Genomic DNA, 144,179 nt, shown 5'->3' on the forward strand with positions numbered 1-144,179 from the left:
TGTTCCCCTTTGAAGCTGTAAGGTGGCAACAGCTGGAATGCTGTGTTTAAGATTGAGCCAATTAAACAAGTTAGAACACAGATAAATAATGTCTCGCATGCCTGGTAGAGATGAAAATGAATTCCTCTTCAAGGCACTGTCTCTTAACAAGAACATTAAATTATACAGCTGTTCAATTCCGATGGAATTGTTGGAATAGAATTGGGCATTCGGCAATACTGACAAGCAACCTGATAAAAGGAAATTAAAGTGCTTGTCTTCCATAACTCAAAACAAAATTATTATTTGTGCCAGATTAGAGATATGTATCTCTGAGGAAGAGAGAAATGATCCCTTATATAAGGGACCCATGGATAAGTAGCAATTCCCTCATTCCAAGGATAACCCCCCCCTAAAGAAGTATGTGCATGTATCTAGATCAGGAGTAGTCAACCTTTTTATACCTACCGCCCACTAATGCATCTTTCCTTACCGCCCACCAGTGCTCAATGGATGGAGGATTCAGCTTGTGCCATAGAATGCCCTACCACCCACCTAGAATCCTGAAACGCCCACTAGTGGGCGGTAGGAACCAGGTTGACAACCCCTGATCTAGATTGTCTGGTAGATAATGCTGGGGAGGGGTCAGAACTGAATGTTGGCACCAATGACAAGCAAAAATGTAGTCGAGAGGTCCTGGAAGCAAAATTTAGATTGCTAGATAGAATGTTGAAAGGCCCCCAGAATCATCATCTTTTTTTAATGGTAAATAAGGCATTGGGAGTGCACAGGCACAGGATAGCAACTCAGAGAGATCAAAGCATGGCTGGCTAAAGACACTCAAAGAGAGACACAGTGCATAAACGTCTGTATGCTAATGTTAGAAGCCTACGAGCTAAGGGGGAGAAACTGGAGTGCTTTGTCTTGGAGGACAGAATTGATACAGTGACCGTAACAGAAATCTAGTGGAATGGAGAGGACCAGTGGATATAAACTCTATAGGAAAGAAAGGGAAACACAGTAAACCCACAACTTAGGCTGCTTTTACTTACATGGTTTCAGCTTTGCATGGGTGAGTGGGACAAATAAATAAACGGAGAGCGGGAAGAAACCCACCCAATGGCTTTTCCTCATTTACCAGGCATTGAACAGGTAACGCAAGGGCTCTGGAAGCAGCCCACAGTCCTTGTGCCACCTTCCCAAAGCATGGTGGCACTTTCCTTACCAGCCTCTAGGAAGTAAACAAGAGGGCTCTGGAAGCATCCCAAAGGCCTGTAAGGAAGGCACCACCTCACTGACCAGGGTCACAGGTGAGCACCTCCCCATGATGTTTCCAGACCCTGATAAGCAGCTCTCCACTTTGGGGGTCTTTGCAGACATCTTTGTAATGCGGAGTTGGTCTGCCAATGGGCCTGGTGCCTGACACCAGCTCCCAGCAGAGCATGTTCTCCTTGAGGATCCTGCCACCTTCCATTCTGTGGACATGACCAAGCCAGCGTAGACGTCACTGAGACAGGAATGCAAGCATGCTGGGAATGTGGGCTTGTGAGAGCACATCTTTGTTTGAGAGACTGCCTGCCATATGTTGCCCACAATCTTCCTGATGCAGCACATGTGTAAGGTGTTGAGACATACAGCTCAGGGTATATACTCAAGTCCCAACAAACCTCTGTCTCAAAACAAGATCTTTACTTGCTTAAATAGTACAGAGCAATTTTAAACAGTGGGCTTATCAGCACACTTGCTTTCTCCTAGGGATGTGTGAATATGTCAATTTCGGTTTCTCTGGTTTAGACATTTTCCCCACCCTTAAGTTCAGTTTTCCACATTTGCACATCAGTTTGTAAATTTATGTAAAAATGTCTTCACGAAGTATCTTCAGCATTTTAGTGCAAATGTCTCCTTGTATTTTTGCACAGCATTTCCCCCTAACATAATGCATTTTGTATGCTATTTTCACCAATATATTTACACATACTATCCTGGTATGCATTCTTGAACACATTATTTGGCTGTAGAACCGCATTGCAAAATTCACAAGTAATGGTTTTTGTATGCTAAATTGCAAGTTATCCTATATTTCCTTTTCCAAAAGTGGCCTATATTGAGATTATGGTAATCTTAGCAGCACAATGCAAACTTTGCTGTCCTCCTGCCAGCAGGTGATGATTTTCCTGTTCCAACAGGCTTTTGGGAACTGTCTGTTTCTAAGCAAAGGGCTGGTGTCGTGATGTTTTTATTGTAATGATCTGTATGTTTATACACAGAGAGAGAAACATTGTTTTAATTCTCTTACATTCAATTGGCTTTTGATTATGGGTCGTTCCCCACCCCCCATGTTTTTAATTGTTCCCATTTTATCTGTAAGCGGTCTTAAGTCCCTATCAAAGAAGAAGGTGAGATATAAAGAAATAGAAATACAACAACAACAGTTGCTTTGAATACTTTAATTTGCTTCTGCAGGCAAGGGGAGGGACATAGTGTTATGAATAGCAGTATCCTGATCACTCTACATCCTATTCTGCTACAGGCACTTGCACTATGTTTGTGATATTTCAGCAAGATTGCATGACCCTTTCAAGCTATTTGCCCACAATTGCTTATTTAGAACTAAGTCCACTTTGTTCAGTGTGGCTTCCTTGCAGGTAAGCATGCAAATAGTTGCAGCCACAGTCTCTTTCTAAACTGTGGAAAGACAAATCACTTTCCCAAGAGGAGTTATAAATTAGGGGCTTTCCATGCTGCTAGGTCAGCACTGAACCACACATATGGGAAGCAGAATCTGGACTAATGAGGTAGAGCATTGCAGAGTTTGTGCAGTGTGCCCTGTATGAACAGTGCCACCTGCACTAATCCTACAAATCCTACAGTCTGATGTACTGAATAATATAAATTGGTGTATCTCAACTTAGATGCAGCAACCCTTCAAGCTTGGAAAGAGGCACTCTCCATATTCGATATATATTTATTATGCCCTAACTATATTGTGAAACATTACTTCCAAATATATGCCTTCAGGACTACGAAAGCAGATTTAAGACATTGTTTTTTTCTTCTTCCTGCACAAAGAATCCCTCTTTATAGTTAACCTGTCATCTGTGAAGTGCCCATAAGTAACACAAGTGTTCCTAGCATTTTTAAAAACAAAACAAAACCCCAAAACCCCCTACTTCTGCTTAAATGTTTAGAGAGAAAAATAACTAAGAAGGGCTGATGGGAAAAATCCAGTGCTATTATGTTCCAAGATGTGGGTGAAGAAAATATGCAAAATGATACTTACATTTATTTAGGACTTTATCCCCGAAAGCTCTCAGTAAGTGCTACCGCTATTAAGATGCAAACATCTCATGTCAGCATTTTTGCACTGGGCACTTAAACCAAACTCACCACAGCATAACTTGAGTTAATCAATTACAGACTATAGGGGTCACTGAGCATTTTTGGAATTTACAAAATAACTTTTCAAGGGTTGGGAAATAAAAGGTACCACTGTCCGTACGGGCCAGTCTTGACAGACTCTAGGGTTGTGCGCTCATCTCACTCTAGAGGCCGGGAGCCAGCGCTGTCCGCAGACACTTCCGGGGCATGTGGCCAGCGTGACGAAGCTGCTCTGGCGAACCGGCACCAGAGCAGCACACGGAAACGCCATTTACCTTCCCGCTATAAAGCGGTACCTATTTATCTACTTGCACTTAAGGGTGCTTTCGAACTGCTAGGTGGGCAGGAGCTGGGACCGAACGACGGGAGCTCACCCCGCCGCGGGGATTCGAACTGCTGACCACGCGATCGGCAAGTCCTAAGCGCTGAGGTTTTACCCACAGTGCCACCCGCGTCCCCTAACAACAACATATGGAGCTATTAGTTCAAAAGCAGTAGAAGATCACTGTTCCTGTTTACTGATAAGAAAGTGAGTGTGCGCAGGATTGCCCTCTTAAACACATCTTACTTTTTGAAATATTTTTCTGTGACTATTGCTTTCTTTTAGTTCAAGAAAGAGGAAAGAACCACTAGATTTTAGATTAAGATATGTGATTTTTAAAATGTCATAAAAAATCAGTTACACAGCCTTAAAAAAATGTTTTAGGCTGCAATCCTATAACAACTTACCTCAGCGTAAGTTCCACTGAAGACAATGAGACTTATTTTTGAGTAGACATGCATAGGATTGTACCTTTAAAGTGAAATCTGACCTACATCAAAAAACCTATACATAACCATCTTAAAACTGAATAAATGAACCTCTTTCAAATGCTTGAGTTAAAGGCTGGCATGGCTCTATCTATGAGAAAATATTGACAGAGGTAAAGCATTTAAAATTACACATTGACATATCATAGGTGATATTGTAGTAAACTCTGAATATTTATTACTAATCAGCCAAACAGTCTAGTCATATGAGCACATCTTTTAGTCTTACTAAACTAACTTTGACTGGGTTATGCCCTAACATTTCAACCTGTTATCAAACTATTTTTTGCCCTGGTGTCTATTCTGGACATTTAGTTATTACAAAGAGCCAAACAAAAATTGCCCTGTTTCACAATTGTCTGTTTGTCTTGCTTCCAAGCATGTAGTTCTATAGTGTAAAAAGTATGTGGATTATATGTCCAAAGTTTTTGGATTATACTTAGGTTGTATAAAAACTCTATTCAGTGGCAAGCAAATTACCTGCTACAGCAACCAATTAGCATACATGATTTGCTTAGGAAATGTAAGATTTATACAATAGATTTTCCCCCTTACTAAATTAAATCAGTCCACCCTAATCTCAGCAGTGGAACTAAGTAACTAGCCAGTCCATAATTTTATTTATTTATTTATTTAGAAAATTTATCAGCCACTTGATCACAACAAAATTATTCAAGTGGTGTACAAATAAAATTACAAATTAAGCATAACTAAAACTCACCAACCATTTCAAATCAAATATACATAAAACCATCATTAAAAAACCAAAGATAAAATTAATAAAACTTTAAAAACAGATACAACTAACATAATATCTGGATAAGCTTGTTGAAACAAAACACTTTCAGCAAACTTCTAAAAAGTATAGTGAGGGTCTGTGTAGTGTCAATAGGCAGGGTGTCCTAGTGCACAGGTGGTGCCACATTAAAGGGTCACATTGAAAGCACATATGATTGTTCCAATACTATTACTATCTTAAACACAACTCACTAAAAGAAACCTTCTGAAAAATAATGCTCCCTTTACAGCCAGGAAAACCCACTAATCATGAATCTGTGTTGAATAATGACACTAGTGTATGGTTACTTATATTTCCAATGGAGGGGGCCTATGTAAATAAAAGCTCTAGGGAGCCTGAGAAAACCCCATGAGGGGGAGTCACATTCTTTCTTTTCAGCTAGCCTGATGGTACATTTTCACATTAATAACTTTAGATTATCCTAACATGATACCCTATGGTTATGTTACAGTACATTTGTCCCTTCTATTAAAATGACGCAAAGCTCCTTCATCACCTGGATTGCTACTTCATGTAGCGGCTACAATGAGGCAGCTGTCTGATCTAGAATTAATTTCAACAGGGAGCGCTGATGCACACACGCAAAGGAATGTGCACACAGGTAAATTCCTTCAGCTGAAATGTATAAGAAACCTGAATCTCTCTGTGGCATCGGAGCTCTTGCACCTGGAACAGGCCACTATCAATGACTACATTTTTTAATGAATGCATCATGCTAATTATGTTACTTGCACATAAATGAGAATTGTCACTTAGCTCTGTCAGCTTATTTTACATTAACAATTGTATTGTTGATTAATCATCTGCCTATTAACCAACAAACTGCTTTAATCTCTTCAAGTTTCCACACAATTCCTTAACATAAACATATGTTTGCAATAGTGGAGGAAGTGTAGGAGAGCACACAACTTTTTCAGCAAAAGCTACTGTTCACCAAGTATGCTCATAACTTACAAGCTCAAACCAAATAATATTTGCTCACTGATGAATCTACTACAGCTTTACTTTCTGATATTCAGATGCTGCTTCTCAGTGCTGAGGAAGTCAATTCTGCAGAGTCCATTACTTTTATATCCCATCCATGGGCATAGCCAAGGGGGGCACCTGCCCCCCCCCCCCGATCAAGTAAAACAATAGAAATACTTAACTAGCTGACCAATCACCTCGGTTCTGTCCCCCCCCCAAAGTCCTGGTTACACCCATGATCCCATCTTTCCTCCAATGAGCTCAAGATGGGGCACATTGTTCTCCTTGCCCCTTTCATTCTCGCAACCCCTGTGCAGTAGGTTAGGCTGAGAGATGCAACTGGTCCCAAATCACCCAACAAGCTCTGTGGCTGAGTAAGAATTTAAACCTGGATTTCCCAGTCCTAGTTCAGAACAGTAATTGCCACACCAAAAAATTCTGCCACCTGGCTCTACTCAACCTATCTCTATTATCAATTAAGATGTACAAGTGGGGCATGCTGTGTCGAGTCTGCCTGTTAAGTCATGCTCTCATCCAGGATATACAGTTCTCTTCCCTTCCTTCCAAAAGTCAGCCAGCGTTTTGTGGCTGTTCATTATTCAGTGGGTTCTTTCCCCATGCCACACCCAGAGTCGTCGTTCCTGAAACTTTTTTGTGCTTCTGCAAAAGTACAGAAATTCTCCTAAGCCTGCTGTTACCTCCCTTTTGTGCATGGCTGGCAGCATTTGGCTACATAAGGCGCCACAGTGAAATCATTGCTATTAGTGCACATAAAGGATATGCAAAACTCTGACATCCCACCCCTAATATAAGTACTTGTGTCAAATACTGATTTCGAGTCAGGTACCACAGAGTTGGAAGGGACCGTGAGGAAATACAGTAATAATTTACCCAATGTGGGGCTCAAACCCATGACCCTGAGATTAAGAGGCTCATGCTCCACTGAGCTATCCCAACTGTGACTGATTGGAAGTTAGGTAGCATTTAACTTGTGTGTTTAATACAGCCGTAGTCCCAGCAAACTTCTGCCAATTTTAATGCATTATTTATTTCACAGGTATTAAAAGGCCAGGCTTTTTGAGTGTGTCATCTGCCACACTGCTGCAGATTAGCTTAATAAAAGTTAGAATTGGAGCAGTAGGATGAGGCAGACCCTGTCAGTTCCTTAGAAGACACAGTGCACCTGCATAACATATTATTATTTCAACCTGGCAGCCACAGTGGTGCATCAACCGCTCTGCTGGCGAGAGCCATGTTTTTGCAAGCCTGATGTAGATTCCCACTGGCATGGCCTTTTTGTCTGTGCTTACTTCGGGAGAAAGGAATTACCGGTAGGTTCTCCTACAGGGAATCAGGTATTGGCGAGCTTCCTGTCACCTGGGCGAGGGAGGCAACGCCGGCGCGGCGAGCAGGAGCAGGAGTCGCGATCAGGTTACAGCGGGGAACTCGGATGAGCTCCTTCACACAGGCACCAAGGGCGAGGGAGGATCCTCCACGCCCCTTCACCCATTGTCAGGGCCACCTCGGCAGTTTCCGCTTGCGCTTCGGCTCCTTTCGGCCGGCCACCCTCCGCCCTGTGGGAGAAAGACGGGGAGCTTCGGCAGCGCCGCCGCCGAGCCTTCCGGGACTCGCTCGAGAGTTCAGTGCACCAACCGCACCACTCACCTGGGAGAAGCGGCGATCTCCGGCTCCGCCGCCGGCTCCTTCCTGGAAAGAAGCATCAACCACCTGATTGAACTCCTCGCGGGTCAGTATAGAAACTCTGCTCGGAGTTGAAGCCAAAGCAGGCGGACGAGCCGTGCAGACTTGAGCGGTGGGGTCCGGGGAGAAAAGAGATAAGGAGAACTTGCTGCTCATTAAAAGGCAAGAGACTTGCGCGCGCCGGGGAGGTGGGGGAAGGAAACTAGATATATATTTTGCCTGGGTTTTTTTGTACTTTTGCAATCGGGATGGGAAAGCAGTAGATCTGCTAACTCCGGCAACTCTGCACCCAGTAAACAGGGGGTGAGAGAGTGATATCTGAAAATATCGGCAAACTTATGGGGCAAGCGGGTGTGTGTGTGTGTTAACCATAGGAATCCCTGGATGCATCTGTCCAGGAAGCTGGATGGAACGTTAGAAGCTGATAAGATTCCCGAGTGGCGGATAAACGGGGGGGGGGGGAGGGAGGGAGAGAATAGCAGAAAGTACAGTAAACTCCAGGCGGGGTGGCGGTGGCGGCTGGGTGTTTAACGGGAGGGGCCCTCGCTAAAAAGGGTCTGCAGAGTGCAGCTGAGGATGCCGCCTCACTCGCTCCCGCTTTTGTCTCCCGCAGCTGCGAGTGTGTGTGTTTGGGCGCGCGCGGTGTGTCCTGCTCACCCCCCGCCGGCGCCTCCTCTCGTCAGCCGCCAGCCCACCGGCTTCTGGAAGCTTGTCCGCGCCCGGGAGCGAAGTTAAAAGGGGCGCGAAGTTTCCCGCAACTTTCTCTCACCCCCCCCCCACCCCGCGCTGGGAATATGGCCACCGGGGGCTACCGGGCCAGCGGCGTCACCACCACCACAGACTTCCTGGAAGAGTGGAAAGCCAAGCGGGAGAAGATGCGGGCGAAGCAGGCGCCGACAACAACGGCCGCGGCCTCAGGGGACTGCAAAGCTCCCGGGGCCGCCGCCGCCGCCAACACTACTACTACTACTACAACTACTGCTACTGCTAACGCCGCCACCACCGCCGAAGTCAACAACAACGGCAGCGGCGCCGGCACGAACTGCGTCCCTGTGGGCAGGAGCGCGCCCAAGGAGCCCCCGCCGAGCACCCCGGCGGCCGGAGCCCGAGCAGGAGTGGCGGAGCCGCCGCCGCCGGGGCCCAAAGGCGTCGTGGCGCCGGGCTCCCCTGAGGAGGAGAAAGTGGCGGCCAAGGGCAAGGGCTCGTCCGGCCCCAGCGCCCGGAAAGGGAAAGGGCAGATCGAGAAGAGGAAGCTGAGGGAGAAGAGGCGCTCGACAGGTGTGGTGAACATCCCCACCGCTGAGGTGAGAGGGCGCCGGGGGGGGGGGGGGAGACGGGACCGCGCGCGTGACTGGCTCTTTTGAAACGCAGCCCAACGGACAGCCCAACGGCTCCCGGTGCTGCTGCTGCACCTGATGAAGAGCCCGGCGGCTTCCTGGGCGACGGTGGCTCCTCCTCCCCGCTCCCTCCGAGGAGCTCGCCAGGGTTGGTTCGACAAGTCAGAAGGGAGGAGGCTGTTTACCTACAGGCTGCTGCTGCTGCTCCCGGGGGGGGGGGATGGGACTACTTCAGGTTGCAAAACCCGTAAAGTGCCCTGTTCCGGAAGAGTCAGACAAGAGATGGCAGCCTAAGCTATGCAAATTGGATCTGGGTGGATTTAAATGTGTAGGAGCAGCAGCAGCCCTTCAGGTGGTTTCTGTGTGGTTTTACCCTTGAGAGAGAGAAAATGGCTAAACCATCATTTTGATGTGAACGGAGGTCATGACCACGGATGAATTCTTATGACATTTGTGTGTGTATGTCTATATATAAAAGGGTAAAAAAATATACATATGTATATGTTTGTGTATATACATATATTCTTTTTTGGTGATCACTCATAGCCAAGTAAGATTGCCTTCCATAAACATGGTTTTAACAGTGAGTCCGTAAGTGACTGTGGAGGCCAATTCTGGATCCACACGTTCTTCCACAGTGGGGACATTGGTTTTCGAGCAGGAGTTGATCACGGTGTGGATTTGCCAAGCGTGCCTTCCTCTTAGCACGTTTCTCGCTTGTGTCCTTCGAGTGTCTTCAAAGCCCATAACACCTTTGGTAAAGGCTGATCTCCAATTGGAGCACTCACAGGCAAGTGTTTCCCAATTGTTGGTGTTTATACTACATTTTTAAAAATTTGCCTTGAGACAGTCTTTAAACCTCTTTTGTTGATGACCAGCATTACGCTTTCTATTTTTAAGTTTGGAATAAAGTAGTTGCCTCGGAAGACGATAATCAGATATACATACTGTATATACGTGTGTATATACACGCGTATATATGGTTGGGGGTTGTCGCCCTTCAGATGCTGTGGGACTAAACCTCAGATCATTGGTCATGCTGACTGGGGCTGATGGGAGCTGGAGTCTTAACAGTATATTGAAAGCCACAAGTTCCCCACCACTAATCTACTGGAATAATATGCTTATAAGGGTTTTAAATAGTAAGATGTGGTACCCACTCTGCTGCGTATTTTGGTATTGGTAAGTAAAGCGACTGTAGCTCCTGACAGAAACTGATTTTTCTATCCTGACATGCAGGGGTAAGTTCCAGAGAAATGAAGGGCTTACTTTGGGTAAGCTTAGGAACATAGGAAGCTGCCTTGGTACCAAGTCTGAACAACAGTCCATCCTGGTTCAGTTTTAGCTACACTGACAGGTAGCCATTTATCCAGGGGTTCCATCAGGGAATCTTTCCCAGACCTACCCAGAGGTGCTGAGGATTGAACCTGGGACCTTCTGTATGCAAAGCAGATGCTGCAGGCCTTTCCTTCACAGTTACAAAGCATGAATGTAATTGTGGTCTGCAACACATATGGGTTTCCTTTTTTCTGTATGGTTTGCCTGCAACAAGAGAGGTCTAAGAGAGCATTGGTGAAAATAGTATAACTCTACAATTTATTTACACTCAAATAAAAACAGGCAGGGTTCTTGTGGGACCTTAAAGACTAACACTCTCGTTACGGAATATACTTCTCCCTGTCTGTGAAGTGCTTCTGAATTGCAGGAATATAATCCCATTTTCTTTTGGGGGGAAAGAGATAGCAAACATACTGTCAGAAGGAAAGGAAATGCACAGATGGTGATAGTTACATTAACAGTAACAGTACATTAACACACACAAAAGAAGAGTTGATAACATAGACATTTTGCCATTGGAAAGCTAATTAAGACGTGTAGTATGGATTTTTTTAAAAAATCCTTTGATATTGAAACAGTTATCAAGCAACACTTTCAAAGCAGGACATAAAGATTCATGCACACTGAATTTTTTCACCCTTTTACAGTTCCCCCTTGTGTGTTAGAGACACTTCCTATAACAATTTTTTAAAAAGTCTTATCAGAGCCAAAACAGCAAAGAAAGGAAATTGAGGTATCTGTTCAGGTGCAAACATAATGTAGTTCTGAATCCAAAGCAATTTCTTTGACTGGAAAAAATGCAGTGGTTTGAAGAAAGGAGAAAAATATATTTTTGTTAGCCAATGTAGCTGTCTTCTGTGGGTTTCTACTAGTATAAAAATCTGGCATTAATTTAAAAATGCTCTTAAAGGAATGCAAAAGCATGATAATAATATCTTCAGTGTTTTCAAGCTAAGAGGAAGAATCTTTAGGGGAAAATCTAGTACATGTCTTCACAAGTTTCTTCTCAAGATCCCCAAAGGAAACAATAAATGTAGCTACCTTAACCATTTTATTTTCTTGGGTTTGTAAACTGCAGACACACCTTTCATAACCAGAAATCACTTTTTTTCTTCCTTTTACTTCATCATTATTTTGCAGCTACCATGCTGTAATGTCAGGATCTTGCTCAAGTGAGGAACACAAGAAGCTGCTATTCTGGTATAGTCTTCTCTGACAGACAACACTTCTCCACATTAACTGACCTGATTCTTTAAACTGGAGTGAGTCATGGACTTTATGCAAAAGAAATGGGGAAAAGAACAAACAGTGATGACCACTGGAAAGCAAAATAGCTGTAGCGATTATTAATTACGTACCATTGGTGCTAACACAAACATCCTGGCATTCGTAAACTGATCAACACACAATGTGTTAACTGTAATCTTGATTAAATCCACAGGTAACAGATTTGAATTGCCTGATGCAGCAGTATGCTTGCCACTTGAAGGGAAAGGAAAAACTCATGGGAACAAACTTAGCTTGCTGGGAAGGAAGCAGGTGTAGAAACTTGCTACTTAAAAGTAACTGTGCAAACAATGCTTGTGTAAACCCTCAGTGAATATGCACTGTTTCAATAGAGTTTTTCTTCTCTTGAAATGTGCTTCTAAAAACACTTTTAGGTGAAGTATAAAAACATAGTGCAAAAGAAAATAAATCCTCTGTAAGTGAAAATTGACATATTGATATATTTGGTGTAAGATGTTTTTCTTACAGTATAAGGCAGCTTGCAAGACATTTAAAATACAACAACATGGAAAAACATTATTGGGGTATGGTGGTGGGCAAAGTTGTGTGCATTACTGCCCCATTCCTAAGGACCTCTTCAGATGCTACTGGAACAAAAATATTAGGCTTTAAAAAGTCAGAACATCTGAAGACTCAGAGGAACACGAACACATTTATTGCCTCATTTCTTCTTGCATCCGCCACCAGGATCCAGAAGCTGTGAGAGGCAACAGCCACCTAGATGCAGGTGTCCTGCCCTATGAAGGACTACCATCTGGCATCTTCAGTAGTCATTTTTAGGTCAGGATAATTTCTTCTGATATCTGCTGCAGCCCAGAGATTCAAAATCAGAATATTCAGATGTTCTGACTTTTTAAGGCCTGATATTTTTGTGATTCTACTTTGAATCTTTAGGCATTTAGAAGACACAGGGAGGCTGAGGAAAATTATTTGTGCTTTCTCTTTAAAATATGCTAAGTAACTTACAAGCTCCCCTGATCTCAGTCTTTCTCTCTTTTATATGCACTCTATGGAACATCAGCTGGGGCTTTATATTTATGCTTCCTCTGTTACAAAGGCACCAGCATAGCAACTAGAACACAGCTGTTCTGTATCTGTCTGCCCCCCACTCCTTACCTCCAAAACATCATTCAGTTGAACTCAGTGATACTGGCAAAACTTTGTCTTACCTTCACTGAACAGGTTTTTCCAGGCTTTCAGTAGAACTGTTCTTCCCTTTTCAGCATATCTTAGTGCTGTTTGTAAAGAAGAAATCAGTTGTGTTCACTATCTCACCATTAATGTAATTCTGTCTTCAATAATGATTTTCCCCCCTAGCAGTTTTAAAAGTTTCTCTGAAGCTTTTGTAGTTTAAAGTATTGTGGGCCATATAGAGATGTCTGGACTCTGAAGGGCCAAATTCAGCCCTAGGGCTGTTATGGTGAATTTGGTATATAAATAGGAATTATTATAACCAGGGAGAAATAAGAGTAGCACATGAAGAGGCTGAAATAAACCCATTACACTTTTCTTTGGTGATGGAGACCATGAAGGCCAGGGCAGTTAAGGGTTTCTCACACAGACGGTAGACTTGGAGGAAGGTTTTTAAAAGGAGGGAGGAAAGAGGTGGCACCATGTCGCTATTCCAGGAGTTGCACATTGGGGAGCAAAAGTGTGAAATAGACCTTTAAAGAGAGCAGGCTATGATGAGGTCAAAATAAAAAGTTCTACATAAAATATATTGGGGCGGGTAGACTGAGGAGGTACTTGAACTTAAAGATCTGGAATTTGTCATGGATGTAGAAGTTTGTTAGAAGACTAGGCGGGGATTTGAGGATTTGTGGTCTGAATGATGGACAAAGTGAATGATGTTGGCTCAACGTTCTTAATAGATAAGGGCTGATGAGCAGGCTGAACTATTTCATGTGTAGATGAAAGAACAGTAGCAAGTTGTTATTTTGTCTGTTGATGCCATCCTCTTAAGATACTATATAATATACTATATTTCATATTAAGGCCCAATACATGCTCTGTTTCAATTTGGAATTAGTATAAATTACAAACCTGTATCAACTGAGTTCATCAGTATACATCAGGTATGCAGAAACAGGTCCTCCAGATACTTCTAAACTACAGCAGCCATCATCTCAAACCTTTGGCCATGCTTACTGGGCTTCTGGGAGTTGTAATTCAGCAACATCTGGAGGGCCAAAGGTTCCCCGCAAGTGATCTATCTACATAGTTGGAATTGTATTCCACACTTTCCCCAAAGAACTGAGATCAGCAACTGAGATCAGGTCTCCGTAATAAAGGTAAATGGCAAGACAGTTGCTACATCATGGCAAACTGTGGTATGGTTTCACATGACATAACGTGGATTGAAATTAGCCTGAGCAAGTCTCAGCCTGAATTTATTTCGGAAGCATTTACTTTCAGTTCCTTTTCAAGTCAGCTTGCTGTTTTATCCAATCCTTGGATTGTGGTTTATGTGCATCATGTTAAACCATGGTTTAGCATGATCTACAAATGTAGCTAGTGACTTAACCTGAAGCTAGTTCGCCATTGAATTTAACAACTGAGCAAGGATTCATGTCCAACCCTCCCAAGCTTGCTACTGTTTATTTGAAAATGAATCTTGCGATTAAACATTATAAGATTACTGCTTGAGTATTCACAACAAAGTTAGAACAAGTATGGCTTGGTAGATCGTGTTGGAACTTGTATCCAAAATTTGGTGTCAGATGCCAAGTATACTTTGTGGTAGATTTTAAGATCTGTGGTACACAAGCACATGCATCTTGTGTTGCTCATAATTCTACATTACGTTTGTAACCCCAATCCATATAACCCTTTCCCCACAATATTCCCCTGCTTGTATCTATCATGGTAATGAATTCTGGTTTGTGGCCATACCTATTTTCATGAGCAATATTAAGTATTCTTATGAATTCAAAATTTCCTGTATTCACTGCAGAACTGAACTAAGCTTGCAATGAGTAGTGTTCAGTCCAGCTTTTCAAAAATTCAAATCAAAGCCTAGGCTTACCGTACCATCCTACACCTTTTTACTTAGATTCAGATTTATTTCAGTGTTTAATCAGAAGTGGTATGATAGAGGTATCTTATTTAAGTCATACTTGGAGCAGAGCCACTGAACTCACTAGTCTTAAATTAGTCAATTGATTTTTAGTGTTTCTGCTCTGAGTAGTTGGCTGCAACTACAAAGCTGAAAGGGAACCATCAAACCACCTGCCAATGTGGGAAATATACTACAGCACCCCTAAAAGGATGGGAGCCACCTTTGCTTTAAAACCTCTAACAAATTAGGCCCTACATTCTTGTGAGGCAGTATGTTTCACTGTCAAACATGGTTCAGCTTAGTTTTTTGCAAGGTAAAATTTTATAGTATTGCAACCCCAGACTAATCTGTTAATCTGCCATTAAAAGATTAGAAATTGTAATTGCCTTTGGGATGCCATTTCTAAACACATAATGTTGTATACGTTGTATTAGATTGCAAGTCAGATTACAGCATTTTGGAAGTGGTGTATCCTAATTTTAGACATGGGACAACACGATGACTCAACAAGTAGAGGAATGGAATAAGGAAGTACAAGGGTTCCTTGGTTGCTTAGCTTATTTTTATCAATAGGTGTGTCTATAATTGTGGTTTCTTAATTATTATATGTTAAATTAGCTCAAATACATTTTAAAACTGAACTAAATGCTGAAGTAAGTGTGTTGGAAGCCACACGAACAATTCCTGTATCCCAGTGATGTTGAGTAGAAAAATTTCCATTTCAAAAGTTATTTGTTTTTATTGCTAGTTATTTTTAAGGAGCTTATTTTTCTTTTTCGTACATTGCTGTGATATTTCTAATACAGTGGTGCCCCGCAAGATGAATGCCTCGCAAGACGAAAAACTCGCTAGACGAAAGGGTTTTACGGTTTTTGAGCTGCTTCGCAAGATGAATTTCCCTATGGGCTTGCTTCGCAAGACGAAAACGTCTTGCGTTTTTTGCAAGTTTGTTTCCTTTTTCTTAACACCGTTAATACAGTTGCGACTTGACTTTGAGGAGCAACTCATAGAACACGGTGTGGTAGCCTTTTTTGAGGTTTTTGGTGATTTTTGAAGCTTTTCCAAAACATTTCCGACACCGTGCTTCGCAAGACGAAAAATTCGCTAGACGAAAAAACTCGCGGAACAAATTAATTTCGTCTTGCGAGGCACCACAGCATAAAGTGATTCAGCAAATAATAAACAAATTATCCAGATAGTGCATTGCCTCTTAATCTATGTGTTTCAATTAGTGTTGGAGGCAAAACCAATTACTAGATTAATACTTTCAAAAATGTGGGAACAACCATGATTTCTTCTTTACACCTATAACTCCTGGTTCAACCTGCCATCTTCCTTGTAACTGATGAACGTAATCAGCTATTTCCAACAAGTGAGGTAAAAAGGCAATAGCTTTCCTATCTTTTGTCCCCAGCACACAGAGGTACATTTATGTGGTACATGGAAGTTCCATTTAGATATCATGCCTGTTGACCGACCCAGGTTGTCCAGTGTATTTGTACAAAGTAGTATATGATTTCCATTGTAATTGATCCAAGGTGGGTCACAACTGGAGTACTACCACCAGGCAAATATACGGTAAAGGATTAAGAAATGGTCCCCAGAAGCAAATTTGAGTTAAAAGTGGGTCCTAACATGTTATAAAAACTCACATAGAAGTAAAATTATTAATTAGAAACCTATTTAAACTTGAGAGACCAACTTCAAACTGCACAACTAAATAAATTCAGCCATACATAGGTGCCTTAACTCCCATGAAATAAAAAATGAGAAGAAAAGGGGATCACCACTAAACTACCAACCACTTTATATATTAAGGGGATATAAAATTTCTGTACAGTGGAAGCTGGTTTATTCATATGTTATATAACATTATTGATATTGCACCCAGTTTTGACACCCTTTTGTGCATTATTTGTTTTCTACATTGTTCGGGTTCCACCCTCCTTTCTTCTTCATTAGTGCTGTTGCTTGACTAGTAGTGCAATCCCATGCATATTTTTTCAGAAGTAAGTCCTTATTGTGTTCATTGGCACTTACTTTTAGGGAGCTGGATAAGGGATTGTAGTGTAACTCTTGTATAGCTTATAAACTTGTGGCAATAATTCCTGGAGGAATTCCCCTAATACTTTTGCATGATTGTGGGATCTTATGCTGAAACTGGATGAACTACAAAACTGTCTCATTTTAAAATAACTAGGTTAATGGCTGCTTGCAAATAGGCCAATTTAGCTTTTGAGCTGCTTATACCACTCCCTCAGGTGTGACTGCAACAATAATCCTAAATTATTAGTTTCTTTCAAAGAGATTATAGAACTGCTTAAAGTGAAATCCTTCCTTTTTTCTTTTTTTCTGGCAACTATTTTGATAAAGCAGCAATGGTCGGTCTCCAAGACTTGGAACTTTACACTTTAACCCTATGAACATGTATACTTAAAATTGCATTAAAATGGCTAATCCGTGGAACTTTCTATAGCACACCATCTTGCCTTTTGCAAAATGCAGCTTTGCAATAAGGAAAACAAGAAATAATAACTTTTGCTAGGATTTTATCTCTGAATACTGAATGATTCTCAGAATAGAGAGCAGAGCCCCAGCTATTAAACTAGTCAACATGCCTAAGAAAGCTTAAAAAAAAACCACAATATAACCTTAAAACAGAATTTATACTCTTGAAAGTTTCTTGTAGGCATCCACTGTAGATCCACTGGTCAGAGACTACAGAGCAGGTCATCCAAAGCTCTCTGCTGAGTGAATATGATCATGTGTGAAGAAGTGGTACTTAACATATTCTGTCTCTAGACCATTTTGGTCTTTATTTTGAATTGGGTCTGGAAGCCAACTGAGAAGCAGTGATGGTGATACAAAATTGGATAAGCATCAGTAAAAGTGCTTCTTTACTTACCAAGTAACTATAAGAGGAGTTAGGTAGTATTCAAACTCCATTCAAAAGCTGTTTTCTATGCAGTCCAGCTTCTGTAGCAAGTGCAAATAGCTATTTAGCATTCATGGCACCCCTTTCTCTATGACTCAGCCTCAGGGTAAGAAAAAAGTAAATAAAATGAGCTAAGCGTTTATCCAGAGATGACCATACTTAAAGAATATTGAAAATCCAGTGACACTTGAGCTGTAACGTTAATTTACTAGATCTTGAAGAGAAGACAAATAATAGAGAGTTCTTTGCATAACAAAGACTACTCCTGGCACAAATAACTAGCTTAACATTATTATTATTAGGTTAGTTTGATGTTGGAAATTGTGCTGCAAATCAGATCACTATCTTACAGCAACATATTAATGGTGGATCTGGCCACAAATAGCCTATTAAGCTTTCTAAATGGAAATCAGTTTAATTGCAAATAACCCTGGGTATGGTCCTTAGTCCTAAGCCAACTTGCTTTGTAAATAATTTTTATTAAAACTTGGCCTTTCAATGTGTTTGTAGGACTGAGATGCCAGAAAATCATGGTTAGCTGTGACTGATATGCCTCCTTCTGAATTCTAAATCTAGGGCCTCCATCTTTTGAGTGTGTTGCTCTGTGTGTTGCTCTGTGATATTCTAGTGATCCTAATAAAGTTATTGACCTAATATGGATATTGGGAACACACCTGCCTTTTATTTTTTGTGTTATCATCTGCCTGTAATTTAAGTAGCACCAACCTTTTAATGACCAAGTTATTGTCAGCACCTTTTAAGGCCCACATGGATGGGAAAGTGGGGTGAAAAAACAATTTATTAAAAGTTGATAGAAAAGTAGAACAACTTTGGAATCTACTTGGGTGTAGCGAAACAGTGAAGTGAAAATAATTGCAGCAAAGTATTACCACATGAGAAATTCCATCTACCAAGTATAGATTATATCTTGCAATACCATGTACACTTATTAAGGAATAAATCCCATTAGAATTGGCAGGACTTGTTTTTGAGTAAACATGTATTTATTACTGTAATTTTCAACCTTTCTTCCAAGAAGTTCAAGGTAATGTACATGGCTCTCAGTGTTTGAAACTCCCATTGTTCTAGGCACATTTTGCAACAGGAAATTTAATTAGCACAAGCTGTTTCTGAGCTCTGGGGTATTTTTTAACTGCGCCTAAAATTTCAGATTAAAACTGCGTAGTGGAAGAAAAGGAGGACCTTTTTCTGCCTCCCCACTTCCAGCTACTCTCTGAAGACTGTAGAAGAGACTCTCTTAAGAATATTAGGGGCAGGGAAAGGAGTAGGTAAAGGTAAAGGTACCCCCTGACCGTTAGGTCCAGTTGTGGACGACTCTGGGGTTGCGCGTTCATCTCGCTCTGTAGGCCGAGGGAGCTGGTGTTTGTCCGCAAACAGCTTCCAGGTCATGTGCCCAGTGTGACTAAGCTGCTTCTGGCGAACCAGAGCAACGCACGGAAACTCCGTTTACCTTCCCACTGGAGTGGTACCTATTTATCTACTTGCACTTTGACGAGCTTTCGAACTGCTAGGTGGGCAGGAGCAGGGACTGAACAATGGGAGCTCACCCCGTTGCGGGGATTCGAACCGCCGACCTTCTGATTGGCAGGCCCCAGGCTCTGTGATTTAGACCACAGCGCCACCCGTGTCACATAGGGAAAGGAGTAGACCACGTTAAAAATGAACAGAAGACTTTAGCTGCAGTTCATTCATTTTTAGCTTTGTACAGTGGTACCTCGGGTTACAGACACTTCCGGTTACATGTTTTCGGGTTGCGCACCGCGCAAGTACCCAGAAGTACTGGAACGGGTTACTTCCGGGTTTCAGTGCTCACACATGTACAGAAACACTAAATCGCACTTTGCACAGAAGCACCGAATCGCGACTCACGTGTGTGCAGACGCAGTGCTGCGGGTTGCGAACGCTGCGGGTTTGAATATGCCTCCCACACAGATCACTTTCGCAACCCGAGTTTCCACTGTATTCTTGTTATTTAACAAGTGTGCCTAGACATTCTGTTGTTGCATCCATAACCTAGGTTTAAGGTGCTATTTAGCTCCTAGCTTTCATATCTCAATTTCTAACACAAATTGCTCTCCCACTTCCTGTATTATCCTTACAAGAACTCTGCAAGGTAGAATAGGCTGAAAGTCATTCTGGTTCAAGATTACCTAATGTGCTTCATAGCAGAATAGGGATTGAAATTCTGGTCTTCGAGAAGACCAACATTCCGAGTCCAACATGCTGACCAATAACTCTGGCTCCGTCATAGGATCATATTGTAAAATACTGTAAAATACCCTGTTGTTGTGTTGCAGAGATGTCTACTCCTTGCTTTATTTGGTTACAAGCTTCTGGTTCTTGCCTTCCTATCTCAGATAAAACAAAACAAAATAAATAAAAGATATAAAAATAATGTTATGGGCTCCTTTACCTCTCCTCATAATGAAGCAATGGATGTTCCTTCTAAAGCAAAAGGCCTTAAAAAGAGAAAAGAAGGAAACATAAGAGGGGTTGGAAGGGAAATTGAGTATTTCTACTCAAGCCAAAGAGCTTATCACCAAAGTTGACTGTTGCTTTTCATCTAAATGCTGCTTATTTAAATAGCAATGTACTAAAACTTACATTTTAAAGTAAACTTGAAAGTCAGAGTGTAGCAGTGAAGTGGCACTTCCCTTTAGATATGTTTTTCTTTCAAGGATGAAACAAAAAAAGTGCTTTAAAGGGTACTTAGAAGTTATTATTACAGTAGGGGCTGTTTATTTAAACAAAAGCATGTTCTCCCTGCAGTCACTTATAAAGAATGTTAAGGCCAAGTTACTTTGTATGATGGCTTTTTACACAGGCGGAGTGTAATGACATTTTTGGGGCCTTTATGTTCAACTTTGTGGAGGACTGTCTCCTCTTTCCTGCATTGAAGACTTAATTGAACAAACAGCATTGTATTAAACAGAAAATATTTAAGTGAAAAGTAGAGCAGGCATCATATGCTTCATTTATTTCAGGTTGGAAGAGGCAAGTCTGGGGACACTATGCACTATATGGGATTTCTAGCTACTGAAGCAGGGAGGGGAACAGAGAACCAAATATGACCCTCTGGGTCTTTTTATTTGCCCCTCAGAACCTGTTCCAGGCCACACTCCCTGACCCAGGCCACAATATTTAAGTGAATTGCACTGCATGAATGATAGCAGCAGCAGCAGCATCTAATTTTTTACCCACCCTTCACCATGCGGTCCCAGGTTGGGCTATAACAGTTTAAAAATACATCATTGCAAAAATTTGAAAAACATTACATTCAAGATGATTTATCTCAAATGTCAAAGTCCAGGGTAAAGAGGTGCATCTTCAGCATCTGTCAAAAGCTACATAATGAAGGTGCTAGAGCACTTCTTTGGGGCTACTGCATAGAATGCCCTCTCCCAGGGGAGCCCCTATATTTATAAGAGTGGTGGAACTACCAAGGGGGTTCCCTCTGCTGATCCTAACACCTATGAGGGTCTGTAAGGAAGGAGATGATCCTTTACATATTTGTGCTTAAATCATTCAGGGTGTGACTATTTCTTAGCATGTTACCATTAATTCCATTTCTTACAAAATGTATTTTTATTCCATCAATATGAAAAATCTTTCAAGAAATCTCAGTTTTAAAGCTGGTTCTGCACCAGATAAAAATTATACTTAGAAGTCTGAGGATATCTTGTTTTAAGACAATTTTTGCTGGTGATGAACATATTGTAAGGTTTGGGTGTGTCTGTCATTTGGCCCCCTGCAAGAAGTAAACTAATGTGGGAACATGTAGATGGGAGTTTTCTGCCCATTGGGGGACTGAAAGAAGTTCATTGATATGACAGGAGGAGAAGCATTAGCATACTGTCTTTAAAGCTTTCATTCTAGGGAAGAAGTGATCAGGAGTCGGTGCCCTGATTATTTTTGTTGTTGTTGGCATCTCTCTGTCTCGGGAGACAAGGAGTGCACCTTTGGGGTTGAAGTCAAGCAGCTGAAGTTACAGCGCCAGCTGTGGCTGAGGATACCGATATGGGAGAGACATGCTTTAGCGCAGCTGTGGGAGGATGAAGAAGTCCTGTTGTGTTGCTGCAGATGCAGCATGGGGTTTCTTCTCTCTGCTCTCCTCCCAGCGGCCATTCCTCCTCTGGCCACTGCTGTGGATACACAACTTGTCTGACTCCAGGCACTGTGGTCATCTGTAAGGGATTTCCCAAACCGGGGTTTTAAGGTCAATTATAATCTGTTAAAACCAAGAAGTAGGGTGCATGCATGCCGAGTGCAATAGAATGCAGTAGTTCCTGACGGGAAGAATGTAAATCTGCTGAAATGCATGAAACTATCTTGTAACACATGACTGACCTCTGTGACTTGTGTTTTACCCAACAATTCTTACACTTACACTTGCACAACACATTTCAGGCTAGTGATTCTGGTTTGTTGTTGTTGTTTCTTCTTCTTCTTCTTCTTCTTCTTCTTCTTCTTCTTCTTCTTCTTCTTCTTCTTCTTCTTGCATTGGGCCATCAACCAGACTGGTCTTACCAGAACGTTTCGTTTCCTTACAGGCCTCTTGGGTAATTCATTCTTTGTTCTTTCCTCATGGTGGGTTTCTATAATCTGGATGGGCTGTTACTGACATCCAGGTTAGGACAATGAAATAAGTTAACATCTTGGGGTTAAAGTTAACAACTTAAACCCCTTTTTAAAAAAGAAAAGGCCATTCTGAAATACCTATGAGATGTTCTGCTGATGTCCAGTATAAAATAGAATCCAAGTTCATTGTGATGATGGGCATTCCACCTTATCAAAATGGAATGGCAGAAGTATAACTGTGAACTTCTTGAATCTCCCTTAGCTTCTTACACCTCCTCGAGGGAGCCCCATCTGCCTGCCAAGAATCCTGGAGAAAGAGGCTGTGTAGGTATCACACAAAAGTTATTGTTAAATAACAGAGTAATCATTAAAATTTCCTGCCAACCTAGCAGTTTGAAAGCACGTCAAAGTGCAAGTAGATAAATAGGTACCGCTCCGGCGGCAAGGTAAACGGTGTTTCCGTGTGCTGCTCTGGTTAGCCAGAAGCGGCTTAGTCATGCTGGCCACATGACCTGGAAGCTGTACGCCGACTCCCTCAGCCAATAGAGCAAGATGAGTGCCACAACCCCAGAGTCATCCGCGACTAGACCTAACAGTCAGGGGTCCCTTTCCGTTTACCTCAATCATTAAAATTATTCATACAATCTTGTAAGCTTCTGATAACAGCCCCTTTCTCCCCCCTTTGTGGCTGTTGATGTGGAAAAATGCTTACTGACCTTTTTTTAAAAAAAGAACAACTTGGAAAGCATCAGTTTCCTCTCATCAGTTTTACTGTAGTTGCAACATTGTCTGAGACGTGGCATTACACTAATGCAAATGTAGGTTAGAGGTTTTGAGCAGAGAGGGTTCTCTTACCTGATAAAGATTTGGCTTTCGTTTCAGCTTCTGGCTCAAATAACCTGCCGTACCAAAATGGTTCTCAGGCAAGTGTTCCTTTTTACATGGAATTGTGTTGCAATTGTTTGAATATTTTTAGTTTATTGGAATCAGATTGAGTTTTGTCACTGTGCTTCTTTTTAAACTTTAGTTATCTGCTTCTAGGCTGAAATGTCTAGGCTGAGGACCAACCTCTTGTGTGCCAGAAACTCAGCATCTGCTACTCACACTGTGTGTTATCTGCCTGCACATGGCCCTCTCTGTGCACCCCACCAGTGGCTAGATGGTAGTACCAGCTTCAGTGGCCACAGTATGAGCAGTCACAGAAACTGACCCCAAGCTAGGACTTGTGTTAATTGTAGAAACACTTGACCCAAATATGCTCAGTTAAGCTGCATGTGGAATTTAGTTTTGTTTAAATTTAGCTTTCCTTGTCAAAGCATACTGTCACATTTTTCAGGAAAACTGCATTCTGTTCAGGATGCCTTTATCAAGTTTCAAATGCTGGAGGGATGTTACCTGAATGTTGTCTATCTTGCATTAATGGTCTTACCTTGGGGTAGGGGTGGCTTTAAACAGTTCTATGCATTACTTTTGTTGTGAAGCACAAAATTAACATTCCCCACCCACCCCATTTCAGGCTGTGCAAATACTTCCACATTCCTAATACAATAGACTAAACCCATTTAAAAAAATAATAATCCCAAAACACCCTGAGCATGAAAGGTTTCACTTTTTAAACTCAAACATAGCACTATCATGACTACAGGAATAAAATGGAGTTTGCTTCTGCTGCCTAGGTGCTAAACTTATTTACACAAAACCATAGGCGCCGACTCCATGGGGCTTGAGGGGGCCCGAGCCCCCTCAAAAATTCGTTTGGGGGGGCTCCGCCCCCCCAATAATCTCCGGCGCCCCTCCAGCAGAGCGCCATCGCCGCCCCTCCCCCAGCCCAAAATGCACAGGGTCGGGCTGCATGCCTCCTGCCCTCCCTCCCGAGCAAAAGCTCCACCCAATTTCCGCTCCGGAGCTGATTAATAGGCGCAGCACGCTCTCCCCTATTCGCTCACGAGGAGGCGGCGCCACTTTATTTGCATATTCATGAGCTTATTTATTATTCATGAGCTTTCCCGGGCCTCCCCCCCAATATTTTTTATAAGTCCGCGTCCCTGCACAAAACCAATGTCTGTGGAGGAAATGCATGGATCCACCCCCCCCTCCACATTTAGGAGATCACAAAGTGTTACATTTGCACCAGGCCAAAGGACCAATCACAATAAGTGGGATTTTATGATCAGTAAAGGAAGCATCATGTTTCTTCCGATTTGCGGAGAGTCCATACCAGGCAAGGTTAGGGACAGCTGGGTACGCTTGTGCTGGGCCTCAGAGGGCTAACCTGGCTGGAGACCCCAGCCAGGGACCAGGTGGTTTTTTGTTTGAGTTTATAATTTCTATATTCTAACAAGACTTTCGCCCCAGGCCTCAGACAAGCTCTGCACAGGCCTGGTCCACACTGTTGCTTTTTCCTACGAGGGTAAGGTGCCTGCAATGGGCCAGGAAAAGCTTCAGTAATTTTTCAACATGATCTCTTAGGCAGTATAGTGTAATGGTTATGTTGTTGGACTAGGACTGTTTCTCAGCCCAACCTACCTCACTGAGTTGTTCGGAGAATGAAATGTATGCCACCTTAAGCTCCTTGGAGGAAAAGTGGGATATAAATGTAATAAATAAATACATATCTGGGACCCTTAGGCAAAAGAAAACATCTGCAGCCTCACCACCGTCAAATGGAGGAAGGGCAAATGAATGAGCCTGAAGAGGCAAGTCTCTTCAAAGTGAGAAATCCTGTTAGCTCTTTAACCAGCACCATGCAGATTATTTTACAACATGAAATTTTATTTTATAAATTTAATTTAATTTTAGCTGTATGCTGTCTTCACACCAGTGCAGATGGCATAGGTGATTTAAGTGGTTTAGGGTTTTAACAATTGCCACCAGTGAATCTGAATATTAATGACAAACCAATACAAAAAGCACAAAGGTGTTGATACTTGTATTTCTACGCAATTTTACTTAGGCTGCTCCTCTTCCCAGGGGGGCGGGGTTGCAGGCAGGCCTTGTGCTCTCCCCGTGAACATGGGGGGGGGGTTGGGAAAGCCGCTCGTGTCACTGGGAGTCCCGGCCGCATCACGCCCCCCCGACCAACCAATCTGGTCGACTGGGGGGGGTGGCTCACCCTTTTTAAACTTCTGTGCAGCCGGGGGCCTCCTTCTCCTTACCTCCTCCTTCGTCAAAAGGGGGCCAGGTAGGAATTTTTCCACTTAGGAAATTGGCAAAAGCCATGTGGTTTTCGCCTGCCTCATAGCAATTGTCACAACTTTGTAAGGTTTGACGGTAAAACCTGGTTATTGGAGGGGAGGTTGTGGCCTTCACCTGCCCCTCCTCTTTAAGGGTATTCCGTTAAAAGGATCTGGAGGTGTAGATCCTGTCCGGAGCCTGGGTATAGGCTAGGGCTGTGCCACGACCCATTGGGGACCCTGGGGGAACTCGCAGTTGATGTACATCAGGCTTCCTCAACCTCGGCCCTCCAGATGTTTTGAGACTACAATTCCCATCATCCCTAACCACTGGTCCTGCCAGCTAGGGATCATGGGAGTTGTAGGCCAAAACATCTGGAGGGCCAAGGTTGAGGAAGCTGATGTACATCAACAGGGCTCTCCCTACTGGTGGTTGACCCTTATGAGACTACCTGCATGGCAGGCAGGAGTCAGATATAGTTGGTTCAGTTCCAGTGCCTAATCCAATACTCCTCACATCTGTAACCAATAAAGTTGTGGCCTTAATTATCCCATTAAACCAAAATATTGGTGTCCGTGTGTTTTATTATCCAAGAAATGGGGTGGGCTCGGGGCCTTGCCATGCAACTCTCTCTCTCTCTCTCTCTCTCTCTCTCTCTCTCTCTCTCTCTCTCACACACACACACACACACACACACACACACACACTTTACAGATCTTTCACATTCTTTGTCAGGCTCTATCTACAACCCTAACACATTTGCTTTCAGGGAAGTGGTCTCTAACTGCTTTAAAAATAATAGATAATGCAGAGAGACATTGTATTCTCTGAAATTGTGTGTGTTGTTTTTAAAAAAAATCCAGCTATATCTGCACTTTTACTTAAAAAGGTTTCCCAAATGAATGCATTTGAAACAAAGCAGGCAACAGTGAACTGTCATGCTGAAATAAACCAGTAATAAAGTTCTAGAAAAGAGACAAAACAAAAGTGAGGGGTGCACAGTAGTTGATGTAAAACGGTGTATCTTGTAAACTCTTGTGTTAACTGTGACCATATTCCAGACCTATGTTTTACTGAAAACACGATCGTTGAGGCATATCCTTGGTTGACTCAAAGTTCAGGCAAATATTTATAATCTATGTTTATACTCGGGTTTATGTTTATATTGAAGTATTCTATAGCAAAACAAACTGCCTGGACAAACAGGGGGACTTGGTTACTTCCACTGATTTTATTTATTTATTCCTTCAACCAAGGAGAAACCCCAAGACTGTATCTCTCAGGCATATACAGAGCTACCTTAAGCCTTGGAATCTGCAGAGAAGTTGATAGTTTGAAAATGTAGCTTTTTAAAAGGCTGGGTGGGTGTATTTAAAAAGACCCTTAAATCAGAAGTGGGTGGGAAGGCTACCAATGACCAGAGTGTATTTTATTTATTTTTTTGTGATCCAAATAGCTCATCTTTCCACTCCCCTGGCAACTTAGACTAGGTTTGGATGTACATTTGTACCTTGGAAGTCGAACAGAATCAGTTCTGGAAGTCCGTTCGACTTACAAAGCGCGGCTTCTGATTGGCTGCAAGAAGCTGTGGAAGCCCTGCCGGACGTTCAGGTTCCAAAGAATGTTCGCAAACCAGAACACTCACTTCTGGGTTTGCAGCGTTCTGGAGCCAAATGTCTGAGTACCAAGGTGTTTGTGATCCAAGGTACAACTGTAATGGGAAACCATGGATTCCTGCTGTGTGGATGAACCTGCCTGAGTGGAGCACTCATATACTTCCCCCTCTTTCACAACTAGGTGAAGGAGCTTGGAAGTTTTTGCTTCAAGTTTTAAACCAACTGCATGTCCATGACAGTTCAACTGGGCAACCTCAACTTGGTAACTTACTGTTATCCTGTGTTCATTTGCTTTCTCATAGAATTTCATAAGTGGAATTGTGTTTGGATTATCCAAATCCATACTTCCAGGATTTGATTTTTTAGTTGTTGTTTTTTAAAAGATTGTTTTTACTTTTATTATTAACAAACCTGCAAAAGAGAAATGTTTATTACCTCTAGCTACTTTGCCTGTCAACCCAACTGGGATTTGTCCTGTGCCTGATATATGTTAACTAATATCTGATCATTGTTGAAATAAAGTAACTGCAAATGATCAGGTGGCATTTCACAACTGTTGGAGGGGGAGAGTGGTTTTTTTTAATAAAAAAATAAGATTTTGTAGTTAAGAAGATCAGAGATCTGCTATACAAATGTTAGACAAAATAAAACATTTTCATTAGCTACAGACTGTACTTAAAAACCATTTCTCAAAATTGCATGTTTAGTCTTACCCTGCTTGTATTGAGGAAAATTACAAGTACAAATCACAAAGGAACTATAGTTAGCCAGAGAACAAAGCCTGTGAGACCACTGAACCTTTTGTGTGCATGCCTTGTCTCTTCAAATGCCATTCCCCTTCTTGTTCAAAAATCTGGCAGTGCACAATCCTGGCAAATCCTTTGTGCACATAATGAAGAAAGACTAAAAGGCCAAATTATCCTAGTTAGGTCATTTAAGGTAATGACATATTATATTCAGCTCCTATCGAAATACAAGAGACTTAATGTATAATAAATCTTATTACAAAGGGTGAGCCATCCAGCAAGAAAACAATATATGTGCAATTGTAACACAGTTTTGCACACATAACATCTTTTTGGATATTGAATTATTTCTAATTCTTAGAATTTAGAACTAAGGATTGGAGTCTGAGTAGATGCTAAAACTGACGGGACTTTGATTGATTTCACTGTATCTATCCTAAGTCTTGATCCGTCTAACCTTCTGTGTTGAACAAAATATATGTGGATGCAGCCTAAAATTGTTAATGGGTTGCTTTAGACTCACCAAGAATTATTTGTTATATCACATACTTTCTCTGTTGTGAATTTAGACTTCATTTGAAGAAGATGTCTTATGCAATCCTTTTGTCTTTCACATTTGGAACAAATTGCAATAGTCAGTTGATACGTTTAGAAGCTTTTAACATTTGTCAGGTGGTTTTTTTTAATGCAAACCTAAATAACATTGCAAAATTTGCTGGTAATCTGAAATATAATCTGAAATTGGAATATAAATCTTGCAAGTATGGAACTTGTAAATATAAATCTTGCAGCCCCATTATTAGACTTTTTTTATTCAGTGTTGTAAAATAGAACAGGGGTAGCCAATATGTTGTTGGACTACAACTCCTGTCATCATCGCTATTGGTTTTGCTGATTGAGGCTTATGGGAGTCCAACAATGTCTTGAGGGTGCCTCATTCTAATGTTGAGTACCAGCTGCATTGGGCTGTAATGCCAAATTATGTTTTAGTGTTATGTGGGCAAGTATTAGGCTTACCAGCTGTCCCATTCCCTTTCACCTTGTGTCATGGCTGTGAGAAGGCAATCAGAAGCTTTCATTTCTGTTTTTAACTGTCCACAGTTTAGCATGTACAATATAGCTAAACCCAGGCGACCTGTGAGTAGTATTAACTGGTTTACTGAAACAACTTCAGTCAGTGCTTTATGAAGCTAGCTTGTTTCAATAAACCATAGGCAAGATTCACCACTATAGCTTCTAGTTTCCTTCACAGCTATGCCAGAATAGAGGAAGCAGGCAGCACATGAGCCCCAACACTGATTCATGTTATGCTAAGTTACATTTTAGTACATTCAAATGCAGCAACATTTTAGAAGACTGTCTTACTATTAAGTTCATTTTATGCATTGAATGGGGTGTAACAAAACTCTTCAGTTTTTAGTTCATGAACAAGTTTCCATGTGCTTCCACTCCACATTCCACCCCTTGCAAACATTCCATGGTCACTGAGCATGCTCAGTTCTCATTGGGCTGCACTTTTAGTATTTTTTATTTTATTTGTGCAGACCTTGAGCTCCCCAGACTTACTGATACCTCCGTCTTGTGTGTAGATAGTGCCTTTTTTGTCTACAAAAGGACTGGCACTTAGAGAATGGGTTCATTATTAGTATACAGTGTAAGGCTTTCTGTCAGGAAACAATTGGAAAGAATACCATTGTTTAATATTCTGACTGCTAGCATTTCATGCACCGCTACCCATTCCAGGTACAGATGAGGAAAAGGTCAAATGCCAGCCCTCTTCATGTTACACAAGCAGATAACGAAGACATGAATCTCAGGAATTTGCAGCCGCAGATTTAATGAGGGCAGTGATGTCAAACCATTCATTGAAAATGTGAGGAGAATGAGGCTTTCGGCAGCTGGTGTGCAGGAGAGCCACAATTGTCTGTATTGATAACCTGAATGTTGTTATGGCAGGTTGCACTAGGCATGGATAAGGAAACCTCGAGTGTTGCTGGCTGTAAATTAAAGTGCCAACCTTGTCACAGCTTATTATCAGGTTACCTTCAATCAAGTTTAAAGGAGCAAGCCTGCTCTTAAATGGCTATTATTTGAAAGGAACACATTTAGTGGAATTTTACCCCCACTACCACCATTCCATTACTTCAAAAAAATCTTGATTGTGTACAGGCATTCATTAAATAATAATAATAAAATAGTAAAGTTGTCACATGAGAAACATATAGTATAGTATAGTAAAGTATACATGAGAAACAATTTTAGTAAGCACTGGAAAAAATCAGCGTTGGCACTCAGAGAGGAGTTGGTTCTGTAAGATGGGTGCCACCATAGAAAAGGCCCTCCCCCTGATTTCTGCTAACCAGAGATAATTGGGACCAAAACTATATAGTGGTTTACTGGTAAGGACAAGCACTTTGAACTGGGTCAGGAAACAAATAAGTTCCAAAGCAGGTGATAACATGTATGAAAATATGAGATCACCAAACCATGGATGACACTGGAAAGGTCTCTCCCAGCAACAGGGCTGCCAGTGAATCAGTCAAAACTGATAAGACAGTCATGCTGCAGCTGCAAGCAGGGAATCCAAGAGCATGCCCCCATATGACCTCTGTCAGTTCTTTCATGGGCAACATTAAATACAATACTCAGTCATAAGGAATTCAATGGGATAACTGCTCCAAGATAGCTGGAATCTGCCCTTATGAGAAAAATGTGATAATTACTATGCTAACAAGCCTTCACCAGCTAGGATGGGCAAAGGTCTAGAGCAGTGTTTCCCAACCTTTTTTGGGCAAAGGCACACTTGTTTCATGAAAAAAATATCGAGGCACACCACCATGCCAGATGGGGAAAGGTCACTTTTTACTTATGTAAAAATAAATAAAAAAATAGTAACTTCCAACGAATTCTGTAGGTCTTGTTTCTGAATCATTAAAGCTGCATTTGGGAAGGATTCGTAAGGGCGCACAGCAACTCAGTCCCACCAACTCCACAGCAGGGTTCTCAGGTTCAGTGAAGGGCTCCCTCAGGGGGGCACATATATACACCTGGGCTCCCGAAAAGCTACCGCAAGAGCCCTTCAGGAGTTCACATAGCGCAGGCCTGAAGGCTGCAGCTTCCCACTTAGCATCCCGCCAGAGGAGGAAACCTCAAGTGGTCGACCTGTTTTTTCCCCCTCCCGCCTCCCTTTTGGAGCGCAGAGTTTTGAAGGCCGGCATCAACTCCGTTTTCCCGGATACTTCCCGCTCGAACCGAGGGCTGGGTGAAGCAAGGGCGGCGCTGCGCGTTTTACCTCCACGGCGCAGGGGCTCTGGCTCGCCTTCAGCCACCGCACGACAGCGCTGGCTGCCACTTCGTCCTGCAGCAACAGCTCCAAAACAGCCGCCATGCCCACCTCTCTCCTCCTCTAGCACTACCGCGCGGGCGAGCCTCCGGGGCGGGCGCACAAGGATCGTGGGCGCCACCCCTCGGCGCCGTCCCAAAAGCCGCCAAAAAGCCCTAAAAAAAGAGGAGCAGCAAAAAAAACACACCACACACGGGGGGCGTGTTCTAATTCGCTTCTAACTCCGGGTTAGAGCGCAGCACGTGGAGGATGGGTGGGGAAAGAGAGAGGAGGCGCACTGATAGAACGCCAGGCACGGGGGCCGCCAGGGAGAGCCAGCGCGCGCCCCACCCCGGACGCTCGCGAACACCGCCGTCCCTCCCTCCCAGGGAAGGCGGGATTAGAGCAAGCGCCCGGGCAGCAAGAAGCGTGCGCGCGCGCCGGCCCTGCCCTGGATCCCTCAGAACCGCCAGTCTCTGGGAAAGTGGGCGTGGCTTCAGAACTCTCAGGCAGCAGCGCCCACCGCCCGGCAAGGCTTCCCATTGGGAGGCGCGAATGCTTTAGTGGGCGGGGATTGGCGCAAATATAGGCAGGGCGGGCTGAGAGGAGGAGCCGCCGCCGAGGAGCAGCGGCACCAGCAGCGTTTCCTCTCCCCCCTCCCCTCCCGTGTCAACAAGCGGGGCGCCTGCGCCGGGGGTTTGCGCGTCAGGCAGCCAGGCAGGCAGACGGCGAGAGCCCCGCACTGGGCGGCCTCTCCTCGCCGCCGCCGCCCCGCCTCTCGCCACCCGACTCGCCCGCCTCCCTCCCACGGCACACCAGGCAACGTCTGGCGGCACACTAGTGTGCCGCGGAACACCGGTTGGGAAACACTGGTCTAGAGTGCAAGTTAAGTCTCAACCCATGCTGTGACTTTTCTGAATCCTCTGGCAGAATCAACTGAAACTCTGAGCAAATCTGACACATAGGTGCTAAGGGGCTTTCCAGTAAATTCCCTGTAAGAAAAGCGGAAATAACTTAGCAAAGGAAGAATGCTACTAAATATTTAACCACATGCTAAAGGTTAATCTGTTTCAAGAGGCTTGTTTGCCAGAGAATTTTGGGAAGAAATGTAGGTGGGGAAAGCATTTCTATTTTGGGAATATACGTTTGATATACCCTGCTCTAACATGAGGCCGCAAGGGGTCTCCTGTTCAGCTTACTGAACAGATCAACACCTGAAACATCTTAACCAGGTGATGCTCTTGGCCCACTTGCTGCATTTAATTTACAGTGCAGATATTTAAATACTAAGGCTATTGTAGTGTACATGAAATCTGGGAATCTTTGAAACTGTCCAAATTCTTGCTTGTGAAGCACAATCCTATATGTACTTGCTCAGAAGTAAATTCTACTTTGTTTAGTGGAGCTTACTTTAATGTAAATATGTTGCCTAAGTGTGCTTTCTCCGCTAGTGGAATTTATGAACTAAGCCTAATGAAGAAACCTTACCCCCCCCCATTTTTTTGTACAGCATAATTCTACACTTCAATTCTCTGTGCAGGAGCTATAAACTCAAGTGTATCCAAGTCTGTTGTCTCCATTTCTGTAAAACAGAAACTGAATATTAAGGTGTAACCCTCCTTCAAGAACACCCAAATTGTAGGGTTGTTTTTTTGTTTTTTTGTTGTTGTTTTTTGCTTTGCAAGTGGCAAAGATTATATGGGGAGCAACAACCAATGCCCATTGGCCACCTCCCCTACATTTATACTTTAAATTTATCTCTGTTTTGTAGGGGAATATTGTAGACTCTTGTGCAAGATTAAATGGAGTGAAAAGTGGTGATAGTTTTCTCTAGGAAGCAAAGATAAACAATATACTCACTTGTATTGCATAATTTAGCTAGGTGTCCAACTGGAGTGCAGAAGGAATCTGTTTCCTGATTCCAGAGTTTTCATCCAGTTTGGATAGTGAGTGTTTTTGATCCAATTGTTTTGTGGCAACAGCTGTTCACCAGCTGCTGTCAGAGGTAAACGAGATACCAGTTTATTTTTAAACTTTAGTTTGCTAAATGAAAATTTCCTTCAGAAGCCTCACCTCAGCACCAAAATATCTTCTCAAATTCCTAGAATTGCTGGTGTACCATGTGAATTTTGACTGCTCGTCTGTATGCTGAAAACCAACCCAAAAGTAAAATGGAAGGTTATGTTAGCTGGAAAGAAGCTGCTGCTGTTTTACATGTTTATAACAAAAATGTAAAGAACAGGAAGGAGGAAGAAGTTGCAGTGTACGATATGGGGAAAATAGTATGTTAAGAAAGTCCCACCATGAAACAAACTGGAGGAGGAAAACCAGGTACGCAGGTGAAATTGGATACTGAGAAAACCATCCAACGGTGCTTCAGAAATTTTATGTACCCTTTATATAAGAAAACTCTGGGAATTTTGTGGATAGTAGGAGAGGATATATTGATTAATTATTATCCTTTCTAACTCATGCTAATGTCTCACACACATATATATAGTAGAGTTCATTCCCCATTATACACAGCAAGAAGCTAGTTGCAGATTCGTTTGAATCACTTTAGTTAAGCAATCCAATCTGGCATCTCCAGATTGGTGTGTATTCCTGGTAAGACCCCTTTGATTCCCTCCTAAAAGAATAAAGACACAAGAGTCTTCCTTAAAAGTAATGAAAAATTTACTTGCATTCAGTTCACAGTATGATCCCTGAAGGCAGGCTTTAGCTTGTAGTTACAGATAGAGTGTGGCTTACATCCTTTATGAGCATGGGCCCATGTGCTGCTGGCTGGGAGCCAGCAGTGCAGCCCAAGAGAAATGGCATCAAAAGAGAGAGATGGCTGCGTGACTGGACCTTTCGTGGGGTCAGCAAGGGTCATGCCCACCTACTGGTCACCTGCAGGGGGAGGGTCTCCAGACCAGGTGTAACAGGAAGTTCATCTGGGTGGATCAACATCCCCCTGTCTATGTCCTCTCTAGGCAAACAAGGAATGTTGTACTTGACTGCTCCAATGGATTACATCCCACAAAACTAGTGGAAATTACCCAATATTGCTCATGAGAATTCTAAGAAACCAAAACTGAGGTTCATAAATGGATAATGTAATGTGTTAATTTATAGGTCTATGCATGCCTTCCCCAACCCAACTTGGGGAAGACTCAACCAGAATCTTGCCCCAAATAATAATGTTTAATTATGGCTTTTGAAAACCTCTATTATTGGGAGGGTGAGGGGGGAAGGAAATGATGGTCCTGGGTTAGGTTTCCTCTTCCTGCCCTGGGACACTTTTAAAAAATCTTTTGGGGGCTTGCTTCCACAGTGTGTTCCCTGTGTGCAACATGCTGGTTAAACAGTTTACTGCAGCCAGCAGGAATGCATCCTTCCTGCACCAGTTGGTGAGCGGAGGCTTCAATTTTGCTCAATTTCAGTGGTCTTCTTTAGCTATAGTGTCTTAGATTTTGCTGCTGTTTTTATTTTAATTGGTTGTGAATTTTGCTGTTCTTTCACTTTGAACACCAGTGTATGTAATGTAAATCATTAATTTTGTGTAAACCAAAAGAAGTATTTGCTGGCAAATGTAAATGTACCTTCGAATTTAATGCACACCTTAATTTTCACAATATAATTTGGCCAAAAAAGGTGAGCATTAGATTCAAGTAAATACGGTATGTTTAATGGGGATGCAGGACTTGAAGGAAGGCTGACTGAACTGTACATAACCCATTACATTAACCACTTTTACAGCATTGGAATTTAATTAATGGCTGTCGTATAGTGGTGGAATGCTTGAGAAATAACATTAGATATTTTGAAAGTCAGTAAGAGTGCAATCCTGTACATCTCTACTCAGAAGTAATCCCACTGGCTGATATCCTGCACTGTGTTAGTGAAAGATGATTTTCAGACAAGGAATCTTTCTCTTGCCTCCTCACTCTTGAAGTCCCAGAAGCACCCAAAGATGGGGAGGAAAAAGAGAATTGAGGTCTTCATGAGAGGGAAAGGTTAATTGTTTGAGCTTGCATCTGCCAACACAACATTGAGTATCACTCATTGAATTCAATGACATTTACATCCAGGTGAGTAGGTATAGGTTGCAGCTGCAAATTATAATTGAGAAGTCTGTTGTGCTGTTTGAGCCTGGGTTGGAAAGTATATTCTATTCAGTGGTATCTAGAACTGCAAGTCTGTTGCCTGCATAAACTAATATGGACTGAATCCAATGTAGCATCAATAGCACAATAATTTAGCACTAATGGAACAAGTGCATTGGATGCCATCTCCGTTTATTATTTCAGCCAGCTTTTGGAAATCAAGAAATAATTTAATAACTTTTTACACCTTAATTGTAGAAAATTAAATGAATGAATCATGAAAAATTTGTATTAAAACAAAGAACTAGTACTGTATACTAGTTCTAGCAAAGAACTAGTACTGTATACTTGCATGATGACGTTATAGTGATATTTAAAACAACGACAACAATACTATTTTCCACTTAATGTTTACTTTTATAAGCTTTAGTTGACCCATTCTTCTTTATTCCTTCAGGGTAATTAAATTTTCAGAAACCTGTGGTTTTTTAAGCAGTGTTAGGAATTCCTTAACGTATATGTCAATAAGTATTCAGACACTCAGGATTTCAGGCAGCAAAGGCAACGATCATAAAGGTAATGATCACAAACAGTGAGCGTATTGATAACAAAACTGAATGCACTGTGGGTATAATAGGGGACAGGGGCTACGTTGCAAGACACGACATCTATTACCACCCTTTCTATTCTTTTAGCCTTTTGTTAGTGGTTTGTAGCATGACTAGATTTCTGGGTCATTGGGCATTTTTCTCCTCCCTCCCAATTTTAGAAGAAGCTTCTTTAGTGGAATGTTGAGAATGAAGCCATGCTTTTCTTTTCTTATTGTACCAATCATTAACTCTTGCTGGGAGAACATTGTCCTTGTAAACAACTGCTTCACTACAGGAAGAAAAGGTTGGAGGCGGGGCAGCAGGGGAAGAATGAATAAATACTCACTTGTTCCAAATCCCTTATATAGTATTGATGCCTGGATTTTGGCAAATTGATGCCTTGCCTTCAGAACCTCTGCTCATCCAGTCTAGTAGTTAGCTGCCAGGTAATGTTATGTTTCCTCTCTTGGAACTTCAAAATGAAAACATTATTATGGCAATTTCAGTTTTTGTAAAAATGGAGGAGGGACATAGCAGTGATATAGTTTATTTCCACCAATAAATTGGTCCACACAACGATTTGTTCACCATATCAAGATTAGTTCAATAAATGGAAACCTTACAATAGAAGGATGTGTGCAGTCTTGAAAGGGTATCAGTTTTACTTAAACTGTAATTCTAGGCCCAGAAAGTGTTGAATCAAACTATTGGGAAAAATTCATCAAAGGAATAATAAGCCAGATGTTGTTAACTGTCTATAGGCTCACCACCCCCATCCTTCTCCCTCATGTCTAAACACTGCCAAATAGTGGTTCATCTTCAAATCATAGGGCAGATCCATACCATGCATTTAAAACACATTCAATTCTCAGTTAAAGCTCATAACCTCCCCAAAGAATCCTGGGAGCTGTAGTTTATTAAAGGTGCTGGGAATTGTAGTTCTGTGGGGGGATCACACTTAACAGGATTCTTTGGGGCAAATTACATGTGTTTAATGTGCATTTGATGTGTTTTAAATATATGGTATGGATCTGCCCAGAGCTTATGAAGCTGACTTGTTTTTAACTAGCTGTAATTAAGGTTCTCCACAGTTTAGGGTTTGGATGACAAGCTAAAGTCTGCCCAATTTAAAATGGAAGCAGAAGCTTCTGATGTCCTCCTCATGGCCACACTGGAGGGGAGGGGAAGAGCCTATGAACCTGTGTGTGTGTTAGACTTGCTCTCTCAACCTTTAAAAGCAGAGGTTGCCAACATGGTACTTTCCAGGTGTTTTGGACTTCACCACCCACTAGCCCTAGCCAGTATGTCTGGCAGTCAGAGATAAAGGGTGTTATAGTCTGAAATAACCAGAAGGTGATATTGTGAGTACCTGTGTACTAATCCATGTTTAGCATTATATCAGAACATAGCCTAAATCAAGAACATGCAAGTTTATCATATGCCAATGCCATTCACTTAGTGTCACTATAAATTGCAGTCTACTATTTATGAAAGCCGCAGTCAAAAAAGAGAGAAGGCAGTGCAATTGCCCCACACATCTTAAGATCATTTTCCAGACCATCAGAAAAGTTTGTTTTAATTTACTGCTTTTTACAAAAGAAAAATGTATTTAAAAGATCTATAAAATTTCTAAATCACTTAATATCAACATGCCACTTAGAACTATTTCTAAATTATTGTTTCTAGATTTGTACAGACTAGTTTGGAAATATGAATATCCCAGAATTATGTCTAATTTTAAAATACAATTGGACTTTGAGGAGATGGAGATAAGGAATAAGAAAACTCTTTATACAGGGCTTACCATATTTAAATGTTCACACCTCCCTAAGAAATATTGTAACATTCCTAATCTCAGCTGATAAAAGTATGAGCCTAGTTTGAGGTGAATTTTTTAAATCTAAAATTGTTCTTACTTTTCAGTTGCTTTCTGTAGAAATTGGACATAGGAGATTTTGAGAGATCTAAAGTATATAACAAGAAATTAATTTAAAAGCAATTATTTGTGCTGAAGTGGTCAGCTTTTGTGTCTTCTAGCTGAAGGTGTTGCAAAGGTTAATAGCTAGGCAGTCACATCTATTGCAGCAAAAAGCACTTCAGCTAAATCAGTGTTAGCTTCCATTTAAGGAAGAATGTCTGCTACAACCATTGGTATTTACTAACTGTGCCTATGAAAACATTCCTTTTCACCCTCAGATGCTCATTCAGCTGTTTGTTGTCTAAGGGACATTATTACAGGCTTTACCATGCAGTTGGAAAAATTAACTGCACATTTTAATACTGTGAACAGTAGCATCTGACTTCCACCTCTGTAGAATTTAGTTACTGCAGTGCTGCTGTTGTGATGGTTCTAAAAACTTTTTGCATAAACCACAATTTATTTATTTTTTGCAGATTGTGGGTGCTGCAAATGCTTTAAAAACAAAATACTCTTCATGTTAAATCAGACTCAGCAGCTGAATTCATCCTGCCTTGTCTAGAAATAGGTTAGCCCCTTGAAATTCCCACAACAGTCAATGATAGTTTGTTGGATGGAGGATATTACTTTTGAATGTGACCAATGAGTTGGTTTTACTTACCGTAGTTGTTTAAAGGTACAATAGATGCCATCTTGCAAGCTGTAAAAAGACATGTTTTAAACTGCTCTTGGAAAGAAACCACAGCTCTCCCACTCCTTATTTTACAAACATTCCTAATAGCACTTTTGTTTTGGATTTAGATCAAACATAATTGTTCTTGCATCATTGCACCAGAAAATCAAATAGGTGAAAGTTTCTTAAGTGTTCCATTTTCAAGCAGTACTCACAAATACAAAAAATGCAATAAAACTCTTATTCATTAAAAATGTGTGTCGTGTCTGTACAAGGTTAGAAAGAAAGAAGGAAGGAAATAAATATCGATCTAAACATGTAAGATTCCCTGAAGGCCAAAATTTTTCTAGCCTGTTATGTTCCCTATTCCTCCACTAAAATGAGACATCTCTCCACCCCCAATTTTAAATGTGTGTTCTGTGTACTACTTGAAGCATGAGTCAAAGGTTATTGTCAAATTTCCCAAGAATATCTAACATAGTAACTATTTTTACAAATTCTGATGCTTTTTGTTTTTCGGTGGCAGCATGGAGACTCAGGGTTGAGGTTGCCTTGAGTGATGGCAGATTCTCCTCTAACATTCTTACCACTTTCTGAAGCGTTAGACAGTAAGTCCCCCTGTATTGATCACCTTTTAAGCTAATAGGGAAGCCTGTGTGAGTACCATGGTGCTCTCTCTGACCAGGAAAAAGTGCAGTGCAGTTCACTACTTAATTTCCTTCCAGATGGTGGGAGTGGGCTTTTCAGGTGAAGATGGAATGGGGGGGGGGGAGGAGACTGAGCAGTGGAAAAGTGGTGAGAAGGGGAAGTTACAGGGGGGAGAGCTAAGTAAGCAAATGGGCAGCCAGCCATTTATTGCAAGGCTGTGTTGGTATGTCGGAAGTAAAACAGCTGTGGAGGAATGTAAGTAATGTGAGGAATGCTTGCATTGGGAAAGTGGCTAATTATCCCTTGAAAGGTTGCAAAGTTTTTGAACATCTTTCTCTCCCAAGTCACTTTGCATAGCCATTGTTCAGCTTGTTCGTTTATAACCCGGTGGCAAAGCATTTAATAAGATGGAATAGAAAGGTCCTCAAAGACTATACTGATGAAACTGCTCAGGCTTGAATAAGTCTACAGAAGGAAGTTCAGAGGACTAAAATTCATCAGAGAGGGGTTTTGTTAAGCAAAGAATCAAACAGGTCCCTGTATTAAGGGTCAGGTGGATCAGGCTCAAAAACTACAAATGCTAATAGAGGTGGGTGGATTTTTTGAAAGAAGCACCATTCTATCCCCTGAGCAGATACTGAAATTCAAAATGGGTTGTATAATAGATTGGAATATATTTTCATTAATAAAAGACATTCTGCTCTTGTATTTTTATCTTCAGTTTATCCCAAGGGATAGGTGTAGTCAGTTTTGAATGGCACTGGCAATATATGGTTTCAAAGTCTGGTTGAGAATTGTGTTCTTTGAGCCATGTATTTTAATCATTCTTGATTTAGGCATCTGCTTTTTTTGTTGTTGCTGCTCTTGTTTCCACAACTTGAGGTTTAGAAGGAAGTATAATTACTGTAATCTCAAGTGTTTATTTCAGTGCTAAGGAATTTAATCAATTCTCTATATTAAGCTCAGATGTGTAACTGTGTAAGTATCCTTTTAAATAAATGGTTGTATCAGAGTCAGCATATGTGGAATTGTTGTTGATAGGCTATTGAATCCAGCAGCTTTTTAAAAATAAAAAATCACAGGAAGATTATTCGAGCAGTGTGTGTGTGTGCACGCACACATACACTCTCTCTCTCTCTCTCTCACACACACACACACACATGCATGCTTGTGTGTGTGTGTGTATATATAAATATATATGTACACACACATAATAAACACACACAAACATACCTTGCGGATAGAGAAGCAATGTATAGAAGCTGAGAAAATAATGAAAAAAATCTAAGTGTAATTTACCCCTTAAATCTTGGACACTCTGAAACATTTAAAGATGTTAAAACCCTGAAATTCCATGGATTAGTTCAGCCATAATAGAAAACTATGGTTGTCCAGTATGAGAACAAGGTGCGGCCAGCCTTGTGCTTCCACATTTCCCCCTTCTACCTCTTATTTCATGTAGCGCAGAAGATCAACATCCCTCCAGATTTCCTTGAACTACAACTTCTATCATCCCTGGGCATTGGCTGTGTTGGGTGGGGCTGATGGGAGCTGGAGTTCAACAACATTTGGAGAACACAGTGTTAATTACCATTGGCTTAAGCTATGCTGAATACTGCTGAATTGTCTCCAACCATAGTTTAACAAAACAGTTACCAAAGTTCAGGAAATCATGGGAAACTGGTTGGTATAGAATCAAAAGCTGCTCCTCACAGACATGAGAAAAGGGGGTGCTCACAAGCTTGAAGCTGTTCTGCAGTGAGTGCTGACTTCAGCAGAGACAAACCAAGATTACCCTCGACAGCTCCATGCAGGGCTCAGGAGCTCATGAGAACAAAACTCAGATATTGCTTCAGCAGCAGTCATCCTCCAAATGAGCTTTACATGACTCAGTAGCTACCTCCACGTTTGCTGAGAGAAGCCTCTTATTTAAAGGACCCCAGCTTGATGTATCAGTTATTGACTGTGACAGAGTAGAGGAGACTGTGGTTGTACTAGAACTTCTGAGTTGGAGTTATCACAGGAGGGCCACACAACATTGTCATGCTGGATACATACTGGCACCATGGGCTCTTCTGGAAGAAGTTGGTTAAGTGCTTCTGGGGCTGGCACTGAGGGCAATTCCCTCTCCCACTCTAAATCTCCAACCTCGTCTCCTGATGAAAAAGAGCTTGGCACCAGGGGCATAACGGGGAGAAACCATGGTTCCTCATTACATCTGCATTGTGCCCATGTGACTCAAAACCTCTGATATGGAATGCAGGGGGTTTCATGAGGTCTGTTTTGTAAGATGGGTTACTGGTGCTAATAGTAATGGGCCACAGCTCTCCTGAACAAAGCATCTATGCTAGAATGTGCATAGGGCTGACTGAGCATAATTATCTCAACTGCTTCGTTTTCTGCCTCTCACCAAGCAACAGAACAGCTCTCCTAGAGGTTTCTCAATATGCAAGTGGCTCAGAGGATCTAACATGGATGGCACTTCTTAGTTTTCCAGTAGCCACTATAGGATGCACCTCTTCAGTGATTATAGCCTTGGGGAGCAACATGTGTGTGGCATGGTGTTTCCCACCAACCCATCCTTTTTAGGTCTCTAGGTTCCAGGGATGCATGATAGCTGAAGTCACCAGTGACCAGAATGTCATCAGTTCTCAGAAACAGATTTAAGTGTCATTTTGTGACCTTGGTGTTGGTGTACAAGGAACAATAATTGTCGTGTAGAATCTGTGGGGATGGCCCTTGATATGAGAACACATACCAATGCAGGCAGCTTGTTAATCATTCTGTAACTATGAGATGTGGTTTAGCAAACATTCCTCTTCATTGAAGGCACCTGACTGCTTGTGTGTTATTTAAAAACACTATCACAAAGAAATGTGTGGACAAAGGTCATTGGAAACATTTGGGTTGGGGCAGAAACAGCCACAAAGGTGTAGTCTGCTCATATAGTCTTCTCAAGCTGCTTCTGTTTACCATGGATGATCTCTCTCAGTGAGATTTTTTTGGGATGTCTTTTGAAAATTAACTTATTTTAAAAACTAACTTCATTTTCCTACATTCACATTCTCCGACACACCCAGGGAGTTTTAAGGTGAGTGGTAACCAGCAAGTACATATAAGTGAGTTTCTTTGCCGAAAGAAGGTGTGTTCTACGGTTTGACACAATTTGGTATGGCTGCTGCTCTGCCTTTATCAATATTTCTTCTTCCCCTGAAGAAGTGTGCATGCACACGAAAGCTCATACCAAGAACTAACTTAGTTGGTCTTTAAGGTGCTACTGGAAGGAATTTTTTTATTTTGACTATGGCAGACCAACACGGCTACCTATCTACTACTCTTCTTCCCCTGACTCCTGTGTGCTTATTTTTTAAAACACCTTGATTCCTCTGAAGGCCAAGTTTGTTCAGTGTGACCCTAAATCATAGACCTCTTGCATTTCTCAGACTTTTGCCCTCTGTTTTCTGCCAACGTAGTTTTATCTTCAGATGGCTTCACAATCTGAACACTTCTTGCCTGTGAAGCTTTTCGGGGGTTTTATTCTGTGATTATTTAAAATGCTGTGTTAATAATAATCAGTTTTGAGGTCTAGTCTCAATGTTTTCATTTTCCCAGTGCATTAACATACATTCCTTGTATTAATCTTTGCTTGCTTAAGAAGTCTAATGTGTGGTTAGTGGTTCTTGTGAAGAAATCTGGCTTTTAAAGACCAGGAGACTATTTCTAAATTTTGAACTGCATTCCTAATTCTGGAAAGTCTCTTTGTTCATCAAGCTTCTATGACAGCACAGAAATCCAGACAATACCTAGATAAAATAATAGGTTTGCAGCAATCTGAGGGTTATGTGTTTTTCTTTCAAGTTACCTTGAGCTAGTTTTGGAAAATTTGGAAAACATGCATACATTATACTTTTCACTTTCTTAAACTACTCTGAAATTTTGCAACTCTGTATGATTAGCACCAACACCAGAGCTCTACAGACAGCAGTGCAATATCGCAGATAAGTCACCTGCAACATAATGGTGTTTTGTGTTTTAGCATCATAAACAACTCTGATATTTTATGATATGGTGGTATAGAAATATTTTAATAAATAAATGAACTACTGTTTGTTTTAAAGAAGGTTATGCAGCATACCCGTTGATTTTCTTTTCTCTCATCCCATTTTATTTAAAGCCATAAAATATACAGAATCCAGATGCTTATTTAAAAAGAAAAACCTCTCTTCATCTCCTGCAGCCCGAAGTCCAGGGAACGCGGCACTGTGCACCCCGGGCTTAGGGCAGCTACCCACAAGCTTGCGGCGCCCGGCAGAAGTTCCCCCGGGCTCCGCAGGCTTGCAGATAGGTGCTTGCAGCCCGAAGTCCGGGGAGCACGGCACTGGGAGTTCCCGCCGGGCGCCACAGGCTTGCGGATAGCTGTCCTAAGCCCGGGGTGTGCAGCGGGCTACAGTGCTGTGCTCCCCGGGCTTCGGATAGCAGCAAGCTCCGGGAGCGATGGTGGGTTGAGCGCAACCTCGCCATCGCTCCTGGACCTGTTCTGGGGGTTGGGGTTGGGGTGAGCTCGGGCTTCCCCCGCTCTCAGCCCCGCAAGCTCCAGGAGCGATGGCGAGGTTGAATTCAACCTCGCCATCGCTCCGGACCTGTTCTGGGGCTGGGGTTGGGGAAGCTCGAGCTTCCCCCACCCCGGTAAGCTCCGGGAGCGATGGCGAGGTTGGATGCAACCTCATCGTCGCTCCAGGACCCGTTCTGGGGGGTGGGGTTGAGGGTAGCTCGGGCTTCCCCCACCCCCAGCCCCGCAAGCTCCGGGAGCAATGGCGAGGTTGAATGCAACCTCGCCGTCGCTCCCGGACCCCTTCTGGGGTCGGTGGAAGTTCGGGCTTCCCCCGCCCCCAGCCCGGCAAGCTCGGGGGGGGGATAATTTTTTTCTTTATTCCCCCCCTCCAAAAAAATAAGTGTGTCCTATGGGCCGGTGCGCCCTATAGGGCGAAAAATACAGTACTTGCTAGATCAGGGGTAGGCAACCTAAGGCTCATGGGCCATAAGCGGCCCACAGGGGTCTTTAAACTGGCCCACAAGCCACCCCTGAACTAAGCCACCCACTCAGCAAATCCCTGCCCGATGCGCTAAACCAGCACGGCATGGGAACTCGCTTCCACGCCGCCAAAAATTGCGTCAGCACATGCACAGACACCGGAAATCATGTCTGCGCAGACACTGGAAATCGTGTGTGTGAGTGAGTGGGCGCATGCAATCCGGCCCAGGGAGGGATCTCCACTGGAGTCAACCGGCCCAGGCAAGGTAAACCTTGCCGACCCTTGTGCTAGATTGTGAGCAAGTGGAGTGAATGTGCAAGGCTTCAGTTAAAAGTGAGTGAGAGTGGAGAAGGATGTTGCAGTTTTGCTTTTCGTTCCTTCAGAAATGTCTTGGTGCCTGCACTCTTTCTGCTCCCTACCAGTCATTCTCTTCTCTCCATTTATCTGGGGGAGGGAACACACTTGCTCCTTTGCCAACCCACACTTCCTTCCAGTTGTGCCTCATTCTTTATGTTGTGGGAGGAAAAGTTGTTTACAGGCAGATTGTGAGGCAATCAGCAGGGAAATTATTTCTCACTCCTGTGTTGAGGTTTCTACAGCTCTGTTGAGATTGCCCTCCCCATTCACCTCTTTTCCTACAGCTGCTGGGGAAAGCAGACATGCTTTTGTATCCAATGAACTTGTTCCGTTAGCCCAAAGACTTTCATGTGTGCAAAGGGAGTTTCTCTACCTCTCTTCTCCCCACGTACTCCATCAACTCTGATGCAGAAGGTTGGGGGAAACCCAAAATAGATTTGGAAGGGGCACAGTGAGAGGAGTTGGAGAGGAAGTCACATTGTGCAAGTGTAAGTCCTTGTCCTAATGGGATGACTTTGATGGATACAGCCCACTGTGTGTGAGAGAGATAATAAGCATTAAAATAATCCTATTGTTTATCTCTACTTACGAAAGTGTACTATTATGAGTCAGTCCTGCAAGTGACTCAAACATGTGGATACTGTTGTCTGGTTGTGTCTGGCAATAACCTTTTCACAGTGAAGAAGGCGCTTGCCTTACCAAATGATTCTTCTGTTTCTTTCCTCCAACCTCCTGACAATTATAGAATTTGCCCAATGATAGTTTACTTTGCCTTTTCTTTGTAAATTATTTTTTCATCTTAAGTAGCACTAGTGGTGTTCTGCATCTTGAAGCACATCATGAGAAGTTTTGTTTACCAGAGGGAAGCTTAGTCTCCGGCCATTTGAAGGCTAGATTTGGACCACAAGCCACTATCGTTTCTTTACACAAATCTTCACACCCCTGCCAAAATTTCAGTATGAAGACTAAATTATCTATCTGAGCTTTCAGCTGCCCCTCTGAATTTTCCATCTGTTTTGCTTCATTTTATACTTGCAGACTTAAAAGAAATGCTGATGAAAAATACGAGAGTTCTAATAGCAAAGTTCTATGGCCTCCTCGCTTGAACAATTGCTTTTTGTTTTCTAACTTGTATCCTGTGAAGAACATATGAAGCTGCCTCATGTAGAGTCTCGATCATTATTCTGTCTAGCCAGATGTAATATAGCCCACTGCATCTTGCACTTAACCCAGGAGTGGGTACCTTGTGGTCTTCCATATGTTGTTGAGCTGCAGCTCACATCACCCCAGACCATTAGCCGTGGTTGACTGGAGGAAATGGGACTTGGAGTCCAACAACATCTGGAAAGGGTCAAAGGTTTCCTATTCCTCTCTGATTTAACTTAACGAAGAAGAACGTAAGAAGAGCCTGCTGGCCAATGGCCTATCTAGTCCAGCATCCTGTTCTCACAGTGGCCAGCCAGATACCTGTGGGAAACCCATAAACAGGATTTGATCACAAGCGCACTCTACCCTCCTGTAGCTTCCAGCAACTGGTATTTAGAAACATCACTTCCTCCAGCTGTGGAAGCAGAGCATAAGCATTGAGGCTAGTAGCCTTTGATCTTGACCAACAAATTCATGCCTTGTATACAGTGGTGCCTCGCAAGACGAAATTAATTCGTTCCACGAATTTTTCCGTCTAGCGAATTTTTCGTCTTGCGAATTTTTCGTCTTGCGAAGCACGGTTTCCCATAGGAATGCATTGAAAATCAATTAATGCGTTCCTATAGTAAAAAAAAAGTCCAAACAAAGCCAAATTTGGTACAACAAGAGTGCTCTTTAATGTCACACATACTGTAAAGAGCATTTCAAAATTCAAACCCAGATTTTTTTTTAAAAAACAGCAGAGTGGTCCAATGGTCACAGAAAATCATAAAAATGCAGAAAAAAACAAGCTTCCAGATTCTTGCAAACCCCTCCCCAACTGTTCCCCCAGCCACCCAGCACACAGAAATTCAAATCCAGATTTTTTTTAAAAAAACAGCAGAGTGGCCCAATGGTCACAGAAAATCATAAAAATGCAGAAAAAAACACACAAGCTTCCAGATTCTTGCAAACCCCTTCCCAACACCAAGTCCTTGAATTCCAAACACCCCAACCCAAAATCCAACCCCCCCCCCAAAAAAAGTTTTAAAAGCTTAACTTACCAAATGGCTGCAAAAGAAGTTTTGGAAAAGCTTCAAAAATCACCAAAGTCTTTAAAAACCTCAAAAAAGGCTACTATGTACACTGCGTTCTATGAGTTGCTCCTCGACGTCAAGTCGCAACTGTATTAACGGTGTTAAGAAAAAGGAAACAAACTTGCAAGACGTTTTCGTCTTGCAAAGCAAGCCCATAGGGAAATTCGTCTTGCGAAGCAGCTCAAAAACGGAAAACCCTTTCGTCTAGCGAGTTTTCCGTCTTGCGAGGCATTCGTCTTGCGGGGCACCACTGTATAATACTTTGAATGGTCATGCAGCAACAACAACCACAACCACCAAACCATAACCACTAATGTGTTTTGTTTGTAGAGCTTGGACGAATATGATGATGATGAAGCAGGACAAAAGGAGCGTAAAAGGGAAGATGCAATCACACAACAGAACACAGCACAGAATGAATCAACCAGTGCAGACCCAAGTGCCTCATACATATTACAGGTGAGGAGTTTCAACACTGTTTTCTTTGAACTTTAAGAGATTCAGCACACCACTACTGCCTCTGTAGGAGTTGGGTAAATGTGTTTGCCAAGCTTGGTACCTCAACTTTGTGAAATAAGTAACTTCCAGTACCTAACTTTATTTTAATGTTCAGTTTAATGCTTATTGTGAACACACACTGGTTCTTCTGACTAAACATCTATACCAAGCGTCAGCAATGTAGATCTGCCCACAGGGGCCTTCCCTGGTACCCACAAGGTCTGCTCTGCCACCCCCCACTAAAATTAGGCTTGAATACAGCCAGTAGTATAGGCTGTGGTGTGTACTTATTTCAGTGTGGGTTTGTGGTACCCACAGGAGGCCCCCAAAGGTTAAAAAACCCTCATCTATATGGTAGGCATTGTCATCATTACATTGTTTGACTGTCAGACCAATAAGGGTATGTATTATTACAACTGGAAATTTTAATTGGCAAGGGCAAGTATTCAATACATCAGGCCTAATGCTAACTTGCAAGGGCAAATTTTAAAAGATGGGGCTGAAAGTTAAGTGGTTGTTTTGTTTCTTGAGGCTCTAGGGTGTCTGCTGTAATATGCAGTGATATGGTCTTTCTTTCAACACAAGGAAGGTGAAAATGTTTCCTTAAAACAGAATTGATCTCACACTTCTTTCAGCATCCCAGTTAACAAATTGTTTCTTGGTCATGGATACTTTAGTTGAGATGATGATGATGATGATGATGATGATGATGATGATAATAATAATAATAATAATAATAATAAATTTTATTTATATCCCGCCCTCCCCAGCCAAAGCTGGGCTCAGGGCGGCTAACAACAATAAAACAGTACAACAGTACAGCAGAACACAACTCTAAAATCATTCCTTATAAAATTAATTCAAATTAAACCACTGGCAACCATTGGGCCAGAGCTCCGCGAAGATTGCCGAAGGAGGGAGTCAGGCTGTGCCCTGGCCAAAGGCCTGGTGGAACAGCTCTGTCTTGCAGGCCCTGCGGAAAGATGTCAAGTCCCGCAGGGCCCTGGTCTCTTGTGACAGAGTGTTCCACCAGATCGGAGCCACAGCCAAAAAAGCCCTGGCTCTAGTTGAGGCCAGCCTAACCTCTCTGTGGCCTGGGACCTTCAAGATGTTTTTATTTGAAGACCGTAAGTTTCTCTGTGGGGCATACCAGGAGAGGCAGTCCCGTAGGTACGAGGGTCCTACATTGCAGGGGGTTGGGCTAGATGACCCTTGAGGTCCCTTCCAACTCTGCAATTCTAGGATTCCGGTGACATTTATGGAAAGAAAATGTACTGTCCTCTGCAGCCACGTGCGTCTCTGCTGCACAATGAACAATGTTGGATAGGCTGCTGGGGAGAATGGCCTTAAATTAGGTGGAAGCTCACCTGATTTTCGTCAGTTCCACTACGTCGCATATCATTTAGGAGGGCCCTTCAACTATCCAGAGGCTTTTCAGTGGCTATAGATAACTGCAAGGGAAAGGAAGAGTCAGGAAATTTTCCATCCAATTTTTCCATTCATTTATCTGCACAAAAGTAGATTTAGTTTATTAGACAATATGCAGAATAGTTCTGCATTTTTAAAATAGTTAATTTGCCCCAGCCTTTCAAAATACATACCATAAAGCATTTTCATTTGGATACTTGAAATTGCATTGTGTTCTACTCTTGCAATTCTTTCAATGTTTTTAGTGCTTTTTGAAAAAAGAATTGATTAGACTTTCAGATGTCATACATCTATAGCCATTTTCCATTTGGGACTCTCTTGTTGACATTAGCATAATGGCATTTTAAAAACAGGCGTATGGTTGTGCTAACTGCATTCCTAAATCATTTCCTGTGGGTGGTAGCTCTGCCAGCCAGTAGCACCACAATGAAACACAGAAGGGGGGGGGGCAGCAGTGATCATAGAATCATAGAGTTGGAAGAGACCACAAGGGCCATCGAGTCCAACCCCCTGCCAAGCAGGAAACACCATCAGAGCACTCCTGACATATGGTTGTCAAGCCTCTGCATAGGCAAACTATGATGTTTGTGTGTTTGCAGTTGTGCATTTTTGTCACTATCATAGTTGGTGTAGTAGTTTCTGGACACCTCCTTTATTCAGGGAGTCAGTTTGAATACTGGAACGAACCTTAGTCATCAGCACTGACTTTCAAATAACATTTCAGTCTGAAAATTATTTTTTAAAAACAGGCTATAAATTAATGGCTGAAACAACAAAACCCTGGTATGGTGGCATGTTGACTCCCTCCTATCCACAATGAATCATTAACATAAATGTCCATCTTTGGGAGGACTTTTATGTATTTGGAGTTTGCAAAAGATTCTATATGCTGTCTTCTTCAAGATCTGGAAAGCAGCAAGCAGGTTAGAGAACTACCACTTTGAAGTCTGCTGTCAATTTCAGAATGGTCTGTAGACAAATGGTTGAAGAGGTGGCAGCCCTTGCAGTGTCTTTAGTTTTTTAATTAATTTATTCCTATTTGTGCTCTGCTACATGGCTCCATAGAGCCCTCATGGTGACTTACAAGTAAAGCAAAACAAGCAAACAGGCCTACAGTGATGAAACAGGAAAAACCAACCGAGCTAACCAACTATACAATAAATGAAACAGCCTAAAAGCAGCACTAAAATATTTCTTTTTTTCCATCCCTGCCCTTCTGTGTCTGGTAGATAATTAATAATAAACATCAAGTCATGTTCCCCAAAATTTAATTTTTTTATAAATATAAAATGGAGCTGGCTTGCCCCTGAACAGCTGAGACAATAAACTAGTATTTTTCTTTTGATAAAGGATGGCAAACAGATCCTGGAGCACCTCCATTGTCACCAGCCTAATTTTGGTCTTCCTTCCAGAAATAAGTAATTTTCATTTCAAAATTGTCATTTTGCCTGTAGATTAAAATGACTTCATCTTTTCAGCACTAATCCCTTTTAGACAATTGTTAAAGTTTGGGTAAGACGGCTGCAAGAATCTTTAATGAGCTTACAAGGAAAGACTTCTTGAGCAATTTAAAGGTGTTCTTGCTCCACTGTCAGAGGCAGAATGCCTCTGAGTAACAGTTGTTGGGAATCACAAGTAAGAAGACGTCCTGCTTGCTGGTGTCTCCTAGACATCTGGTTGGCACTGTGAATAGGATATTGGGCTAGATCAGGCATAGGCAAACTCAGCCCTCCAGATGTTTTGGGACTACAAATCCCATCATCCCTGACCGCTGGTCCTGTTAGCGATGGATCATGGGAGTTGTAGTCCAAAAACACCTGGAGCGCCAAGTTTGCCTATGCCTGGGCTAGATTGACTTTTGGCCTTGTGAAACAGGACTTTCCCTCTGTTCTTGTGTTCTTATTATGGTCCCTCTAGCTCAGTATTTCCTCTAGTGACTGATAAGTGGGGGGGAGGCCCTGTTGATGGTGCCGGGTGAATCTTGATAGGGCATTCTCAGTTGTAGTTCCCTGTTTGTGGAATGCCCTCCCTGGGGAGGTGTGTCTGTCTCCCTAAGCACAAACTTTTCAGGACAAAAAGCTTGAAAACGTTCCTGTTTACTCATACATTTGATGGCTGAAAGATACTGACTGGAATCCAGTGTCACATTGCAGTTTAACAGATAGGATGACCCTGCCTCTCCTCCCCCATGTCCTGTTCTGTAGGTTCTCTCCACCTGCAGGTGTGGGGGAAGGAAAGGGGGGTGAAAGCAAGTACATAGGGCTTGCACTGATGGGATTCATTAGGTGAATCCTGCCCAATGTTTCTGCCATACTTGAATGATTTCTGACTGTTTCTAAATGCTTTCAGGGGCTTGTAATTGTTTATAAGTGTTTTAAATCTGTTTCTATTTTTGCTTTTGTTTTTACTGTTTTACTATTTTGGTGTTTACAACCCTGGGTTTCTTTGGGAGGAAGTGTGGGATAGAAATTTATAGAATAATAACAGACCTTCTCAGAAGGAAAATGTTCCAAAATTCAATCTGTCCTGTCCACTTAACTTTCAGTTTAGTCCCATTGCTCCACCTTCAGAATTCTGTTGAAATAATAATAAAAAGATTAAATTTTATCCTAAATTTTCATTTAAAATCCAAGTGAGTGAGTGAGCAAGCAAAAGAATGAGCTGCTGTATGCTGCCAGTAATAAAACATTCAAGAGAAATACTATTTATTCCAGCAATGTGAAAGGCAATATGTATAACTATGTCATATCTCTAAGCCTCTAGTGACTATTTAATTGTGTGGGAATACAGAGGTTTGATGTATTAGTATGAGTTCCTGTTTGTAAACAGCACTGAAAGCCTTCCTGACACTAGTTTCCCTAGAGCTTTGTAGTGGCATGCTAATTGCCAAAAGTTCCTTCCAAACTAGCTGCAGCAAATTAGAAAAGAGGGGGAAGTTTTCCATGATTTTATGTGTAGGCTTTTTTTGTTATAACTAGTCAAAAAGACCCCACGAGTAAAGGATGTTTGGGGGAATGTTGCAAGCATGAAATGCGTGTGTGATTAACCAACAGAAATCTTACATTGTATCTTAGCTATAGTGGTTAACAATTGGGTGCACTGCATGATCTCGTGCTGTGGAATTAGCGAGACTTAAATTGGGTGGGCATGGTGGTCTGTGTTATTGAATACATGTCTTCCCCCCCCCAAAAAAAAATGGTTTTGCAGTTTGTGAAATGAGATCAGACCTAAGACTTCTATTCTTCTTTTAGGGCCAAAGTCATGGTCCTGTTGTTTAAGTTTGAGTCGGCTGAAATGCATTGTGCCATTACAATGAGAATTATACATTAATTCTAGCCTTCACCACAATGTCTTTTTTCTAGTCCCTAATTCTGTGTGCTCTCCTTTTCTCTGGTGGTGAACATGCTAGTTCTGTGAAGGTTGCTACTAGAATATCCCTCCCCCCTCCCCCCACTGCCACGGGCTGCTTACAGATCTTTTTAAAGTGCTTTTTAGTGTTTAACTATAATTGTGTTCTTTTACCTTTTATGCATTTATTCTTACTCTCACCCCCGCACATTTGTAGTGTTCATAACCTTCCTTTTTTCAGTTCAAAAGAAAGGTGGGATATAAATTATAAAAGATATACCAACTTAACTCACTGCTGGCTTTTAAAACCCAGAAGCCATTTCTCATTAAGGAACCACTTGGAAGCTTCTGTTCTGAAACACAGTTTCAATTTGGTTAAAGCCAAAGCTAAGCTCAAGGTGAAGGCATAGCTGCATCTTGAATTTAAATGTGATGGTGCTTTATCATTTGTCACTGGGCACATTTGCATGCAATGCTAAGCCATAAAGTGTGTTTTGTTAAGCCATAATATACATGAGCTGTGTGCTTGTGTGTGCAGTCTGTCCTTGCCTTGCATGAGTGCTTTTATACATAATTACTAGTCCTACTAAACTCACTGATCAGCGAATAGTATTTCTGAGCACACCAGAAATGCTTGTATAACTTTGGGTTTGACTGTCCTGTATTTTGATTTGATTTGCCCATTATTATGAACAAGTAATGCTTTAAATCAGCCATTTTGTATATTAAATTTGACTCTAATTGGTTTGTTTTTGTTTTCATAGGACACCTCTAGGACAATTTCAAACAGATACAAAAGGTAAGGGACTTACCAGTATATTTTAAAGTCAAATATTGATTGATTGTGTTTATTTACCGTATTTTTCGCACCATAGGGCGCACCTAGTTTTTAGACGGGGAAATCAATTAAAAAATGGATCCCGCTGGCCGCTTTGGCTTCCTCTTTAGCCCCGTGCACAAGCCTGCATTCGCTCCATAGGACGCACACACATTTCCCCTCAATTTTTGGAGGGGGAAAACTGCATCCAATGGAGCGAAAAATACGGTATATGTCACCTTACCACAGTGAGCTGTGCCCAAAACAACTTACATTGAACACACACTTACCAAAATACAAAGCATTTGGGTGGAGAAGAGAAGTCTACTTACTAAACATATAAATAAATCCAAACAGGGAGAAAAAATATGCAATTTAACAAACATTGAATAAATTCAGTATTACAAAAGAAAGTGCCCACACTTAAATACCTAAGTACAGTGCAAAACGAAAATCAACTGCTGATGGAGGTCTTATTGCTTCTGAACTTACTGGAGAACCAGGGAATTAGCTAAGAGTTGAAAGATGGGTTTGGGAAAATGCATACCCTCCAACATCCTGCTAATCAACATTGAGCTCTTCTGGGAGCTATGTAACGAAAAACCAAGCATCTTTTGGTTTGGCGCAAGGCAGCTGACTCACAGCAGAGCTCCAGAACAAAAAATGGGACATTCCAGATCCAGTCAGAAGACAGGGTGGCTTGTGTATTTTGGGGATATCCTGCTCAATTTGGGATGGTTGAACAGTATGAAAATGTGTATGGGTCTATGTTGTGAACCTTATCTCCCCCAAAGCCTAAACTGTGCCTCAATAAATCTGCTAGAGGTGTCAGCTAGGCTTAAAAAAGAATGTAACAGGCAGCATTTATTGTTACAGTTGTTTCGCGATCGGCATTTTTAAATGACTTGACAGATAGCAGGCTTTTCATCCGTTGCCAGAGGAGTTGGTTTTATCTGTCGTAGCAACAGACTTCTGCAGCGTGAATCTTCGTACATCTTGTCAGTTACATTTGTTACAGAAAGTTGCAGGTGTCGTGGCTATGTAACACTTCATTTTCTCTTTCAGCATCTAGAGAGCTTAAGGACCAAACTACATATTGTGTGGCCCTTCCATCTTCTTCTGGTGTTGTTTTCACTTAACAGCAGCCACAGGGAATGTGGGAATTATATTGAAGTGCTGGGGGAGGGCATATTTTTTAACTCACTTCTCCATCAGCCCTGTTCTCGGTCTAAAGTCTTCCTCACATCCCCACCCATGTCAGAAAAGTTGTCATTTATTTCCTTTGCAGCTTCAGGTGGCAAATTTAGTTTTGTTAACAGATCCAGGGTAGAAGGGATTAAACACAACTCCCAGTACCTCTGTATCCCTCCCCTCCCCGCATGCTGGTGCTTTTTTAAAAAGTGAAAACCAGTGCAGAGAAAAGCACTCAATAAAATGCTGTGTCTGTAAAAGAAAAAAAAGGAAAATTTTCTGTGTCACAGTCTGTTTTGGGGGTTAACCCTTACATAAATGCAGATAGTATTTATAATATAATGCTTCCCCCTAGTTAAAGTACATCTTCATTGTACTTTGGTTTTAGCATTAATTTTTGGAGTGGTCATATATCATCAGTATAATAGAATGTTCATTTGTTTCTCTTTTTATTTTATTATTTATTTTTTAAAATTTATACACCATTTGATTGGTAAAGTGGTTTACAAAAAGCATGTTTGTTAAAAGTATGTTCATAATACAGGGTGATAGTAAATGGAAACTCTATACTTCATTATGAATCACCCTGTATTACTACTACTACTATTAATAACATTTTTTTAAATCATAGTACGTGCACAATGGCCTAGTTTCCCCACCACATAGCAGTTTACCTGTCACCAAGCACCCTCCATGTATATAGGTTCCTCCTAGATGGTTCTGTCTCCCAGGAGCTGATTAGAAATCTCTCCCAGTTCTCATCTTTCACCTCCATCTTCCTGGTTGAATGTAAGGTACCAGTCAAACCTTTTCTCTGCATGTATGTGTTGGACAGTCATGTCCTGAGTGTCAAAACTCTGGCTGGATACCCATATGTCCAGACCTGATTGGAGGCTTTGCTTCCCACATAAGCACCCTTAGCCTCCCTGTTTAGGTTTAAGAAGTGGAATAAATCCTTGTGAAAATTTGTAATTACCGAATGTGAGGGGTGATTCTTACTCCTCACTTGTGAGACTCCGCTTTAATATTGTTTAGCTTAGCTTACACAGAGAGCAAACTGCTTCTTTATGCTACCAATCTGCCTCCCCACAATCCCTTATATCTCCATACCAGGTCTCAGTAAAGCTTTTTAATTTGGATGCTGAGGTTTGATTGTGCAGCTTTGAACAATCCAAAGACTTTCCCCCTGTGTGCCAAGCTGCTGTTTAATACTACACACTTAGATCAAGAGGGGGTGGGGGAAACAGTCTGAACTTGCACCATGGTTGCTGGTAATTGCCCACTCCTAGGTATCCTTCAGTTCTTGGAATTCCTCTTGGTCAAGAATTACAGTAAATTGAGAGGTGGTAGAGGACATAAGTTTGAATGCCTTGATCTCAAGGCAACTGACCAATTTCCACAGTCAAAATGGCAGGCAATGAATGCCCTGCATAAAGTATACCATCATTATATCTCATCCCTGAGATCTTGGCTGTATGTGAAAAATAGAGGTATTTGAGCATACGTACATAGGAAAGGCCAAAGGAGAAACTTGATAGGGAAAGGCCAAAGGAGAAAGTATGGTACCTATCAGGGTTTAAAATAACTGAAGGATTTACCATGGATCAGACAGGATTGGCTGGCTCAATTTACAGTAAGTCAGATTAGAATTTCTTGGTATGCATGTTCTTTCTCTGCTTGTTAACTTTTTTCTAGGAATAAATGTAATAATTTCATTCTTATTTAAATAACTATATAGCCTTGAATTTTAATGATGCCAATTCCAAACAGAAAAAATCCAAACAGAAAAATCATTATTTGAGTCCACAAAGCAAGTGTGTGGACAGAAAAACTAAATCGGTTTTTCCAAAACTAAAATATTAGCTAAATATGGTTAGCCAAAACCATAAGTGTCCTTTCTGCCTCCCAGTGACTAAAACTGGAATTTTGTCTGCAATACACTTTCATTCCTGTATGTCCAGGACAGATTGCAGGTAAAAAAGAACTGCTGACTTCACTTGTCCTGCATTGATGTCCTGCTGAGTGTATTGCAGCCTCTTACTCAGTAGGATCAGGTTATCTGACCTGCCAATAAAATTCCATGCAGACCTATACTCTGGCCTGGTGCCACAGTCTGAACAGCTTGTCTCTCAATACAAATTAAACTGCTACAGACCTCCTGCAAGAAGCCCTGGCTGATCACATTGAACCTGCAGCCTGCTTCCCAGCTGCCAGCCACAGCATGCTAGTTTTTCCTTTAGTGAATCCTTTCTCATAGACATGATGGTTTGAATTCTGAGATCCCATGACTGAAACTCAACTCATGGAATGCTCCTACAAAAAGCTTATCTATATGCAGGTATCTAACCAGGCCACTAGTGCAGATGAACCCCAGCCTGATGCTAATAAGTTGGTAAATTTATAGCTAATAAATGGATTACCCTTGTTTATGTTCTAATCAGAAATTGGAAATATACATTTTAAAAATTCCTTAAATGGTTTAAGGGATCTCTGGATTGTTCTATTGACTACATATTACCTACATGTCCAACTCTTGAAGTTTTATATAGCTTTTGTATAAAGGTTTTTACCATTATCTTTCAAATCATAGATCAGTCACTAACAGCAGATCCAGTCTTGTCCTTGCTTTCAATAGAAAGCAATAGAAATCCCATAATATCTCATAAGACAGTGGTCTTTCTATTATTAGCAACAGGAAGAATGTCAGTGGCCAGCCAGTGGCCATTGGTTGCCTCATACCCCTTAATAAATGCAGGGTCCTGGGTCTTGATGCAGGGAGGAAGCCTACCCAAGTTATTGGGGAAGATCTAGCCTGTGTCTTGAGAATGCACAGATCCAGTCTTGTAGTAGTAGTCTTCTAGTAGTCGTAGTAGTAGTATCAAGTTACCAGTCCTAGTTTTCAGCTTTGCAAGTTTGTATTGAATTTACTGTTTATTTTGTCTGTATACTCCTAACTTTCCTACTAGGCTAGCAGTAGCGTACATACAACTGAAGTGTTCCTTTCAATAATTAGCTGAAGCACAAAGTGTTGCACTTTTTCCTTTCTTGTTGCAATGCTGGCAGGTTGTTATCTAATGTCAGGACCTCTTGAGCTTTGCCTTGTCCATTTTGTGTGTGTGAAAGTTGAACATGTTTGCTTTTTCTTGACCAAATAAAGAAATTTTATAGGGAGAGTCAACCAGAGTTTACCTTTGTGATTTGCTGTTTGTGTGTGTGTATTGCACACACAGGCAAGGATTCTTTCCTTAAACAATAAAAAATGGAAAGGTCCCTTTAAAATACTCTTCCCCTCTCACTTGAATCTAATCTATTTACCACCCGTTCTACAATGTACTAATGGTGAATAGAATGTCCCAATTTTCTGAGGAATGTTGGAGGGTATACAAGGAGAAAGAGCAAGCTACACTGTGTGTTTGAATACTTCGGCTGTGTGAAGTACACACTGTATAACAGTTCTTGGATTCTCTTCCACAGTATGAATGACACAAGTTTTAGGGGTTAAAATTACAAACATTATGTTTGTGTTGCAACATGCGCATCCTGTTTTTAGATAGATTTTTTAAAAAGTCATGCTAGATCAAGCAGTGCCAAATATGGTAATAGAATTAAACTACAAAATTCCTTACAATTGTGTCATCATGGCTTGAAAGAATCTTTTATACTGCACTCCCTGGATTGTTACATCCATGGAACCAAGTTTATTGTGCCAAGTTAACTAATTGTCCCTAGATTTCCTTTCAGTGTAAAATAGTTTTCTGTTTAATACACACATGTGATTTCAGGTAAAAAATACCAAGCACCCTACTCACATACCTGAAGGTCATGTAAGACTCCCCACCTGACCTGCAAAAAACACATGGTGTGTGTTTGATTAATAATAATAATTTTATTATTTATACCCTGCCCATCTGACTGGGTTCCCCCACTCTGATTAATTGTGCAGTCTACCAGTTCTTGTTAAAAAGTCCTGGGAAGTCCAGCATTAATCTTTTAACTGGACATGTTGTTCAGTGGTGCACCAACTACCTGGTGGTTTACTACCCAGTGATGATGGGCAGAGGGAGGCAGAAATGGTCATCTGTAGCCCAGCGGACATCCACCTTCAAAATACCTGGTGGAAATGTGCTTCCTGAAACGACAAATCTGAATTTTAGAACCTGAGGAACATGACATGCACAACTTTAGTGAATGTTTGTTCAGATTAATTTCCACTGACTACAAATTGGGAATACTGAAATTTATGTAGCCTAGCCCTGATTCTATTGAGTTTTAGGAATGCAAGCATTTCCTACTGTAGGAGAGAAAATGTTGAGCTTTAAGAGACCAAGATGTACTACAAATGCAGCATAAATTAAATATATTTCATGGTTTTTATATCCCCCCCAAAAAAACTTTCAAAATTACTGATCCAATAAGCTCATTGCTCAAATCAGTTTTGCAGCAATTGATTAAATAATATAGTATTGCATTACTTATGTGATTCTTCCTTTTCCAATGATCCATTTGAGAATATAAAACAGGCCTACTTTTTATATTTAAAAATCTGTCTTCTTTTTCTTTCTTTTATTACCTGCCCTTCACCAGTAGGTCCTGGGCATGGTTAAAACAATTTTAAGTTCAGAGATTAAAATCAATTAAAAGCAAAGGAACACAGGAATAAGGTGGGTCCTCCGTTGTAGGTCAGCCATACTTTGTAAAATGTTTGTATTTATAGCTAAATGCAGAGAAACATTTGTTCTGTCCAACCCCTAAGTTTGTCTGCGCACGTGTGAGTTTGAATGAAAGAGAGAGAGAGTAGCTTCTGCATAGTGACGTTAATGAGAGCTGCTAGGTCATTGGTCTGAAAGGTGCTTTGTGTCAGTCTACACAAACTCAATGGAATGATAGGTACTGGCAGAAACACAGTTTTCTGTGCTTCACCCATTTCCATTTTTGGCTAATAAGCTAAGACCTGGCAACAGTAAAAGAGGGAAGAGATAGGAACAAATTGTACACTCATGTAGTACCAAAAAATTGCTCTGTAATTTGTTGCTCTTATAAATGCAATTAGTGATTATGAACCATGTCATGAGCATGCATCTGCTCAGTGGGCTGTTGCACATTAGGGTCTTGCCATACAGTGTAGCTGCCATTTGGAGAGACTTGCAAGTAGCCTGTGTCTGGTGAATGTCATGAGAGGTGAATCTTAGGTAGGCAAGTTTCAAAGTATGGTAGAAAATGCCTGCAAAAACAGAAGGACATTTCTAATCATTTTAGTGAGCAAGAGAAGCCTAAGTTGTGTGGAGTTTACGAGATTTTGGTACAGTGGCATAACTAAGAGTAAGTAGGAGTAAACTCTGAGAAAGTTGATCTCCCATTATACACTTCTATTTTATACAGGACTATTTTATTGATAAATGTTAGACAAAAGAATGAGTGAAACAATATTATAATCTTATAAGGTTTATTTTTATGGCTGTATTTAACTAAACTGTGCTAAAAACAAGTCCCGCTAGCACAATGGGATTCACCCCACATGCCCCCCCCCAAATCCGTTTGGGAAGGCCAGGAGAACCCTCAGAACTTGATAAGAGGGACCAAAGTTCAGCATAATAGGACATGTTTTCCATGTGGAAGGTTCAATTTCTGATATGTCTAGTTAAAAAGGATCCAGTAGCAGGTAATGGGTGAGAAAGCCTCTGCCTGAGACCCTGGAAAGTTGCTTAAAGTCAGAGCAGACAATTCTGAACTTGATGGACAAACAGTCTGACTTGGTCTAAGGCATCTTCTACATTTCTGCTTTTTTATTTGGAATTTCTTCATTATCTATACTTGCAACTGTTTCAGAAAGAGTTACCATTTTTCTTTCCTCATTAGATTGTGTGTGCTTTGCCAGGAACTTCTCTTGCAATAGCTTCTGTGAATTACTTCACTGGCAAAGAAGGATAGCCTTAACAAATAAGCAGAGCAAGACTGCAGTTTTGTTCACACATACCGGAGAAGTAGCCCCATGAAATTCAGTGGTATTTCTGAGTAGTTCACGTATAGGATTAAAGCTGTAAGACATGATTTCTGATACATGTGCAGTTTTATATGTGTTTCGCAGCAATAACAAGCTCACTACAGAAATAAAAAATTATGTTTTATAAATTGTTGTCGATATTAAACACTACTGACCATTATTGTGGTCATGGACCAAATATGTTTACAAGTTGTTGTTTTTTTCACAGCACAACAAACACACCAGATGATGTTTCTAGTAGATATTCACGAGCAGCAGACAGAACAGGATATAACAGATATAGCAGGGATGCAAATTCTTCTGGAAACATTTTACCAAATAATTCTTTGGAAAAGAAGGTTGAAGATCTCGAAAAGGTAAATGTGTAATCAGTGAGTGGGTGTGGGCAGGGAGTTCTGTAAAGCAAGTCACCAACACTGCGAAGACCTTGCTGCGGTTGCCACCAAATAGAAGCTACTTCAGAAAGTAGAAACACCTAGATATTGACGTCCAACTAAGATCTTAACAATTGTGTAGGTTCATATTGAAGCAGATACCGTATTTTTCGCACCATAGGGCGCACCGGACCATAGGGCGCACCTAGTTTTGGGAGGCGGAAAACAAGAAAAATTATTCTGAACCCCAGAAGCCAGAACAGCAAGAGGGATCTGGCTTCTGGGATACCGTGTGGCTGTTCTGGCTTCTGGGGTAACCCCGCCAAGCCTCTTCAGGGCAGCGGGATGAAGGCTCCCCCTGCCCAAAGAGGCTGTGCAGGGCTAAAGCAGAAGCCAGGACAGACGCGTCACTGAAGGGGCACTGTGCCTTCTCTCTCTCTGTGCAGCGCCCCTCCTTCACAGGAAAGGTGCTGCGCAGAGAGGGAGAAGGCACAGCACCCTTCAGCGAAGCTGGAGAAGGAACAGAAGGAGACCCTTCTGTTCCTCCTCCGGCTTCGCATGGCAGGCGCGTCGTTCAAGGGGTGCTGCGCCTTCTCTCTCTCTCTCTGCGCAGCGCCTCTCCTTCACAGGAGAGGCGCTGCGCAGAGAGGGAGAAGGCGCAGCGCCCTTCAGCGAAGCTGGAGAAGGAACAGAAGGAGACCCTTCTGTTCCTCCTTCGGCTTCCAGGACAGGCGCGTCGCTGCAATGCGGGAGGAGGAGCCGAAGGAGTCCCTTCCGTTCCTCCTCCGGCTTCGCATGACAGGTGAGTCGCTCAAGGGGCGCTGCGCCTTCTCTCTCTCTCTCTGCGCAGCGCCTCTCCTTCACAGGAGAGGCGCTGTGCAGAGAGGAAGAGGGCGCAGCGCCCCTTCAGCGAAGCTGGCGAAGGAACAGAAGGAGACCCTTCTGTTCCTCCTTCGGCTTCCAGGACAGGCGCGTCGCTGCGAAGCGGGAGGAGGAACAGGAGAAGACCCTTCTGTTCCTCCTCCGGCTTCGCATGACAGGCGCGTTGCTCAAGGGGCGCTGCGCCTTCTCTCTCTCTCTCTCTCTCTCTCTCTCTCTCTCTCTCTGCGCAGCGCCTCTGATTCACAGGAGAGGCGCTGCACAGAGAGGGAGAAGGTGCAGCGCCCTTCAGCGAAGCGGGAGGAGGAACAGAAGGAGACCCTTCTGTTCCTCCTTCGGCTTCCAGGACAGGTGCGTCGATGCGATGCGGGAGGAGGAACAGAAGGAGTCCCTTCTGTTCCTCCTCGGGCTTCGCTTGATAGGCGCGTTGCTCAAGGGGCGCTGCGCCTTCTCTCTCTCTCTCTGCGCAGCGCCTCTCCTTCACAGGAGAGGCGCTGCGCAGAGAGGGAAAAGGCGCAGCACCCTTCAGCGAAGCTGAACAGAAGGAGACCCTTCTGTTCCTCCTCCAGCTTCCAGGACAGGCGTGTCGCCGTGAAGCCAAGGAGCCTGCATTCGCTCCATAGGACGCACACACATTTCCCCTTCATTTTTGGAGGGGAAAAAGTGCGTCCTATAGAGCGAAAAATACGGTAATTTCCTTCAAAATCAGCACTTTGAATCTGGGCCAGTTGAATTTTCTAAGCAGTCTTTCCAGGGACCTTTATGTATCATACATTGCAAGAATCAAACCTGATTATTATAAAGGCATATATTATGTATGAATAAAACTGGCCAGTTCACGTGATATTTAGTGCATCTGACACCAGTATGGTTGAGCTTAGTGAACTGACTATTTGTCTCAGATTTTAAAGAACTTGTATATTCTTTCCCAATAAAGTATTTTTGAAAACAAAATGGATAAAAATCAAATGACCCCTTTTCCAAAAAATGAAATTGGATTTTTAAAATTTCAGAATATTGACTATGATCCTCTGTCTCAAACACGCACACTGCATAATTTTCTACGTAAAACAATTAATCAAGGGGATTATTTATTTTTTAAGAAGGGGCATAAATATGTCACGAGACATGTATTTATTGTTGTGCAAATTATGACTATATAGACTCTTAATGAAATTGCATTCACAATTTTTCCTGTAAACAAATGTAATTTACATAGTGCAAAAGATGTGACCAGCGGTTATTAATTATATTCCATATATAATATAAAGGCCTTATGAGGCTACAAACAGCTGTGCATTAATTGCATGCTTTTGCAGGAAGTAATGAAATGGAAAGTTAGAAACTTGATTGAAATTAATTATTTTCATCATCTTGATTTAAATCAGCCCACTCTGGATAATAGAAGTAAAGCCTGTGATATGTATCTATTGGTGTGTTATTACATGCAGCATATTTTGGGTCTAGAGCTGAACTCCTAAATTCCATTGAATCTTAAACTTGATTACATTTACTTTGTATGTCTATTCTTTGCATTGTTCTTAAAATAAATATTATCTATTTTATTTTTTGAAGGAGCTAGCAAAGGAGAGACAAGAAAACATCAGGCTTCTGAGGATAACACAAGACAAAGAGGAGTTAATTGGGAAACTGAAGGAGGAAATTGATTTATTAAACAGGGTAAGTGCTTGTTTGCTGTGGAATACAGTCATACCTTGGTTTACGAACTTAATCCATTCCAGAAGTCTATTCTTAAACCAAAGCATTCTTAAACCAAGACGTGCTTTCCCATAGCAGCAGGGGACTCAATTACAAATGGAACACACTCAACAGGAAGCAGAACATATTCTGCTTCCAAGGCAAAGTTCACAAACCAAAACACCTACTTCTGGGTTTGCAGCGTTCTTAATCCAAGTTGTTCCTAAACTAAGCTGTTCTGAAACCAAGGTACCACTGAATGAGAAATTCCCCAGAATTTTGGGGACAGTGCACACATCTTCCAGTCTGTGACTTACTCCTGTAAGTAATACCACTTTCTGGTTATTGGTTTATTTTTACATTTTTATTCTGTCCTTCCTCCTGAGCTCAGGTGGTGCATTTTGTGTCCCGCATTATGTGGCTCTCATTTTTGTCAACCAGACAGTTCCCAGCGAGTCTCTCTGAGTTACCTGGCATCTTTTCATCCCCAAACTGCTTGTTCCTATTGATGGTTTATACTTCTCTATTCAGGTGACCTTCCTGCTGGTTTCAGGTGAAGGGCTTCTTGCTGATGTACAGTAATCTTGCAATTTACCAGGGGGTACTTTCTGCGGATTGCACCTAAAGCAAAATTGCACAGTGTCAAAACACATCGCCATAGTCTTTCTTCCTGACACCTGCCCCTCCTCCATCCCTTTTTAAATTTTGCTTGTTTATTTATTTAGCCAAGTGCATAAAGCTTAATGCACACAACTTAAAAGTGTGTAAGTTGCAGGCTTACTATATTGTAAAAAGAGGCAATCTGTCAAGAACATTCTCAACACAAACCAAAGTTCCTTTTCTCAAGAAAGTCGCCCCTCTCCAAAAAAAAGCACCAGTATGTGCAAACTCCAGTTTGAGCCAAAGGAAGCCAGCACTGAGCTGAGCAACGCTATGTTTTTATTCCCCAGGGCAGCTCTGGGGTAGAAAGAGATGGTAGGGGGCAGCTCTCTCTCTCTCTCTCTCTCTCTCTCTCTCTCTCTCTCTCTCTCTCTCTCTCTGTGTGTGTGTGTGTGTGTGTGTGTGTGTGTGTGTGCTGGCTGTTCCTGCTTCCCTGCTAAGTGTGTGTATATACTCCATGGATTTTCAAGTGTATGTGTTCGCATGCAAGACATGTTACACATGCACACTGGCAGGCATCCCTTGCAGGAGTGACCAACCCTCAGTGTAGCCCTTGGGCTAAAAAGATAAGCTACCCCATCCTAATTGGTTGAGAACCATAGCACTAGTTGACGGACACTTTGTCATTTGACTCTGGAATGTGTATGGTGCTCTTGTTCCCTTGAACAATAAACATTTAATTCTTAAATTAGGTATGTAATTTTGAAAAGGAATCTTAATTAAATAGGAAATAAATACCATATATGACTGACTCCTTCCTTTTGACTTGCCTTGAGTATTTAAGTTGCAGACAGTTGTTGTGGTTGGACCATATCCAAGTAGCTCATTCTTTAAGTCATTTTTGGAATGTTATTTCTGCTGCATAAACATTCCACAAAGTAAGCGTATGTATGTGTGTGAGAAAGTATTTTATATATACACACACACTATTATGTCCTTACGTGAGCTTCTTGTGTGCTGTATCTGTGCCACCTGTCTGGATATTAAGTGTTTGATTATGGATTTCCTGCATCAGGATTTGACAAAATGGCTTAAAAGCCCTGCTGCAGTTCTCTTGATACAAATTAGCCAAGACAAAAGCAAACCTGAGTCAATTGTAATGAAAAGCTAGTTGCTTTCCTTTTCTTCCTAATACATATGACTTCTGAAATGGATTTTTTTAAAAAAACAACCCATAGTGGATGCTTTAACCCAGGAATGAGAAACATGTGGCCCTCCAATTGTAGTTGGACGCCATCCCTCTTCATCCTTGACCACTGGGTATTTTGGCTGGGGCTGATGGGAATTGGCGCCTAACAACATCTGGAAGGCCACATGTTCTCGACCCCAGATGAAGTTAGCTGCTGACCTCAAAGTGCTGTCCTGACATGACTGCTTTGTTTTTGAAATTTGATTTCACGTCATTCTTTACTTGCTTTCAATTAGCTTTTGCTCATTTCTTATGGGCCACTAACCTTTAAATCTCACTTCTCCCCACCTTTTCCTCTCTTGAGATACTGGAAGTTATCCAGATGCCCATTGTATGGATGGAAGGTAGAAATGTGCACAGCTGATTTTTTTTAGGGTACTGCTACAGTTGATGCTACAGGGGCATGCAGCTGTAGTGGGTAGAGTTATTTTATTTTATTTTATTTTATTTTATTAAATTTTATACACCACTTGAGTGTAAAAAAGAAGAAGCTTCAAAGCAGTTTACAAAAATGATGTGAACATTTCTAAGAACTCTCCAGCTGAATGCCCAGTTCCATATGTTCCAACAATTTACAGGAGAAAACAGGAACATGCTTATAACAACCATATTCTCATACCAAGGTAAAGGTAAAGGGACCCCTGACAATTAAGTCCAGTCGTGAACAACTCTGGGGTTGCGGTGCTCATCTCACTTTACAGGCCGAGGGAGCCGGCATTTGTCCGCTTCTGCAGACAGTTTTTCTGGGTCATGTGGCCACTAAGCTGCTTCTGGCGAAACCAGGGCAGCGCACAGAAATGCCGTTTACCTTCCCTCCTGAGTGATACCTATTTATCTACTTGCACTGCGTGCCAAACTGCTAGGTTGGCAGGAGCTGGGACCGAACAATAGGAGCTCACCCCATTGTGGGGATTCGAACTGCCAACCTTTCGATTGGGAAGCCCAAGTGTCACAGTGGTTTAACCCACAGCGCCACCCACATCCCACTCATACCAAACCCACTATTTTATCTGATGTGCCCATTCACTCTTCAACAGCCTTGTTGAGGTGCTTGTTTTAAATTTGTTCTTTAAAGAACCCAGCCAGATAGGTGGGGTAAAAATAATACACACACACACACAATCAACATCACCGGGGGGGGGCAAGGTCTCCTGTCCTTGCCTATGGGGCACCTGCCAATTCACCACCACATTTTGGGGCATGTCTGCAAAGGTGAAACCTGTTGAATGGGCACCACCTGTTCTGAGCTTTAATCCAGATTGTACAGCGAGTGTTCATTTGGCAGGCTTCTTCCCTGCAGACATGCCCACAGCTTGGGAGTGGGTAGGGTATACAACAGTATGGGCAGGGCCACCATGTGGCATGATAATTGCATGGCAAGAAGAACACTTCAATTTAGGCTATGAGTGTGGCACAATCTTGTTTGTACCACACTCATGGCCTAATAAGCTTCACCAGCATGTGGAATGATAGCCTTCATACACCATGACACCTTGATGTTCATGTGTGGTTATGTGCATGTGCATTAGAGGCAAGATTCAACCACCTCCCCAGACCCACTCAGATTACGTTTCTACATATTTGTTCTTATTACTTATTAGATTTTTCTTCTGCCCTTCCTCTTAAAGAAGCCCAGCACTACAAACATTGAAACGAGAACAATTCAAGAGTTAAAAACATTATAAATAAATAAAATTCAAAGCTGCCAGGATACAATAAACCAATAAAATACAGGGTAAAACTTAGATAGGAAAAACATCAATAAAAACAACCAGTTAAAACCAATTACAGCATATTTATTTGTCAGTGTATAACCTAAAGGCCTGTATAAATAAATATGTCTTTGCCAGATGGCAGAAGATCATCTTTGGCAGGGGGCAGAACCCTGAACAATGACAATTCTAGCAACTCTCATTAACACAATTTTAGCAGGCCATTCCTAAAATGCAAACATAGGGGCAAGGATTTACCTGGGGCAAGTTTCAGACAATAAGGTGTTTCCTGGAAAATTAGGTATAGTAGTGTATAAGTAACAGTTGGAGCAGATGTCACTTAATGCAGAAATCTCCTTTGTATTGCTGGCAAAGAACACAAGGTTTTCTAGGCTTTTATTTCATCTCTTCTCCAGTGCCTTAAGGATCCCCCACCCTTCCTGGCTTGCGCAACAATTCTCAATTTTACCCTTTATCTGCTTTCTCATCGTTTCATATATATGGCACTTGGCAAAATGCTCGAAGCATTTTTAAGTTTCCATCCTCGGGCCCAGCAGCTAATTTGGAAATAATGTTTGGACTACTGGTAATAATGTACAGTAGTTAAAATATAGTTATAACTATTCTGGCACAGAAAAAAAATTCCCATGTCTAGAAGTATGGACTCAGTAACACAACAGCATTGTACGCACAACCATTTGCTGCTGGTGTCCAGTTACCCCAGACACAAAAACCTCAAAGAGAGAGTATGCACCATTCCACAGTGCTGCTGGTGGTAATCTCGTCGTTTCTCACCCATGGTGTGATAACCATTAAGAGTGCCATTCCACTTAGCAGGAATCTTGCTCCTAGCCAAATTCAAATTGTGCCTCAAACTCAAAAAAGACATTGTGCACCACTGCCTTCATGTCAGCTTTCAAACTTCTTGCACTAATAGTACATTGGATCTCACCCATGGTGTTTGGTCATGTGCAGGGAATCTAGGACATTGCATGTCACAGAAAGTACTCCTTAATCAAACATTACTTGATCTGTAATAAACCCAGTCTTTAATGAGAAAAATACTGGGCATAAGTGGACATCGTGAGGAGGGAAATAGATGCTTTGCAATTGTGCAGACATGGGGGGGTTAACTAGGGCAAGATGTAGGAGGGCGTTGACCCTTTCTCTACTAGAAACCTGCATCAGTTTGGGCCTCTGGTGTGTCTGCGTCAGGTTGTAGTCTGAAGATGAACAGCAGGTATGCGGGTCCTGATTCGGACTGCAGCGGGAGTCCCAATTTGGAACAGACATTGGCATCACATGACTGAGGTCCCATCTGGTTTGGCTTTGAAATTTGTCGTGGTTTCAGGCATAAAAGTAACAGAAGCAGTACACTAACCATTTTTAATGTGTGAAGATTTTTCCATTACAAAAGAGCAGTTCAGTAAGTAACATTGGTCACACATTTCAAGCACAGCCATCCATTTATGCATTCTCTCTTAAGAGAGCTCAATTTTTTCCAGTGTATATAACACAAAACATTTTACTAATCTTGCAAATTTTGATTTACTTCCGCATTTTCAGATTACATTGTACATGCTTATAGCAAAATCTATTTATGTGGTAATGGGATATTTACTTTACTCAATGTAAATTTAAAAGCTGTTAATGCCCATATATATTAAACTTGCTTTGTTTGTGTTTAGCAAACAGCTTTTGTCGTCTGCCATTTTGCTCTTATATAGTAATGTGATATAATCCAGGCCATTAAGGAAATGACTTGATGAATTAATAACTGTACCCCTTGCTATGTTTCCTTCTCAAAGGACCTAGATGATATAGAAGATGAAAACGAGCAATTAAAGCAGGAAAATAAGACACTCTTAAAAGTTGTTGGACAGCTGACAAGGTAGAAGTTGAAAGACTCAACAAGGAATGAAATACGAAAACTACTGATTGAATGTTTCAAGATCAAGGCTACAATATGTCTTTGCTGCAATGTGTCAGAACAACTGTCTTTCTATTTATTATTATTGAGGGGAGTAGAATGAATGTTTTGCATAATACTCTTCCTTCAATGAAATAGATTCAGATTTTGTGAGTACTTCTACACTCACTCCCTTGCATTTCCCAAGTTAATTAATCCAAACACAGACATCTCAAATGTCATGTTCTTGATTGTTCTGTATGTCTTTATTTTGAATGTGTATTATCCAGCTTTTAAGAGCATTTGATTGCCAAGATTGAATTTTGGTCTATACAAACATCACTTTTTTGTCTTTTCCACTCTAAATGAGTGGAAGTAATTGGAGTAAACTTTGTTTACACAGATTCAAAATATATATTTTGCTACTTGTAAAGTGTGGGTGCCTTACTACAGTACTGATGTGAAACATTTTACAGCTGTGTTACTTATTCTACAAAGAATCCTGTATTTTGTGATTTTATTTTGTACTATATCTGAAATACTGACAATGGTATATAGTATCTCCCATCCCCTGTATAGCTGCTTTGTGACAAAAAAAAAATGTTTTATAAATCATCAATCACCAATCGTTATCAACACTAGTAGTCTTTAGGAAAATGTCTGTGTCGTGTATTATAGGTTAATCACAATGCTTGCGTGTCGACAGGAAAAATTATTCTTTTATACAAGGGGAAATCCACTCTTTCCAGTTAACAAACGCTATGGCCTGGTTCAGATACAATGATCATGGTCCATTAAACCATAGTATTGAACTGAGAACAATGAGTCTTCATTTCATATCCTGGTTTGCAGTCAGAGATTCAGTGGGAAACTGGTTTAAGACACCTCCCCCCCCCCAAGCATTGCATCACAGTGCATGAGGGAACGAAATGTGGGAGAGTGCAGGACAACGTTTGTTCTCAGTCCAATAAGCCATGGTTTATTGGATTGAAACTGTTACGGCTGAATCTCACCTCTATGAGAGTGGTATGCTATGGTTTACATCAATTATTTCTATCTTGCAAAATTTAATAAAGGATAGTGGATCATTTTGTAAGTTTTATGAGCATTGGTATTAAATGGATTATCAGGATTATCTGTGATTCATAATGGTTTTTGAAGCTGTGATAAAATTTGTTAATATAGTACAAAAGGGAAGTTCATTATTTTTGGGCCCTCTAAAAGTATTATAGAAAAACATCTGGAATAACACTAATATTTGTTAAAATAAAGTATGTTGCATGCTCTGTTACACACTAACATCCGTTGTCTGCATCAATATTTTATGTTACGAACAATGAAATACCACTTATAAACCACTGGTGCCAGATCTTATCTTGGGAGTGCACCGTTCCCTTTTGGTTTAAATATAAATGCTGTTAGTCCTGAGAACAATCTGGCCTTGAGAATAGTCCAGAGTAAAGCCCCTCCCAAACCCAAAGCCTTTTCTGATGTGAAGTGAAGTGGAGCTCTGTGCCCTATATGAAGAAAGGCATTGCAAGTACTGCTTAGCAGTGTATGCTACGGATGGAACTGGTGTTCCTGTGGTGCTGCAGCCTCTATAATGTCAATTTGCAATAATACGCCACAAGGCTTTGGGAAGAAGTTTTCATGGCATGTTAGTAGTGCAGTGGTTCTCAAATGTTGTGCCATTGGGAGAGGCAAAGGGAGCAACTTGAAATATTAAGCTACATATTGGATGCTTCGACTGTTCTAACCGCTACTCTGCACTCCTTATAGCAGATAATTCACCCCTGTGGCTGTATTTGGGAAATAACATTGTCCCAAGTTGGGGGTAGTAGGAACGCATCAGGATTTTGTGATACAGACTGTGCTGCTCAGTGTGGACAATGTCTCAGAAACCATGTTACCAAGAAACAATGTCCTATCCCTGAACTGTGATGGATGGGGTAAACAAACAAAAAAGTGGGCATGACTCTTGAGGCAATCTCTGTTAGGCTGCCCTAACAGTGCCTTTCCATTTGAGAGGTGATGAAATACACATTTGTGAGTGCAAGTGAACCATGCCTTGAACTTTAATCCAAAACAAAAGCCCTATGCCTCACTTACAAAAGTTTTAAGAAACTGTTAGAAAATGAGGCATGTAAACTTAAATTACATGCATATATTTAATGTAAAATAACATTTGCATGGAAGAATGGGGTTGCATTTGGTTCTCTGGGATGGTTGTTGAGGCTGCAACTGTAATCCCATTTACCTGGGAGTAAATCGCATTGCACTCACTTCTGAGTAGGCATATGCAGGGTTGCCCTGTGAATTTAGCAATTGTTGTCATGTTGACTTCAGTTAACACAGTGTTCCTCATTGCTCAAAGCACAAACCATTAAAACAAGCCATGAAAATGTCCTGTGTAGATCTGCATAAATGGGTGGTGTTATTCAACAGCTTATACGTTCTCACTCTTCAACCTGGACTAGAGGACCAAGCCTTGAGTGCACATATGCTATAGAAAGGAGCCTCAAGATGTCTAGGGTTTCCAGCCATATCCTTAAGGGGTCGTCCTTTGTTTCAAAAATCATGGTGGTCAAAACTGTTAATTTCTCCAACAGATTGTTGGCTCGCAAAAAGAACAATATACCTGACTTCCTCTCCTCTCCACCTTTACTTCTGCTCCAAAAAATATGACATGCATTAATTACCTACTATATAGCTGGCAGTTCTAAATGTTTTGAGTTGCAAGATGGAGAGGAATTGCAGGCAAGAGCAGTGTTGTCTTATCTGCTTTAATTTTGGACTACCTGGTGTGCTGTGACTCATTGACAGTTTCATTAGATAAGAATCTATATATGAAGCCTCAGATGATTTTATTGTAACTGCTTCAAGATACCTTTAGCATGGTTGATATAGTGAGACAAAAGCATGCTGCAGTAAGTATAAGGGAAAGAGTATAGACCCAAATTTGAGTCTCAAGACTACAAATCCCATCATCCCTAGCTAGCAGGACCAATGGTCAGGGATGAAGGGAATTGTAGTCCCCAAACATCAGGAGACCCAAGTTTGGGAAACTCTGGTCTCATTCCAGTTAACGGGGAAAATTATATGATCATATAACTTTTATTTTTTTCCAAGGAGGCAGATGGGATGCATTTTTTATAAAGTGTTGGATTTTAGTCCGTGGTATCAGATTCTCTGTATTCTTATAGAACTTCTCATTTTTATAACTTTCAGAGGGATTGATCAGGGGACAGAGATGGGTAAGGTTCATTCACTTTTGGCATCTAAACCTGATGTGTTATCATCCAGCAGATAGCAACACTTCTCAATCTAGCATGACCTAGGTTGGCTCCAGCCGTATAGTACAGTATTCCACTTCCTGTTAGCTGCAAGGCTGAAGATTTCCAGAATCCCTTCAATGAGATCAGGATTCAATGTTTGTGAAAGAGAACACACAAAGAGATGAAGTAATGGAATACGTGCCCATTCTCAATTCCCTCCAGGACCCTTTTCTAATGTCAAAACTGTTGGCCTTGTGCCTGAGATGTTACTAATGTTTCCATGGCTGTGATAGTGAGAGGGGTAGGACTTACCAGCAGAAGCATGTTATGCATAGTAAAGCTTGCAGAATCAAAGAGAAACTGAATAAGTACATTGCCGAATTACACAAATGACTACCAAACTTCTCTTAAAAATGTCCACATCTGTTAATCCCAGCCACCTTTATTGTTGTATACATATCATATGCAAACCAGTTGTGTTTGCAGAAATTGCTCACCACACCACATAGCAGCGCATGTAGAGCAATGCAAGGATTTCTTACTTCAATTGAAACAGTTGTCAATTGGTCTGTTGCTTATATTCTGTTCTAGTTTTGGATGTTGTTTGTTACTAGTACTCTGCAATAGCTGTTGCTAAAAATGATCTTTAGATGAAGCCCAGAGTTATAAAATTTATTAAGGGTTGTTTTAAAAAAAAAGTCACTGAACCATCACTTAGCAATAAAGGAATATATATGCACACTTACTCTCTTTTAGTTATAGTTAATAATTGTTTTGTGTTGAGAGATTTATTGAATGCTTAGTAAGGTGTGTGCATGCTTTTTTTGTTTATCTGGAAACAGAATTGTTGTTTTTTTAACTGAAGAGAGCCAGGAATCAAAGTATCCTATTGGGTCCCTCATTTTTTTGATCCAGTTACATTTAACCAGGTATCCATGATTAAGTCAAGGTGGGCTTTCTTTATCCCTGCCAGCCAGCAACCCCCCTCACAAAAAGTGTTAGACCCGGGACTAAATAATAATTGTGAGATTGAGAAACTGATGTGTGTTTTCCATTATTGCAAATGTAATCCCATGACAGCAATCCATTCTATTGAATATCTTTTTAATTTTTCAAGTTAACTTTAGAGGCCCCTGAGTGCACAACCCAAAACATTCCAAGGACCACTTTTGCATTTTCATTAACTCAGATCTGCACTACTATATTTAACCATGAAAAAGCATGCAATTTCTTCCCTATTTCTCTGTTCTCCCACCACATTTGTGAATCCCTCCTCCTGATAAAAAAAAACTACAGTAGAGGCAAAAGGATCTCTCTTTTTTAGTCTACCGTATTTTGCTCTAGCTCTGTGTTCTCTCCCCTCTCCTTCCACCCCACCCTCACCAATTTCTGCTGCTGCTTGCTGAACTCCATCGTTTAACTCTCAGGACAATTCACACACCAAGTGATTCCTGGGCAAAGGTAGGTTGTACAACACGCCTCATCAGGGAAAACGTGTGTGAACAACACATGCCTCTGAACTGGGGAGAGGAAGAGCAACATTCTCCCTATTCTACTGTTGATGGGCCTAAGGGAATTTTAGATAGGGCCACACTGAGGTAGGAACAGGCTGCTACTGTCAGGTATTATAATTCTCCTAGATCCAAGGGCTGTAAATAGAAGGCTATAGCCTGGCTGTAGTCTAGAAAGATCCCAAGGTAAAGTCACATACCCTGTTTTGTTAAGGCACCATTAGGAAACCTGTGGCTTTCCGATTTCCGTCATTCCTGACAATTGGCCATGCTGGCTGTTGCTGATGGGTCATCCAATAACATCTGGACAGCCAATGTTGCCACAGCCCTGTCCTAGCCTAGGACACCCCCTTACACCTCAGGAAGAGAACCATTCTTTTCCCAGTGCGCTTCTTCCCTTTTCCCCTTGAAACAATCTGGGCTCTAAATAGAAAACACTGAAGTCTGGTCTGTCCTAATAAAAGGTGGTAGTCTTCTGCCTCTGAAAGCTGTACTAATGGGCAGAAGTGACAGCCCAGGTTCGTTAAACAACAAAACATGCGTGTTAGAAAAGAATCTCGAGTCTTATTTAAATGACAAGACTCTTCCAGATAAATGGTTTGTAGCTTATATCTAACCACTTTGCCATGGTAAACCATTACAAACTGTCAGAGTAGCTAGTTTCTAAGGGCATAAATATTTACAGAGCTAAAAGTCATTATTCTACAATTTGCTAGTCCAAATGTTTCCTCCTAAATTCCTTGTGGCAGAGTTAAATTGTGAATGCCAGTTTAGTCAAATGCAAAGGCTCGATAAGAATGTTTTGCTTTTGTTAAAATGGAGTTTTTGTGCTAAGTATTCTATTATAGGTACAACCTCCCTCATCCTAGTTTTCCACAGACATGTAGCACAATCCTGCAGGGAATGTAAGTGCAACCCTATACATTCCTATTCATAAATAAGCCTTATTGGGTTTAATGGAACTTACTCCCAGGAACATATGTGCTAAAATGGCAGCCTGTGTTCTTAGATCTACAATTGGTAATGAACAGATTATTCACCCAGGAGAGGCCTATCCTGTTTCATGAAACAGGAAGGTGCCACGACCTCCAACCCCCTTACTTATAGGGGTTGGGCCACTGTGCAACTGCATGCAATCTTAATTCCTACTTTGGGCAGTGTAAAGAAGAAGAAGAGTTTGGATTTGATATCCCGCCTTTCACTCCCTTTAAGGAGTCTCAAAGCGGCTAACCTTCTCCTTTCCCTTCCTCCCCCACAACAAACACACTGTGAGGTGAGTGGGGCTGAGAGACTTCAAAGAAGTGTGACTGGCCCAAGGTCACCCAGCAGCTGCATGTGGAAGAGCGGAGACGCGAACCCGGTTCCCCAGATTACGAGACGACCGCTCTTAACCACTACACCACACTGGTAAACTGGTTTATTCTATCATGGTGCCTTCTAAAATGTTGCATTTCCTCTTGCAGACCAACCAAAGCACTGGCATTCTGGATGCAATCCTGGGGATTGTATAAATGGCATTGGGAGAGTGTAACTTGGCCAACAATCTCTGAATTCATACAAATACATGCACTGTATAATATTGTGCCAATACAACCTTCATACAACCTTCAATGGCCTCGGTCCAGTATACCTGAAGGAGCGTCTCAACTCCCATCGTTCTGCCCGGACACTGAGGTCCAGCACCAAGGGCCTTCTGGCAGTTCCCTCGCTGCGAGAAGCCAAGTTACAGGGAACCAGGCAGAGGGCCTTCTCAGTAGTGGCACCCGCTCTGTGGAACGCCCTCCCACCAGATGTCAAAGACAAAAACAACTACCAGACTTTTAGAAGACATCTGAAGGCAGCCTTGTTTAGGGAAGCTTTTAATGTTTAATAGACTATTGTATTTTAATATTCTGTTGGAAGCCACCCAGAGTGGCTAGGGAAACCTAGCCAGATGGGCGGGGTATAAATAATAAATTATTATTATTAATCTATCATCCTGTTATTTAGTTGCTGTTGTACACATGACCCAATCTGCTTGATAGATCTATAAGAAAATAAACTCTCACCAGGTGCTCCATTTGTTCTATGTAAAATCTTTCTATGACAATGTGTTTAATTCATACCCTATGGATGTAGTAGGGGGTGCTGCTTATTACCAGCTTCTGTTTCCAAACTCCCTAAAATTTATATAGCAGCTCTTGATCATACTTGCCACATGATAGACCTCTGTGCCAAGGGTTTATCATTGAGCCACGCCATAATAAGACAATGTTGACTGACTCTTTTCTTGCTTTACATTCCAAGACCTTCTATACTAAACAAAATCCTTTTGTTCCGAACTAAGGGAATTTCCATCTATTGCACAAGACTGCATTTGAAAAAGACATTGACTATTGGCTGTTTGACACAGCCCATTATTATCTCTAATTTGGGCAGATTCTGCAGGCCAAGTCTGTTGAATGACTATGTTTTTTCTGTAGGAAGAATGCTAATCTCTGCTTTTGCCTGAAGGCTCTTTGCAACAATGATGCACTTTTCAATTGCAGCTGCCAATTAAGTGTCTACTACTCGGCATATTCAAGCAGCTTTGAGATGGGACAGAGGCAGTATCCTACAGATTCATTTCAAACATAGGGCTCTGAGCCAAAGGGGTGCAAAATAATAATAAATAAAATAAAAAATTATTGTAAAAATAATACATAGTGGGGTCACCAAATTTTGCCCTGGCTCAGGTGCCATGTTACCAAAATCTGCCCCCCCCCCACTTATGAAGTAAGAAAACAACAAGTTGTTTATTATTGGAAGGACATAACTTAGCTAGAAAGGTTTCTTATTCTAAACATACTAATTAAGGTAGAGAATAGAGGCAGTGAAGACACAGTCTAACACCACCAAACTGATTCATGTCACAAAATAGCAAGTAGAATAGCTGAAGGACAGGGAGGTCTGCCCTGCAAATGAGTATTTCTAAGAGTGACTCAAATGTAGAGATGTTTAGGTCACGACACCAGCCTGGCCAGCATAGTTTCTTATCCCAGTTAGCATTTCGTGTGTATGATGTGGCTGTGTGACAAAAACAAAGTCAAACAATGGATGAGAACAAAGTCAATTCTATTGTTTTTGTTAGCTTAAGGAAACGACCATGTTGCTTCTATCTCCAGAAGGAATTTTTTAATAATAAACTCTAGAAGAATAAAACCATTTCTGTTTGCTTGAAATGTAACATTATGAGCTTGAAAACCTACACGCCTCGCCAGATTGTACTGCAGACAGAGTGCATTCCTTTGACTGTCAGGAGCAGCAGTTGTCTTCATGCCCCATAGCAGTGGGAAAGAAATGTTGCATTTCTAAGTGGAGCCAGGAAAACCTAATTCCTAGGTTTATCATTATTCCACCTTCTGTAGCTGGGGCCCTCCAGATGTTGTGGACTACAACTCCTTTCATCCCTGCTCATTGATCATGCCAACTGAGGCTAATGGGAGTCCCATTAGATTGAGGAAGGTTCCCCTTAATATTGGATAGACCTATTTATAAGAAGCTGCTTTATAGTGAGGTAGACTGTTAGTCCAGCTCAGTATTAGCTACAACAGAAGTGAAAGAATTGGATTTGGCTGGTGGGCCCAGTATTTATCTCCCCTATCCCAAATTTGACAGACAGGTGGGGCTCTCCATCTACCCATTACCTGAAATCACAATGGTGTCTGGTAATGGGTGCTTTGAAGAACTGACAGTTGCCAAAAGTCCTGTGTAGTTTTTACAAGTCTCTTCGAGGATTGGTTGGCTGCAGAGGTTTTCCATGAAGAACAGCCAATCTCATGGAGTCTGAAGTCAGCACCTAGCTGCACTTGGGAGTTCAGACAAAGGAAAGCTGTATCTTGGTTGTTAGGAAGAAGGGGAATCTAGCAGGGCTTTAGAGCTATGAAGATTCCAAGGGCTGGAAAATAAAACAGGGAAGAAAAGTGCACCTAAAAGGAAGGGAGAAAACAGCAACTGGGGATTCCTATAACCTAACCAACTCACATATCAGTCACAATTCTTACTTTACTCATTGGCTAAAAACACTGAAAAGTGGGAGCAGCCAGCCTGGCTTATTTCACAAAAATTGTTTAGAAGTATGCCTGCACATTTTGCTTTATAACTTTCCTTTTAGTTAGGACTAGAGGCTGAAAGGAAAGGAAAGGAAAGGAAAGGAAAGGAAAGGAAAGGAAAGGAAAGGAAAGGAAAGGAAAGGAAAGGAAAGGAAAGGAAAGGAAAGGAAAGGAAAGGAAAGGAAAGGAAGGAAGGAAGGAAGGAAGGAAGGAAGAAAGAAAGAAAGCTTAGAGCCTGCAGCCTCTTGCATGTATCATGGACCCAAGTGCAATTACACCATTATAACTCTGCCCATGGTCCGTGCAGTGCTATGCAGTTGCTCATCAACTTTTGAAAGATCTTATCACACTTCTTCTAACATCACATCTGTTTTGTCTGCCAGAATTTCCATTTTATGTGCCACGGTTTGTTTTCTATGGACAGTATCTATTACCACTGCGAGGCTGGCTCTTTGTGCTGTAGATACCAACCAAGCCTACCATATAGAATTGCAGCGAAGGTAACTGCATGTGGATCATTTTGAGCCCTTATGGAAGTGTTTTAAAAAAACAAAAACAAAAAACCTTAATCTGGCTATTGGTTGAAAATTATTACGATATGTACCGTACGTTGGAGGAAGATAATTCTAGCTAAAAGCCAAATGTTGTCTTTTAGATTTTCATTCTTGAATATCTTATGCTGTCTTAACCTTAAGGCTGTGACCAGACTTTTAAACCAACACACTGCAGGAACCCCATGGCTGTCAAAGGAAACCAAACAGACTGAAGCAAATGCTCCAAACATTGGCAAACAGCCACTTCCTTTCTCCAACTCTGTTGTTTTTGTTTTTAATTACTTTCCTTCAGATAATATAACATCTTGATACTGTGGAGTACTCCCCACCTCCCAAAAAACCGCAAATACTTTGTCCTGTTCCTTTTTTCTGTGTTCTGTGAGGCTCATGCTACATTTTCCTAAACATTGGCACCAAAAATATTTCTTTCTCCCCTTTCCACAAAATGGCTCACAGCCATACACTGCTCTCCAGAGGCCAGAGCAAAACATACTTCTAAACTTGAGGAGAAATAAAATACTGATTTTAAAACCCTAGTTTATATTTACAATAAATCAGTTCATAAACTGCCCTAGTTTGGAGCTGTTGACAGAAAAGTTAAAGTTGTTTCATTCCGGAATATTTAGCCATGCTTCAGTATCTAACAGCGTGACTTTTGTGCATTTCTCCTCAGAAGTAAGACTTGTCGAGTTCAATGGGGCTTACTTCCAGGGAGGGAGGTTTGGAATTGCAGCCTGAAGCTCCTCGTGTTTGAGATGTCAGTGCTGAAACAATAACTATATGAATGTTCTCTCTCTCTCTCTCTCTCTTTCTCTTTCAATACATTTGCTGTGATTTATTGCATATAACACAGGGCAGCAATAGGGAACCTGTTACTCTCCAGATGTTGTGGGACTATAGCTCCTATTATCCCATACTTCCATGCTGGCTGGGGCTGATGGGAGCTGGAGTCCCACAGCATCTTAAGGGCCACAGGTTTTCCATAGTAAGGCACATAGGAAGCTGACCACATTAGACTAAAGAAAAACCACAAGTTCTTATTCATTATGCAAGCTCTATGTCTGCTCAGATTAAGCCTAACTGAAGTAGGTTTTGTTTTTTAAAAACTTATTTACTTCTCAAAAAATCGAACAGAATATTTACAAGTTATAAGACATGATATGAGAGCACAGCACAGATGCATACTAGTATGAAACGTTTAGGGGTGATAAGCAAAAACACACTTCAAAAATGTTCTAAGGATTCCTAAGGAACATGACTTTATATCAAAATTCTTACCCTCATGATCTTTCTAGCTGTACCAAAGGACAAGTCAAGATAGAAGAGCAGTTGGTAGCTTCCTGAAATCTCGCAGCACCGTCCACCATATTTATATCAGTATTTCACATGATCTTGCAAATCTTAAAAGGGTCACTGATCTTAACAATAGTGCAAAGTTCAATTTATAACATGTAGATAATGTTTATTTTATTTCCAGGTCAGCATTTTCCAGAATAACGTTCCATAAACAAGACTGTTGAACTTAGGTCATATACTAGTTTCTTTCAGTTTTCTTCCTTTGACTTCTAGGGGTTTTTTTTTGGGGGGGGGATACTTAATTATTTCTAAGAACTCCAAAAATATTTCCACTCAGTCACAATCATTTCACATCATAAAAAAGATGGAAAACATTTTTACTAACTAACCAGCTCTTTCTTCCACTGAACTCTATCTTTATCAAAGCTATTTATTAGGCTCACATGCAACACTAAGCCATAGTTAAGCCAAAATGTATAAGCCAACAACAAACTGCTTCATGAGTGTGGTTCATTTATGGTTAACAAACCACAATTAAACCACTGGACCTGGTTCAGGTGATCAAATAAACCATGGCTTTTTAAATAAACAGTGACGTGTGGATCAGGCCATTGTCTAAGCTTCCAAGAGACAGAAAGCTGTTGCAGCTGCAAATATAGATAAGCAAAGCTCCATTCTTGATAATAATTAATTATCAAACACATTCACCTGAACATATGAGGGCTTAAAACACTGATAAGCCTGTTGGAGGATTGTACCCAAATACAATTCCTTCTCTTAAGCTTCTTAAGCTTAAGATAATGTTGCTTAAAACCTACAGGGGGCATTGTTTGTCTAGCAATCTAACCAGCACTTGCTTGATACAGTATTTGTTTTGCCTGTGTTAACTCCACCCCTAAAAGCTGAGCCATTTTGTTTGCTTTTCTTTCCCAATGTGGTGGAATGCCTGTTATTTTCTCTCTCTCATCTCTACTCATCCTGTAAATAGTACCTGCATGAAAAAAGCTTTTGAACTCTAGAAGCTGTAAGTGATTATTCCAATCTAATTCACCCAAGGTGCAAGGTCTGCTAAGAAAGCCCAGCCTCTAACATCCCAGGAAATGTGGGCTACTCTTCAGACTTTTGTAAGTTCCTGATCATGGGGAGGTTTCTAAGCACTTTCAACCAGTTTGTCCAGCCAGGAATGTTGGAGACAGGGCTTGCATGTGTGTGTGTGTGTGTGTGTGTGTGTGTGTGTGTGTGTGTGTGTGTGTGCCTTCCATAAGCTCTCATATAGCAAATGCTTGAATTAACAAAAGGTAGTTGGCCCAAAAGTCGGAATGAACTAGACAAAAAGCTGTTTAACAAATTAACCAGGCTTTAAAACTATAGTAACTATATTTTATTATGTATTTGTATGTTGTTTTATGTTTGAAAGAATTTAATAAAATAATAGTAACTAGAACTCATCTTTTCATATTAATATTATTCTGCAAGATTTCAGCAACAATTTAGTAAAATGTAAATACTGAGTAAAATAATGCAAACATCTTACAGAGTTCAAGAAGGCACACTTTATATTAACTCAAAAATGCATTAAACAAGACAAGAAAACCTGGGATGAAGGTTTGTCTCTTAAATTTATGACAAAAGATTTTTTTTCCTGCTTAATAGTTTTAGTTGGGCTTTGTGACAAATCTATGCAAAATATTCTGAAACTATAAAGCAAGTTTAAAAGGAAGCTTCTTGTATATTACTTTTCTGCATACACACAAACATTGATGGAACTTTTCTTTCTGAGTAACAAGAGACAGATGATTTACTAGGAATTCAAAATATATGTGAAAAACATCTCAGTTATACTTGCCTCATTTCCTTTTTTTCTCCCTCTGTGTCTTATTCTATATCTAAACCTCCATGCTAATTGCTCCTCTCAGACTTAACTAAAATACTTAACAAGCATGTGGAGTTGAACACTTAAAATACATTATTTGACAGTTGTTGTCAAAATGCTCCCTCTGTTGCCTGCTCGTTCCTGTCTAAGGTATATACATAACCAAATATTATAGTAGTTATTGCACAAAATTTGCATGGCAGTCAGGAAGTGGGCGCACATGTGCGCACACAAATACACCCCAGTTATCATTGATCTTCAACACTGCTAATGGAACCTACTGGTCATCAAGTTTCCTTGGTTGTTGTTGCTTTTTGCTATAACTATTGTGGAAATGTGGGATACAGATGTCTTCAATATAGTAATATTATTGACTCAGCTGTGGTTATTAGCTCCCACTTTATTATCCTGGAAATGTTATGCACAATGGATTAAGCAAATATATGCCTTTGTTATTTGTAAAAATAAAAAACTTCCGTGAAAGTGATTTGTTGGTACTCAAATTCCTTTGCACTGCCGGTAGCAGAGAGTGACAAACAGGTGTGAAGATTAAACAACCTTGTGAGGTTTTCCTTAATAATAGAGATAGAAAGTATATAAGGCTTAGAACTGTTAAGCTGCAAATTGGCAAGAGCCTTTGGAATCAAATTAAATGTCAGGGTGTCAAGGAAAATGGTTAGTGGATTACAGGCACCCATTTGCAGTCCTTCTGTGATTGCTTTTTAAGATGGTTTATTGCAGCTCTGATCCAGACAGTCCCTCTTTGTTTTGGGGAATTCCAAGGTGTGTCCATAGTAGGCAGTGAACACTCTAATCGAGAGCAGGGTGTACGAAAGGGAGGAGGGTGAAGGTGGCAAATGAATGGGCCAGAAGCAGGATTAATCTTGGGATAAGTGGTGCCTGTCTGATGAAGCAGAAAGGGAGCTAGACTCCTCGTCTGGGTGTGGCAGGTACTGGCTGGAGAGGAAGCCTTGAAGAGCCTTCCTGGGGGAAGCAGCCTCAGGTGTAAGCAAGTCATAAGGAGGACTGGCAAATTCAGTAGTTCCCTTCTTAGCTTGCGGCAGGGTTGGAATTAAGGGCGGGGGAGGAATTCGGTTCGCTTTGCTTTTAAACACACACTTAACAAATTCAGCTGTGAACTTCATCAAATTCACACTATCCAAAACAATATGGGAACCAAAACACAGCCATCTTTCAAAATCTGCACATCGCCAAATCTTGCAATGCAGTTCTCATGATAAGTAATGTATAAAACAGTGCATATATTCCCGGGTAAAGTGTGCTTTATAAAAATGCATATGGTAACAAATAAATACAAATACGTATGATTGAAAATAACAACAAAACTCATTACAGTAAGGCAAACTTATTTGCAAAAAAATGTGTGTATCGGACAAAATTGCCTAACTGTGTATACTATTGATGCAAATACAAAGAAGTCTGAACCATTTATTTCCACAGGAGGAAAATGTAAGTAAAAACCCAAGCGCACCAACACTTCCTGGGCAGGGAACAGAACGCTGCATGTGCTGTGCCTCCTCCAGGTTGGGATTTTGTGCTTGCATTCCTTCCATTCCTTGCTGGAACTGCATCTGCGGGAGACGATGGGTGTGCAGCTGAGCAGGGAACTGTGAAGCTCTCCAGAGATAGCAAGGTAGGAGGGTGGTGCCGGGGCAGGCAGAGGCCTCTGACTCACAGAACACAGCAAGCAAAAAGGTACAAGTTTCAAAAGCAATTTCCCTTCCTGGGGTTTTTCAGGTCCTGACAGGAGAAGAAAACCCTTCAGGGGAAAGGAAACATTTGCATGGCTCCTGCTTCAGTGTGTCTTTGGCCGTGGAATTTATTTCCCTGACAGTCGGAATTAATACTAATCTTAATGGTGCACCAAATGTGGCATGACAGAGTAATTGGCTTTTCACTGAAATACAGGTCATCTGCATAGATTTTGGGTATGTTAATGCATCTTTTTTAAAAAATAAATAAATTGCAATTTAAAATTTACAGATAAACGCAGCGGCGGAGGAAGCTGCTTGGGCGCCTGGGGCGGTGCGTCCAGGGGTGAGGCGGGCTGCCTATAGGGGTAGGGCGAGCCTCCCACAGGGCACACCGCGGGACCTCCGGAGTCTGCCTGCCTACTCCCACTCAGCCGCCCTACAGCTGGGGGGGGGAGGGAGCAGGTGGACTGTTTGGGCAGTGTGGAGCCTGCATGTGCCCAAGCCACCGTGTCACTCCCAGGAGAGATGCGTGGCTCAGGCACGCTGCAGGCCCTGCGGTGAGTGCCACCCACCATTTTGTCACCCCCCCCTCAGTGAGGACAACCAGGGCGGACCGTACCCACCGCACCCCCTTTCCTCCGCCCCTGGATCAATGTCTTCTTTTCCTTTACATTTACCTAGATGGTCTACTTATTCTATACATGCTCATATCCTCTATATAATAATTGACTTCTCCCTACTTTAATGCATCTCAGGGGTGCATGTTTTCCACTTTGCCCACATGACATCGGGGCAATCCGCACTACACATTTAAAACACATGACTCCCCCTGCCCCAATCTTTGTTAAGGGTGCTGGGAATTGTAGCTCTGTGAGGGGAAAGTGACAGTTCCTAGGATTATTTTTTTTTGGGGGGGGACATGTGTTTTAAGTGTGTGTTGGATGTGCTTTAAATGTATGTTATGATCTTAACCCAGAGTTGGAAAGAAGATAAAGTCCCTACCAGAGAAGAATGGCAAATCAAACGGTTGGATTATGCCGAAATGGCAAAACTGACCAGAAAGCTCAGGAACCAAGAAGACCAAAACTTTAATAAAGAATGGGAAAAATTATAATTTATCTTGGAGAGCACTATAAACAAATGGAAACATTAGCAGGAGTGCAATGACACTTGTAATATAGCAGGTACTATGGAGACAATGATGTTATATAAAATATAGATTATTGGAAAAGATGCAGAAGAAAATGTTTAATAATAGGGCCTGTGGACGGCAGGTGGGAAGTACAGAGATTTGGAGGAATCTGTAAATGTGGATGTGAATGGTTGTTTTGCTATAATTATACATTTATAAAATCAAATAAAAAATATTTCCAAAAAAAGTATGTTGTGATCTGACCAGCATTCTCATCCAAGTCACAACCCACATTTTTGGATTTTCCTAAGCTGTGGATAATACAGTAAGTGATAAATACAACACAAAACTGTATGTTGCTAGTGCGTGGATGCACTGAAGCACATTGTGCGGGCAGATTACACACACACACACACACACACACACACTGTTTTGCTGGGTGCCATCTATCATCCTCTACCTCTGTTTGTTCTTCTCTTGAGGATAATGTAGCCATTTTGTTCCCATCAGCCCAAAGGAAAGGATGCAGCATGCCTGCTTCCCCTAATTGCTGCTGAAAGAACATTTAAAGCAAATCTTAAAAAAAAACAAAAACCCCAACACCTGCTGTTTTGTTCAGAACTTCTCCTGCACAAAACAGCTTTGTTAGAAATAAAAATAAAATTGGCCTTAGCAGGTACAGGAGGTGGGAAAGAAAAGGAAAAATGCTGTTTCCAAACTCCTCTCCCCTAATTTGCTATCCCGACCTATCTTTACTGTATGTGCTTGTGTGAGATAGACATGTGCTGTTCATGTTCTTCTCTGAGTCACACAGCAGCTTTTTGTGTTGGGCGGGGGTCCTGGAAGTCAAAGGTGCCCCATGCCTCTACCTGCCCTGGCAAGGTGCTCCTTGGCTGTTGACTGCTTATGTGGCAGAGCCAAGAGGGACACACAGATATATATTTATTTTTAAAGCTGCTCTTTTGCTCAAAACTGGTCGATTGCCATTTTTTCCTTTGCAAAGTATGCTTGAAACCTTGGGCTTTGGTGATAATTTGTTATTGTCCTATTCCATGAAAACATTAAAAAACCCCAAACGGTGTGTGCACATGGGTAAACAAATACCTGTGTGCATGCCCAAAAGGGGCTTCAGGTGTGGGTGGGAAATATCAATTTAGGTTTAAATTTGAAGTACTCATGTGTGGATGAAAGTGAGAAAAAGCATACATGGAAAAATCAGCTCTGTGTGACCATACCTTGAGGTGTAAATAGCCTTTGTTAGGAGCTGCATCAAATCTTCCAGCACATTTCTTTTTAGCTTCAGACATTTTCAGATAAAACAGAAACAGAGCTGCAAGTTCCCCCTGTTTATTGACTTGCTGAGACAATAACATTCAAGGGCTGGATTTGATTAGGAGAAGAAGAGACACTGGCAACCACTTTAAGTGGTATCTCACACTTCTTTTTCTCTCTTCAGTGGTACTGTAATTATTAAATTTCACAAGTGAGACTGTTTCCATGCCCCCCTTCTTTTGGTTGTTTTTTTCCTAGCTGAGAGATGGAGACCCGTGATTCTCCAGATGTTGTTCGACTCCAACTCCGATCAGCCCCAGCCAGGAAAGTCGATTGTCGGAGATGATGGGACTTGTAGACCTGCAGCGTTCTGAGAGCCACCGATTAGTCACTCCCACTGTATAGGATTCAGTGATGAAATGAAAAACAGATAAGAGAGGTACAACCAGTTTCAAAGTCTGCCCACAGACCACAGAGACTCAAAGCTGAGCTTAATAGAAGTTATAGCAATATGATATGGCTTATAGTCTGGACTCAGAAATTCATTCTTTAGAAGATTATTATTGTCTGCTCATACAGTGGTGCCTCGCAAGACGAAAAGAATCCGTTCTGTGATTCTCTTTGTCTAGCGGTTTTTTTCGTCTTGCGAAGCAAGCCCATTGAAGGATTAGCGGATTAGCGCTATTAGCGCTATTAGAGGCTTTTAGAGGCTTTTAGCGGCTTATCTGCTGATCGGATCAGCTGATAAGTGGCTTAGCGCTATTAGCGGCTTATCTGCTGATCGGATCAGCTGATAAGCGGCTTGCGGCTTAGAAAAAGGGGGGGGGGAGGAAGAAAAAAAAACCAGCAGGAACTCGCAAGACATTGTCGTCTTGCGAAGCAAGCCCATAGGAGATTCGTTTTGCGAAGCACCTCCAAAATGGAGAACTCTTTCGTCTAGCGAGTTTTCCGTCTTGCGGGGCATTCGTCTTGCGGGACACCACTGTATGTATCAGTTCAAAGGACTGGGCATCTGTGTTCCAGTGCCAGTCCATTATGATCAGTGTTCCTCATGTAGGGTGCCCAGGGCTAAGGCACCTTTTCTTGGTATAGAAGGGGATTTTCAACATATGTAGACACAGTTCTGAACCATTAAAACTAGTAGAGAAGAGGAAACTTAGTAGATCTTGTAAGCTATACCTGCTGAAATCCCCTCTGCTACACACTGATTAAAAGGGCATGAAATTTTCTTCTTTTGCACCTTACCTTCATATCAGTGCTGGCATCCAGAGTCAGAGATGTTAGAGCAACAATTTTAGATCAGTAGCAAATGTTCCCGGGCGAGTTCTTTGAGTGGATGACCACCAACCCAATCCAGGATAATGGATAGGACTAATTTCTGGACCCATTTCAATTGGGGTTTAGGCTACTTCTTGTTGGTATGAATTTTATCATATGTATTTTGTACGTTTTTGGGGGGGTGTTTTTGTATTGATGTAATTCACCTCGGGATTCATGGTGTAAAGTGATGACTGAAAATAAAATAATCATAATTCATAGATGTCAGGGGTTTAGGAGCAGAGGCAAGGGCAAGGGAGGAAACAGAGAGCGAAGGGGAGGAGGCAGAAGAAAGGATGAGTGATGACGACGACCCGAGATCTCCGAGTCTTTCCAGTGAATCAGAGGATTCACAGAAAGGAGCACCAGTGGCCAGGGCAAGGGGGGAGTTTAGGGGGGCACCCCAGGAAGATAGAGCCAGAGGGGACTCAGAGGAGAGCAGTTGGAAATCGGGACCAGCGTCACCGCTAGGGAGCAGGGAGGAGGAAGGGAGCCAGGGGGCAAGCGCTGGCAGCTCACCACAGGAGGGGGGGCATGAGTCAGGAGTGGCCACACCTCCATCGGGGAGCGAAGAAACGGTTAAGCGGAAAGTGGAAGGTTGGGCGCGCGCGCCAAGTTCAAATGCAGAGGAAGGCGGCGCAGTAAGCAGCCCGGAAAGGGAGCCAGGTCCTAAAGCCCGGCGCAAGGAGGCAGGAGGGTCCGGGTCAGCGTCAGAAGAATCCCGGAAGGAAGAAACCCCGGGGGGCAGAGGGACCCAGAGGAGAACAGTCAGGCGGAAAAGGTGGAGCAGGGCTAGGATATTAAGTTGGTGCACAAGGGGCGGAGAATCAGACGGAGCTTCGCCGATCTAGCTACTAGACGTAGAGTTGCACGCAGCAGCTTGAAAATGGAAACTGTTACTCAATAAAGACTTTTACTTAATGATCGCTGGCTAGCGTGATCCTCTGTGAGCTAGGATCTTCGAGCAGCTCTGACAGTAAGCTCCGTCTGCCAAGTGTGGGCATCTACAGCCTCGAGGAGGGGAGAGAAGCAGGTGCCTACCAGCGAGCTCACGAACGGCAGCCGACATGACGGCTGAGCAGCAGATAGAGGAACTCAGAAAAGCAGTGTCACAACTGACTGCAGAGGCTCTCGCATCCCGGAAGAGAGAGGAGGAGGCAGCTGCCGCCTGCAGGGATCTCCAAGTCAGGTTAGACGTGCTTACAAAGCAGACACCCAGACAGGAGGGAATTGGGTTGGCGAGACGTACAGGCGGTCTGGTCTCTCACTTCGATGGGAACCTGCAACAGTATCCCAACTTTAGAGCAGATGTACTGTGCGCACTGCAACTGCTGAATAAAGACTTTAGAGATGAGCAAGAGAAGGTGGGATTCATCATGTCCCATTTGCATGGGGATGCTAAAGCATGGCTGCACAATCTATGGAGAGATAAGGATCCGGCGCTCCGAGATGCGGATGCCTTTATTAAAGCGATGGATGGGTGTTTTTTATCAAGCATTGACGTGGATCTTGCCCGGAAGGAGGTGCATGGACTAAGGCAAGGGAGGGCCAGCGTAAGGCAATATCATGCCCGCTTTTTCGCTTTGGTCGGTGCCCTGGAATGGGACAGAGATTCGGCCCCTGTGAGAGACCTCTTTTGGGAGGGGTTGCACAGCTCGATTAAAGATGAAATCGCGAGGGGGGAGAGACCCCGGACCACCCAGGAGGTCGTTCAGAGGGCACTGGCAGTGGGGGTGCGGCTGGAAGAACGTCCGTGGAGCAGGGACGAAGGGCGTGGAGGGCGCGAACCAGCCAGGGGCCCCTCCTTCCTTCCCAGAGACGCAGCGTGGGCGCAATCCACGCCTCCACCAGGAGGAGGAGCGGAACCTATGGAGGTGGGAGGTGCAAGGGCTCAGTCAGCAACCAGAGCCCTAGCACCGGCAGCAGTGAAAGCGAAGCCTCCTAGAGGGAACAGGAAGTGTTACGTCTGTGAGGAGCCAGGGCACATGGCGAAAGAGTGTCCCCAGAGGCCCCACAAGCTCACTGCAGCCTCAGCAATGGTGACTGCAGCGACGCAGCAAGGTGGACCACAGCAGGGAAACGACGCAGTCTGGCTGGAGGAAGAGGCACTGGGGCCCAGCCAGACGTGTTAGTGACGCAGTCCCCAGAAATTTTACAGCCCGTGAACCCCCTCCCGCCCAAACCAGTAGTGAGGCTCACCGCATCTCTCCAGCTGCCCAATGGCATCACCATGGACGTGCCAATCACCGTGGACTCGGGCAGCAACGCGGACTTTATAGGGCAGGACTTTGTCGACAAACACGCTATACAGTTGCTGCCGGCCACACTGCCCCTGCAGGTTGTCACGGTGGATGGCAGGGAGCTGCTAGGGGGGCAAGTGGTGAAGCAGACGCCACCGATGGTGATGCGACTTGGGAATCACAGAGAAGTCATCAGCTTCAATGTCACTCAGCTATCGGATACGCCCATTGTATTGGGAATGAGTTGGCTGGACAAGCACAGCCCAACGCTGGCTTGGTACCAGAGGCAGCTGATCTTCGGCTCTTCCTTTTGTGCTGAACACTGCATCGTGCCCCGGCAGGAAGGAGAGGAAGAGGAGTCACAGCTGCTGCTAGGCACGCTGCAAGCGATTCCCCACAAGTACGCAGAATTTTTGGAAGTTTTCTGCGAAAAGGAGGCGGACAGACTACCCCCTCACAGACCATATGACTGCAAAATTGACCTGCTGCCGGGGGCGGCGCTGCCTAAAGGGAAACTGTATTCCATGTCAGAGGACGAACTGCAAGAACTCAAGGAGTTTATAGATCATAATTTGGAGCGCGGTTTCATCAGAGAGTCCAAGGCAGCAGGGGGCAGTCCTGTATTCTTTGTTAAAAAGCGAGACACGCCCCAAAAAAGACTGGTCGTGGACTATCGCATTTTGAACAGTGGGACCAAGCCATCGGACTTCCCCATGCCCCGAATCGACGACCTCCTAGCGAAGGTGCGGAAGGGAAAAGTGTTCACCAAGTTGGACCTGCGAGGGGCGTACAACCTCATTCGCATGCGGGAAGGAGATGAGTGGAAGACGGCCATGTTCACGCCACTGGGGACCTACGAGTATAGAGTTATGCCTTTTGGATTGCAAAATGGCTCCCACGTTTTTCAAGCTTTCATGCATCACGTGTTGGCGGGACTTCTCTACAAGACGTGCGTCTGTTTCTTAGATGACATCCTGATCTTTTCGGAATCGCAGCAGGAGCATGACGGGCACGTCAAGGAAGTGCTGAGCAGGCTAAAGCAACATAGGCTCTACGCCAAGCTGGAGAAGTGCCAATTTGACGTGACGGAGGTGGACTTTCTGGGCTACAAGCTGTCTGACAAGGGGCTCGCCATGGACAGCGCCAAGGTTCGAGCGGTGTTGGATTGGAAGAGTCCACGCAACCGGAAGGAGGTCCAACGGTTTGTCGGCTTCGCGAACTTCTATCGCAAGTTTATCAAAGGCTTCGCTATGCAGACAGCGGCCATCACAGACACGCTTAGCTCCAAGAAAAAGAAGTTCGTTTGGACAGAGCAGGCGGAGCAGTCCTTTCAGGCGCTCAAGCGTCTCTTCGCGTCGGAAGAGCAGCTGCTTCATGTCAACCCCAGCAGGCCGATGAGGGTGGAGACAGACGCCTCGGACAGAGCCGTGGGGGCGGTCCTGCTGCAGAAGGACCAGCAGGGGGTGTGGCGACCGGGAGCGTTTTACTCCAGGAAGCTCAGCAAGTCCGAGCAGAACTACACCATCTGGGACAGGGAGTTGCTGGCCATTCATGCAGCGTTCAAAGCGTGGAGGCACTTCCTGATCGGCGCCAAGCACACGGTGCAGGTTTGCACGGACCACAAGAATCTGGAGCACTGGCGCACGGCACAGTTCCTAAACCAGAGGCAGATACGTTGGGCTGAGTTCTTTGCGAACTTCGACTTCCGCATAGAGTATGTCCCGGGGGACACTAACATCATGGCGGACGCCCTCTCCCGTAAGCCACAGTATCTGGAGGACGCAACGCCAGCGGCCGCCATGCACATCTTCGCACCAACAGTGTGGGCGTGCGCCGCGGCCACCGTGGACCTGGAGGCGGTGCGACGAGCGTTGCAGGATGACTCCTTCGCGCAAACAAAGATGGCAGAGGTGCAAAGGGGCAAGGCTGCGGCCGACGGTTTCCAGCTACGAGATGGATTGCTCATCCGTAAAGGGGCCATCTACGTGCCGGGAGACGACCTTCGCGCCAAGGTGCTGCAGCAGCTGCACGACGCGCCCACGGCCGGGCACTTTGGCAAGGAGAAGACGGTGGAATTAGTAGCCAGGGATTTCTGGTGGCCTGGAATGAGAGGGGAGGTCGCAGACTACGTGGCGAGGTGCGACACCTGCCAGAGGGCCAAGCCAGTGCACAGACCGCCGGCCGGACTGTTGGAACCGCTGCAAACTCCGGTCGAACCTTGGGAGAGGGTGGCTCTGGACTTTGTCACAGATCTGCCCAGCTCGAGAGGCAAGACGGCAGTGCTGGTGGTGGTGGACCTGTTTTCCAAGATGGCACATTTCATTCCGTGTGCGAAGGTGGCCACGGTGGAGCAAACCGCCAAACTGTTCATAGACCACGTGTTCAAGGTTCACGGTCTGCCACGGTCTATTCTGTCCGACCGGGGGCGGCAGTTCATCTCGAATTTCTGGCAGAAGCTGATGGGCTTCCTGCACGTCAAGATCAACCTGGCGTCGGCGAGACACCCGCAGACCAACGGGCAAGCGGAGCGGGTCAATGCCATCATGCAGCAGTACCTGAGATGTTATGCAAATCAACAGCCTGCGACGTGGGTGGATTACCTGCCGCTTGCCGAGTTCGCCTACAACAACACGAAGCACGTGTCCACGGGGGTCACGCCGTTCTTCGCCAACAATGGGAGGCACCCCAGAACCTTCCCGGGACTGGAAAGAATGGGGGAGGGGGAGCCGCAGACAGCAGATGCGTTCGCGTCGGAGCTGCAGGAAGTCCACGATCAGCTGAGGCGCCACCTGGAGCTGGCCAAACACGCATACAAGGTACAAGCGGACAAGCACAGAAGGGTTGGCGAAGAGCTCCACGTGGGAGACTGGGTCTGGTTAGCAGCCCACGCAGTGCCGGCCAGGTCGTTGGCCAAGAAGAAACTAGGGCATACTAGACCTACCAAGTCGAAGAGCAGGTCAACCCGGTAGCTTTCAGACTGGCACTTCCGGAGGGTTCCAGAATGCATCCGGTGTTCCACAGATCGGTGCTCACTCCCTACAAGGCACCGCACAGGTTCCAAGAACCCGGAACGGCGCCGAGTCCGGTCAGAGACAGAACAGGGCACGCGGGAGTGGCACAGAAGGAGCGCATCAACGAAGTCACGGAGATTTTGGACTCCAGATGGGGGGAGGAGGGGGTTGAATACTTTCTCGCCAAGGAGGGCACCCCGGCCAGTGCGAACAGCTGGGTGCCGGGCTACGCTTTGGACGAACCTCTACTCAAAGACGAGTTTCACGCCCTCTTCCCACATAGACCAATGCCAGCAGACTTTTTCGACGACTGGCTTTTCACGCCCACGCTTTCGGCCAGCACTTTCCGGGGGTTCGACTCGGACGAGGACCCGACACAAGACGTACGTTCCCCGGAGGGGTCACCCTCGGGATCTGCATCAGAACCCTCGTATTGGTGGGACGATCGACCAGAGGAGCAGTTCCGCAGAAAGTGGCTGGAATGCCCAGGACGAGCAACGCCGCCAGGAGGAAGTGAGGGAGAGACGGACATGGATGTTTTCGGGGACGACCCTGGTTTCGAGCACGGCGGCACAGAGATGGAAGCGGAGGTGACCGTCGTCGACGGGAGCAGGGAGGAAGACCCGGGAGCCTTCAGATGGAGGCCCGCCACGGGAAGCGAACGATATCCAACATTCGTCCCTTTGCAACAGCAGCACCCAGTTCCAGCACCGGAAGGAGGGGAGGGGGGAATGGGGGGCTTCGAGGGGGGGATGGATGTCAGGGGTTTAGGAGCAGAGGCAAGGGCAAGGGAGGAAACAGAGAGCGAAGGGGAGGAGGCAGAAGAAAGGATGAGTGATGACGACGACCCGAGATCTCCGAGTCTTTCCAGTGAATCAGAGGATTCACAGAAAGGAGCACCAGTGGCCAGGGCAAGGGGGGAGTTTAGGGGGGCATCCCAGGAAGATAGAGCCAGAGGGGACTCAGAGGAGAGCAGTTGGAAATCGGGACCAGCGTCACCGCTAGGGAGCAGGGAGGAGGAAGGGAGCCAGGGGGCAAGCGCTGGCAGCTCACCACAGGAGGGGGGGCATGAGTCAGGAGTGGCCACACCTCCATCGGGGAGCGAAGAAACGGTTAAGCGGAAAGTGGAAGGTTGGGCGCGCGCGCCAAGTTCAAATGCAGAGGAAGGCGGCGCAGTAAGCAGCCCGGAAAGGGAGCCAGGTCCTAAAGCCCGGCGCAAGGAGGCAGGAGGGTCCGGGTCAGCGTCAGAAGAATCCCGGAAGGAAGAAACCCCGGGGGGCAGAGGGACCCAGAGGAGAACAGTCAGGCGGAAAAGGTGGAGCAGGGCTAGGATATTAAGTTGGTGCACAAGGGGCGGAGAATCAGACGGAGCTTCGCCGATCTAGCTACTAGACGTAGAGTTGCACGCAGCAGCTTGAAAATGGAAACTGTTACTCAATAAAGACTTTTACTTAATGATCGCTGGCTAGCGTGATCCTCTGTGAACTAGGATCTTCGAGCAGCTCTGACAATAATGGATATTTGTTTTACATTAAAAAAACCTAAGAGTTGGCTGTAGATTTGGTGTAAACCTATTCATAGGGATCCCTCTATTTAAAAAAAAAGGTACAGAAGTTCACAACCTCTCAACTATTCAGTATTATATGAACAAATGTCTGCATAACATTTTAGCGTTGTACAAATTATTTTGTTAACCTTGCACAGGTATGTCGCTCTAAACCCATTGGCAGAATAATCCATTGTTTGAGAACAACAACCTTGCAGCCTACCCCTCAAATTCATAGAACAGGTAAATAGTTAGAGAATATCTATGAACATTGCTCAAGCTATCAAAAGGAATATCTATGAACATTGCTCAAGCTATCAGAAGGAACACTTGGTCTCTGAACTATGCTAAAACCAAGGCCATTGTATCTGCCAGATGGCCCAGAGCATTCATGATTCCTAGAGATACCAAGGGATAGCAGGCGCTCCCTCAAATCTGACCCACAACCCCATTCACCCTCCGTATGGACCCATTCAGTTTTTGGCCACAGTATATTAAGATCTTCTGTAGCATCCATGGATTAATTCCTTGCTCCACAGATAATTTGTCTTTGCTGCACCCTTGCTCTCCCCACCTCCCCCAGTTTACCCTGACCCAGAGTTCATTGGTTGATGATTAATAAGACTTCTGCTGAACAGGGTAAAATCTTCAAATATTCCAGGTATTTGCATTTCATAAGTAATGTACCTGGACAGGTCGTTTGGGAACAACAGGGCTTTAAGAATGCAAAAGAATGAAAGCTTTTGCTTAGTTCAAAAGAGGCAGCCTTACGTATCTGATCTTTAAAAGTAGATGGAAGGGAAGATGGTTCTCCAGTGATGAAATATAGAGACTGTTTGGGGTCAGAGAAAGCTCTCCTACAAGACCCAGTTCCCGCTGTGACAGCACTGTTAAGAGCTGAGATCAGAACCGCAGTTAAAGTTGACTGCAGAGAGCTCTGGTATCATACTAGCTGAAATTGCAGAAAATAGGCAGTAAACGATTGCCAAAGAAATGTTACCTAGACCAAATATCTAAAGGTATTAAAACCAGCTGGGCCAAGAAACGAAATGTGATTATGTCAAAATATGCCTTTAATCCTGATGAACTGAAAGCTGCCCCTGCTGTAGATTTGGCAAAGATAAGATTTTTTTTTAATTTTTAAACAGGATTAAAGAGATTAATGTACAGCTCGGCATGGATTATTTGCATCATATGCAGTTTTCTTCACAGTACAGTATAGAGTTATAAAAACAAGCTGTGTTTTTGAATCTTATTTGGCCAATTTGAAATTCTGTACCTTGCGGAAACTTTTACCGCCCTCTAATTTCGGACAATTGGTGTATTTAGATGGGAAATATGCCAAGATTCCCATCAATGAGAGGCTGTGTATTGGTGACCTGCAGTCCACAGAAAATGTTGCCCATTACATATTGTGCTGCCTGTTGTATTCAGCACCTAGTGAGAGAGCTTTTCCTTTTAACTGACATTCTAGCTGGCTCATTTTAATAAGAGCATTTTTGTGTGTGTGTGCTATCAGGTAAAGTACCTAACACATAAGGCCGCCTTGTATGCATCTGTGGTCCAGAGACAGAAGTTTGCACAACACTGCATATCGTTTTACACGACACTTTCCCATTTGCTTTGATTCCGTTAGATTGTGAAGCTAAGTGACAATGTGCCGTTTTTACCATCTGATTGTAACATCTTGTTTACCTTCCACAGTGTCCCCTTACCCCTTCATACTGATATAAAGCCAACCATCCAAGTGTCCCTATTTTCCAGTCACAGTCCCAGATTTACAAGGCTATCCTGGTTTCTGATTTGAACCTGGAATGTCCCTCTTTTCTTTAGGACATCCCTATTGGAGAAATGTTGGAGGGTATCGAGTTATGTGACCCCCGAGCCAAGGAGATAAGTAACTATGCAACCTTTAGAATACATCTGAAGGCAGCCCTGTATAAGGAAGTTTTTTAATCTTTAATATTTTAAAATGTTTTTATATATGTTGGAAGCCACCCAGAGTGGTTGGGGAAACCCGGTCAGATGGGCAGGGTATAAATAATAAAATAATAGTTGTTGTTGTTGTTGTGAAATAGGACATCCCTAATTTCATCAGAGAAATCTTGGAGGGTATGTTATAGTTAAGAACCAATAAGTTAATAGTGGCCTCAATTCCAAGTACACTTACCGTATTTTTCGCCCTATAAGACACACTTTCCCCCCTCCAAAAATGAAGGGGAAATCTGGGTGCGTCCTATGGGGCGAATGCAGGCTTTCGGTGAAGCCTGGAGAGCGAGAGGGGTCCGTGCGCACCAACCCCTCTCGCTCTCCAGGCTTCAGGAAGCTATCCCAAGTCTTGCAAGCCCGGCGAGATGTCCCGCGGGCTCGCAAGGCTTGCGGGCAGCAGCGTGCACCCAAAAGCTGGGGACAGCGGGGAGGCGCAGAGCCGCCACCCCGCTATTCCCCGACCTGAACTGGAGGCTGGCGGGGGGAGAAGCAAGCCTGCTTCTCCCCCCGCCAGCCCCACAAGCTTGGGGGATAGGGGGATGGCGGAACGCTGCCATCCCGCTATTCCCCGACCTGATCGGGAGGCTGGGGGTGGGAGAAGCAAGCCTGCTTCTCCCCCCGCCAGCCCCACAAGCTCGGGGAATAGCGGGATGGTGAAGCGCCGCCATCCCGCTATTCCCCGACCTGATCTGGAGGCTGGGGGTGGGAGAAGCAAGCCTGCTTCTCCCCCCCCGCCAGCCCCACAAGCTCGGGGGATAGGGGGATGGCGGAGCGCCGCCATCCCGCTATTCCCTGACCTGATCTGGAGGCTGGGGGAGGGAGAAGCAAGCCTGCTTCTCCCCCCGCCAGCCCCACAAGCTCGCGGGATAGCGGGCCAAGCTGTCCCTGAAGGCAGAAAAGGGAGACGGAGCACTCCATCTCCCTCTTCTAGCTTGGGATGGTTGCGCAAAGCCTCTGCGGGGCAGCGCAGTGCGCTGCCCCACAGAGGCTTGGGAGGCTGTCCCTGAAGGCAGAAGAGGGAGACGAAGTGCTCCGTCTCCCTCTTCTAGCTTGGGGATGGCTGCGCAAACCTGGGGGGAAATCAATTTTTTTCCTTTGATTTCCCCCCCCCCCCCAAAAAAATAGGTGCGTCCTATGGGCCGGTGCATCCTATAGGGTGAAAAATATGGTACTTGGGAAGAAGCCACACTGAAATCAATGGGAGATGAATGGGCTTACCTTTACTCTTTCATTCATGAATTGCAGTACATTGAATGCAGTGTTAATAATGGTACCCTCCCTATTTCTCTTCCTGCCTTTGTAGTTATACTTTATTATGCTTCCTAACCTGCAGCTCCATCCCTACCATTAGTCAGAGTGAGGTGGCTGTCTCAAGCAGCTAATTTTGAGTGCCGTGAAAAGGAAGCAAGTTGCTAGTTATTTAATAAATTGCTATTGTATTTTTATTGCCTTGGGGATCAGAGTGGGGAAGGACGAGAGCCCATGTCTGAAATCTCAAGGGTACAGCCCATTTACCACACTACAGTGAAGATCCACACTTTGAAGGTGTAAGTATAGTTAAAAGGGCGCTGGTATAACATGGCATCAACAAATAGGAATTTATGATCTTTTCACATTTAAAAATCTATTTAAAAATAGACCTGTGTAGTTTGAAAAACCTATTTAGGTTTTACCATAATTAATTGTGACTCATCACTGAGTTTATGAAATGCTACAAACTTCCCAATGTTTAACGAAAGAGGCAACTCTGCTCAAGTAGTTTCTTAAAGGAATTTTCCCTGTTGGGGGATAATTGAAAGTGTACTTTTAACCATGCAATAAACCTGCATTCAACTTTCATAAAAATATAACTTAACCTAACAAACAATACTACAACAAATGTGTTTTAATATCAAATGTTATTGAATTACTGTAAATTTAGCACTTTAACAACAGTCTGCCCTGGGACCTTATGGTGAAGGTAGAGAAGAAATCTGATACATAGAATAACAATGAAAATAAATTGTGAAACCTAAATTTCCCTGTATGTGATTGAATTTCTCCCCCAAAATAACAGCAGTCTGGAAGCAGCCTTCTTCACATTGGAATAATCACATTGACAAAATCAATTGGTAACTGAGGACTGCATTTTCTATTGCCTTCTAACCCCACTTTGGAAATTCCTGAATTCTTTGCCACAGCTATTTTCCATGTGGCAAAGAGGTCCATAGTTCAGCTTTCTTAAAGCTAAGTATAATCATTGGCTATGGAGGTATTGTAACTCAGATGTTCCATTTTAGACAGAATTTGCTGATCCAGAGGCCCTAAGTGGATAAGTCTTTTTATTTCATCTTCCCTTCCCCATATACTTCTCAAAGTATTTTACTTATCTCCTGTCATTTTTTCTTCTTTCATACTTCATATGTATCTTATGCCTCCAAAGCTACAGTACTTTCATCCTTCTTCTCAGCTCCTTTGTATATTCACTTCCTCCTCTGATAATAGCTTTCTTCTCTTCTTCCTATCTGTTCCCAGTGGATGAAGATGATTCACTATTACCGTAATTGTTTTCTAATTTCCTTCAACACTTCCTCTGGCTCTTTCCCCTTACAGGAGGGGGGCCTTCCTTCACTCCTTCATACCCTTCAACGATTCTCCGATGAAAATAGGGATATCCAATTCCTTAATGATAATTTTACTATTTATACCCCACACATCTTACTAGGTTGCCCTAGCCATTCTAGGCAGCTTCCATCACATATATAAACATAATAAAACATTAAACATTAAAAAACCACTTCCCTATACAGCAGAGGTGTCCAAACTTTTTTCAAAGAGGGCCAGATTTGATCAAGTGAACATGCGTGAGGGCTGACCAAACTTGTTGACCTTTTGTTAGGATTGAAGTTGTTGAGCTTTTTCCAGATTTCCCCCAAAAGTTGTTGACCTTTTTTAGTATTGAAGCTGTTGACCTTTTAGGATTTTTTTTATAAATTTTTTTATTAGTTTTACAAGTTTTTTATGAACAATACAAACAAATAAAAAGACAAACAAACATGTATACTTTCATATCCTTTTTTTCATAAACCTCACTTCTCGGACTCCCCCAAACCTCCCCATTCTACATCCCAAATTTCAAAATTATTTCAGCAAATCATAAATTTAATCTTATCAAATATATTCCTTCATTATTCTTTTCTTTAACTTAATCTTTTATCGCTGTAATCTCCTTTTCTTTCTAAAGAACCTCAACATTTTAGCATTCATCAATTTTGTAGTATTTCTTAAGATAGATTTTAAATTTCTTCCAATCTTCTTCCGCCGTCTCTTTCCCCTGATCACCGATTCTGCCAGTCATTTCAGCCAATGTCATATAGTCCATCACCTTCATCTGCCATTCTTCCAGAGTGGGTAGATCCTGCGTCTTCCAATACTTTGCGATAAGTATCCTTGCTGCTGTGGTAGCATACATAAAAAAAGTTCTGTCTTTCTTTGACACCAATTGGCCGACAATGCCCAAGAGAAAGGCTTCTGGTTTCTTAGGGAAGGTACATTTAAGTACCTTTTTCATTTCATTATATATCATTTCCCAGAAAGCCTTAATCTTCGGGCACGTCCACCAAAGGTGATAGAAAGTACCTTCAGTTTCTTTACATTTCCAACACTTATTGTCAGGCAAATGGTAATTTTTTGCTAGCTTGACTGGGGTCATGTACCACCTATAGATCATTTTCATAATATTTTCCTTTAAGGCATTACATGCCGTAAATTTTATACCGGTGTTCCACAACCATTCCCAGTCAGCAAACATAATGTTATGACCAATGTCCTGTGCCCATTTAATCATAGCTGATTTAACTGTTTCATCTTGTGTATTCCATTTCAGCAGTAAGTTATACATTCTTGACAAATTCTTAGTATTGGGTTCTAACAGTTCAGTTTCTAATTTTGATTTCTCCACCTGGAAGCCAATTTTCCTGTCTTGTTTATAAACCTCCATTATTTGATAATAATGGAGCCAGTCTCGTACTTTGGTTTTCAATTTCTCATGACTCTGTAACTTCATCTTATCTCCATCTTGTTCCAAAATTTTCCAATACTTTGGCCATTCGGCTTCCATATTAAGTTTTTTCAACGCTTTAGCCTCCAAAGGTGACAACCATCTAGGGGTTTTGTTTTCCAACAGATCTTTATATCTTATCCAGACATTATATAGTGCTTTTCTAACAATATGGTTTTTGAAGGCCCTATGCACCTTAACTTTGTCATACCATAGATATGCATGCCAACCAAATGCATTATTAAAACCTTCTAAATCCAAGATATCTGTATTCTCGAGGAGCATCCACTCTTTCAACCAGCAGAACGCTGCTGATTCATAGTACAGTTTTAAGTCTGGCAGGGCAAATCCCCCTCTTTCCTTTGCATCTGTTAATATTTTAAATTTTATTCTGGGCTTTTTGCCCTGCCAGACAAATTTCGAAATGTCCTTCTGCCACCTCTTGAAACAGTCCATCTTGTCAAGAATTTGCAATGTTTGAAACAAAAATAACATTCTAGGTGGAAGAGGACGACCATCCCAGATAGAAGGAGTGTACCGTTCTTCGGTCAAGGGTATACGATAGCTGCGCTCCCCTGCTAGAACCTCCAAACAAGCTCAAGGTCTTTTAGGATTTTACCCCAGGAAATAAACTGCCACTGGGGCTGGATGAAACCGACCAGTGGACCGGATTAGGCCTGCGGACATGCCTGCTATACAGGATTACCTTCAGACAGTTTGGGAGTTGGATAAATCCAACATTTCTCCAGTGGAAATAGGGACATCCTAAGGAAAACTGGGACATAAAACTGAGATTAAGAGTCTATTAAACTGAACTAATTGTGGGTTAGACCTACTGACTAGTTTAGGAACCTTATCAAAAATCAGATCAAAGCATGTGGCACATGCCCAGCTTTTTGTTGTCGAAGATCCCAGTTTTCTGCAACACTGTAATAAAGTCTAGGTTTGAAATGGTGCCATTTTAAATGTCAGCTGCACACTGGAGAAAGGCAGCTCAGTGAATGTGTCGTCCCCCCCGCCTCTGCTTTCCTGAGTGTAAACTCTAAGCCTTTTAAATTAGACATGAAGCAATAGTTTGGATAGAATGGTGTCTTTGGGCAAATCTGTTTACTGTCTTTTTCTTTCAACATTTCCCCTGACTTGCAGTGTTATTGTATGAACCCTGTTTATACATTCCAGAGATGCAGGTCGCTAGATTGGTGCTGTTCATGGATCTCAGCAGTTCAAAGCTGATTTGGCAGGGAACAGATAGGGTGTGTGGTTTGGATTAGAATCAAATTGGGTTTAGTTAATCCTGATTTGGCTGGGGTTGATGTGAAACAAAATAACTAGGGAGGGGGTGGGAAATCCTAGTGTAATGGTAATCAGCTTCTGGGAGGCTTTAGACAATAGTGCCAGAGTGTACGATGATAAGCAATGAACAGATTAATGTGGCCTGAGAATTTGAAAGCCATGAGAAATGACCAGAACTCGACCTGAGAACGTTTCCACTCCCCCAGAGAATCTGAACTATCCAAGTAGAGTTGAAACCTAGAGGCAGTAGGGGCTGAATAGTAAAGATTACTCAATTCAGCCCGGTAAGAATGTTGAAAAGTCCACAAAAAGCTAAACATTTTGAACATTCTTTCATTTCTACACTGAGTTGCGAAATTTAGTATTTGGTTCTGTGAAGCTGGGGTTATTTATAAAATCCGAAAACACATTTCTTTCCCTCTGCTCTCTTTTGTCTCTCTCTCTCTGTCCCCCTCCCAAATTTTGGCAGCCAAAGTTTCTCTCCCCCCCCCCTCTCTGGGAATCTGGAAAAAGTCTTTGGCTCTTCAAGTGAGTGTTTTGTCCCAGCATTCTGTATTCCTGTGAGACCCTCAACAACATCCTTTGCCAGTTTCAGCCTTGCGTTCCGTGTCTCACTGTCAAATCACAGGCGTAGAAGGGCTCTGACTTCCAACTTGCTTCAGCCATCGTGTTTGCATGGTAACAATGGGCTTCTTGGCATTTGCCGCAATGTGCTGAAACATGTTCCCATAGGGCATCCTTCCTGACATAGGCAAGATGATGAGCTCTGCTATCAGGGACTGGGTGCTCCTAGTTTCTGCGCCTTTCATTATATTGCCACTAAAAATAAATATTGCTTGGAATTTCCTATGAAAACAAAGAAACACAACAACTTTAAAAGCCCTGGTTCTTGTGTAATAGAGCTCTTGCTAGTAGAAATAGCTGCTAGAAATTACAATTTTCACTTGAAGGCAGAAGAAGTCTTTCTGAAGAAACAGCAAATTCAGTTAAATTTAGATACTGCTTAATTGCAGTCATCTCTAACTTCCCAAAGTTAACTTCATAAGAAAAGAACATGAAATGATGGGGGAATATGTTCTATGTTGGTCTCAACATACTGCCACCATTAATAGCAATTTTATCAAGTTTAACTTGGCTACTTCTAGCCTCTGATTAACTATATCAGATAAGATGTGGACCATTCGGATGAAGCTTATGGACCATTGGTCGTCTGTGGACGACAGTTTGCAAAGCTAGACAGTGTTGTAGATCTAATTCTGTTTCCTTAAATGGAATGGAATGCACGGATTGAATATTGAAGCCCATTGTTTTTTGCGCATTTCATCTTTCATGGCAAATTGTTCTAGAAAAATGATTTTGAGCATAGAGGTCATAACTGAGAGCGGTGTCAGATGTGCATGCACTGCACACCTGAACTCTGTGGTCCCTGCTGGGTGAATATTGGACCTCTGCTGATCTTCGAGCTGCTTGAATTAATCACAGGGCCAGCATGGGAAGTGCAGTCTTTCTGCGAGTGAAGGAAACCCATGAGGTGCTTACATCCCAAGCAATTTCTGTACTTGGCTCCTGTTTTAGTATTAAAGAGCTTAAATGAAAGCGGGGGGGGGGGCTCTTTTGCAGATGCTCTTGGCAAGCAGGGGTTCCAAACAGATTAAAATACCTGTGCTGCTCTTTGGTTTTTGTCATGGGCGTAGAATATTTAATAATGTTATGTTGTCTGCCAAGGATCTGGATCGCTTGTGTTGCACACAATGAAGCTTAAGAACAAAGGCATCCTTACCTGGAAGCATAAACTATTAAGATAAATAGGACTGGAGTGAGAATATGAGCAAAACAACCCACTTTGCTATGATTTTAATATGCCAAGAACATTAATCGTTTTCATTGTATTTGACCTCATCAGATCCTTATAAGTCAGGCTGCTTTTGTTTGTTTGTTTCATAGGGACTAGAGGCTGAGAGATAGTGCCTTGCCAGGACGGCCAGGATTCATTGCAGAATTAGATGTGCCCAAGCCCATTGGTTTCAATCAGCTTATTCATGCTGCTGTCTATGCTGGGTTTTGTCCAATGAATGCAGTGCAACTTGAAACATATCCAGAACATTGTACTTGGACAACCTTCCAGTCTGAGAAATAATCTGGCTCTTAACGCTTTCAAGTATTTTAAAAAATCATTTCATGAATTCCTGCCCTTCTGTATTTTCTTTTCTTTTTTCCTCTCTTTAGTGTACTGACCCGTAAGTCTGACCAAGTTTAAAAATAACCTCTGAAAAATGTGCAGTTATCTTGCATGCTCCTGTGAGTATGCTGCGGTATCTTTTTAGTTTGTGTAAAATAGAGCTGTTATATTCATAGTCTTTTTCTGCCATCTTGTGACAAATATGTCCCACTGCAATGAAAAATTCAGCCCGATAAATTATATTCAGGCAGCGATTGTATATGTACTTCCCTAAGGATCTGTCTCATTGAACTCAAAGGGAGGCTTCCTTCTGTGCATTGTCATACTATGCAGAGGGTATCCGCACCAAAGGAACAGGCCTTACTTATTATAAATCAATGATAATTAATAGTAGTAGCAGTAGAGGGTTGGCTGAAAATTAATGTTATTTGGTATTAGAATCAGAACCAAGGGCACCACCACACAGCATCAACTTACCGTATTTTTCGCTCTATTAGAAGCACTGGACCAAAAGACGCAACTAGTTTTTAGGGGAAGAAAACAAGAAATAAGAAAGCAACGCAAAGCTTTGCAGGGCTATCCCTGAAGCCAGGAGAGCAAGTGGGATCGGTGCGCACCTGTAATGGTTCTAGGGGTTGCTTGTGCGTAAGCCGGTGCTTATCTCCCCGGCTGGGTGCAAACACCTGGCTGGGTTGCCTAAGTGAACCTTTTCTGTCCGGACAGCCACTTACCCGTGGCTGACTCAATCGCTGGCAGAATCCGTCAGTGGGCATTTCTTAAACTTCTTCCAGCAAAGAAGCTCTTTGACGCCTTGTCTCCCCCTACTCTCTCTGCGCGAAAGCCTTCTGCGCAAGGAGGGCGTGGGCAACGGAAGACCCCTACTCTCCCCGCTGGTCCCAGGCAAGGAGTCATGGGACCGCCTCGCCGCTTCCCCCATCTGCCCCCCTTCTCCACTTGTGCTATGCTGATTCTCTTCCCCAGAAGATGGGCTGCTTCTCCCGATCCCTGGACGCTCTCTGGAATCCCTCTGGCTTTTGCTCTCTCCCTCCGGCACTGATGGCAGTTCCCTGACAGCACCGATCCCTCTTGTCCTCCTGGCTTCAGCGAAAGCAAGCCTACTGGCTTCCCCCCCACCTCCCGCAAGAGCTGTGCACTCTTTAAAGGGAACGTGGCTCTTGGGGGCTTTTCTGCCCTGCGGAGGCTTCGCGTGGCTAAGCCAGAAGCCAGGACAGCCAGCGGCATCCCGCTTGCTGTCCTGGCTTCTTGCTTGGCCGTGCGCAGCCTCTCCCGGGCAAGGGGAGCCTTCATCCCGTGCCCGGGAGAGGCTGCATGCGGCTAAGGTTCCCCCAAGAGCTGCCCTCCCTTTAAAGAGTGCGTGGAGTGTGTATGCAGCTCTTGGGGGCTTTTCCTGAGGAGGGAGAAGGGACTGACGGGCCGCCCTTCTTCCTCCTTGGGGAAAGGCCAGCAGGAGCCGCACACACGCTCCACTTGGCTCTTTAAAGGGAGTGCTGAGAAGAGCCTCCCGTCTGCATTCGTTCCATAAGACGCACACACATTTCCCCTTACTTTTTAGGAGGGGGAAAGTGTGTCTTATAGAGCGAAAAATACAGTATTTTGTTATTTACTTATTGTTATTTTATATTTATTATGACTGTATTACATTTATATCCCACCTTTCCTTCAAGGTGCTGCGTATGGTTCTCTTCCCTCTCCATTTTATCCTCGCTGAGAGACTGTGATTGACTTGGCAAGCTTTATGGCTGAGTGGGGATTTGAACCCTGGTCTCCCTGGTCCTAGTCTGATACTCTTAACCACTACACCACACCAGCTCTTGCTCTGGCTCAGCAGGCTGTTTCTCAGCTTAACCTGCCTCTCAAGACCATCACCTTGAACATCTCAGAAGAAAGTGAGCTATAGACAGGGCTTTCTCCCAGGGGTACTTAAGGGTATGCAGTACTGGCACCTCTTTTTTGTTGTTGTTATAAAGTGTGGCGCTTACTTAACAGCTTCATGGTGAGTACCAGCACCTATTTTTCTAGGGAAAAAGCACTGGATATAGATGTAATAATAAATAAGAACAAACAACAAACAAACAAACAAATGGTGTGGCTTATGCTGATAGCCAGCCTGTCTGAGAATAAAGTGGTACCTCAGGTTACATACGCTTCAGGTTACAGACTCCGCTAACCCAGAAATAGTGCTTCAGGTTTAGAACTTTGCTTCAGGATGAGAACAGAAATTGTGCTCCGGCGGTGCGGCAGCAGCAGGAGGCCCCATTAGCTAAAGTGGTGCTTCAGGTTAAGAACAGTTTCAGGTTAAGTACGGATCTCTGGAACGAATTAAGTACTTAACCCGAGGTACCACTGTACCTCTTGACAGACTGCATACACCAACCACTTGACCACTTGACAGACTGCATACACCAACACTGATCTGGTCTGCACCTCCTGCTGAACTGGAGTATCTTGAAGAGAAACTTGCACCCACTTTGCTCCTCCCCAGAGGAGGTCAGTGCAGTGCATGAGCCAAAGTTTGGCTTAGCATGCTGTCCTATCCTGCTATTTGTGGTTGAGGTTTCTGCTCTTTAACCATAGGACAAACCTTGGGTCTGCAGATCAGGGTTAGGGAGGAGAGCCCTTAACTAGGAACCTGGGTCTGAACAACATGCGAAGCCAAACCTCTGCTAAGCTGCCATCCTACACTAATATAAAATGCCCTGGAAGGAGCAAAGGAGCTGCATTCTCTTCCTCAGGAGTCAGCAACATACCGTAGTTTGAGAATGCAACCACTGTGTACAGCTATAGACAATCATGTAGCTTTTCGAAACCACTAAACTGGGAATACCTTTTTTTTTTTAGGGCAAAAGTTAGCCAATGTTTATGAAACATCCCATTTGCAAAAAGGACAGTTTCATGAAATAATAATAATACAATACCGATGGTACCAAATCTACATGCAAGAAATGTGAGAAAGTTTCCTTATTTATTTTTGATTTTTTTTCATTTGTAAATCTCAAAGCGGTTCCCGAAATATAAGAACCAAGAAACAGCAACAGTTTAAACATCCCAATAGCCATAATACATAATTTCAGGAACTGCAACAGCCAGAACCAAAAATAGATCTCAGTAGCAACAGTTAGGAAATGGCAAGTGCTGAGATTTCTGTTAGTTTTTCTTTTAAAAGAACTTGGATGGGGGAGGAGGAGGAATCTTTTTTCTTTTTTAAAAATTAGGTTGGGAAGAAAAATGTGCTAAATCTGTCCAGTTCTGCATAGCTTTTAAATTAGCTCTCTGGAGCTTATTTGCAGCTCCCAGCCTCTCACTGGTGACAGATAAGCTGTCCATGAAACAGGCTTTGGAATCTCATAAAGTTCATTTCCTTAAGTAAAGCTTAGAACAGTCTCCTTCTCTCTCCCACCACCTGCTTTTGTGAGTGAGCCGCCTCCATTCCTTTAACCTGAAGCAGTGGTCCATGCATCGTGGGTGGAAAGGTATGTTTTTAATTTGAAGGACCCTCCCTGTTTTGCTTGCATGAAGCGCTCTTTCTTTCCATGTCTTCATTCCACTCAGCATTCCAGTCATTCAGAGACTCATACTGTTTACATGGTCTGATGCCCTGCGGTTATGCTCTACTGTAAAATGAGGGATATTTTGTTTCGGCTTAAATGATCCGTCCTGGGGAATTCCCCTACCTGGATTAATGAGCTTCTGTGGACACCTGGGAAGAATTTGAAACCTGGGCTTGTTAGAACTAGTTAGGGCTCCCTGACGACCGTGCGGAACGGATTGGCACAACAGCTCCAAGCTATATCCTTCACTCTGATCATGGCTTGTCATTGTAGAAGAGAACCTGGATTGTGATTTATCACAAAGGCTGGCTAATTAAACAAACTAGCTGTACAACCTGATGTTGGTTTGTTGTGAAACTGACTAGAGTTTGTCACAAGCCACAACCTCTGTTTCCCTCACAATGGCCTGATCTCCCATTCCCTGATCTCCCATTCCCACCACCCTTCTGAGTAATACCCCTCCCCACCTTCTCACTATATAGAAGGATCTGGCAACTTCTGTTTCAGTGTATCTGAAGAAGAAGTGTGCATGCACACGAAAGCTCATACCAAGAACTAACTTAGTTGGTCTTTAAGGTGCTACTGGAAGGAATTTTTTTATTTTGACTATGGCAGACCAACACGGCTACCTATCTGTAAATGGCCTGATCTGTACAACACAGTAAGTTTGTTTTGGGTCAGACTTTCCACCTCCAGAGCCCACTTGAGCTAAGAGGTTGTGAAGCTCTGGAAAGCCAGAGTTTGCCCTGGTTGTCAATGGTGAGATGAAATTAGGAGAAACTGAGAAATAAACATTTAAACCCACTGGTTAATATTGGAGTGGTGGAAATTGGCAAAGGAAAGGCTTTAAAAGGAAAATGAAAACTGACAACTAGATTATACATTATGGAATAAACAAATGAGAAGAATAAGCTTAGTCAAGGATAGTGACTTTTGCTGCCCAGTCAGTTGACCCTCTAATTCCTTTTGGCATGCAAAGCGATGAAGTAGAAAAGAGTGAGTTGACATTATCCTGTTAATCCACAGAAAAGACAGCCCATTTTTCTGGAGGCGAAACATGTGCCATCAAATTAAGGTCTCTGTTGTTTGTGCCGCCTTTCTATATGTAGCAGAAAAGGTGGTTCACTCCCTATTTTACCATGTGAGGGAAACTCCAGTTAGTTGGAAAAGCCAAGAACGAAGATCCCCTCCTAAGACTGATGTTCAATTGAAAATGTAATCTGCAGCATGTTCGTGACACAATCATTCTATATTAGTTGTGGATTTGTTCCCCAGTGTTACCACATTTCTGCTTTCTGGAGGGGATGTAGCACATCAAAAGCAGGACAAGAATGAACCAGATTGCCTATGGTATAAAATGATTTCAGCAAGAAGTTATGTGCTGATTGGAAGCAAAGCAGTGTGGCTGCCCCAAAACCTTTGGAGGCACAAACAATATTGAAATAGTATTGTGTGCAACTGTCCCAAGAGCACCAAGAGCACCAATAACCAATAATGTGCAATTAAAAGGATGTCTGGATGTCTAAACCTCAGTTTGTTCTCATGGGGAGATACCATGTTTTCCCATTACATCTGAAGGCCCCTTACTCATAATACAGCTAGCATAACAAGCATGTTCAGACACCAGAAGAATTCAGAATCTTTGCTTTTGATTAACCACCATGTGCCATGTCATTTGGACCAGAAATACAGATTAATTTAATTTAAACAAGCCAGCTTTCAAAACCATGATTTGAAATTGACTTGTTTTAAGTTAACCAGAGGTAATGCTAACCACAGTTTGTCAGTCTGGATGCTTAACCAAAAGCAGAAACAGTGTCTTCTGTATATCTCCCAGCTGTGCAGGAAGAGCAGAGTAAGTGTATTAGAGAAGCACCCAAGCCCAAAGCCTGCTGTGGCTCAATCCTGCATGACCCCATAAAACAAAACCATGGTTTAGTGTGATGTATGAATGTGGCCTGTATGTCTATGCCGAAGATTAAAACTATGTCATCTCAAACTTATGTAAATTATGTTCCAGAATGCAAATTGTCTGCATTGTTGTATTTGTGAACATTAAGAAAATTTCCTCTAATTGCCTGTGAGGTACTCTATAAAAGACATTTTATGCAAGGGTTCCAGTTTCTCCTTATGAGGGGTCAACTGCAGGGTAGGCTGTTGGTTGCTAAATTATTCTGGTGAAGGAGTCCAATGACACTTGGTCCCAACCAGACCAAAGAAAGGAAGACACCTCATATTTTCTCTCTTTCTTTCACCTGGAGTCTCAAGATTGCTGCTGCTCCTTTGAGATTGTGAGCATCTGAGCATATCTTTGGTTTATGAAGCTTCCTGCTCATTAACAGTTCTTTATTATTATGCTTTTCAGAAGATTATCCTCAGCTGAATGAAACTGTGGCATCCAGCACCCCTACGCTTTCCCCTTGGGCTGCTGCTGAGTCCAGTGGGCTTCAGTGCTATCCTCAAATGCATTGTAAATATCACTGTGGACTTCACGTTTCATTGCTCTAAAGCTTTCCTTTGCCCCAGAGAGTGCAAGCTTGAGAGCTTAGGTCTAAGCGTCCAGGTTGACATCCCCAGTGCTGCATTACATCATAACTTTGTTTCTCTCTTTCACCACCCTCCCCCTTATCTCTTGAATTTTCATTCAAATGAAATGTGAAGAGAACATTTGTAATCATAACATCAGCACAAACCTTACCCACCATACTCAGTTGAGCTTACTCTGAGGTAAGTATGCAAAGAAACACAGTCTTTGTCATCCGTATGACTAGTCGATGGAAGATGAAATCACTGAGAGCTGTTCTCTCATGTTGTAGTTCCATACGTTTAAGTCCACACCCACATATGGAGGGAGGACATATAAGGAGATCTCTATTGAGAATAGCTCCAACTGTGTCTTTTTTCTCAGCCTATTTACATGCTTCTGGAAGTAGTCGAAATGTGTGTTATAAGGAGTGCATTATGAGTTTCCTGGAAGGAAGAAAACCAAAAGAGGCTTGGACAATGGGGTCAGCCTCTTTTCTTTGCCTTTAGCCCCACCCCCGGCTGGCCATCCATTGTCCTCCCTGGCCGAGGGTGGGTCAAAATCCGGCCCAAGCAGGTGGGAGGCACCCACCCAGGTGAACCTCCGCTCGGTGCCGCAAACCCCTCCCACGTGGGGAAGGGAGGGCGGAAATTATGAGTTTGTGGGTGCTGGGCCTCTCTAATCTCTGAATCCAGTAAGTGTTAGAATTTAATCAATGCTTGGGGTACTAAAATGTGTGTCAGACACTGCTAATCCCTAGATCCAGCAAATGTTTAAAGCTAATTAAGACAGATGGGTGTGTTGGGACACCAAAATCTCTGCTGTACTTCATTCCCAGAAGGAAGCATGAACCCTGTGTAAGATCCAGGAAACCCTGGAATCTTGCACTGTTCAGAGATACTGAACCAAACTGCCCCTTGCATTGCTACTGCTGTGTAGAGGATGTGTAGATAAGGAGCATAAGGCTATCAAGGGTTACTAGTCATCATGATAACATGCTGTGTCCAGGAGTTGAGAGACCAACATAAAAGAGGGCCTTCCTGTCTTTTTCTGTGGGCTTGCCAATGTATATGGTTGACCACTGTGAGGAACAGAGCGCTAGACTGGGTTGATCTTGGCTCTGAAACAGTAGGGCTCTTCGGAGATTTCTTATGTAGCTATGCTTTGACTTGCAATCAAAAGTGGACGGCTTGTATCGTTTGCAGTGCTTCTACACTAGGTGTTTAGTAGTGTGAAAATGCCATGCTTCAGAATCTGCACAGTGCTGTCATCCAGTCATTGTTATCCCGCATTTTCCTTGTAATTCGTCTGTCTTTTCTCATAACACTGAAAGTTCAACTTTTCCCAGAAGACTAGCATAATCTCCACAGCTGTTTCTGCATTTAGCACCACTCTTCCAGTCTTTGAAAAAGGTGGCGTTTTGACCTAGGCTGTGACATGTCAGGTGGGAGAACTTATCACAGCTCAGCACACATTCACTATAATCTTTGCAGTGGACAACATTTTTTCACCCCATTCACTTTCCTCAGAAAATCTTTTAATTAGTGTTAAAATGCTTTCCTAGCTATCACTTGTTTTCGGTGGAAAGGTGTTATAGTGCTGTAACACTATAATGTTACATTGCTATAATGTTAATTTACACAAAATGATTTGTTATCACCAATAACCACAGCAGGAAGGGTTGTTGTTGTTTTTTGTTTAAAAGCAATTTAAAAGAAATGAGTATTTTTTTAAAAAAATCTTTTTTTAGCAAAAAGAAAACAGCATACACAAAAAACAAGCAAACATAGGTATACATAAAAAAGAAAAAAGGTATATTAATCTTACAACAAATATTCATAGATTGAGATAGATCTTATACTATATATTATGAGTATCTTTGCATTTATGGCACTACAACATTAGCACAATAATGACATTTAAAAATAAATGATGAAAAGGCTTTCCGAATAGTCACCATTTTAGTAACGCAGTTTGTGACAGTAAACAGAAAGTTATTGTTATTACCCTTAAGTCATTATGTTTAAAATTAACATTATATGGCATTATGGCGAGTTAACACTATAACACTAGACGTATAGAGGTGGAAAATATTTTAGCTCTATTTTATTTATCAATGACTTTTTGTATGCCATTAACCGATAAATTAAAAGTAGATAAATAAGGCAATAAAATGGTGCCCACAACAAAAGTTATAATGAATGTGTGCTGGGCTTCAAAAGGCTGGTCAGGTGACTTGGACCTTTCATGCTCACAGCTGCTATGCCATGCCCAGTCCGTTGGTATGGATTGAAGTTAGTGAGATGTGCCCACACAAAAAGTGTGATATTCTCTAATAGTGTTGCAAGTCAATTTCTATCCCGCTTGTAGCTTACAATGAAAGAGCTGTGATTGGGTTCTCTCTAGAACTCTCCCATATGGAAACTGCACTGGTTAACTAACACACACTTTTCTTGTTTTAAAAGGGCTTTCAAGCAAATTGGTCAATTAAAAGCATCTGTCTTTCGTAGGAGACGCTTGTTAATGATACTGGTATTTTGTCTGCTGCATATCTTTTGTAGTTGGTAAAGATTACATTTCCACTTTCCCGGATCCATCTTTAGCTGTTAAAATGTTGCCAACAATGGAAAATAAATTTAGTTCCTATTATGTAAATCCCAGATAGGGTGTTTATGAAGAAGATAATGTTTTCCCATTAGTCTTGGCAAGTGTGATTTGTCACTTTTATCAGGTTCTGTGACAGCATCTTTCCTTATTTAGAAGGATAGAAAATAGTTTAGTGGTGCCTTCACTAAAGGGAAAGAGATATAAACTCAAAACTGCTTGCATCAAACTGTGCCACCTGGCATGTTAAATATCAGGATTAATTTAGATACTACTTTTAGTTCTTTATGTTTCCTAGGAGCTGAAAAATCAAATCAATGTGGTTTTATATGCACTTTGAGATCCACCTTCATACCCTGTGAAAGTGATGCCTATGTCACAATTTCAATGCACAGATATTCCGTATATGAGTCTACAGGTAAGCACACCTTTATATATTCTTGGATTCTCTTTCTTTCCACTAAGAGGAGCTCCAGACAAAGATGTCTGTGTGAGAAAAGATTAATGTGACAGTATAGCCTGAATAAGGCAAAGATTCTGTTTTTGCAGCTGAAAGAGGAGGAACATTTCATCAGTCCTGCTTTATGACATGCTAGGTACAGACATCAGATTTCAGATCTTCAGTCAGCATGAGTAAGCAGCAGAATTCATATAACTCCTTACTCATGAGTCACATTTTTAATTGAGGCCAAAAAGCTGAATCCACAGAAGTCCAAATAATGTCTCTCAAGAAATTGATCTCTTTCCCCCTCTTGGTTCTTTCATTTTGTTTATTAACAGATATTCTTTCATTTATAATATTAACCGATGCTCATCAGATAGACTATCGTCTGTCTCTAAAGTGAACAGCAGTTTGTGGTGGTGGTGTTTTTGCAACAAACCCTGATACTTCTTTTTCATCCAAACTACTCTAAACATTTTCTGAGAGTTTGCTCTGCTGCTTTTTTTATTGCTCGCCTATATTTCAAGAAGCACCTAACTGCATAGTTCTTTTAGTGGCCTGAAGACGCAGACACATCAACCACCACTGTTTTTTAAATAGGCTTTATAGTTGGTCTGATGAGCAACTTCTCACTTTCCTGGAACTTTCTGAAGGAAGACACGGATTGATTTGGAAAGCTAAGGTCATGATTATATCAAAGCTTTACAATGATTTGTAAAGACTACACTGTGTTAGTAAGCTTTACTGTCTAGCACCCATCCCACAATGCAGTGGATGTTCAGCTAAAGGACAAGCAAGGCCTAATTAAGACACACAGCAGTTCCATTTGTGGGGTGCATTTTGTGGAAGGTGGGCCTACCAATCCTAAATATCCAGCCTTATCCTACCTCTGATTGGCTGGCCTGCATGAGGCCACCCATGCAGACAGCAAAGCACAGAGCTGGCATCCATCTCCTTTCCTCTCATGTCCACAAGAAAAGGGCATCTCTGACACTATCCCGGAACAGATGTGGGATGGATGGAGTTATTTATTTCTACAGTAGAACATTTACATCTAGTGGAGGCACTTCCTCACAAACCTCCAGCCCCCTCTTGTCTGCCATCTTAGTTGCTAGTCAGTGGGTGGTTCTGTCTGTCACTGGGCCCATCCTGGCTCCATCTACTGCTGGTCTCTCTGCCTTCTGCCCTACCAATCCCAATGGACACCAGCCACCACTGTTTACATTTCATGTTTCTTCCATTATGGACCCAATCAGGGTTTTATGGAACCTGGGTCTTAGACCTAGGCACAAACTTGCTTCATCAAGGTAGTGACTTATGAGCTTGCTTTTTTATCATTACCATGCCCAAGCAGAATGTTACGAATAACACTCCATAATAAGATGACTCTTTAGGTTTCTTTTTTTTTAAAGTTAGGAATCTGATCTGACGAAAATGAAAATGAAAATGCTAATGCTAATGCAAATATAGATACGCAAAACAGCAGGTATCAGGAAATACAATGCCTTTTCAATTTTGCATGCATTATAATCAATTAGCTATCTTGATGTGAAAAGCAACGGAGACACGCAGTAACTTTAGCTTGCTAACTGAAGTTATCAGTTTGAGGAGAATGTTCTCTTTGCTATTTGATGAGGGGTTAAATGAGCTGAATGAAATGGGTAATTTTTCACTACTTTCTCTGCTTAGTGTAACAGCAGTTATTTGAAGCATGTTTTGCTTATGACAGCTGTAAAATCTAAATAATTATCCATAGCAAGGGAGCTTATTTCAAATATCACCAGGCCATGATTTTAAAGATTCACACTTTGCAGCAGTTTTCAAAATATAGATTCTGCAACCATCCAGGGAGAGCTCGAGGGCCCCATCAGGCTGTTGGGTTTTTTGCAAGTGTATTCTGCAACATGCAATTGCCACAATAATAGTGCATTAGTGTTAGATTTATATTGGACCTGCCACACATCACTTCAACTTATTGATTGTTCCGTGATGCTTTCAAAACGTTATCATGTTTTTGCTGCCTGGAGGGACCCTCTTGTGCTATATTGCAACAAAAGTGAGACATAAAATAAATCAGAACATTTGTGGTATAAAAAGTTACAGGATTTCAGCAGGAAGCTACGGGACTTGCACTGATTGAAAATGAAGCAATACGTCCACCCCAAACGTTTTGCAGGTGCAAACAGTAGTGGAAGAAGATCAAGTATAACTGCCCCGATATCATCATCTGCACAAATCATAAAGTCTGCACAATAAAAAAGGATGACTCATACTCTGTCACTGCTGCCAGTCCATTGGGGAATGCCGGGCTTCTGAGTCAGATGTTGATTCTAGCCAGAACTGGGCAACAGGACTGCCTTTGTTTGTCTTTGATTTACAGCTTGTGATTTGTCTGGAGGAGGCAGATCACAAACCAGGGTTGAGACAACGTGCATGGTTTGGCTCACAGCAGTGCAGGAGCAAAAGAACTGGAGGAGGAACAAAGCCTCATACATTCTTATGTGAAAACAAGTTTATTGTGTGATTGCTGTGAATCAATTTCTTTTTACTTGCTGTTCACCATCCTGAAGATTCCTGGGACATCCACAAACTTGGCTGCCTCATTGCTCACTCCTGACTCCAGGTTATTTATTTATGAACAAATTAAATCACACCAGGCCAGGCAGAACATGGATCTGCTTACTTCAGCCAATGGGAAATGTGACTGCTTACTCTTCCATAGTGCTTTCCGCTCTCCATACAAATACTAACCATAAGGGGATCTATCTTCTAATCCCATGGCTGTGAGGTTTGCTCAAGAGCTTTTGTGGAGAGAATTTGTCAATACCTTTTTGGAAGCCCAAGAATATAATGTGAAAAGATCTACATGCTTGTTGCAGCTCTCAAATAACTGCAGGAAGTTGTTGAAGCAGGACTTCCTTTTACAGAAGCAATGCTAATCCCTGCTCAGCTCTGCTATATGTTTAATGAGTCTAACTTTAATAATCCTTTTCCCAATTACCTGGGACAGATGTTATACTAATGGATCTATAATTTCCTGGCTCCCCTCTGGATCCTTTTACAAATGATGTTATGTTTGCTACCTTCCAACCTGCTGGTAAAGAGTCTGATTATGTTGACAAATTGCATATTGTATTACAAAACAACACAATTCTTAAAAAATCTAGTACAGGTTATGGTGCATGTCACTGAGACCCAGGTGTTTGTTAATTTTTAATTTCTCATCCCTTTGCTACCTTCATTAGAGTTTGATCTTCAAGTTTCTTGGCCTGCTACAAATGTCAAATTTATGGAACCATCAATTCCTGTTAATATATATATATTTATTTCATTGGACCCAGGGCCATCTTTGGCATATATGATAGTAACAATACACCCCAAACAAACTTGTAGCTGTCATGAAGTAGTGATCCTGTGAGCAAGTATCACTGGGTGGGGCCCCTCAGGTAGCTGGTAACAATTAGTCCCCAAAGTGGGAGCATGTGATGGCGCTGGCTGGTTGCCAGCATTCCCCAGCCCCTATAAATCTTCAAGTTAACCTGCTGGGGGAGGGAGAGAACATGCTGTGTTTTATACTTGCTGTTTGATGTCCTGTAGCTGGTGCCAGAGAAGAAGCCAATAAAGCCTGGTAACCCGTTTGGGGTTTGCGCGTGATTGATTAGGAGCTTGGAGTGAAGACTCGGGAAAGCGACCCCCTCCTTGACAGTAGCTCTTGATCTTTTTGTGCGGCAGTGCCTACACATTAGTAAAAGGTAAAGATCAAGGTACCTCTGACCGTAAGGTCCAGTCGTGGATAACTCTAGGGTTGCGGCGCTCATCTCGCTCTATAGACTGAGGGAGTCGGTGTTTGTTCACAGACAGTTTTTCTGGGTCATGTGGCCAGCATGACTAAGCCGCTTCTGGCAAACCAGAGCAGCGCACGGAAACACCGTTTACCTTCCCGCCGGAGCAGTACCTATTTATCTACTTGCACTTTTTGGCGTGTTTTCGAACTGCTAGGTTGGCAGTAGCTGAGACCGAACAACGGGAGCTCACCCCATTGCGGGGATTCGAACCACTGACCTTCCGATCAGCAAGCCCTAGGCTCAGTGGTTTAACCTACAGCGCTACCTGCTGCCTACCTATTACCCATTGTTTTTTGCTTGCTTCGTCTCTTTGCAGCAAGGACATAAACCTAATACCAAACAAAACAAAAAAGCCGACCCAAATAGAAAACACTAGTTGTGGCTTCTCTGTGTTACCAGAAGACATTAAAGGTTGAGGAGATCTGGCCTTCAAGGAAACAGCTCTGAGCATGCTCATGATACAGAGCTGTAGTTAAAGGCTTTCAGGTACCTGTAATCTGACATAGTGATAGCTGGATAGTCCTTATAACAACAGAAGGCGTGGAAGTCTTCCTAGTAGGAGATGAAAAGCCAGCTGTCTAACAGTCAATAATTCTAATATTCAAATGACACTCGCATGTTGTTGTTGTTTTTCTCCCCAGAGACAGTAGGTGGGAAAACTTTGCTATTCTTTTGTATTAGTATCAGATGAGTGACATGGAGAGCTGATTGCCCGGAGAGCAGAAGATTGCCAAAAATGCCTCCTCTGAGCTGATTTAGAAAAAATGCTTGATATTCTCATTGGGAAGGTTGTGCTCCAGTAGCCCTAGCAGAAGAACTTCCCCAGGTTGCAATATCTGACTATTGTTTTATGGTCTAATTCAATTGAGGTTTAAATAAACACCTAAATTTCCCGAAACACATCAATGCACTATATGAATCAAGAGTAAACATGACCTTGAAATCAGTGGGCTGTATTCAACATAGTTCTAAAGTAGAATGTTCTTCCTTTCTCTCCCCCCTTGTGTACCCCTTAAATGTGATCTGGGGTTCCCCCAATCCTCCAGAGCAGATTTGGGGATGGAATAGGTTGCATGTGGGAGAAGTATGGAAAATTCCCTTGTTCTAGTGCAAACTATTAATTGAATACCACCCAAGATAATTCAACGAATTTCATACATTTAAATATGTTTTTCATATTTATTTTCTTTTTTAAAATCAAAATTACCTATATGGGCTTAATAAAAACATTGACTGTTTAGAGGTAATTTTGATTTTTTTGATAACTAAATAAATGTGGAAATCATATTTGAATGTGTAAGATCCATGTGATTATTAATCATTTCAATCTACACTCTGTAGGCACCAACCTTAAGCCTTGCCCCCCAGATCTTGTGCCTGGTGTTGGGATATAGCTTGTACCACTCCAGCCATGCTACTGGTTTCCATAATTATTTGGGGGAAACCATGTACTTTAAATGTATGGTGTGTATGCAGTGATTTAATTGGCATGTTAGGATTGTAGCCAACTAAGAATCTAACTCACTGAAATTAATGGGGCTAAGTTAATAATGTTCATTAATTTCAATGAATTGACTCTGAGTAGCACTAAAGTTGGAAACAACCCTTAGTTCCTTTTTTCATTATTCCCAAACATTTTAACATAATATCATTGCATTTAAACTCAAAATCTTAGGCTGGTTTTGTTTGCAAAATGGACTTAAAAGTAAAATAGGAGATGTGGGAAATCAAATATACCATTAAAATCAACAAATTGTTGTGTCTGCAGACCTTTGGTATGCAGCTGAATGAATGAATTGACCTTGATATGTAATATGGCAATTTGTTTAGTTCCATAAATAGGAGGACAAATGTAATATTTAGGATGTTGATATATATGCCAACAGTTGGTTTCTTTTTAAAGCAAGTTACCATTTTTACTTTTTCATAGCAGGCATACTCTTCTTTTTGCTTCTGTGTTAAAGCAAAGCCTTCTGTTGTTTGTGCTACTAAATGTGTATCCCTAAAAACCAGGAAATGTGGCATAGAAATGCTTTCATGATCAGATAACTACCTTCAAAAGGATGAGAGCTGAAACTGCTGGGAATACGCACTGCTAACATGACTGTCTAATGACCCAATTTCAGCCACTTTGTGACAGGGAATTATTAATGGCCTGGGATAATTTCCCCCTCAAAGCTCCCCCCCCCAATTTTATTTTGCATTCTCCTCCAGTCTATGGTTTGCCTAACTTGCATAACATCTAGCGCTATACCCCTGCTTATTTATTTATCTGTTACAATTTTTCATACACCTCTCTTCCACCTCCCAACTAGGACTTCCTACCATATAATTCCTAAGGGCAGTAATGACTGAGCTGTTAAGGACTGAGATTGAAGACTGGAGTGGTGACGACTTTCGTTCCTTTTCACTTTGATAACTTAATCCCCCAAATCAATAGAGAGATATGTACGATGATTGCATTGCATCACTTATTGCTGATACCATTCATAGCAGGGTCAACTATTTTAAACACATCCTGGAAAATGTGGAGCCATCTAGGCCATGCGGGCATGCAGTTGGGATAGCAGCTTGGAAGGGAGTCATGCTTGCACGCAATTTACCAGGACCTGCCCTGCTTTTGTCATCCAACATGCTACACTGATAATGGAGGTACACATCATTGTGTATACACTCTGTGGGGCAGAGTAAGAAGAATGACCCTGAAATAAAGAGTGGAATCGTGGTTCTGTGAGCTAGGAGGGATGGTAATATAAAGCCATTAGGAAAACAGATGGTGTGTGGAATGTCAGGAAAATATACTCTGGTCAAAGTTCTACTGCATGTGCATCAACAGCTTGAGCCTTTAGTCCCACTAAGATACTTGGCAATATAACCTTTATTCTTCTCAAAACAGAAGATCAACAATATCACCAAGTATCTAGCTGGACTTGTGAATGCATGCAAGGTGATGGACCAGACTGGACCTGCCTGAGTTCGCACATGCAATTTTTCCTCCAGCTTCGAATACATGTACATAAATCTGCATCCATGCACTTAGTATGCACCTCTTTTGCGAATGACCTGTTTTGCAAATGTGTATTCCAATTGCACACATGGGATATTCTCCAACATTTAGATACCCACTTGCAGCTGCATTGCAACTGTGTGTATGCACACCTCAGGCCTCAAGGATGCAGTGGAGCTGCTGGCCTGAGGGGATGACATCTGAAATGGATGAATCAGAGTTGACAGATTCCTGCCTGTTTAGTTACTAAGCCGAGGAAGAAAACCGAAGACACTCAAGGCATCAACAGGAAATAAAACATTTTTATTGAATATCTGTGTAGTATGTATGTTTTATTTTAACAACACCTGGAAAAACTCTACCGTGGGATTCACTACACAAAAGTGAAACAAAATATAAACCACCTCATCAAAACTGAATGTAAAATACAGCTAAACTTGTCAGCTCGCAGGCTACGAGCCATATGGCAGGATAGAACACCCCAAACGCTTCTACAAGATACAGAGAAAAATCCACACATAGAAACACTCAAGCAGGCAGTAAATATACACAAAGGCAACTAGGATCTTTCTACAGCATCAGATTCTAATACTTTTACACAGCTTTGTCAGAAAGGTACATGTGGCTTCTTTTGAGGATGAAAATGTCATCTTGGTCAAATAGCAGGTCTGCTCTCTGCTGAGAACTATAGTACATTAGCAACCAATTCTGTGGTGACATTCAGTCTGGCAGTGCTGGAAGAAAATGCATTAAGAATACCTTAACACAATGAATCAGTTCTGGCAGCTTGAGCCTGTAAATTTCAAGATGCGCTATTTGCTGCTTCTTTTTTGTCCCTGCTACAATGAACAACTAAAGGAAGTTACAGTGGAGCTGAAACTCTTTCCTCATAGGCTGCAAAGCCTGTTGAGCTCTTCTCTTTGGTGGGATTTGGTCCTTTTAAAAATGTTAGGTTATAAAAGTATTCCTGTAAGATTTTTTCCCTATATATACATCTTAGCTTATCTGACTCAACTATGTCTTTTTTTTCCGTTTCTTATAGAAAATAGAAAGACCTCCAGAGTGATAGATGTTTCCACTCTCATCTGTTGGGAAGCTATGCAGAAAGCAAAAAACCTCTCCACTTCTTACTGGGTGAGGTGTAGACCCACAGCTTTGAGAAAGGGGTTGTCATTCAAAAATCTGTTGCTGTTTTTTTCTTTTTAAAAATATTATTATTATCTAACTGGATTATCCACTTATTTCTAGGGAAAACCCACTTATTCCACAAAAGGGTGCTATTTTTTTTCCTTTTTCCTTTTTTTTTTTTGCTACCTCCTTGTGTTTTTGGTGCTGGGTGGTAACTAAAAATAGAACAAGTACTTCAACACGTTATATTCACAGTCTCTTAAATAAGTATGCAAGTAAGAAAAGTAACTAAATGGAAGGTGTCTCTATTGAAGAGACCTGAGCTAAAAAAATAGTAATGCCCACGACATGATGAGATGGAATTATCTGAGATGACAACTGTCTTTATCTGTAGGACAACTGTCTTACCATCAAACGGAGGGGACAGGGGGGAGATGCGGAATATTGCACAGTGTCGACAAAATGCTGTGTGGTCCATCTGCTCTATTTTGATGCCCTTGTCCTATGCATAGCTCTTCAGTTCTGGATTGGTCCATAGGTAGGAGAACTGCTTGTGCTATACACTCCTTCGGCAGTGCAGTAGAAGGGAATGGCAGTATTTTTACAATATCACTACGGAATAAATTGATTGCTATCCACTGAGAAAAACTACAGTTTCTAAGCACACACGGCAGTCACAGTGATACACAGAGCTGTCTTTTAAGACGCTTAAATGGAATGACTAATAGCTTCATAATAGTGCCATTTACTACATAGTAACATTGAAAACATTTAAAAACTCCTCCTGAAACGAGCAACTAGTGTACATAAGAGGTTGCTTCAGTTTGCTAGAACTTGTTCTTTGTTTTGTTTCACTTTTTTTTAAAGGACAAATTAAAACTTATTAAGTATAAATAGTATATAAAAGGTCACTAGCTGTTAATCTTTTGGCTTGCTTTGAAGTGCATTCAGAAATATGGCTAATTTTTTTTTGTCCTCTTTTGATGGGATTTTACAATACTGTCTCGTCACCATGAAACTACTTTTGTATAATAAACACACACGGCGGTGATTTTTTTTTGTTTTGTCTTAAAAAATATTCTGCATTCCTTCTCATCTGGCTTAGTATAATAAAATATTTTGTTACAAAGTCTAATGTGCAAACTCATTAGGATTAGAGAATGTGAGATCACAAATGGGATTCACAGTATGCAAATTTTGTATAAAGGTGATAAACGGAGAGCGATTGGGTTTCAGGTATGTGTTTTGCCATGGTCAGTTGTAGGGGTTTGTTACTATTGCATCCTTCCCCCCTGTGATTTAACCCCCCCCCCCAATTTATATGTTCCTATATGTTGTAATTAATGCTCCCACCCTCAAAGGAATTGTCCCTTCAATTTCTAAGTGTAAAGCCATGATTTCAGTTTGTTTTTATATATATATACACAGGAAAAAATGATATATCAGCTTCTGGCTACGCTTCCTTGAGGTCAGCTTTGGAGCTGCTCAGATCATGCTAAGTTGCCCACGAGAGAAGACCACCAATGGGAATTAACCCCTCCAAGGAGTGTCATGTGAGCGTACGTCGATATTTGAACGATTCGGTTGAAAGCTCAGATTTAAGTTGTCCTTTAAGATGTCAGTGTAACACTACTAGTGCCTTAACAAGTTGGAATTTTTGCTGGAATGCAGACGATACGATAGTTAGTTACCCTATAATATATTATCAGCTCTCCTATATCTCAGTCAATTTACATAATTTAAAATAGAACATCTTATTAAAAACATCTAGATATACACAGATTAGGAAACGCTTACAACATACAAATAAACGGACTAGAAATAAATTATTATTATTTTTTTAGCATACTGGTATGTACAACTGTGATACAATAAATAATTTCCGTCATGCTCTATCTACACATATTGCTTAAAAGAAGAGTCGATCGGAGGGCAGTGGTGAGATGGGAGGGCTGTGTAGGGCTTTCTACATTTAAAGTTGTGCAAATTAAAAACAAGATTTGAAGTACCACTGATCTGTGTTAGGGATGCATGGCTGGAAAGAAAAGGACCCATATTACTGAGGTATTTACAGATACTGGCTAAAGAGCACTATATGGGCAAATGCAGAAAGGCTTCTTTTCTCGTTTCCTTTTTGTCTTCCTACTTCTTGACTGCAAGCATGGCGTCTACCTCCTCCTCCGGCTGTAAGGTGTGCCACTGTGCAATGGGTCGCCTCGGGTTGGCCAACATGTCTGACCAATGCCGCAGCTCCGCCCCGGTGCTGTTGTAGCCCACAAAGACTTTGCCAATGGCATCGTTCTTGCCAATCTTGTCATAGTCCAAAACAGTCACAACAACTTGCACTTTCTAAAACAGGATGAGAAAGAGAAAGGTCAGGAATGAGGAAGGCAAACTGGACTGCCAAAAAAATGGGTAGACACAAGAAAGCTTGATGGAAAAGGTGGGTGGCAGAAAATGGAGAGTTACGTGCCTTATTTACATTAACAACCAAACTTTTTAAAAGCTTAGGGCCAATTGATGTGACTGCTCTTTTATTCATAGGGTGCTTCAATTAATTATTGCTATTGTTACTGTTATTGTTATTGTTAAATACCACATTAAGGTTTTAAAATGCTGTGATGAACTTCCTGCCCTCTAGATCCTGATTTTTTGCAAGTGTTTGGTCGCTTTGGTCATTTGGTAAGGGTAAACTCAATTCTAAGTTCTGCTCTATGCCTTCATATTTCAAATTTAATCATTATGCCAAATTTACTTTCATGAAGTCTACCAGTGACAGCACTTCCCATGGCCCTGACTGTGCTACAAATGAGTGTGTTTGGTTCCCTGTGCAGAATCCATCTCTTCCAAGAGACTCCTAAGCGTCAACAAATCTGTTTCCCCATCACTATGTATTCTGTTCTGAATTCACTGCTGCTGAATATTATAAAATGCCCGCTACCTATTTTTTTGCTGAAGAATTGACACTTCCTAAGTACTGTATATTTTATCATTCCCCTCTTGAAGCAGTCACACTCATTTCATGCCGCGCAGGATTCATGCCTAGGTGCTAATGAAGGCATGCACACCTGATAATTAGCAAGGTTCCTGTTAAATATGTATGAGGGCTGAGGGATGGAGTTTCAAGGCGAGGAAGAAACTGATGTCTGACATTACCTGGATTTGCTCAAATGGTACTTCAAAGCTGAAAGACTCATTGTAATAGGGATTCAGAGTGTTCTTTTTAATTGTTGTCTTCTTCTTCTTCAGCCGCTTTCCATTCTGCATCAGATGAATTTTCACATAGGGATCTGAGCAATGACAAGAAAAACAAGGCGGTTAGGAAATGGTGGCCTGGTTAATATAGTGTGTCCTCTAATGAGGATAATCCTTGAGTCAAAAGAGGAAGGAGGGGAAAAAGAGGCAGGAGACTCACAGAATGTTTCTCGAGCAAATCCATATTTATCGAAGATAAAAAATCAGGCAAAATTGTCAAGTAAATGTTCCAATAATGCAACTTTGTCAAAAGATGAGCATCCTGCAAAGTCAGGATTGTGCAAACAGTCAGAGAAACTCCTTGTGTTAATTTGCCTCTGCATGGAAATATTTGCCTGTAGGTAGGCTGCTGAGGTGTCACTGCTTGACAGGAACACTACAAGAGCAAAATTTCTTTCCTAGATATGTGGATAACTGACCTTCCCCTATTAGTGACTGCTGCCCTACAAACTTGCAAGGCTCCAGAAAAGAGTAAGTTCAGAAGCAGTGAGGGTTACTCTTCTCTCACCTGTTCCTATTAGAGATGGACTCAAAGAAGTCCATTGCGAAAGCCAGACAACACATTCAGATGAATACATTGCCCCCCATCTTTATTCACTTGTACCACAGGAAAACAAAGTAGTTAAATAGAATTGCATCATTCACTGCAAGAGGTGGTGATGGTTTCTGGCTTAAATGGCTTTCCAAAAGGAAAAGAGGACAGACATTAACCATGATACTTATAATGGCTACAAATGACACTTCCATGCTCCTGGGTGGTGGTAGTCTCATCACCCAAGGCAAGCTGCAAGGGGCTGACAAACTCCCATCATTTACAGTTACGTATGTTGAGCTGTGGTTGGACAGACAAAGTGTTGGACTAAAGGCACCTTCATCTGATTCAGCAAGCCAATTCCACTTTTACTACATTCTGATTATAAAGGGGTTTAGATGCCTCTCCTTTCATGCATTAAAATAATGTTTGTGGGGAGCGCACCACTGAATGGGCTAGCCCTGCTTCCTGATTGGACCCTGATTGGACCATGGTCTCCCCCCGCATGGTAGAGATCTATGAGTGTACATTAGGCCTATTGAAATTAATAGATTTGGCTACATTTCCTGGAGAGATTTCTGTTTGTGCCTAGCCCTGCTAATTCTGTACTTTTTTGTATATAACTGAATACAAAACTTAATAGGTCAACTCTGAGTAAGAAATGGTTGAATACTGGTTTGGGGAGGAAATGAAATTGACACAAGGTGCAGCAAGAAGAGAGGAGGCATCTCAGATTCTCCAACGCCCCTGGCCCCCTCAGCTTCTAAAATGGACCCTGGATTCCTCTGAACACTCCTTTATGCCTTATTGAAGCCAATAATCTTCTATGGCTCTAGGCTGCTGGGCAACGATGTAGCTGTCCATGGCCTTCTCTGGTTCATGCCCTTTAGAGGGCTCTGGGTCTACAGTGTACTGTTCCTCCAACAAATGTGGGCTGGCACTACCAGTTCACTGTCAGTGTGCAGTTGACTCCTACCCCATCATACAATCATTTTCAGTGGCTTCTTCCTGAACATCCAGTTTTGCTCTGAACTGGAAGAGTGTGTTATTGTGTAGATGTACCATGAAATATTAAGCCATAGGGTGAGCATTAAGCCACAATCCACAGGACTTTGCTCTATAGACCTGATGGCTGCCCAGCACTCTTGGTTTGTGTTGCATTTTCTTAAAAGAAATGACGTACAACCAGATGCCTTCATCTGCCCCAGCCACAACAAAGGACGTCCCTCCCATATTGATCTCTACAGCCATGGCAGGCGTTGGAACCTTCCAACAGTTTGACTCAAGCCCCAAAGGCACACTCCTCCATTGTTCTGCTGAGACAGACGGATGCTAGCTACAACTACATAACAGAACAATTTTGTAAGGGAAAGGAAACAGGGGAAGAGAAGTCAGCTAAATGCTTTCTAGTCTCAGCTGCTTATATACCCGAGAATAAATGAATCAGGCTAGACTGATTAGAAGGTAGACTGTGAAGATGTAAAACCTTGCTTGGTCTTTTCTCAACATAGATTCCCCCACCCACACTATGACCTGAGCACCACAGCTTTGAATGACTGGTTTAAAAATGTACGACGCATTTAAATGTGTTCAGCTTAAACCTGTGAAGACAAAAAACTACACTGCTCCATTTCTCTAAAGCTCCACTGCCAGTACATCACAAGTAGTTTTAATTTTAATTTATTAAAGCTCGTGACATTCAAGAGGTGGAGGTGGAGAAGAGCTGGAGGAGGAGGAGGAAACAACTGTTGGAGTGTTGTGGGTATCAAGCAGTTAACACTCTGTGTTAAGTGGAAAGGCTAACTCAGTATCATGCGATGAGTCAACATCACGAGACATGGACTGTTGGCGAATTGGTCTATAGCCAACTAGTATAAAGAGGTATGGTTGACTTCCCCACACTGGATTCTCCCCTGCATGTAATCCCACCTCTGTATGCTGATTCTTGGATGTAAGAAGACTGCTTTAGGATGATGCAAGACTGCAACTGCAATAAAGCCCTGCTGAGAGGACAGTGTGTAGTCAGGCAGGTGGGGTGGAGGTGGGGGTTGGCACTGTCCTTCTATGGAAAGGGCTAAGTTGATTTTTCAGTTTCCCTGATTAATATTCACTGCACAGAAATTCGAAAGCTGAAAATGTACAATTTATATTGTGCATTACTGATTTTAAAAGAATGTCTCAAGGGAGGCTAATAAAGAAGCTTTTAAAAGCAGCAGGGTACTTGATCTGACATGCTTTGTTTTGTCAAAGTTTAGAGGCAAAGATATCAGCCATTATTTAGAGGCAAACAAAAGATTCGAGTCTCATATGAAATGAAAGTTGAGGTAATGTCAAATTGCCAGTAAATACAGTGATTTTGATCTTAGAAACACTGTTGCACGTCTTCTAAAGACAGCTCCAATACCCACAGCAAGAGTCTTGAGAAGGAATATTTAATCTCGTAGATAATAAAGAAAAAAATTGTACATATGACATTCAAGAGACAAACCAGGTTTATCCGAGACAATACGCCATGGTTAAATGAGTCACCTGTATCAGCAGCATCAAATATACAGGGACAAGATAGAATCTGTGGAGTGCAGCACAATGAAAATGAAATATTCCCTTAACAAAAGCTGGAACAATGGAGCCCTGATTGACAGTGGTTTTTAAAGTGAAACCTAAGTTGTAGGTGACCAGTACTTAATGAAGCCTTTGCAGAAACAGCAAAATTTAGAATTCATGAATTTTCACTTGGATTGAATGCCCGGAATGGAAAAAGTTGGCTAGGGTGGGACAAGATTACTACATCTGAATATTTCCTGAACACAAATATAAAGAAAACAGCCTTTAATAAATGCCTGCAAGTCCCATGAACTGAGGTATCTATAGTCAAGGTATATAGCGCTTCCAGGCTGTCACATTTAGGGGTGTAATTCAAGTACATCCTGGCAAACTGAGTCTGCTCAAATTAAAGATGATTTGGAATTACATTATCATTATTTTATTTCATTTATATCCCCCCCTTTCCTCCAGTGAACTCAAGGTGGCAGACATAGTTCTCCTTTATCCTCCTTTATCCTTTATCCTCACAACAACCCTGTGAGGTAGGTTAGGCTAAGAGACAGTGACTGGCCCAAGGTCACCCTTGATGGCTGAATGAGAAGTCTTAGTCCAGCAGTTCCCCAAAAGATTGGGGTTTGGGGTTTTTTTGCCCCAAGCAAAGCAATAGGTAAATGCATTGGTAAGTGTGGGATAATGCTTGATGTAGCATTGTCTAATCTCCACACCAACAAAACAGGAGAAATGCTCATTAAAGAGGTTGCCTGGGCATGGCCACAGTCAGCTCTAGATCATTATTTTGTGAGTTGGAAGTGGGTGGGTTGGTCTTCACCTATTAATGAACCTTCCACATCAATGTTAACTTGTTTGCTTTTGGCAACGCAGCTCAGGACTGCCTCTTAGCACTGCCTTGTTCTAATGCCTGATTAGTAGTTGCAGCACAATCCTAGGCATACTTATTAGTGATGGCACAAAAGTTCTTAAGCATCCCATTTCATAATACAAATCTGAAATGGTCATAAAGTTATATTCTGAAAACACAACCCTTCCTTCCCAGAATCTTCTCTGGGTCAGGTAAACATAGATAAGCTCATTAAGTTCATAGATAAACATAATGGGGACAGGAATCGGGTTCCCATTCTGAGGGCCTCAAATTTCAATAGTGGGACAACAAAGGGCATATATTTTGAGAAAAACAAGAGGCAAGGAAGAGGCAGCTGACCGGCTGCGCCAAAATTAAATGGCCCGTGGCCACACCCACTCTAGCCACAGATTAGCTGGGGCTGTCCACAGCACAGATGATGTGGGCGGCTGTGATGTGTGTGTGGGGGGAGGAGTGTACCTCCCCCTACGCCGGAAAACTGTTGAGGCTCGGCTGACTGGCTGCAACTCCATACACCAGATAAAAGGTGAACAGACTTTTCCCTCAATCATGCCAGGAGAGGAAAATGGCACAGAGTTGTCTACCATTGCTCCTCAAAGGACTATACAGCCAGCCAGGGCTTTCTAGGTAACAGACAGTTGGCAAATGATCGTGTCCACTGTACAGCAAAGCCATTATGTGTTGTGTTAGGACATTTCCACTAACTGTTTGATACCAACAGCATCTGTCATGCTTTTCCTTTTCTGCAGGAAGCCAGACGTTGGACAGAGATGTGGTTGTGGAATTGCAGGCATCACAGCTCCCCACAGGGCGAAATGTTGTAGGAAGCTCTTTCATATTTACTTGCTTTCAGATCTGTCTGAGAGTGTGTTTTCCTTCTTCATTTCTTTCTCCCATGGATTTCAAAACAGACTTACTTCAGGGCTAGCAAACCTCTCTCCTGTGAGAGGATGACTCAGTGTGCTGTTCATGGCTTTCAAGCCATGGATAATTTGCCTTTAACGTTTTTCCTCCTGTGTGTTTTCATGTGTGGGAAGGGATAATTAAGGCCTCGGAAATAACCTCTAATGAGTTTATAGCGATCACATGCGTGGGTTGTCTGAATCAATATTCGTTTGCATAAGGAAACCCTCAGAATGGGAAGGAAAACTGGGGGCAGAGGGGGACTGAACTCTCTGGGGAAGCACAGCAGCAATGGAAGGCAATTTTTCACCGAAACTGTGCAGGAGCCAGAGTGCTTCCAGATTGCATAAGTGTTATTGTCTGCTTGTACTAAATCACAGCATTGTATGCTTTGCTTTCTGTGACAAAATGAACGTGCGGATGGCAAAGTGTTGCACCTGTAATGGCTGATGGTGTCTTAGGGATAAATACATACCCTCCAATATTTATCCAGTGAAAATAGGGGTGTCCCATTCCATAATGGTAATTTTACTATTTATACCCCACACACCTTACTGGGTTGCCCCAACCACTCTGGGCAGCTCCCAACACATATAAAAACACAATAAAACAATAAACATTTTTAAAAACCCTTTCCTTATACAGGATCGCCTTCAGATGGTTCAGGGGTCGGATAACTCCATACCCTCCAACATTTCTCCAATGTTAAATAGGGACATTCCAGGATCAAATCATAACCTGGAACAAAACCTTCTCTAAATCAGGGACATTCCTGGAAAATAGGGACACATGGAGGGTCTGTAAATACACACTAACATTCTATCTAGAAATATATTTATTAGCCTAATCACACACACACACAGCATTTTGGTGACTAAAGCTATGACATAAAGGAGCAAAACTATGGAATGGGGTATATTCTTCCTTCCATAAGCAAAGTGGGCTGGCTACTAAACTGCCTGCAAAGCTCTGATCCCTGATTCATTTCCTATTTGGAGAGCCACTTCAGACATTATGGGATGTATTAAGAGGGTGAGGGGAAAGCATGACATTAGGTAATTCACTGGGAAAGTTGGGGGAGTAGAAGACCAAGCATATTTCTTTGTGCTTCCTGCATAATGTCTGATGCAGACACCAAGCACATTTCTTCTGTGGTGAGATGCATAAACTTACCATACACACATATAAGACATTTACACTAACTCTGTGAAGGAGCAACACCATTTCAGATGTTACATTGAAAGCACAAGTACAGGTTTTTATGCTTTCTGTCCACCAAGGCTTGTAATGCATTGTAATCCATCCAAGGTCTGCCCCTGCATTTGTTTAAAACTCCATATACTTTGTACCTGAGGAGAATTTGTCTGCCTAACATACAAGGGCTTTCCCTGCCTCCCACTCAGCATCCTTTTGCACACACAACATTCCATCTAGAAGAGCTAACACACCTGGATTGTGAAACTGGAACAGTGTCAGGAAAAACAATGTTATAAAATTGACAAAGAGTCAATGATCTTCCCTTTGGAGAATTTCAGTCAGGGATTGTTAACCGCAGACTGTCAAAACAGAATGGTTCATAATGGCCTAAGGCTTATTCTAATAGTTCTATCCACAGGATTTCACCACTTATAATATTTCATTACACAAGCAGAACAATACAAGTATGGCAGTGCAAAGGGAGAAGCTGTTTAAAAGGAAAGCAGCAGGCAATCTCCTCTTATTTCTCCCCTTTCCATCAAATGCATCACAAAAATAAAAGATTGGTCTCCTGAGAATCTTGCCAGCCCACTATAAACTACCTACACTTAGCAAAATAAATTTTAAGTGAAATAGATTGGAATAAAGCCATAAGCAATTGAGAAACCTTCATGCTTTAATCCAGAGACAACACTTCAAGTACAAAAGGAAAGCAGCCCAATTGCTATGAAAATGTGGTTATAATAAAATTCTGCAGTGTAAAGCAATAAACCTGTCTCCACTCATCAACCAGGAAACAGGTCCCAGTGTTCAAAATTGACATGGCTGCTTGTCAGTCATGCCTTGAAAGTAGACAGGAAGGGAGAAAAGGCAGGAGTGGGCGAGAAACATTTCACTTTCCAAACTCCAGTGTGTAGATTAAACTAAATGTGGATTTTTAAAAGCACTTTTATGCAGGATACTAATGAAGATACAGTGGGTTAATAATGTTCCAAATAACCATACAAAATAATCTATGTCCTAAATAAATGACTTGGATCCTAACTTTGCTTCTGTGGATGGAAGAGATCATGTTCATTGAACAGAGCTTTCACGACTTGCCAATCCTCCTGCAGTTCCCCCATCCCAAAATATTCTCCTAGGGCCTAGTGACACTTGTAAATGGTGTGGGATATTGTACACAAACATATACAGTGGAACCCTGGTTCTCGAATGCCTTGGTACTTGAACATTTCGGCTCCCAAATGCCAAATACCTGGAAGTAAGTGTTCCAGTTTTCAAATGTTTTTCAGAAGCCGAATGTCCGATGCGGCTGTCGGCTATTGTTTCAGGGGCACCGGCACCAAGTGGAAGCCACGCCTTGGTTTTCGAACGTTTGGGAAGTTGAATGGACTTCCGGAACGGATTATGTTCAAGACCCAAGGTACTACTGTATAGAAAGATAGATTTTAAGCTAAAGGAATCTTGGCATTTTCAAATTCATTTCAAATGAGAATTCAGGCAGTGTTGAAGTGGAACGTAAAAGTGAACATAAATATGTTAATATATGATATATGCACCAGTATATTAATACTAGTGTTCACATGTGTCTTGAAGTTTCAACGCTGCCTGAATTTTAATTTAAACCGAATTTGAAAATATGTAATTGAAATCACCACATAAATATTAGTGTCAGTACAAGACACAGTGGCCCAATCTTCAACTTACCACTCATTTCACCGGCAGCTGAATAACGCCCAAATGGTGAGGACACAATCTTTTAGCGCACTGGCTTTGCACTCAGATGTTGTTTGAGCATAAAGAAAGCACTCCCATATGGGCACTTGCTCTTCCCTCGCTCATCTATGCACCCACTCGTTTGCATTGGTGGTAGCATGCTGAATCTGTGCAAGGATGCCTATGGCTAGCAATGAGCCCAGTGGTAGATGGGAGCGGAGAATGAGTGAATTTCAAATGCAATGGATACATAGCCTGAGTACCCATCCAGGGATATGTGCTAACACCTGAACAAGGCTCATATATTGCTTACAATTCAGAGCTGCAACCTAGTTTTGGTTGCTAGCACAGAATCTCTGGTGAGAAAATGGTCCTGTGAACATGTTGGTGCTCTAGCCACTCTAAGTGGAATATCTGGCTGACTGGAAAAAGGTCATTCTTAAAGAGTAAGGGACATGATTCATTTAGTACAAGCAAGCATTCCTATGACTTGCTCCAGACAAAAATAAGAAAGAGTCTAATAATAATAATAATAATAATAATAATAATAATAATAATAATAATAATAATAATAATAATTTATTATTTATACCCAGCCCATCTGGCTGGGCTTCCCCAGCCACTCTGGGTGGGGTCCAACTAAATATTAAAATACAGTAATGCATCAAACATTAAAAGCTTCCCTAAACACCTTAAAGACTAACAAATGTGTATTACACGTGATCGTGGGTATGTGGGTATGCAGGTGTGTATCCACATAAAGAAATGGGCACTGAGAAACAAACTGTAAACAGTGAAGTCAGAAGGAAATGAAGTGTAAATAAAAATACAGTGGTGCCTCGCAAGACAAAATTAATTCGTTCCGCGAGTTTTGTCGTCTTGCGATTTCTTTCGTCTTGCGAAGCACGGTGTCGGGAAAGTTTTGGAAATGCTTCAAAAATCACCAAAGTCTTTAAAAACCTCAAAAAGGCTACCACACCGCGTTATATGAGTTGCTCCTCGAAGTCAAGTCGCAACTGTATTAACGGTGTTAAGAAAAAGGAAACAAACTTGCAAGACGTTTCCGTCTTGCGAAGCAAGCCCATAGGGAAAATCGTCTTGCGAAGCAGCTCAAAAAACAAAAAACCCTTTCGTCTAGCGAGTTTTTTGTCTTGCGAGGTACCACTGTAAAAATAAAAATAGTAATATTGTCAGTGACCATTATGTAATAGCTTAAATGTCATCCATGAAAGCTTCAAACATAATACAGTTGTCAGTCTTTAAGGTGCCATGAAAATATTTCTTTTATTTTCCGCAATAGGCTAACGCAAGTACCCCGCTGGAAATTGTTGCAAACAATAAGAGGTGATATTTTTACCCAACCGTCCTCTGCTGAGGCAGGAACTGGTGGGCTTTGAGAATTATACACAATATAAATATTCAAAACGCAGAAAAGGAGTTAATTAGTGCCAGCACCGGCCGTTAAGAGTTTGGGTGTAATCTTCGATACCTCCCTCTCTATGGAGTCGCAGATTACAGCTATAACAAAGGCGGCATTTTTTCATCTCCGCCAAGCTAAGCAGTTGGCCCCTTATCTCTCTCGTCCTGACCTAGCCACTGTGATCCATGCGACGGTCACCTCCAGACTGGATTATTGTAACTCGCTCTACGTGGGGCTGCCCTTGAGACTGACCCAGAAACTCCAGCGGGTGCAGAATGCCGCGGCGAGACTCCTTATGGGGTCTTCGCTGCGAGAGCACATTCATCCGGTATTATACCAGCTGCACTGGCTCCCGGTGGAGTACAGGATCAGGTTTAAGGTGCTGGTTTTAACCTTTAAAGCCCTATACGGCCTAGGACCCTCGTACCTACGGGACCGCCTCTCCTGGTATGCCCCACAGAGAAACCTACGGTCTGCAAATAATAACATCCTCAAGGTCCCAGGCCTCAGAGAGGTTAGGCTGGCCTCAACTAGAGCCAGGGCCTTCTCGGCTGCAGCTCCAAACTGGTGGAATGCTCTGTCAAAAGAGACTAGGGCCCTGCGGGACCTGACATCTTTCCGCAGGGCCTGCAAGACAGAGTTGTTCCGCCAGGCCTTTGGTCAGGGCGCAGCCTGACTCCCTCCTCTGGCAACCTGCACATAATTCTGCTTAATTGGTTGCCATCAATTTGATTTAATTAATTTTTATAATGAAATATTTTTAGATTGTGTGATTATTTGACTGATTATTTGATTGTTGTTAGCCGCCCTGAGCCCGGCTTTGGCTGGGGAGGGCGGGATATAAATAAAATTTATTATTATTATTATTATTAAACATTCCATGCATGTAATTTTGAAATGACACAGATTCCAACCACAAAGGACAAACCATCTGTAATATTGTTCAAATTTCCATAGCCATTCTTGTATTGACAAGGTTACTGTTTTATTGACAAGGTTTGTAAGCTTCGGTAAACATGCAGCTCTTTGATGTCTGACAATGTGGTCAAAAGTATCAAATCAAAAACACTTATCTGTAGAAAGAATATAAAATACAGGCATAGCATTTCTTCCTGAAGCATCTGTGACTGAAGAAATTCAGAGTTTCATCCAGCTCAGTTATGAATTTCTCAGCAAGCAATACCACATTTTAGGTTAAGAGCAGTATAACAGATTATTCAGAAAGATGTGCATCTCCTTTTTGATCTCAGACATATACACAACATTTGCATGAAGTGAGGTCAGGGCTATTGTTTTCCTTAAAGTTGTGCTTCTCTCTCCCCCCCTCCCCTGCCAAGCCAATTAAATGAGTTTCTAACCCAGAGCTTTCCAAACTGTGTGTCGTGACATGTTAGTGTGTCGGCTGCAGTGTGTAGGTGTGTTGCACGAATGCTCCCAGCATCCCTTCCAGGGCTGGAAAGGGGTTAGTTTAACCTCTAGTAAAACTGAATTACTGTGTCATGAAATGATGCATGTTGAAAAAGTGTTTCACCAACATGAAAAGTTTGGAAAGCTCTGTTCCAACCAGTAAGGCAATGCAGTTGTGCAAAACAGCTAACTTCAATTACTCAGGCATACTGCTAATGCCCTCACAGCTTCCTAACTCAGCATCTATATATGAAGCAACTCATTGTTCTGTTTGGAAAGCAGGAGGCTGTGAAAAGCTATGCAACTCTGTGAACAGGACAGGCTTATTGATGACCTCAAAAAGATACACACAGCTCTTGACATTTGCTAGGAAGATGGAAAATCCATTATGCCTCAGCACTCGGGTCCACTTAGTAATTCACAGGCAAGTGCAAGACAAGTTTCCTGCCTCCTACACAGAATGGATGCAGAGTGATTATCTATCTATTCAGGGCAAGATCAAAGGTAAGCGCACAAAGTGCAATTGTAAATGTGCTGCCTGGGCATAAGCCCCACTGAATGGACAGGTGAACATGCATAGGATTGCCACAGGGTGGAGAGAGTGTAGCCCTCCAGGTGTTTGGGGCAGAGATGATTAGCCATTAAGCAAAATAAGCACATGCTTAGGGCATCAAAGGGACGCGGGTGGCACTGTGGGTTAAACCACAGAGCCTAGGACTTGCTGATCAGAAGGTCGGCGGTTTGAATCCCCGCGACGGGGTGAGCTCCTGTTGCTCGGTCCCTGCTCCTGCCAACCTAGCAGTTTGAAAGCATGTCAAAGTGCAAGTAGATAAATAGGTACCACTCCAGCGGGAAGGTAAACGGCATTTCCATGCTCTGCTCTGGTTCGCCAGAAGCGGCTTAGTCATGCTGGCCACATGACCTGGAAGCTCTACACCGGCTCCCTCAGCCAGTAAAGCAAGATGAGCGCCACAACCCCAGAGTCGGTCACGACTGGACCTAATGGTCAGGGGTCCCTTTACCTTTACCTTTAGGGCATCAAGGGAAGAGGGGCACCACAGAAATCTTCCACTGCCAGATTTACCATGGACCATATGGTGCAGCTGATAAAAAAGGCTCTCACAATAAATGAAAAAAATGCATACTATATATACACAATAATAGCAAAATAATAACAACAACCTAGTAATAATCAAGATTAATGATATACATTAATCTTGGGAATACAACAAAATTAGAATCTGGTAACTGGTAAACTGCCACTCGGTCCACCAAGGCTCACATGTTTACATTTTGAATTAAGATATATATTGGGGGTATCAACATCTTTTAAGTGCTTAGGGCCTCTAAAGTTCTTAATCCAGTTCTGGTTTGGGGGCACCAATTCCCACCAGTCCCAGAAAGTATGGGCAATGGACAGGAATAATGGGAGATGTGAGGCCACAGTTTCCCCACCCTTGCTATACCAACATACCTGGAAGTAAACTCCATTGAACACAATGAGACTTCCCTTTTGAGGAGACAAATACAGGATAGCACTGCAAATCTTACATTGTATTATATGGATGGCAAGGGGGGAAAGGCAGAAATTGTGTGTGATAATGTGGTCAGCAGATTATGCCTTCATGAATCTTAGGATGTCTCAAATTCTTCCAGGCATTCAGTGACACAAATGGATTCCGGATTGGCACGTAACAGTTTTGCTACTTGCTGTACATCACTTTCACTGAGGAGGCGTTGAAACGTGACATAAGGCATCAGAAACATGAAGGTACATGATAGTTTTCAGCTCAGATACCTGCTACAATTTAAACAGCAGATATCCAATTCGGTGCAAAAGTGGGTGAGCAGGCAGAGCTCGTGGTTCACTGACTACCTTGATTAAATTTGAAGAGTTCAGCATACTCCTGTCTGCTGCTCAGTTGAGACAAGATCTTGACATAGTCTAATCTAGGAGCCATCTGATACGACAAAGCAAACAGCTCATAAAGCATGCATGGAGCCCAACCACCTTTGAAATGCCATTGGTTTGACACAGGGAGGACTGGGAGAATTTCAGCACATTTAAGGCAATCCTAATTCTGTAAGATGCACCAATATTTGCATAGGGATTTGTACCCAAGTCACTTGGTGTATTTTAGGGATATTGCAAATGATGTCACAATACTTCACAATATTTCATTCCCCCACCCAAATCTTCACCTAGTGCCCATCCCCAAGCAAGAGAGGCTATTGGGCAAGCTGCAAAATGTGCCTCATTTTTTTTTTTTTCATTTCAGGAGCGCTAGTATAGTGTCTTGTAGCAGGATTGTGCAGCTATAGACAGCAATAATTTCCCCTGTTTTCTGACTGATAATAGGGTGTGTCAGGGGTAGAAATGGAAGGAAAATTTTCAGCCCATTTTGCTGATAATCAAAATGTCACACTTACACACAACGAAAGAGAAAAAGCCCATGCTTACCATAGACAAAAGGGTGTTTTGGTTAAATACTTTTAATATGTGAAAGTAATATTTGCTCTACTAAGAAACCTCTTCTATAAATTTCTTTCTATCACGCTACAGTGAAAAAGAAAGGAAGGAAGGAAGGAAGGAAGGAAGGAAGGAAGGAAGGAAGGAAAGAAAGAAAGAAAGAAAGAAAGAAAGAAAGAAAGAAAGAAAGAAATAAATTTAACTATGGTGCTCAGAAGTACTTGGAGCCCTTAAGTCAAAACAGTGAAATATCATCCTCTGGTTTTGTTTAAAATTACCCTCAATTTAATTTAATGTAATGTAATGGTGGTGAAGCTGGAGCCATTTGAGACCCTGGACAATAGGGTTCACCCTTAAAGCAGCAACATGCATTCCTCTAATTGTGAAGTACACAATGAGCTTCGGATCCCCATTCTTGTAGCTTGACAACTGCTACATTTAGGGTGTTATGTTAGAGGAAAACAATGTTTGGTAAGTCTTATAATACATTTTAGAAACCAGAACGCTACATAAGTTGTGGCCTCTTTAACCATATACATAGCAGCTTGGGTGGTTCAGTGGAGCTGGTTATAAGTAGGAGAGGGCAGTGGTTTTCAGTTCCCAGTCTCTCCAGGTAGGTCTGAAAGAGATTCTAGACTTTGTCAGTTGGTGTTGACGATTTTGAGCTAGATGGACCAATAGTATGCCTTGATATGGCAGATATGGTCCAACAGCTTCTGGGGACTGTCAGTTCTTAGAAGGAACTGACTTATTGTTGAAAGGAGAGCATTCGGCCCAGAAAGAAGGGTTTCATTTTCATCAAATTTTGCAGAGGGATGAAGTCTCCTTGATGTTTATTCAGGCTACACTGCAGGCCCAAGTCTCTGCCTATTGTTGGAGGACCCAGTCTAATAACTCATATTTAAGAGTCAAGACCTAGAGTCATAATGTACTTACCATCATTAAATAAATAAAACAAATAACTAGTACTCTGCCTGGGTTGTTGTAAAGTCATCACAATCCAGAGAATCTTTACATCTTTTTCAGGAGTATCTTAGATTGGCTATACCAAATGAGTTTCTGTTTTGAGTCAACCGACGCTACTCTAAAGTGACCCTGAAGAAGACTGGTGAAGTTTGTTAAAATTCAGTTTTCTTCCACCCACTCTTGAATTTCAGCTAAGACAAAACAACAACACTATAATTGATGCACAGAAAGTGGATCGTGGACAAATTTGGGGTGGAGGGGGGTGAAGTTTCTAATTTTGCATTTCTTCTCCCTTTGTGCCATGGCAAAAATAAAAAAAAGAAACTTACATTTCTAGAGAAAGTCAACTTTGAAATGTTCCAGGATGTCTGTTTAACACAACTGGAAACATTTCATGCCTTGATGGAAAGCTGAAGATGAAGTGGCGAATGTAAAAATAACAAAGGTGAAGCTTCTAAGTTCATGTTATCCTTTTCCAGCTCTTTATTAGTGCAAAAGTACACATCTTTGTCACTGCTGAACTGTTTTCTTTTCTTTTTTTCATGGCATTCCATAAGTTGGAAACAGTGCTCTGGAACTCAGACAAAACCCTCTCCTGCTACCATATTAGGAATGAAAATGTACATCAGAAGCCCACAGCTGAGTGGATATAATAAAGTGGGAATGTGCTCGCCTTCCAGTCAAATAAATAACACAGTTACTGAGAGAACCAAATAACTGTGGTTTTTAAAAAAGTCCAACAACCATCTTGAAGCACGAGATTTTCAAATTCAATTTAATCACTTAAAACTAGAGCCACAATCCAGCGAAGAGTAACCACAAAAGAACCAATGACTTTAATCATTCCTAGATCAGTGATAGATTGTGGCCTGGATATTTAGCTGTGCTTGGACTTTCGTTAAATACAAAGAATCTCTCTTTTTGTTGTTGTTGTATGCCTTGATTTAATCATATTTTTGAAGCGAGCCTTTCAATGAAATTACAACCACCACAACTACTATTAATCTTGAAACTGAAGAAGCTGATTTGTGCTGTTAGAAGTCTGCAGGTTTTGCAGTCACTCAGATGAATCCTGTATCTTGTATTTCACTTTTTCAATGTAAGTTATCAATTTCAACACTTACAAGCCTATGCAGAAATAAGTTCCACTGAGTTCCATGGGATTTACTCCAAGGTAAGTGTGCATAAGACCGCAGACATGGGAGTACATTCAACAGAACTTAATGGGGTTGAGGCTTTACTCTTCACCCTAAGTGACACATTAATGCTCATTTAAAGCACCGCTCCTCAAAAAATCCTGAGGACCATAGATTGTTAAGGGTGCTGGGCATTGTAACTCTCTGAGGGGTGAACTACAGTTCCCAGCATTCTTTTGGGGAGGGAGAAATGTGCTTTAAATACATGGTGTGTACCAGGGCTTTTTTTCAGCCAGAACCTGACGGAACTCAGTTCCAGCCCCTCTCAGGTGGGAGTCATTGCCATTCTAAGAGAACAGGTGCTCATCGTGAGTTCTGGCACCTCTTTTTCTAGAATAATAGCACTGGTCTGTACACACCCAGTCCCACGGAATTCAACAGGACTTATTTCTGAGTACATATGGTTAGGATTCCGCTTTTATTCCTGAGTAGGCATGCAAAGAACTGCCCTGTTATTCCACATAAGCTGGTGTATGCAGTGCTCCTAGACTTAACAATGTTGTCTTTGAAATAAAAAAATAAAATATTTATTTTTTTAGGGAGGTAACTGTTAAGCTCTGTAACTTTTTTCCATAGGAAAGCAGCCTTATACTTCATAAAAATATAATTTAAGCTACATATTTTGAAATGATACTTGCCCTTGGATATGAGCTGTACCAGATAATATTGAACATCAGCACATAAATGTGGATGCACTTCACAGCATTTCCAATAAATGAGATGCTGCAAGCTATTTATCTCATTGTGTCACTGCTGGAAGGAAGGAAGGAAAAGGGGAGGATGATTAAAATGTATAGATCTTTTGCTCAAATTGTAGACATTAACATTCCATTCCACTGACACAGGGGTCTGTTGTCCTCAGAGGGGAACTGGGCTAGCAGAGCACAGTGGTGAAGAAGAGGGATAGACTCCAATGTCGTCTTATGAATTTGGGCTGCCTTGATTACTGAGAATGGGCAACTGATGACTGGCCTGGGACTTTAAATGTAATGTTCCTGGGCAGCTGGGCATCTCTTTCCATCAACTGAAATAAAATACCAACAAACCCTTGGAAAGGCAACACCTTGGAAAGGCAAGTGGGGCAGAAACACAGTTGGATCCAGCTTTGCAATTTGAATTTAGAAAGTAGGAGGTGGAGGGTTTTAGTTGGACTTAGGACAGGGTGCAGCCTTGGAGCTGGCTGAAACCATAGTTCACTTGGAATCTAGTACAGGTTTAGTGGTTCTGTTGTCTTTTTAAAGGAACTATGTACTTGTACGTGTATTCACTTGTTTATTGATTTATTACAAACGCAACATAAGTTTCCAGTTTCAGATTCCAAAGGAATCTGAATGCTTGCTGGCCTATTTCCAGCTGGCAAAGATTCTGACCAATTGACTCAAGCTACTACACCTGCTGCTACTGCTGGAGGGGTCCAAGAACATTTTACCAGTGACTCCTGAAAGACCTGCTCTGCAGGCTTATTTCTACCTGGCCTGGGACAGCAGATGGACTCCAGCTACAAAAGCTGCTGCTGTTACTGAAGGATCCAGACACCACCGTTGCTATTAGTTCATAGGGGCACATTCTTCAATTCACAGAATCAGAGAGTTGGAAGGGATCAGTCCATCTGCTGCTTAGGATGTATAGAGAGAATTGGGGTGGGGAGTTGGGGAGTTTTTGTTCGGGTCAACACTTAATTTAGAAGCTGCATTATTTTTGCTGTTATTGAATTTTTGTGTGTATATTTTCTTTGTTAGACTCTATTATGAATTATGCAAGTAACAATATTAAGCAACCCTAGGATTGAATATCTATCTATCTATCTATCTATCTATCTATCTATCTATCTATCTAATCTGACATATTATTGCAAGCTATGAGCCACAGAATGCAGAAGGAATTAAATATTCTTTTACTTCAATTCCTTACTGGAGAAAATGGTTTCTTTCCTATATTAACACTGTCTACAGGATTTCCTTAGAAATGGAATATACCACCAGCATAAAATCTAATGTCTAAATGCCCCAAATGCATGATTATTTCCCAGGGCTTTTTTGTTTGAAGGGGCTGGGAGAGGGGGTTGTTAATAATCACATGGCTACCCTATGCATATTGGGTTTTACACAAAAAAGGGCTATCTGCAAACATGACATCCAATGTGAAGGTGCCAAACAGCTCTGTAGATTGCAAAAGTCTCGCTCAACAGGGTGTGCTCAACTCCCACCTACTGTACGGTCTATTTACAGGCTGCCAGAGCTGCCCCCAGTTTTTTACTTGGCAGACAAGGAGGAGAGAAGAAACCTCTTCTAGTTGCTAATAGCCAGAAGTGAAGTGCCAGAATTGGAAATAAAAGGCATTTGGGTCCATTTACCCAACTCTGTTACACTGGAATTGCAGGACAGCTCCTTCCTATGCCTCCAGGTTCTGTGGCCACATGGGAGGAGATGGTACTGTGGTTCCTTCCCATGGCATAAATCACCAACGCTGGGCAGGGGCAATAATGCCATGAGAGACCAAGCAAGCTTTTTCATGTGCTTCAGACCATCTCAGCAATGCAGGGCGGTGCTAAATTGCAGTGGCTCCTAAATCACCAATTCGGCCTTAAGGGATTTGGAGTGAGTGAGGCTCTTTGCTTTCAAAAATGTTGGTGGATGGTTTCTAATAAATGTTTTTGTCTAAAGCCAGATAAAACTGACTGCTGTACCTTACTGGCCTCAAACATAGAATACTGACTGTGCTATCAGCATATTTCTTGCAACAGGAGCACTTTTATAAGCCTAGTATCACGCACTACAAAATCTACGTGAACACAGGTTTGGGCAGCTGTAATTTTCCACAGTCAGGAAACCATAATAAGGGTGGATAATTCAGAAGAAGAAAAATAGCTGGAGTGATATATTGCTAAGCAACAGAAATACCTCTGCCTTCTAAAGAGGAGTGGTGTCTGCAATGAACAGCATTGTCTGAGAGTTTGGGGGTAGAAATATATGATATTGCTATAGAACTCCCTGGCCAGTTCTTTGTCTGGTGAAACAGATTCCTGGTTTGGCAGACAATGATCATAGAATCATAGAATCATAGAGTTGGAAGAGACCACAAGGGCCATCGAGTCCAACCCCCTGCCAAGCAGGAAACACCATCAGAGCACTCCTGACATATGGTTGTCAAGCCTCTGCTTAAAGACCTCCAAAGAAGGAGACTCCACCACACTCCTTGGCAGCAAATTCCACTGTCAAACAGCTCTTACTGTCAGGAAGTTCTTCCTAATGTTTAGGTGGAATCTTCTTTCTTGTAGTTTGGATCCATTGCTCCTTGTCCGCTTCTCTGGAGCAGCAGAAAACAACCTTTCTCCCTCCTCTATGTGACATCCTTTTATATATTTGAACATGGCTATCATATCACCCCTTAACCTCCTCTTCTCCAGGCTAAATATGCCCAGCTCCCTTAGCCGTTCCTCATAAGGCATCGTTTCCAGGCCTTTGACCATTTTGGTTGCCCTCCTCTGGACACGTTCCAGTTTGTCAGTGTCCTTCTTGAACTGTGGTGCCCAGAACTGGATACAGTACTCCAGGTGAGGTCTGACCAGAGCAGAATACAGTGGCACTATTACTTCCCTTGATCTAGATGCTATACTCCTATTGATGCAGGCCAGAATTGCATTGGCTTTTTTAGCTGCCGCGTCACACTGTTGGCTCATGTCAAGTTTGTGGTCAACCAAGACTCCTAGATCCTTTTCACATGTACTGCTCTCAAGCCAGGTGTCACCCATCTTGTATTTGTGCCTCTCATTTTTTTTTGCCCAAGTGCAATACTTTACATTTCTCCCTGTTAAAATTCATCTTGTTTGTTTTTGCCCAGTTCTCTAATCTGTCAAGATCATTTTGAAGTGTGATCCTGTCCTCTGGGGTGTTAGCCACCCCTCCCAATTTGGTGTCATCTGCAAATTTGATCAGGATGCCCTTGAGTCCATCATCCAAGTCGTTGATAAAGATGTTGAATAAGACAGAACCCTGTGGCACCCCACTAGTCACTCTTCTCCAGGATGAAGAGGAACCATTGATGAGCACCCTTTGGGTTCAGTCAGTCAGCCAGTTACAAATCCACTGAGTGGTAGCATAGTCAAGACCGCATTTTACCAGCTTCTTTACAAGAATATCATGGGGCACCTTGTCAAATGCCTTGCTGAAATCAAGGTGTTGTGCATCTTTCCCCTACACAGATATCATAATGGGTTTGGGTTTTCTGTTTCCTTCACTGGAAGACTGGGAGGTTGCATCCTACAATAGCATCCTAAAAAACATTAAAGGTAAAGGTAAAGGACCCCTGACAGTTAAGTCCAGTCGCAAACGACTCTGGGGCTGTGGCGCTCATCTCGCTTTACTGGTCGACGGAGCCGACGTTTGTCTGCAGACAGTTTTTCTGGGTCATGTGGCCAGCATGACTAAGCCACTTCTGGCGAACCAGAGCAGAGCATGGAAACACTGTTTACCTTCCCACCGGAGCAGTACCTATTTATCTTATTGCACTATGACATGCTTTCAAACTGCTAGGTAGACTAATTTCCCTTCCTCCAGCATCCACTTCCATGTAGAGGGCCACTCTTTTGGTGGAAGAGGGACTGGGGTTGGGAGCATGGGACTGGAAAGTCCCCTCGTTTCCTTCCATTGGCACTAGCTAGGACTGCTGCCAGGGCAGGTGCCAGTAATAACTCACACGGTGTCTGTGAAATTAACTTTTTATTCAAAGAAGCAAACAGCTCAGGAGACCTGGCCTAGTGAGCAACACTCCATGGTAGATCTTATCCCAATTAAGCAGTTGTGAGGACTGAAGGTCTCCTCCTTCCCACAGTTGCCTAAGCCTCCTCCCCACTCCCAATACTTCTCAAGCAACCTGAAACTTGACACATCTTTCTCTGCTCTGCCCTCTTCATATCTCTCCTGGTCCTGGGAGACCAAGGAGAGGAGAGCTGGTTTCAGCAGCAGGGGGAGACCGCCTGGCTTCTCCACCAGCCTAACTCATCTCTGCTTCTTGGCTACCCTCCTCTCCAGCCTCCATTTCAGCTTCTGATTCTGGACTGCTCTTTTCCATAGCCTCTTCCTGCTCACTAAACCTTATTACCATATACACTCGAGTATAACCTGACACAGATATAAGCCGAGGCACCTAATTTTACCACAAAAAACTGGGGAAACTTATTGACTCGAGTATAAGCCGGTTCACCACACCACAAACATTCTGGTGGGCCGGAGTGCATGTGTGTGCACATGCATGCACACACGGCCGAGGGGGCTTCTCTCCCCCCCGAGCCCTTCCTGTCCCCCTACACCTACCTAGGGTGCTGCCGAGGCTGGTGGCGGCAGCGCCGGAGGAAGAACACGCAGCCTGAAAGGGCTGCTTTTGGGCTGCTCCTTCCTTCTCCGCTGCCGACAACAACCTCTGCCGCTCACAAGGGCAGGCACAGGAACAGCGCTTGGCAGGGCGGCGGTGGCATGAGCGGCGGCAGCAAACAGCTTGCTCTGACGAGGGGCTGCTGGAAATGTGGTCGGGTGGGACCCTCATTCAAGTATAAGCCGAGGGGGGCTTTGTCAGCATAAAAAATGTGCTGAAAAAGTCGGCCTATACACGAGTATATACGGTACCTCTTCAGATTCCAACAACTCCTCCTCCCAGGCCAATCCCTCTTCCCCCTCTGACCACGCATTATCCCATCACCAGTCCCCTGGCTCTGAGCCTTCTTCCCTCCAGCTGGTCCTCCCCCCACTCCTCTGTATCCAGCCAGTCCATGACAACTGCTGACAATGAAAGCATCCCATAGAAATCTGACCTACAATTCAAATTGAAGAAAGTCAGTGGTCCCATTCCCTCTGCCCTGGTAATTCATTATAAATATTTCCAAAAAGTGTATTGTCCTGCTCCTGGTCAAAATGGCTGCATTTAGGCATCATGCTAAAGAAGCTACAGCAAATGTGAGGTTTGCTCTTTGGGTTTGCTTCCAGTGTCTC

At 42.4% G+C, this 144,179-nt stretch overlaps 2 protein-coding genes and 3 long non-coding RNA genes across 10 annotated transcripts in view; 2 read left to right on the forward strand and 3 right to left on the reverse strand.

Moving 5' to 3' along the window:
- The first annotated feature begins 8,174 nt into the window (after positions 1-8,174).
- On the forward strand, positions 8,175-69,577 carry PAWR (pro-apoptotic WT1 regulator). Its single transcript, XM_081211276.1, has 6 exons — positions 8,175-8,937; positions 46,905-47,033; positions 52,613-52,647; positions 60,066-60,213; positions 62,686-62,790; positions 68,178-69,577. Exons 1-6 carry the CDS (start codon positions 8,428-8,430, stop codon positions 68,262-68,264), a joined length of 1,014 nt encoding a protein of 337 aa, XP_081067402.1. The 5' UTR covers positions 8,175-8,427; the 3' UTR covers positions 68,265-69,577.
- Positions 11,346-22,317, reverse strand: LOC308596348. 3 transcript variants are annotated; one of them, XR_014012475.1, is made up of 4 exons: positions 21,567-22,317; positions 19,760-19,957; positions 17,559-17,688; positions 11,346-12,830 (listed from the first exon to the last, which is right to left on the reverse strand). It is a non-coding gene; the product is annotated as an uncharacterized lncRNA (long non-coding RNA). The 3 variants fall into 3 exon arrangements; XR_014012476.1 differs by having other exon boundaries at positions 21,463-22,317; XR_014012477.1 differs by lacking the exon at positions 19,760-19,957 and having other exon boundaries at positions 20,214-22,317.
- Positions 48,240-79,066, reverse strand: LOC308596351. Its single transcript, XR_014012481.1, has 4 exons — positions 78,967-79,066; positions 63,279-63,429; positions 50,990-51,074; positions 48,240-48,523 (listed from the first exon to the last, which is right to left on the reverse strand). It is a non-coding gene; the product is annotated as an uncharacterized lncRNA (long non-coding RNA).
- Positions 79,067-105,696: 26,630 nt separating this feature from the next.
- Positions 105,697-116,568, forward strand: LOC308596358. Its single transcript, XR_014012488.1, has 3 exons — positions 105,697-106,081; positions 111,586-111,705; positions 113,906-116,568. It is a non-coding gene; the product is annotated as an uncharacterized lncRNA (long non-coding RNA).
- A 2,836-nt stretch (positions 116,569-119,404) lies between these two features.
- The window catches only part of SYT1 (synaptotagmin 1), a 359,848-nt gene continuing 335,073 nt past the window's right edge, over positions 119,405-144,179 (reverse strand). For all 4 annotated transcript variants that reach the window (XM_081211253.1, XM_081211250.1, XM_081211252.1 and 1 more), the window contains exons 9-10: positions 122,866-122,999; positions 119,405-122,058 (exon numbers count right to left, since the gene is read on the reverse strand). In XM_081211253.1, the coding sequence (XP_081067379.1) occupies positions 121,852-122,058; positions 122,866-122,999 (341 nt within the window). In that variant the 3' untranslated portion in view covers positions 119,405-121,851. The remainder of the gene's footprint in view (positions 122,059-122,865; positions 123,000-144,179) is intronic.

Source organism: Podarcis bocagei (assembly GCF_964188305.1).
Source record: "Podarcis bocagei genome assembly, chromosome: 10".
Classification (NCBI taxonomy): domain Eukaryota; kingdom Metazoa; phylum Chordata; class Lepidosauria; order Squamata; family Lacertidae; genus Podarcis; species Podarcis bocagei.

What these genes read in the sequence shown, in the direction of transcription:
- PAWR (XM_081211276.1), top strand. Translation starts at nt 8,428, where the DNA reads ATGGCCACCGGGGGCTACCGGGCCAGCGGCGTCACCACCACCACAGAC. An exon ending in TGAACATCCCCACCGCTGAG is followed by an intron (nt 8,938 to 46,904) that starts GTGAGAGGGCGC and finishes TTTTGTTTGTAG; the next exon opens with AGCTTGGACGAATATGATGA. An exon ending in AAATTGATTTATTAAACAGG is followed by an intron (nt 62,791 to 68,177) that starts GTAAGTGCTTGT and finishes TCCTTCTCAAAG; the next exon opens with GACCTAGATGATATAGAAGA.